Below are 144,179 nucleotides of genomic sequence, written 5' to 3'. Positions count from 1 at the left end.
TGCGCTTACTTCTCTCGTCGGCTTTCACCCGCAGAGCAAAACTACGATGTTGGCGACAGGGAGCTACTCGCCATCAAACTGGCACTTGAGGAGTGGCGGCATTGGCTAGAGGGGATGGCACAGCCTTTCATTGTGTGGACCGACCACAAGAACCTCGCCTACCTTCAGGCAGCAAAACGCCTCAACGCACGTCAAGCCAGGTGGGCGCTTTTCTTCACCCGTTTCAATTTCTCCATTACTTACAGGCCCGGGTCCCGAAATGTCAAACCAGATGCTTTATCACGTCAGTTTTCATCCTCTGAGGGGGATCGGGAGGTGGCGTCGATCTTTCCTCCGGGCTGTGTCATAGGAGGCCTCACTTGGGAGATTGAGTCAATGGTGCGGCAGGCCCAGCGTACCGAACCTGATCCGGGGACAGGACCCCCGGGGCAGCTCTACATCCCTTCGTCCGTACGATCCCAGGTGCTCCAATGGGCCCACACAGCAAGATTCTCATGTCACCCTGGAATCCAACGCACCATTGCCTTTCTGGAACGCGCCTTCTGGTGGCCATCTTTAGCCCAAGATGCCCAAGAATATGTTAAAGCCTGTACTACCTGCGCCCAAAATAAGTCACAAAACACTCCTCCCGCAGGCTTACTTCATCCACTCCCTACCCCGGGTCGACTGTGGTCACACATTGCCCTCGACTTTGTTACTGGACTTCCACCTTCGGCAGGTAACACAGTAATTCTGTCTATTGTCGATCGCTTCTCTAAAGCAGCACATTTTGTAGCATTACCCAAGCTTCCCACAGCCCTAGAGACCGCCCAGCTGCTTACCAACCACGTGTTTCGCCTTCATGGAATTCCCTCTGACATCGTCTCTGATCGTGGGCCGCAGTTCACATCCAAGGTATGGAAAGAATTCTGCTCATCCATTGGTGCCCAGGTCAGTCTCTCTTCAGGGTACCATCCCCAAACCAATGGGCAGACGGAGAGGCTGAACCAGGAACTGGAAACAGCCCTGCGATGCGTGGCCTCGACAAACCAAAACACCTGGTGCTCGCATCTAGCCTGGATTGAGTACGCTCACAACAGCCACACCTCCTCCGCCACTGGAATGTCGCCTTTCGAGGCCTCGCTTGGATATCAGCCGGCCCTTCTCCCATCTGTGGAAGGTGAGCATCTCGTTCCCTCTGTGCAGCACCACCTCCGCAAATGTTGGCGACTCTGGCGAGCTACCCGTGCCGCCCTCCTTCGAACCAAGGAACAGAATCAACGGCTAGCTGACCGTCGGAGGTTGCCCGCACCCACCTACACACCGGGGCAAAAGGTATGGCTCTCCACGAGGTTCGTCCCTGTCCGCACTGAGTCTAAGAAACTCACACCCACCTTCATTGGACCCTTTACCGTCGAGGCTGTTGTTAACCCAGTCTCGGTCCGTTTGCAGCTCCCGTGTAGCATGCGTGTCCACAACGTGTTCCATGTGTCTCAGTTGAAACCACACCTGTCCAGTCCTCTGTGCCCTCCTTCCAGGCCCCCGCCACCCGCCCGGCTCATTGATGGCCTGCCCGCGTATGCCATTACGCGAATCATGGACTCGCGGCGCCGTGGACGGGGAGTTCAGTATCTGGTGGATTGGGAGGGCTATGGCCCGGAGGAACGCTCTTGGGTCCCTAGGTCGGCCATCCTTCACCCGGGTATGGTCCGGGATTTCCATCGCGCCCATCCGGACAAGCCTGGTGGGTCGCCTGGAGGCTCCCGTTGAGGGGGGGGTACTGTCATGGTTCTCAAGATCTGGAGAGCTCGTGGTGTGTGTATTGTTTGTCTTAACCTCTCCCACCAGGGCGGAACTGGACCTTGGTTCCCCGCCTCTGAACCCACCCTGAACACACACCTGTGGCTCATTCACACTGATCCTGGCAGACTACTTAAGATGGCAAGAGAGGCTGCTTCCTCGCTGGATCGTCACATTACCAAGTGTCAGTGTAGTGTAACCTATGAAAATGTTCCTTTGATCCCCTAGAGTTTCCTCCTGACTTTGTTTTTTCCTCTGTGTACAGGCCTTCTAGACTCCCTGCCCGTCTTCCCTGCCGTCCGGATTTCTGTGGCTGTGTGTGAGTGAGTGTGAGCTTCTTAGTGTGGACATTTTTGAGTTACGGATCGAGTGGAAGAAGAGCGTGTGTGTACCCCCGTCTTGGACCTTCCCTTCGGACCCCGCCCTACTCCCTGGAGCCCCGTGTTATCTGTTCCACTGTATATATGCATATATTCTCACTTGGTGTCACATTTCAAATAAACCCTCACCCTCTCTCTAAACTTCAGAGTCCTGCGAGTGAGTCCTCTGCCTACTAATCTGTGACACAAGCGTTTCATTCAAAATAGTCAACAGGGTCGCAAGAAGCGTGTGGAAAAACCAAGGCGCAAAATAACTGGCCATGAACTGAGAAAAGTCAAGCGTGCAGCTGCCAAGATGCCACTTGCCACCAGTTTGGCCATATTTCAGAGCTGCAACATCACTGGAGTGCCCAAAAGCACAAGGTGTGCAATACTCAGAGACATGGCCAAGGTAAGAAAGGCTGAAAGACGACCACCACTGAACAAGACACACAAGCTGAAACATCAAGACTGGGCCAAGAAATATCTCAAGACTGGTTTTTCTAAGGTTTTATGGACTGATGAAATGAGAGTGAGTCTTGATGGGCCAGATGGATGGGCCCGTGGCTGGATTGGTAAAGGGCAGAGAGCTCCAGTCCCACTCAGACGCCAGCAAGGTGGAGGTGGAGTACTGGTTTGGGCTGGTATCATCAAAGATGAGCTTGTGGGGCCTTTTCGGGTTGAGGATGGAGTCAAGCTCAACTCCCAGTCCTACTGCCAGTTTCTGGAAGACACCTTCTTCAAGCAGTGGTACAGGAAGAAGTCTGCATCCTTCAAGAAAAACATGATTTTCATGCAGGACAATGCTCCATCACACGCGTCCAAGTACTCCACAGCGTGGCTGGCAAGAAAGGGTATAAAAGAAGAAAAACTAATGACATGGCCTCCTTGTTCACCTGATCTGAACCCCATTGAGAACCTTTGGTCCATCATCAAATGTGTGATTTACAAGGAGGGAAAACAGTACACCTCTCTGAACAGTGTCTGGGAGGCTGTGGTTGCTGCTGCACGCAATGTTGATGGTGAACAGATCAAAACACTGACAGAATCCATGGATGGCAGGCTTTTGAGTGTCCTTGCAAAGAAAGGTGGCTATATTGGTCGCTGATTTGTTTTTGTTTTGTTTTTGAATGTCAGAAATGTATATTTGTGAATGTGGAGATGTTATATTGGTTTCACTGGTAAAAATAAATAATTGAAATGGGTATATATTTGTTTTTTGTTAAGTTGCCTAATAATTATGCACAGTAATAGTCACCTGCACACACAGATATCCCCCTAAAATAGCTAAAACTAAAAACAAACTAAAAACTACTTCCAAAAACATTCAGCTTTGATATTAATGAGTTTTTTGGGTTCATTGAGAACATGGTTGTTGTTCAATAATAAAATTATTCCTCAAAAATACAACTTGCATAATAATTCTGCACTCCCTGTATATAAATACAAACATATATTTACAAACATACAGGACTGCACAGAATCCAGTGACTACACTTATGGTATAGTCACTGAAAAAAGGATTCTACCTCTCTTCCACAGCATGTATTTTGACCCATCTCCCTCCCATCACACCCAACCAATCACAGTAGAGTGCTGTCCATACCTGAGCCTACTTCTCCAAGAGATTTCTTCTTTTAAAAAGAAAAGAGAGTTTTTCCTTCCCACTGTCGCCAAGTGCTTGCTCATAGGGGTCGTCTGACCGTTTCTCTGTATTATTGTAGGGTCTTACAATACAACTATACAACATTAAGTGCCTGATGCGACTGTTATTTTGATTTGACACTAACATTGAAAGATTTGAAAAAAGATCATGGCTTTTGGTTAACCATCTGTGATCTAAGTCATCATTTTTTTTTATTAATCCTTTATTTATCCAGGTAAAAAATCTCATTGAGATTAAAAATCTCATTTCCAAGAGAGACCTGGCATCATAGCAACAAAAGTCACATACCACATAGGTATATAACATTTAAAACAAATATCATTGGTGACAACTCCAATCCAACCCTATTCCTAACTCCTCGCTATACAGTCAGGAGTGTAATTTTTTATTAAATAGTAGAATACATAAAAAAAAACTTTTCACAAGTGTTAAAATCCACAATCTATGGAGACTTGTACAACAGTTGCAACTTGTTCCAAACTCCTATTTCTTTTGCCAAGAATATGCATCAATCTTAAGGTTCACTCATACTTCCCACAACATACTTTCTATTAGCTGCGAAGTTATCTTTCAAATTCCTCATGTATACAATCAAAGGGTTTCAATCAAATCTTTTTCATTTCACATTTAGCCATGAGACTTGGCCGACAGATATCACCCCTGATGTGTCATCTAATAAATTAAGAACACTTCAACTCCTTTAAAACTGTCGACATGATGACAGTTAGCAAGTTGCTCATTGCCTTCATTTGTCATTCTGTGGAGAGCATTAGTGTTCACATGTAGTGTTTAATCATCATCTGCATCATCTGCAGTCACTTGGTATGTAGATGCAATCTTAGCCTATCAATAGCATCAAGATCAGCCAGTTCTGTGGATTGAGCTCATAATCCAATTTAATATGTTAAAGTTAAGACTTTATATTGCTTTCAATAGTTGCTTTTTCAGGTTTTTATGTCAGAGGTCTTGTATTGTATTGTACCCTATCTAGGTCATACTTTTCAGGTAGTATCCTAATGATTAGACAGACTGAGAGGAATGCATTCAGATGTTTCAAACCACAGTTTTAACGCTGATGCAAGAACTGATGCAGAGAGTAGTAGTAATAGTATTCATTTTTGATTTTAACTCTTTTTTTTCATTTGTCATAACCTTTATAAAGCTGTACAAGTTTTTTCTAACTGTAAAATAGGTTAAAAATACATGAGGCTATGTGGCTAAAAGTTTAACCTTAATTGGAACATGTATTTGATTTCCCAAACATCCACCTCTCAAAGTATATATAAATAAATAAATGCTTGAGCTAAAATCTAATAAAATGTCCTTGTTTGTAAAATGTACCAAACTAATGCAGTTTGACATGTAGTGTTGACTCTGTTATAGACTTCTTGTTGTAGAAAATTGCATCAGCAACGTTGGAGGTGAAAAACAATTTGTGGCACTGTGACCTTATGACAAGAAAGACCTGGGTTTATTGCCTCTCATTAAAGAAGGAAATGCTGTTTAAAATGTAAGTAGAAGAATAATTATTTTCCAAACCATTTAAACTGATACGTACTACATTCTCAATCTTAGGCTTTAGAGGAATTCTGGTTTTTTTTAGCTCTTTAATATAATATTATTACACTTTCAACACCGCACTTTTCATGTGTGTATGGTCTAATCTAGACTGGGGAACCTTGGCTTAATGTTTTGAGTTGATGACCACATTCGTGTCATTCACTTCAACAGATTGCCATTGTAAGGTAAGTGTGGCCAGATAATGAAAAGTTACCCTGCGTTTGCTGTGTAGTACAGGCCTCTAAATTCACGTTTTCCACATTTAAAAACTATATGAGACAGAAAGGCCCAACCTACCAAACAGCTGAAGTCTGATATCAAGCAAAGAACTGAAAATATTTAATTTTCAAAACACAAAGTGCAAGAAGGGGTGAATCACAAAGGTAAACATGGCCTTGGCTCCATCTTTATTTTCATTGTATTGTTAGTAACAAATTAAAAATATATTTAGAAGTTATATTTCTCAGTTTCAATATTTGATATGTTGGCTTTTAAAAAGCATTTTCAAATAAATATTGCGTTGAGTTGGACTGTAAACCAGTCCAACCAAGCTTTTTATGTGAAAAGTAAAAGTGGATTTGAAAGTCTAATCTAGACTTCAAATAGATATGGCTTGTCCTACTTCTAAAATAATCACAATGTATCCCCCTATAGGGCTCATTGAGTGGTAGAGGGCAAGGTGAATAACTAGATGTCAAGGTGTTAAGTTACATAGGGTTGTGGTAAAAAAATATTTTAGGTATTTCTAAGAATAGGTTGACCCTTTAAACTTAAGAACTAAACCTTTGTGGCAATGCCTGGGCTTAAACAAGATTAAGATACCTACTGCATTTTCCATAATTTGGATAAATTTGGCCTATTATTAGTCACATCAGGTTGGTTTCCAACCCATTAACTTAACCCAGGGTTTCCCCTGCACATTCACAATGAATGAGATGGTGCTAGCAGCCTCTAATGCATCAAAATTGGTTATAAGCATACTATATTTGCTTAATAAAATTTAACAAATAGATCAAAGATCGTGGCTTTGGAAAACCATCTCTGGCCTAAGTCATCATCTGTGACAACCCCAACTCAAATCCTTAAATGTAGGCAGTCAAAATGCGTCATTTTTGGTTTTCATTAAATAAAAGGTCACACATAAAACATTCACAACTGTTCCTTTCTCCAAATTTTCGAGCTAGGTTTACAAGCTACAGTATGATGACTTAGATTTCAGAATTAAAGTCAAACAATTGGTACTTGTTCCCAACTCCAACTGTATTTATTCTGCCAGAAATATGCATCTCTCTTAAAGTTCTTTGTTCCAATTGAGAAGGAAAACCCAAAGGTGCATCTACCATAGCAAGAATAGCAACAATGATCAACCATGTATCAGACTGAGACTGGAAATGTGAAAGAAACATACCTGCATCAGCTTTGGAAGTCAGGTGAGCAGAAAATGGGAAGTACCCTTCACAAGAGCTAGAGAGAGTTCAGATGACTTCTACCGAATATTATAATCCAAAAACTTTTGATAACTTGCCACTGAATCTCAAGCAAGGTAGGCAAGTCGGAGCTGAGTAAAGCAGACAGTGGATATTCATTCTGATTGGTGTGCCTGAAAGACTCAAATCCCCTATTACAGTGTTCAGTACTTGTCTCGTAGAGGACCATCCATCAGCCTTGTATAGATGTAAATGCAATTACCCAAATAACATTGTGTTATTGAGTACTAAGTGATCTCTGAAGCTGTAGGCAAAATAAAATGAAGCTGCCATGTATAGTCTACTGTGTGAATGACTGTTTAATGATGACCTGGAGGTGACATACATGTAAAAATATTCTGACACTGTGACATTGAAAACTACACTCAACATACCTTACTAACCCATTTATGTATCTCTGTAATTCACCTCTCAGGTATAGCTGATTATAAGCCACGAAATAGGCATAAGCCCATTCACAGCAAGATCTTTATGTGATGTTCAGATGTCTGGAAAAATTCAATTTCAAACTTTCATTTCAAAAACTAGGAAAAAAAAATCTTAATCCTTCTTGCTAGACAAAACATTGCACTGCTTTCGTGTGTCGGTTTTCAATCCCACTGACTCCTTGATTCAGTCTATTATATACAGCATTACAGTGAATGTATTATTCGTGCACTCGTTTGCATTACATTCAATGATACTGTGAAAATCTTTAAGTTGAATTTATTGTAAAATTAACCATCCTAACAACAAGGCTGACAACAAATTAGCTTTTAGGTCCATGACTTTCTTTGGGTCCTTGGTTAAGTTCATGTCACTCAGTGTGTTGACCCAGACATGACGTAAAAGTCACAAGACATGCACGAAAACATTTTTTAGACACTCCAGGAAAGCAAAAACGAGCTGTGACTATTACACTGACTTACTGTTGCCACTTAACTTGTTAGCAAACAGCTGGCTTTTAAGATGATTATGGGGCACAAATATTTTTTTAGAATAAATTTTTATTTTTTAAGAACTCATTAGGGAAATATTTTATTCCTCAAGTGCCAAATGCTGCACTCTGTCCAGAAGCTATTTGCCATATGTGTTTGTCATTGCTTAATTGCTCAGGGTTGTTTGTTATCAGCTGAGCTTTTAATAACCAAAGTTGCATGATAGACAAATAATTTGAAGTTTTCCATTATAAAGATATTAGCTACAGATTCTGTGTTGACCATGGTTCATTATTTTTAAAAAATGTTAGCTCTTTAATATTAAAAAAATGTCTTTTCAGCTCTGCATATCTAAAAGAGTAGTTCTTTATTATTCATATTTTAAAACAGTCCTTGTAATCCACGTATGCTCTACTTGGCCTCAGTATAACCCTCCTTTCTGACTGGTTGCCGCTATTAAAATGACTTTGAACAGGAGGTGGGTGACTGGCTGTACATAGTACAAAGCCTGTGTTTTTGTTTTGCCAGGATTACCTGGACACATAATCGACCTACTATTTGAAACAGGGCATGTTTATGAGTGTTTAAGCTGAGCTTCTACTAGCATAGATGCTAGTACAAGCACAACAAGGGCCTATTTTTCGTTGTCCAACATGTACTGTGCTCCGAAATTTGAATGAAGAGGTTCTATATTTTGCAATTTTTGGGGGGGTCAAGATGTTCTTATTAGCCAAGTCATACTGTAGTGTTTTATTAAGAAGGTGAAAGAATATCTTTCAGGTTTTTTAAATAAATCAGTTTAAGTAACTTTATTTCGAGGATGACATTCCTGTACTCTGGTCCCTAATATATAAATATTGCATGTGCATATATTTCAAGCAGAGCTTTTTCCATTTGGCCACTGCATTATGCCTTCTTCTGAACTGCACTACAGGAGGTGCTTAAATTACAGGTCAAAAGACATTTTGTCACTAATGGAGGGCATGATTTGTGGGGGACAATGTGTTTACTTCTGCCTTGTTTATATTTACAAAAGAAAATATATTCCATGTTGATATAATTTGATGAACAACCACTTAAGGGTGTCTGTTGCTGGTGAGATATCTTTGGCACAAAGAGGCTTTGTTAACTTTTCCACACATAGAAAATTATTAATCACGTTGTCAGGAAAGTCCTTTTCTGCTGTTGCAAGCATTAGCAATCATAAATTCAAGTTGATGACTGGTGAAGTTCTAGTTTTTACTTTAGCAAGGATGTGTCAACTTGTCTTATTAGTTGATGATATAAACATTATTCTTTTTCGACAGTAAATTATTTTTATCATTACTACCATTGTAGCCATCTATCATGTTAAAGTCTGCTGTGCATATGCTAGACCAATTTTATTTCCTACCTGTTACAGTTATTTTCACCTGACGCAAGCCCTTTGTAGTGACTGAATAAGCTCTAATTATATGTTGACACAGATTCCAAGGTACCAGATGTTTTGGTGTTCAGTGTTCAGGCATGTGAGCACATTCCTGTGCCTGAAAAAAGGTAGATGTTAGTCAGCTGTCTGTCAAATTAGAAATCCCTAGAAATCCCTGATGTTGGAATTATGCTAATTTGATGCTTTTTTTTTCAGTTAAAGGTGGGAGGTATGCAGTTGTCTATTATTGTCTTGGAATGTGATCTTGTAATTTATTAAATAATATTGATTTGCATAGCAAAATACTCTCAGAAGGCAGACTGTTTTGAGGGAACAGCATAGTCTCTAATCAAATTTCACTATATCTATAGTTCAGGCTTCAGTGCTTGAGGCAAGAATGATTAACTTAGTTTGTTATTCTTGTATTATAAACAAATATTGATTATTAACTGCAATATTGGTACCATTTTTACACTGCAATGCAATTAGGATTGGTTTTAAATACAGACCCAATATTTTGTGTCTTTTACTTTTAATAGTAAAAGAAGAAACTCCATATAATCTCCTTGAAAAGTAGAATTATTACATTCACCATGACTAAGGGAGTCTTCACATATGCTCATTTTAGTTTGGCTAAATTGGCCTCAACCCCTTTAGTTGAATTTGCTTTTCAACCTGAGGAAGTAGACTTATGGATCCATTCTGGATCATTGTACGTTATACCACAAACAGACAATAAGGAAGAAAAACACTTAAACCAAAATGTATGAAAAATGTATGAAAACATGTTAATACAAAATATGTTCATATGTTACTGAAATGTGACAAATTCATTTATTACTTAATAGAAGTAATAATAATAGTTTTAACAAAAAGAACAGGCCTAGCTTAACAGATTCATGGCATTTCTAAACAGCAATGCACCATCTGCTGGCATATGGCTGCATGACACTATTGCACCAGCACTGGACAAAAATTAAAATGTAAAACAAACTGACTGGACGACTTGTAGGTCTAGTACCGACTAGTAACAATAGCGATGATTAGTCATCTAGTCATTCCTAGCTGTTCACTTTGAAGCTAGGGTTAGTGGTATCTGGGAAGTCCCTCCATTTTTTTTAAAGATTAAATAGTATACTATGTTTTGATTGAGAGATTTCTGAAAAATTTAAACGTACAGCTTTGCTATTACTTCCGATATAAATAAAGACAGAAAACTAAACAGTAATCACATTTGTAGGGTTAGTGAAGTTGGACTAGCGGGCATATAATGATGTGCTACGTGATCACTAGCTACACAGCTATGGTTAGCATAATATAAACACATTAGCACAGTGAAGCTTGAGGATGAACACTAACCTTTTTCCACTCGATAAAAGTTAACGCGAGGGTTACTGGTGGTTAGGGACAAATGCAACAGCACGGCAGGATCCTGTAAACAGACCAAACTTCAGTCAGGAGAACTACTGAGATTATTCATCCACCATACGAGACGAGGTTAGTCATTAATATACTGCTGCGTGGGCTGGGCTGTTTTAAAAACTGAGCTTTAAAATGAATAGTGGTAGGTAAAACCAAGAGAGGAGAGGCCGACAGTGATCACTGACTGTTTTTAGGAGCTTGTTGAGATTAAATGAACAAGATACAAAACATTACAACATGTTAAAAACATGTTAATAAACGCAGAGTAGTTTGGACCCAAAAGCAGGGTTCATACGTCATCACTTAAAGACCGGATATCCCACCTCCAGTGAATGGTTTAATGCAGTACAGTTGTTATTATTATCACTTGTTACATCCTGTTTATGATAGTTAAATAACATTCACATAAGCAATAAAATTGTCTCTTGTAAACTGTATGTGGTGTTAAATAGACCTATACTACTGCGCTTGAATGTGGTATTTTAAGAGCCATATATCTTTTGAGGTGGTATTCATCATGAAAAGTTTGAGAACCACTGGTCTACGGTACTTTCTCCTCATGATGCTACAAGTGGGAAATTAATTCCTCGGTCCAACTTTGAACCAAGGAGAAGGTTTTTTTGACCTTATAAACTGCTTTGGACCAGAGCAACAACACTGCACTTTGGACACCTCAAAACGTAATTTTACGCCCATTCACTTTATGATGGGAATGCATTCATTTTGTTAAGAAATAGATTTTCTTTAAGATAAAATTTAAATTGCACAGTCCTGTGTGACGACAGCTTGCACCAATCCAGTGATGATCTGACCTTTTCCTTGACAACTCCAAAATGGTTAGTAATTACTATCGCTGACTTAGTGAATGAAAGATATATATCATTCTGTTACAGCTACTACAAGCTCAGTCCCTGAAGTCTACAATCCACCATCTTGAGACAATCTGGCATGTGCTTTTTACATGAAGCTGACAGCTTAGGCTGCACAGCCAGGAAAGGAGAGGCATTTTTTTTATTGCTTTTACAAAGACCTGGAAAACCAATCAGAGACCGAAAGGTGTTGTGAATTCTGATTTTAGGCAATTGGTAATGGATGAAAACCTTAAGATCATACATCCATGATGTTCTTGGATGCATTACAAAAGCCCTAATAGTGGTTATAACCTTTAGAAACTTGCGAATTTGAAGAACATTGTTTAGTTCCGCTGTATTTTGCAAAATGGGATGCCATGTAACTACAAATCAACTATTAACCCCAAAACATGTCTAAGGTTTTGAATAGACACTTTTAATAGAGTTGGAAGTTATAAAATGCTGACTTGACATTTGAAAGTTGTTTGGATTTTTTTGTGGTTGCAATGTTCTGTCTCCTACAAGTTTTTTTTATTAAATGTCACAATAGACAATTTTACTATGCAACCGACAAATAAAAAGGCATTATGTCTGATACACTCTACCTCGAAAAATAATGGTTAAAATCATTGCCAATTCATGTCAGCGTGTCAACATGTGATGCTAATTTCTTCATTAGTTGAAGGATCTAATAGCACAATCAAAAAAATGCATGACTGTACTGTGAACTACTATATTGTTTTCTTAAGTGTTAATGCGAAGCACATATTAAAATATAGATGCACACAAAAAGTGTGATTATCCAAAACAATATGTGCTGCCTTCCACCTCCAGCTTTTATTTGTTAATTTCACACTATTTACCAATAAAAAAAAAAATTGCCATCTATTCTTTCAGATAATGTCTGTTTTTTATGGAAATCACTGTTATAAATGGATGCCAAGTCACGTCTTACTAAATAGAAGCATTTGTATATACATTTCATGCCTCATAAAAACAACAGCATGATGTTCCTTGATTTAAAACCGGCCAGTGTTGTTTGTCAGGTCAAGGGCTATAACTTCTTTTCTTTTTACTTTGGAAAATGCAGAACTCGGACATAGGACTTTAATAGCCTTTCAGTGCTTTGTCTTTTGCTTCAAAATGAGTGCCATACAATAATAATAATGATAATAATGAAGCTTCATATACTGACATTGGAAAGTAAAATCACTTCTAAAGAAAAGCAGCTTCTTCCAGTGATTCATTTGAGTCACGGGGCCCTGATAGCAAAGGTCCAGTGTCATCAAGAGGTAACACAGCTAGAAAACAAACTATTGTGTAATGGTCAGATGTGATAGGTTGTCTGAAGTATAACATTAGCTTTGGATTTGCTCTGTTTGCTAACAAATCCTGAAATTAACCAATGAGTGATTAATTAAACCATAAAAATATCCATAGCAAGTAAATAGCAAGCAAAATTTATTTTAGCAAGTAAAATTTATTTTACTTGCTATTTGGTCACATTGCTTGAAAAAAAGATGCTCAATTTAGGGGGAGCACAAAAACCTATTGTTTATTTTCTAGGCTGTCAGACTTAATCATAGTTGAAGGAAATTATCTGACAGCCAATCCACCCCTGAAAAAGCCATCACAAGCAATTATCAAACAGGGTTAAAAACCAGATACAAACTACAACAATTTGATCAGGAGTTTTTGCTTCATTGACTGTTTTTTATTTATTTATTTTTTAAATCAAGGTCTTTAGAGAGTCAAGGTGTACATTCAATTGTATGACCATTTCTTTTGTGCTTTCTAAATCATTCTGTTCTGTGAAAATATTTTCTATTATCCCAAGCCTGAGAGATTTTTTGGACCTCTTACTTTAAAGAGGTACTATTAAGTCTGGAATGGCTGTTACCAAAACCACCTAAAATGTTAGTTGTGGATTTAGGTGGTCTACAAATCAGAATGCAGAATTAGGCTCATTACATGCTGCATAATCTAAGTCAAGCATGTTTTGATGAAACACTGAAATTTTATTGTTTTATTACGCTTTAATGCCAGAGATCCAAAGGTATTGAGGGGTACAGATGAGGATATCCCAGATTGTTGCATCTTGTGGATGCAGTAACTCAAGAAATAAGTCACCTGAGATTTTCAAATTGATAACATAGGTGCATCTACTAAAACATTTGAATGATTTTGAATCTCAGTTACCTGAATCTCAATGTCAGAGTAAGTTTTCTGAAAATCTTGTGAATGTGATAACTTGAGAACAAGGCAATGTAGGATTTTGAAATTGACACCATAGGTGTGTCTGTTAGGAGTTTGAGGGGCGCACTGGCAGTATTGTTTACATTGTTGTGGAGGAATTTTTGAGTCATTTCTAGCGTTGCTTCAGTTCTTTCAGGTTCACAGGTATTTGTTTATGCATAGCTATCTTAAGGTCCTGCCACAGCATTTCAATCATTTTGAGGTCTGGACTTTGACCACTATTGAATACCTCAATTCTTTTATTTATTCATTTTTTTTTTAGCTATTGTGCTTTAGATTTGCTGGTATTCTTTTAATCATTGACTTATTGCACAAGGACCAAGGCATCTCATGTTTGGATGTTATGCCTTCTTCTGTAGTAAGCAGGGAGCGAGGAACACTGTCACATGCCACAGAGTGCTGCAGCTATTAGCACTGTTATCTCACAGCAGAAAGGTTCTGGGTTGAACCTTTATGTGGCTTTTCCGATGGTGCTCCCTGTATCTGTGTGAGTTTATATGGGTGCTGTGATGTTTTTCTATAGTTCAAAGACATCAGTGCATATGTAGAAATTGATAAATGTGGCTTGTAGTGAAAAGAAAATATTATCTAGGCAAAGTAGAAAGGTTTGTTTACACCTTATGACCACTGAGACCCAGGTGACTAGGGGCAGATACATTTATTGCATCCAACTCCACTAGCACCCAGCAGGATTTGTCCCTGCAGGAGATAATTGTTTGAGCCTTCAGTTTGTTGGAAATCTTGTATAAAACTGTACAGCATGAATTCCACTGGGTTAAGTGGAGGCATGACTCTGAATAGATAATGCCCTGAAAAAATGTCCATGCCCAAGAAGTCAAGTCCAAAATAAGACTGCATAAAATTCCCAGTAAAAGCGTGAGGCAAGCTTATAACCACAAGGCTAAAACAATCCTAACTAAGACAGGTATAGTTCAAAGTTTATTCATGAAATGTATAGTTCAAAAACCAAGCATGCAAATTTCATGTTTGTGCTGAAATTGGACAAATACTGATTTTCAACAGTGCTTTTCTGAGACACAGTCCATGCCAACACATCCTTACATATTGTGTAAAAACATAAGAGCATTAATAATGCAATTTAATAAATTATGAATAACTGATAATAGCAGTATTGCTTGCCCTACAATTGCTTTGCAGAGTCCTTAACAAGATATACAATTAATACTGCATTCACATTGTGGTTTGTTCTTTCTAATATACTTTATTTATTTATAACCTTCATAAACTAGTGTAAAGAAGAGCATGGTCCTGGCACTGAGCCTTCTGAAAAATGTAGTCCTTCATTAGCTGCTTTTTTGATATGAAAAGTCAAAAATGCTTTTAGGAAAAGGGGTCAGTACAGAAAGCTGATAAAATGTTATTTCAAAAACCATGTGTTCAGCCACATTTAATCCACTTGCCTCCAAAACAGTTCAGTTCACATGGGTTATAGGGTGGAAGGCAGGTCAATTTCATGTTTCTGAGGCTGTTCCAGAGGGGTCTTTTGGAGCACTGTGGAAGTGCCCGGGAAAGCTATTACCACCTACTGTTTGCCACCTACCTACATTTAAGAGTAAAATCTACATGAATGTCAGAACCTGGGGTAAAAATCTGTGTTGTAACAAGGTGATAAATATTACTTATATAGGGAGTGTTTTTAACATTATAGTTCTCTGTAATATCAATTCTTAACTAGAGCAGTGAGCTTGACAAAAGTTGCGATAATCAGATTCATGCAGTCTATCTTAAGTTCCACAGATATTTGGAGGACTAGCGAGTGATATTTTGGAAAAACACTCAACTCTGATAATGGTTTTGAGAGCCCACTGTGTATCATTAGTACTGATTTGCATCAAGAGTGCTCAAACACCAGAAGAAAAACACCCCATATTATTTATTTATTTATTTTTGTTCTGGTTTTCATCATGAACACATCCATTGAGCTAAAACATTAGCCCGTTCAGGCACTTGAGCAAAGAGAAGAATAAAGAATGGATGTCTGGACTCACTCACAAATTCCACGTGCTTTGCACAAGACAGGACAAACAGAGTGCAGCACTTCACCTTTGTCAGCATTTTCTTTTGTTGTGTGTTCAACCATTGTTTTATATGTACAAAAAACAGAGAGGCTGCCTATTGCTTTCTTTTAACTGCATGCTGACAGGGCTTTTGCATGTGCATCCTCTTGGGACAGAGCTCTCCAGCTAGGTGGTGTTTTACAGACTTTGCAACTGAACAGCTCTAAACCCCAGGGGCCCCCAGCAGACACAAATCTCTCTGACATCGTTTGTTTCCTTTTTACATACAGTATAGGATACACGCATTTGGAAACTTGACCGATATCTCATAATGCATCTTGGATTTTAAGCAGTAATTATTTTGAAAATCACAACATTATTCTGCCTGTCATACTGATTTAAATGTTCAGATTTTTGGTTTCCGTTACACAAATTAGACACTGCTTGAAAATGACATGCTGCATTTGCACAGCTTTTGGCTCCCTTGGGTTTACATTAGTTCAGTTTGTATGTCACACAGTCTTCCAATTCCTGCTGCAAATCCAGCACAAAATACTTGATCACAGTGCAGCCAGCACAGTAATATGGGAATTCGTGTCATGATTTCAGCAGGAAAGAGAGAGAGATTAATGTGGAAAAAATCATGCTGGAAGCACGGGAGAGTACACCGCTGAGTGCTCTTTATGTACTCAGTGCCATGCTTAGTTCAGTGGCGTTCTTAATGTCACCACTAGCTTCCTGAAAGAGTTTTAACATAGACGTGCACAGGACTACTGAAACAGCGTTTCGTGAAATATTGTGTTTGAAATATTTCAAGCCCACTTGTAGGTAAAATACACAGCAAATTCAAAAGTGTTAAATGTTTTGGTGTTAATAGTCTTCTTGCAAAAGTAGAGTTAATTTTACTCTAAGTAGAGTCACATTCTTTTAATGTAGCTCTGAGGTGTAAAATGATAGTAGTTAAAATCGAGTGTTAAAAATGAGTGTTTCTATGTCAAATCTGGAGGTGTTACAATGGAAACATTAACTCTTGACCTCTTAACTCTGAACTCCTACAGGGGCTATGACACCAATAGAGTAAATTCACAGACTCTGCCCCCAGCACGGCTCCAATCGAAGCTGAAGTGAAGCCGTTTCAGAACATTTTGCTCTACATATTTGAGTTGTTTGCCATACTTGGTAAGTCATTTTTTCAAAGATTGTTTCAATTATTATTATTAGCTTTTACTTCTGTGGCTCTTTGGAGTTGAGACAAAGCTGTGTGAAAGGCATTAGCCATGTTGCTCGGTGATAGCATAACATTCTGTTTTAGCTAGCTGAAAGGTATTGTTTGCGGGCAAATACCACAGCCTTGAAAAAAAAGCTTGCATGTGAATTTTCAGTCAAACTTTTGGTCAAATACACCTAAAACAATGTCTAGAATGTGAAATGTTGGTATAACGGTGCTACTTGAAGCCTGAAAACGATCGCCCAAAAAAACCCAAAAACGAGCAAACAGCAGTAGCTGACGTCCTGACTGGATTCTACGTTAGCATAGATTCCTCCAGAGCTTTGTGCACACGGTTTAGGTAAAAATGAAAAAGGTTGAGGTTTTACATTTAGTTCAGTATTACCTGTTGCCTGTGTCCTTGTCTTTTGGGAAAATACTTAACACAAGTAATGGCTCAAAGAGGATTCCTTTTTTTTTTTTTTACTGTGCTGCAATTGTTTACTGGATTATTTGTGCCATTAATTAGTGTCAACTAATTTTTATTCAATCTCCGCACAGGATATGCTTGTGAAGATGGAATATGGGGGAGAGCAGAAGTGCGTTGAAGTTCCACAAAGGGATGAATGAAGGACATGCATATTGTATTGAAGAAATAAGTGATGAGAATGCTGTTATTTGCATTTACCAGCTCACCTATGTCAGACCTTTTAATAAACACAATTCTAATGAAAGTGAGAACATGTATACTGTTACATCTTTCAGAAAATGTTTTGAAATTGTGGCGCACAGTTCAGAATAAATGTTTTTCAAAAACCATTGCGTCTTTTTAGCAAATGTTTATTTCCAAAAGAAATTTCTAGAAGTTCAGAACAGTAAAATTCCCGCTTTTTGGAATGAATTAGAAGATAACTCTTATGTAGTTAAACTAAAATACTCTTTGAGAGTTAATATATAAACTCTTAACACCAAGTGTTAAATTATCAACTCCAGACAGATTTGGTGTTTAACACTAAATCAGAGTTAACGTACCAACTCTCCAAAAAGAGTTAAATTAACACTCTCTGGTGTGGACCCATATAGACACTTTAATAGTGTTGAAATCAAATCCGACAGTGTTAATTTGGACATGCTGGATTTGCTGTGTACCATTCTCTCATGTTTTCTTTCAATCTCCTTATCTTGGATCGCTTTCCATATGCATGGCGTCGTATCATGCTGTTTGGCTGCCACTGTATAAACATAGCCTATGATCTGCAACACAGCTGTAATGCTTTAGAGGAAAACATGTTTTGGAAAATAGTGAATGCAAAGGTTTTATTTTACACTGAACACCAAATAGAAAACAGGCTTCAGACTTCCGCTTCCCGATAAAAGTATCTTGCAGGATGTATTAAATCATTCTTTCGTTAAATGGTTCACCAAAACATTTTATGAGGAAAAGTGAATGACATGCAGGTTTACAAGACAAGACTTGGAAAAAAAATCCATGACATTTTAAGTAAAACTGACATATCAGACGGGGACCCCGAGAATAACAAGCGCCACTGTTCCTTTTTAAAATCTACAGGTCAACAACTTAGAGTTAGAGTTATACATTAGAGCGATCCTGAATCTCTTTTTATTTTAAATCATGTTCAGTATTCCTTTTCTTCAACTGCTACATAGCAGCCTTGTAGCAAATACTATGAATAGTGCAGACAAATGTTTTACAGTTAATGCAAAAATTAAGAAGCCTTCATGGCAGCTATTCATAGCTGACAAATAAGCGTTCAATGATGATAATAATAATAGTACATATAAAATTAGTTTTAATGAATATAAATTTAACATATCAATACACACTGCTTGTAACCAGAAAAATAAAATATTCAAAAATATTGATCATAAGTTTCATTTAAAAGCTGATTTGTGTAATGTTGTGTAATGTGTCTACTACAATATGTGTGTACATATGTTATACTCACCATAATAATTACACATAGATTTACAGCAATTTCATTACATTTGTTTAACATTAATTTAGTCCACTCCACAGTGGACAGCATTTTAAAAAAATACTTGAATAATAAATGAAATGAAATAGAAACAAATTTACCTTATTACCCTTACTAAATTTCCTTTCACATTGTACCTTTATTTTTGACAATGAATTTCTTGACAATGAATACTAGAGATGCATCGATTGCCCAGCCAGTGCCCTGACTGGTAACTGGCCACTCAGCCTCACATATGATCCAGCTCTTTTCATGCATGTAACCAAATACCCAGTATCATTGCTACTATCAGACCAAGCAGCTGGAAAATGAGCTGATCAGAGGTAACCTATTATTAGATTAGCTCGGGTCAGCTCATTTTAATTTGTTGAAATATAATGCTAAAACTAAAAGCTATGGTAGACCTTTAGCTTTTTTTTTCTTTGCTTGTTTAGTTCCAATCATAAACAGTGACAATGTTCCCGCACCAATTGTAACCATTATTTGTTTTTCAACCATATGGTAAAAAATGGTAAATGGCCTGTATTTGTAAAGCGCTTTTCTAGTCCCTAAGGACCCCAAAGCGCTTTACACAACCAGTCATCCACCCATTCACACACACATTCACACACTGGTGATGGCAAGCTATATTGTAGCCACAGCCACCCTGGGGCGCACTGGCAGAGGCGAGGCTGCCGGACACTGGCGCCACCAGGCCCTCTGACCACCACCAGTAGGCAATGGCTCATTATCTCCATTATAGTCTGGAGATAATGAGCATCTCCAGACTATGCACAAATAATTTAGAAGTGAGAACTAAATGATCCATTAGATAATCTGGCCTGAACACCTGATCTACACACATCTAAAAAGGGAATTGCAGATGAGAAAAACAACAATGAAGTTTTTACCTGGGAATTCAAGACTACAAACTCGTCACATTTAGCAGATAATAAAGTCACTGATTGGTAAGGTTAACTAGCCCAATAGCTAGAGGTTACTTTGAACTGAGAATTGTCAGTTGCTAATTAGTGTACTGGAATTGTCTACTGACACAAGTGCATTGAATTCTTTTTCATGTGTTAATGGCCCTTTTGGTTTTAATAATAACAGCTTTCTCACATTCTACTGTGCTTTAAGTGGTTAACAGATTTAAAGCATCAAGACATCTTTCATAGACGGACTAAAACCCAGAGTTATTTATTTGGCTCACTGCATTTCTTTTTCCAAATTTGCCTGGAAAACATCCGATAAGTGACCTGTGAATGCATCTTTGCTAATTCACTATGAGTAGAATGTGTGGTCAAAGATGGACATTACAAAGATGCACACACCACTGCTCTTTTATTCTGCTTGATCTTTCACAATTTCCACCCTGGTTGCTAATTATGCAAAGTGACCCATTTCATCAATATGATTGTGTAGCACATATGAAGTGAACTCAGCTATGTTGAAGAGAGAAATTGAAAGAAGTAACTATGACAGCTATAAAAACACCACTAACCAATATGTTTCAGCAATGGATGTGTCATTTTTATTTTAATATTGATGTTAACATTCTCTTATACTGCTCTTCAGTACATTTAAATGATCATCCAACCACAGTCCCTCATTTGCATACTGTGTGAGAGGCGTTTGAGTGGCTTTTCTTTGTCAGATGCTAAAATGCTGTTGCCTTCAGATCGATTTCATCATTAAGTCGTCCTGTATTAAGTGGACGACCTTGATGAAGTATGATGTTTCGTATACTAGAAAAGCAAAATGAATTACTTCTTCAATTTAGGCCTTTCCAACATTTCTCCATTATAAGATGCACAATAACAACACAGCAAATAAGCCCAGACGCGCTGTCAGAGCTTTCATTTTCTTGTCATCTCGGAACCCCTGCAGGGAGCTTCAGGAGGAGATGCAGCAATTAATGACTTTTTTGGTCATTTAGACGAGGATGCAGCTGAATTTATGTTGCTCGGTGGGATGACAAGTGTGTCTCCGTGTGCCATAGTTACTTTAGCCCATTACTTGTGATATGAGAAAATAAAGTGTAATACCACAGTGACAGCAAAGCCCAGTATTATATGTCACAGTCAGTTTAAATTTGGCTGCAGGCTGGGCTTTGACAGAGCGTTGTGTAAGTCGACTGTAACACTTTTGATCCAGGTGGTTGCTGCACAAGCAACTCAGCACATTTACTCAATTCCCACTGTAATAATCTACATGTACTGGTGCTTAACTTATATGTTTGTGCTTTGTGTCATCGTTTTTAATATTATTTGAAAGGGATATACAGCCCTAAAAAAAATGAATATGTTAGAACGGTTGCAAACATATCCAGCTGGTAAAAAGACAAATGACAATTGCTTTATAGATGTTTCTTGTTGCTTGATGCTCTTCCTAGTGAAAAGCATCCACCACCAAATAAAACTTAGTAGCGCTAGTAGCTAGCGTGTCAGTGCTAATCCTGATGTCAATGCTAGCTAGCTAGCTACTAAGAGTCTTTTCAAGCACTGCACATAAAACCACACTCTGCATATGTTTGGGGCATTGTTCTGTGCTTATGTGTTAAATTTTACATGACATATAAACTTACTACAGGTGTAACAACACTATGATATCCCCCAAGGGAGACATTTTTTGGGCCCTTAGCATCACTTTCTCTCTCCTTCTCTCTTGCTCTCATAGACAAACACACACACACACACACACACACACACACACACACAGTGAGTGCAAAAAATAACAGCACATAGCAATAATCACATAACATAATTCCAGCTTTTGATCAGCACCATGGACAACAGCCACAGTCAGAGGTCTGGGAAATTGACACATTTATCTATGCTATAAATTCACACTATCTTCTTCAACTAGGCTACCACAAGCCCAAACCATATTTAGCTTTGCTAAAGTAACATAAAGACAACTATAAGGTCTATAAGTATGGCACAAAAGAGAGAAGCCGGTTAACCACAGGTCCTAACATACTGACTGGACAGGGTCAGTGTATAACAAGCACACTCATTTATAGAATTCATTATTCAACAGATGTTTCCAGTGGACCAGCTTCTATATATATCACACACCCATATTACACAACGAGTGCATATAAGTGGCAACAATGTTTCAATCCTAAAACCCTCAAGTTACCCACATGTCAGAACTTCATCACTGACCACACTGCTCAAATCTAAAGTCCTGGTTGTATCCTCATCCTGCTCTCCTCTTTGCTTCCTATTCTGTGCACCGCTTCTGACTTTGCTCACTAAACATAATTTAAAATGCTGACAACTACTCTATAAGACAGTCGCAGAAGAACAAATTGTTTCATAGGTGAGATTAACAAGACCCCGTGCATTTTGCACAGATGACACGGAGCAAGGTAATAAAGTTCAAATACAATATATTATCCAGCACGACGCTACACCATCAAAGGTTTTCAGGTAAGCAACATATTTTTAATCAATGGGGTGTAAAAACCACTAAGTAAATATTTGAAGCTAAAAGGAAAATGAATATGGCCTAAAACATGATAGGCTTTGGTTCACTTAAACATATAGTGGTACTCATATAGTGGGCAGGGATAGCTCAGTAGGTAAAGTGGTCGCCCCATGATCGGAAGGTCGGCGGTTCGAATCCACTTAACGGCTACCCTGAGGTACCCTTGAGCAAGGTACCGTCCCTACACACTGCTCCCCGGGCGCCTGCTTAGTGGGCTGCCCACTGCTTCACTGAGTGAATGGGTCAAATGCAGAGAAAAACAAGTAATTTCCCCATGGGGATCAATAAAGTATCCATTATTATTATTATTATTATGTCCGATACTATAACACTGTGAATATAGGCATCCAATGTAATGTAGAGGAGGGTCTCCTTTAATAATCACGTTGAATGGTCTCCACTTACCTCTGTGTCCCTGGCCCCGTTAGACATTACACCTTTGGAATTTACTATTATTAGTCACAAGTTGTAAACAGTAAAACAATTACAGTAAAATTTTAAAATGTCATCATATTCAATCAGTCCACAACTTACATTACACAACTAAGTATACAGTTTGCATACTATGCCACAGGAAAGTTTATGAATGGAAGGATGTGAATTCTGATAGACACAATTAGTCAAGCAGCTAAAGGCCACGAGACACATTTATCTATGCTCACAACTTAAGAGTTTTTTCATGCATTAAACATTTTCAATTAACTTTGTTTTTTAAGAACACTTCTTATGATAAGGCTACATTCACACATACATGGATATTTTTGAAATTGGAACACCCCACTTTTGTTTTGAAAAATGTCTTGGTCCACATGAAAATGGAAAAAAAACCCAAAAAACAAGGAGCATGCCAAGTTAAAAGGTACAGATATATAACCAATACAATATTGACCTTTAGCCTACGAAGATAAACCAAGGCATACACCTTTTACCTTGCAAGACAAACTCTTTATTTTCCTTATCCACATCTAAATATGGAAATAGTTTCAGAAAATCTTCATCCTTGGAGGACTTTTTCTAAAGCTCCGTTTTCAGTGACCTAAAAAACACAGTTTAAATGTGAACGAAAGACCAAGATGCACTGAAAAAGCTATGTATCCGTGCACATGTGGACAAGCCCTGAGTCACCATTATTACTAACTCTGAAGTGGCACCTTGTCAAGTGCATTTAAGCTGTGATACTGTATGTTCACATACTGAATGTTGAATAAATGTGCTCACTACCTACACATAGTGACTTGAATGTTTGAATAGCTCAAATTGTTTTGCTAGTTTATTTAGAAAACGTTGGCAGGAGAGACAATGATTTAAGAAAAAAAAGTAAAGCATGACCATAAAATCAAAACCTGATGTACAGAATAATCAAATCAAATCAAATCAAATCACTTTTTATTGTCACATCACATGTGCAGGTACATTGGTACAGCACATGTGAGTGAAATTCTTGTGTGCGAGCTTCACAAGCAACAGAGTTGTGCAGAATATAAAATAAACCAGAATATCACTGAAGACTGGAGAGTTGATGTCTTTAAATTTAGAGCATTTAACTAAATCGTGATAATGAAGAATATCCCGCCCTGACTGCTGCTCCTCCAATGTCCTGCCAGTAATGGCCAGCAACGTGTATACGAAAGCATCGAGAACACCTGAAGGAGCCAGCAAAGAGACATGAGCTGAGGAAGTAAGATGACAGATGTCTTTTTGATCAAGTAGGTAATCTGACAGCAATAGATAATTCAAGTACCGTCTTGCTATTTGAGGAAAAAAGATGAGCTGAAGATGAGCGTGAAATAGTTCCAGTTTACACACTACAGATTAATCCTACCTACATGTAGAACTATTTAACATGGGTGCAGAAGAACTGTAGGTTGAATCCAAAATAACCTTTAAATGTAATGTTGAGAAGTCGCCTGTTTTTCTGATGATTTTTTTTTATGTTATTGAAATTATATGAGTTTTAATATAAGTGTTGGCTGTCAAACAGGGTATCAGACAAGTAAAATACCATTAGCAATACCATTTTTACAATTTGCTCTCTTGTGTCTTTTTTTCTTCTTCAAACCTATTCCCGTATTTGGTACTCTGAGTTAAACATGTACAGCACTTGAAAGTGGAAGATAAAACACAGTGTTGTGTGAAGGGGTCTCCTCTGCACCAGTTAAACATAACAGATCTATTGCTCCGGATTGTAAATAAAAGAAATACTCAGATGGGAATTTGCTCAGATACTGCAATTAGAGCAGTGTGAACTTCAAATCAGAAAATAAATGGAAAAGTGAGAGGTTTAAAACTACACATTTCAAAACACTACACTCTGTACAATAATTAGACCCCAGAGGACCAATTCTGAGGTTACACAAAGGCCTTGTTAATCTTTTTGTGCAAGGTAATCATAATAAAAATGATAAACTATTCTTACACATCACCTAATTAAAAATGTTGTACACTTTGTTTCATATGTATGTACTCTTGGTGATCAATAGCAGTATATCCATCAAGGTACAGTAGACCAGTACATCTTCTATATTACTGCTCATGCAGCACATATCCATCCATCCATCCATCCATCCATCCATGTCAATCACCTACTCCACTCAAACCTCAGTTGTTAACAAGACCTCAAGATATTTGATCTAATCCCCATCTCCGTTCTCAGGGTGGCTACCTGGGCCTGGCCACAGTCTTTGTCCTATTCCTCCTCTTCCTTCATCTACATCCTCGCCTTTACACACAGCTGCAGACAACTCTGGTGAATGATGGAGGTCAAAAATTCACCACCCTTTGCCCCTTGGCTGCACCTAGAGAATCTGCCAATAAAAGTTGAAAACAGAATAGTGAGGGTTAGGCAAGTCACGTGTTCACCAGGAAAGAGTTATTTCTAAGTAAGCTCTCAGTATGACCTATGAACAGTGGACCTGATGCGCCATACTGCAACCCAGAAGGACAGAAGGATGTACACCCTTGAGATGATAAAGGTGGTCCAATGCTTCACAGCTAGGTGAAACACAAGACTGTTTTCTGGTCCTGCTGTTTTTAAAAAAGCAGACCAGAACCTCGGCCCCAGGGAACCTCGGCCCCAGTTTGCCAAGTCAGAAGCACTGGACGGCTGGTTGACATATCTCTGTCAATCCGGATGCTAGTTGACAGATGCACATCAACCAAAATAGCTTCACAGAGCCCTGAGGAACTCTGAGAGAATCTCATAAATTTCCTGGACCCAGTAACACAACACAAATTAGAATGAAGGGTAAATTTAACTGGGAAAGAATAAGATAAAATATATAAATTAAAGTTGAAAATAAAATAACTGTACAACAAAATACACAATATAGAACTAAATAAGAATGTATGAAGAAATATAAATAAATATATACGCAATAACAGCAGCTGTACAAGTATTAACTGGAAATGAAGAATGTAGTGACCAGTGTTGTGTAATCCACATTATGTCTTGTGCAGTGCAAATATGCTTAAAGTGATTTAAGTGATGAAGTGAAAACAATGTCCAGAATGTCCAGTGTGTGTGTAAGAACTATATGTGTGGGTCAGTACTGTGTGGTGGTGTGATTGAGAGACCGTATCGCCTGCAGGAAGAAGCTCCTCCTCAGTCTCTCTGTGTTGGTCTTCAGGGAGCGGAATCGCTTTCCTGACCTCAACAGAGAGAACAGTCTGTTGTTGGGATGGCTGAGGTCCTTCACGATCTTCCTGGCCTTGGTCCAGCACCGCCTGTTGTAGATTGAGTGCAGGTCAGGGAGCTCGGAGCGGATGGTGCGCTCAACTGACCGCACAACCCTCTGTAGAGTTCCTGAGCACCTTGGAGGGCAGTTGGAAGTCTCTCAAGCGTCTGAGGTGGTAGAGACGCTGACGGGCCTTTTTCACCACGGTGTTGATGTGACAGGACCATGACAGGTCCTGCGTGATGTGAACTCCGAGGTATTTGAAGCTGTCCACTCTCTCCACTGGGCACTCGTTGATGACGGGGGTCTGGTAGTTCCTCTCCTGCTTAGTGCTGAAGTCCACTATCAGCTCCTTTGTCTTACTGACGTTTAGAAGGAGGTTGTTCCTCTGGCACCAGTTCTCCAGATTCCTAATCTCCTTCAGGTAGGCCGTCTCGTTGTTATCAGAGATCAGGCCCACCACGACGGTGTCGTCAGCAAACTTGATGATGGTGGTGGAGCTGGTAGTGGCCACACAGTCATATGTGTACAAAGAGTACAGCAGGGGGCTCAGAACACACCCCTGGGGGGCTCCAGTGCTGAGAGTGGTGGAGGCTGAGACATGTCCGCCCATCCTTACTGCCTGTGGTCTGCCAGTTAGGAAGTTGGAGATCCACTGACACATAGATGAGCTGAGTCCCAGATGCTCCAGCTTGGTGGTGAGTGTGGAGGGAATTTTGGTATTAAATGCAGAGCTGTAGTCTATGAAGAGCATTTTAACATAATTCCCCCTTCTAGTGTCCAAGTGAGTGAGTGATGTGTGGAGGAGATGAGAGATGGCATCGTCTGTGGAACGATTTGGACGGTAAGCGAACTGTAGTGGGTCCAGTGTGTCTGGTAGTGAAGAAATGATGAAGTCTCTGACCGGGCGTTCAAAGCACTTCATCACTACTGAGGTGAGGGCTACAGGGCGATAGTCATTGAGAGAAGCAGGGTGGGGTTTCTTCGGGACAGGAACAATGATGGACTCTTTGAAGCATGTGGGGCTCACCGACTGAGATAAAGAGATGTTGAATATCTCAGTGAACACAGGAGCTAGCTGGTATGCGCAGTCTCTGAGGATATGACCTGGGATGCCGTCTGGTCCTGCTGCTTTCCTGGTATTCACTCTCTTGAAGGCTCTCCTTACTTCATGCTCGGAGATGACGAGGACGTTTCCGGTGCTGGCAGTATCTTCCTGTCTGCAGCCGTTAGCGCCGCTAGCACTAGCATTGTTGGAGTCCTTAGCTGCAGCCTCGAAGTGAGCATAGAAAGTATTCAGCTCATCTGCCAGAGTCACGGCCGCGTTTGTCATACCGGTTGTTGGTGCTTTATAGTCTGTTATTGTCCTTAGTCCCCGCCACAGGCTCCTAGAGTCACTCTGTTGGAGTTGTGACTCTAGTTTCCTCCCGTAGCGCTGCTTCGCCTCTTTCACCGCCCTCCGCACGTTATATGACGCGGCTTTGTACAGGTCCATGTCCCCCGTCGTGAGTCCCGTGTTGTAGGCAGCGGTGCGGGATCTCAGAGCGTCGCGGATGGTTTTATCCACCCAAGTTAAAATAAAAATAAACAAGTATGGGTATCCGAGTAAATGGAACTGTATGGGAGAATAACATTTTAAAGGCAGATTAAAAAGAGGTGTACCCATTTTAGTTATTCGACTGTGCTGCACCGTGCCCTAAGATAGCTGGGATAGGCTCCAGCAGGGGGCAATTTTAGCCCATTTTTGGGTTTGTTCCAGCTCGCCTCTCCCCTACTCTGGCTCTAGCGCCGTTGCTGCCAGAGCGCTGGTGGCTGAGACCCAGCGGAGCGGAGGTGTTAGTGCGTGGCTTAAAACAGGACATATTAACTGCATTTAACCTTCAGTTACTCTTTATATAGTTAGGTAGGAGTCAGACCATGTTTCTTTTTAGCTGATAAACATTACACCAGGTAACCTGCAGTATTGGAAATGTGTTTTCCAACGTTTGCTACCCTACAATCCGTCCTACTCTGTAGTAAAATCAGTGACATTTGACCGTCCAGTTGCTCCCATTGAAATTTATATAGCCTATTTAAAATCTAAAACTTAAAATTGTCCGTAGCCTAAAGTTGTTACCACTGTCCTGTTTGAAATGGAATGAGAGAAGCTGGTTATTTTGTCATATGTGCCGGAGCCAGGAGCCACATTCAGGCAAAAGTGTAAGAACAAATGATCCGTCAATAAAGGATAATGTTGGATCAGTGTTTCAATATTTATATCTTTTATTAGATGTACATGTGGTTTGGTTATTTACCTTTTGGTTGAAAATAGACTGAGAGAGGATTTCTTTTTATTAGTGATCTTAATAATATTTTTCTTCATATTAATGTAATTTTTTCATCTAATTGAATACAATCTATTTGTGTATGATTGTCAGTCCAAAGAGGGAGAGAAGAAAGAGGGGAACGTAAGGAGAAAGTGTAAGGTCAGGAAGAAACAGGTAAGAAAACAGGCAGGGAACAGTGACAGGCAAAACGAACTGTTAAACTGCTTGAGAGAGTTGACCACCAAAAAGTGATAGACAGATTTGCCAACTTCAAGGTGAGGCCACATAGGTTAAAATAAAAGAAATAAATCTGCAGAGCCATAGTAGTATCTGCAGTAAAGATAGTTTCATACATTGTACCACAGGCAAAGTTGCCTCCATTTTTATAATTTTATTATCAATATTTTGTACATTTCAATGACTCTCTTTTTAGAGTGTATGTTGTGTATTTTTCGTGTATTGAGTGTATTGTATTATACATACCCATTAAAAGTGAATCTCTGTCCAAAAAATGCACTCAGTTTACTTTTTACTCACTATGATCATCATTAATCATTTTCCCCCAGTAATTAAGGTTAGGATATGAATTTTTTTTTTATTCCAATCCATTCTTCTTTTGCAGCATTTAAATAACCTTTATCTGATTTGATGGTTTTGTCAAAGACTTTTAAAAAAAGTCTTTGACATTTTCTTTCACAAATGTGGGGATTAAATTGTGTTAAAATGTACAAAACAATGATGTCATGTTTTGTGACGAGGACCCAGGCACAGAGAGACTTGATGAATTTAAGAATCTTTTGATTTAAAATAGAAATTTGCTGACCTGCATAGAGATGGTGAAATTTTGATGACTGATAATGGAGATGAAGACTACAGACGATGAGGACAGGGAGGAACAGGGGTTTAAATGCACCAAGGAGACAGTCAGAGGGAACTTGGGACAACTGGAGACATTTAAGGATGCAGGGACTGACAGAGACAGGGAAGAAGTCTCATCGTGACGAGTAAAGTTTATCTTGCCTGGCTGGGCAACTCTCTGGGTGCTCAGCACCCCCAAAGATCTGATCGCCCCTGGGCTCCAGCACCCCCCGTGACTCTGAAAAGGATAAACGGAAGTGGATAGATAAATATTTAGAGAAAGTAGCAGCACACCAAGGACATGAGAAAAAAAAACCCTGAAATAAATGTTTTTAAACAGCTAAGATGTTTTTCCCACTAACTTCTTAAGATGTCACTGATCAATTGATATTATCCATCAGTTTCCATGACAACTAACAGAACATCTGCTTAAAAGAAACAACACATACAAGGTCACTCCAATTACAAATAGTTTGATCTGGCTAAGACAAATACAAATCATGTTAGATTATTATTATTATTATCAAAGTGATTTTTAGTTTTTGGTAGATGACCAGGCCCATCTGGTAAGAACTATATCTTTTGGTAAATGTTTAACAGACCCACGTTTTAACTATGCTGAAAATTATTCAAAGACAATAGCAGAAAGTGTTGAAAACTTTATTTATACCTAACTCACCTCCCTCTGTCTCTTTCCGGCTCTTCTTTTATCACAGTCTAGTTTCTCTGTAATGCCGCTGGCTGTAATGTGAACTGTCAGTGAAAAATAGAAAATTGTTGAAGGCCATTACTTCCAAGTCATTAGTTAAAGGTGGGTGGGCTGTGCAGTCTTATGAAATAATATGCGCAGCTCTTCAAGTCATTCTCCTTGCCATGGAATGGGTCACTGCAGCACAATTGTGAGTGATGGCCTTACAAGACAACTGTACTCTAATCTGAATCAGTATGAATGGGAAAGAGAGAGGGCACTTGTAGTGGGTCCAAAATATTATAGTAAATTTTCATTTGTTGCATATAAAAAAAAATGAGTTTAAGTGCCTGTTATTCTTATTTTACAATAAGTTAGACCTCAGCGTGTGCCACAAAAAAAAAAGTATATGAATCTGTGCTGCTGTATTGCTAAAAAATTCCAATCTTTTTCCATTTGTTCTTACTTTACTGGAACGTGGATTGTTAGCAGTGAAACATTTAGAAATTACTGACCAAATTATGATTATTTTTATTATTTTTTAACCAGAGCAGAAGAGCTGATTGCATCAAAAAATCTTTAGCATGCAAATTTTGCAGGTTTTTTTATTTTAAATCAAAGACCTGCATGTCGAGTTATTGTAATCTTATTGTGCTCTTGAAATGTTTATTCTCGTGGTGACTTGGCTCATTGTCCACAAGGTTGCATGCATTAGCATCAAGTTCACAGGTTTGATAACCACCAAATTAGTGTCACCTGAACTCTATTAACCCCATTCAGTGTGATAGCCTTGCTGGGTGACAGTTGGTATAGGAGTGCTGTTGATGGACCACAGTAAAACACTAAAATCTTAAATGTTTAATGTAAGCTGACCATGAAACTGTGAGGCTAAATAATATTCCTTCTGACTGTGTGCTCCTTTTCAGTTGTAGTTATTCATGCTGGAGGGCCAAGAGGTCCCATGATTGTATGAAATTATGAACCCTGAGGGTCAATTAAACTGTCATTTTGTTGATACTGTACTATAGCAGGAAACTGAACTGCAGTTTCATTTGTATAACACATCTTAATTAGTGGATAATAATAGTGACTTTAGTTGAAGCCAGCTATAACATCTTAATGAATGGCTAATAATAATTGAAAGAAAGAACAGCATTATAACAAAAAAGCAGCATCTGGATTTATTTTGAGATTTTCTTTTTTCTTTTGTGATAAATAATTAAATAATTTTTTGTCCAATAGCTTCATGGGGCCCACTTTGCTCTAACTACCCCAAAATGTACCAAGAAAATATATTTTCAGCTAAGAGCAGGAAACTGCTCTTAGCTGCTCTGTGTGGTACCCAGCGCCTTCTGGTCTCTTTGTTGCTGTAGCCCGTTTACAAGGTTTTATATGCTGTTGACAGTGGTTACATGAGTTACTGTTTCATTCAGGTGCACATTGGTTAATTGCCCTCAGCTCGAGAAAGTTTTCTCTTTTTCGGGCCATTTTAAGGATACGCTCATTCATTTTATCCAAGTTTAATTTAATCCATTCAGAGTTTCATTTTATATATTTATGCTTTCTTTTTATGTGTTCATGTTTTACTTTATATTATACAACCTCTGCTTAAAGAAGTGTCTGCATGTTCAAGGATAGAAAAAAGCTGTGGTTATCAAATCATACAATGAGCTATTTATTAGTTAATATAGCTCTGTTGACTGTGTGAAAGTGCATGTTCATATGACCTCACAGATCAGTATGAGGTCTCTTATCAGTGCTGTTACCAGATATGTTGTCTTTTCTTTCGTTTTTTTTTGGGGTTTTTTTTAAAGAAATCCTCTGACAGAATCCATTGGACACCACATACCAACAGCCATCAAGGTCAGCAACAGTCTTGTGAACACAGTGGGGCATTTAGTAGGGAGAAAAAGAAATATCTCCCCTAAGAGTTGAAGTAGAGCAGGGTGAACATTGGGTTATAACATTCAGGTGGAGACAAACAGGGTTTCCAGTGACTGGTAATGTTGTCCCACATCTGCTAAATGTAACAAAAGAGCGCTACCCAACGCAAGTTTTAGGTGTGATGTCTACTAGATAATAGAAACAGATGGTTAGGGGATAGGAAAAGATAATGGTTACAATGATAGATGTAGTGTTACTCTAACTGAGAAGGAGAACTTTCACACATTGTATCCCATTTATATATGTAAATTTTAAGAATGTGCTAATAGAGCCAGTCGTCATTAAAGCATAAAACATTAAACTTTTTAGCTGCAGCACAGCCAAGCTTCAGGCCAAGTCCACCAGTAGTAACATCCCACCTCAGTGTCTCCAGAAATGACATAGTCTAGTTGTTTATGAAATAGCTTAAATGTAAAATTGACTTAAAAAGCGTAAATGGTCCCAGTTCTGTAATTTCAATCATTCCTGCATTGCATTAATCTGTTTGCTATGCAAATGAAAAGCCACAGCATTTCAATAGAACAAACCTTGTCAAATTTCTTGACAAGCTTTTATTGTGAAACATTTTCAGGAACTTGAAAACCTTTGAGTTTTTTTAAAAATGATTTATCATTTTTATATTTTGTGTACTACCTGGCACATAGAATTGTTTCCATATCTATGAAGGTTAGGTTCCCTCCCTCTCTTTGTACAGTAGTTAGTTTTTTTCCCTCCATAACTCACCGGGTAGATGCTGTTAGAGGCGTATGGCACTTTCATAGACACGCAGCTGTAGTTGATTGATGTCTAATCCACTAATGAGTTGTTTAACGTGACCTGTCAAGCGTGCTTCTGCTGTTGGTGTCTTTCACAATATTTTTGGTAGAGTTCTCTGATAAATATTATCATCACCTGTGTGATACAGAGTATCCAGGAAGTTTGTGCTGCAGTTTTAGTGGGTGACGTGACATATATGTGTGTTTGTGCACTGTGCACATGCAGTTTATAGATACAACTTGTTGACCAAGCCAAGCTTGCTAGTGTCCTAAGCCCCCCCCCCCCCCAAAACAAAAGAAAAATCTCACACCCATATGGGGACCAATCCCGTGGAGGGGAAAGCCAGGTGATCTAAAATCAGAGATGGAGATAAGGCTGGAGAAACAGATTACATTATGAGGTCCTTCTAAAATCATTCTAGTAGTTGATCACATGATCAGCTGCTAATAGCTCCCACTGTGGTTACATAATCTCAAAAAACAAGAAGTAGCTCAGCCATGCTTACACATATGCATGCCATTTATGCACTCTGGTACTTAAAAAAAAAGCCCTCCGCTCCTGTTTTCAGTATTGGGTATAACACAGCGGAATACTGCAATTATTTATTTTTTGTGGCAGGTACCATAACCTGTTTTTTTGTGAAATTCAGGTTGTTTACTAATCTTTTATTATTAAAACGTTGCAGCATTTCCTTGTTCCTGTCAGAAATTGTGATGTTTCTGTTAAGACGGAGAGTTTTTCAGAGTTCATCCGATGCTAGTGCTCCAAAACTTTAATTGCTAGCTTTTTGTGTTATCAGTCCAAGGAAATATGAAAAAAAAGAAAGTGCAATAGTATGAGACTGGACAAAATGGGAGAGTTCTAAGGTGAAAACCACTACTGACCAAAAACAACACAAAGAGTCATTTCATATTTGCCAAGACTTATTGGGGGTCACAGAAAACATGATCCCCCTAATAAATTTGAAAATACAAACAAATGTTTTGAAAGGTCCTGTTACATCTGACATAAAACTAACATGAAAAGAACATCATACCAACAGTCAAACAGAGTGATTGTCAGTGGAAGCTTTGCTCCGTCAGGATCTGGATGATTTGCTGGAATTGATGGAACCTTGAATTCTACTGTCTATCAGAAAATCCTGAAGGAGAATATCCAACTAATTTGTACCCTGAAGCTCTAACCTTCTTGTGTTATTCAGCACAACAATACCAAAAATAAATACCAACAAGTCCTCCCTGAATGCTTTAAAAAGAACCATTCAGAGTGGAGTGGTAGAGTGGAAGTACAAAGAAGAGTGGGCCAAAATTCTTCCACAGCGATGTGAAAGACTCATGGCCAGTTATCACAAATGCTTGATTGCAGTTCTGGCTGCCAAAGGTGTCACAACCAGTTATTAGGTTTCAGAGCCAGGTAGGTTTTGTCAAGCATAAAAAAAAAATTTGATGATTTGAAAATTGTATTTGTGAAAAAAATTCTAAGAAATCAAGAAGGGAGCATTTACCGTTTCACAATGGTGTGCGTGTACAGCAAGCTATACAAACTCTGGAGAAGCAGTTTCCATCCAAACTCCTGGGTGCAGATAACCAACATGCACATGCTCAATGTAATGTTTTAATTTCTGGTAACACAAAACTATTTGAATCTTGTATCTCTCCAGATAACATTTAAAATGTTTTAGATAAAGTAAAACTGTATGTAATAGGTTATGTTTAAAAGTGTGTTTCCACTGTGGCACTAACTATAGTTTAATAGATAAACATTTACACATCTTCTCACAACCCCCACCTTAACAACACCATGTTACATAAAGAGAAACTTAATATGAGTGCTCATCTAATGTGAATATGATTACATAATACAGACTGCAGTCAGAAACCCTGAGACAGCCAAAATGCACAACTACAATCAAAGGCTACGTAGAAGTTGTATACCACATTGAGCAACAAGAGACTGAATTGTTTGGACAATCTGAAGTAATATTGCTGCCTTTTGTAGAGTTATACATTGTGTGTTCCATAAAGTTTACACGACTCAACAAATTAAGAGAAATCATAAATATTCAGTGTCATCTTGTCTGAACAAATGCTAAACAAAAACACTTTAAGTCACCACAGCAGGATGCAAATCCTCCCCTCCCCAAAGTATTCATTTAAAGATCATAAATTCAGCATTTAGTCAGACGAAAGCAGCCAGCCAGTGGCTCACGCTGTGCATTGTGGTAGGGGGGTGAAGACTGCACAGCGACAGCTTGTCGTTGTTTTTTCCTGCCTAATTGTGGTTTACTAACTGATATGTAGAACAGACATCTCTTGCTCAGCCCTGCTCTTGTTTTTCGAGGAGATAAAGCAGAGCTGTAAATGCAGCTCTATAAATCAATTGATGGTGGCAAAAAGCTGCTCAGTGTCTCTTAATGGGAAAAAGAAATAAGTGATTTTGAGGTAACGTAATATTAAGAGCCGTATGAAGAAACATGTTCACTTAAAGCAACCATTCTGTTCTCTATACAGCCATTTATAGTTTGGACAGCAGGCTGTGTGATCTGAAGACATGGCACCCAACCTCATGTGCTGTCAATATATTTCACTTGGGATTTCTGTGAAGGTTTTTATTATTATTAACAGCTAACAAGAATGCTATAAAATGTGGAAGGCTATAGAGCTCCAAGGCTTCAGATCTTCCTGGGTCCCCCTCAGGCAAAACAGAATGAAAGTCTGCATAGGCAAGCCAGTGTATGATCGCGGCAGTTTAAGGAACTGTCATCTATGTGATGATTAATCAGACAGGTTTAGCAGGTCTTTGAATATGATCGAGAAGGAGCAAAACACGGCGGTAACAAATGCCAGCCTGCCTTTCCCCATCAGGCAGTGTGTTAAACTGTTTACAGTGAAAAATGCTAAAGGTTTATTTGAGGATGTTTATCTGAGTATGAATTCAACGCTTTAATGAGGTTTATACCGAACCGTCATGTGACAGAGGAACAGAGAAGGATGCAGGCTTGGGCCCTGGGGTTTTACTTCCTTTTGTCATCTCTGTTCCTCTGATCTCTGAAGTCTGTGCCTGCAGAGCTTCCACCTTGTGTTTCGTCTTTGTGGCATTTTCAGCAAGAGGACTGATGGGTGAAGGATTGAATGTAATAATTGGAGCTTTTAGCTTATTTGCAGTAAAAACCTTCATACATGGCCCAATTCAAGACTGATTAGAATAAGTTGTTTCTAAGGCTCACACTTGAAGAAACAATTTCGTGCCTATTGTGAGGAGGTGAGGGGGGTGGGAGTGTGGGTGTGTGCGTGTGTGTGGGGGGCGGGGGTATTCTTCAAACACTGTTGCTGAATATGTCAGTATTTGAAAGTTAGCACAGCAGTATTCACTTGGAGAGGGAAATAATTGGCTGCACTGTGCAAAAGCGTACATGTCAGTCTTCCTTGGTGCAGCCGTGGATTTGAAAATGCCTGTGAACTGTGCCTATTTCAACACGGACTTTGTTTAGATGCAGGTGTACTCAATATACAATGAATCTCTTAATGAAAATCTACAACCAGAGAGCAACTTTTCCATCGTTTTTCCTCAGTGGAACTTTCCTTTTAATCGTTACTTGATTTTGTTTATGCGTGCAACTGCTAATACTTGCCCAGCGCTGAGACTTCCATTAGTGCCATTTACATTTCTATGATGATAATTTGCCATGATTTAATGCCCATATGAGGACATTAAAGGATAATGTCAAAAGAGATGCTGATATGGGGAATGACAGGTTGCAGTATTTTGATCCCAGATGGTAAATCACCCTTTGCTGACTTGTCTCACTCACTTCCTCTGATGTTTTTTCACGCTTCCTTGGTGCTTCTCACTGTAGGGGAGAAAAGAAGGGGAATAGCTGATAACATTTTTTATTTATTTTTTTTGCTTTATGCAAAAGCAGAACGAAAACTGTATGAGAGTGAATGTGGACATTCTGTGTGAGCCGCTGGCTCCTGTTTTCCTTTAGAAGAGACAAAAGACAAATGCTTTTGAAGCATACATTAGTTTTGAAAAATGAAACTTTTCTCATTCTTATTATATCAACCTGAAATATGAATTCAACCAGCCTTTTCCTTCTCAGTGGCAAACTGTCAGCGGATTCCCTTTTTTAATATCCACCTACACATTAATAATACAAATTACAATCACCGCGGGTATTGAAGCATAAATGAAGATATGGCCCCCATAGGTTTCACTGAAAGCAGAATTTATTATTTTTCAACATAGTTCCAATTGCTCCTCAATGGCACTTTCTCACCTAAAAGTGCACGGTGACTTTCCACAGCTTGTCATACTGTCATATAGGGAAAGTACTCACAGCAGCAGCAGCAGGACAGGAAGACACTAATAAGGTGACAAAATACAGAGCCAAGCATTTTCTAGTGTGAAAATGCTGCCACCATGATTTCTTGTGGAAAAGAAAATTAATGTGCCGCACTACTCCAATCCTGAATCTTATCTGTCCCCTCAGAATTTTTCAATAGTTATTGCAAACTAAATTGTTGGATTTCTCCGGGCTTTTTAGCGACAACAACAACAAAAAAAAGTCAATGTGATATGCTCTCTATTTGCAGCTAATGCATAATGATTGGGAAAAAATGCAAGCGCAGTAATATTCATCTTGTTTTGACCAATGGCTTTTTCAGTGGTTTATTTCTGAGAAGCGAATGCTCAGCCGTACGGAAAACTGTGTGCTCATTGTGCTAATGAACCTGTTTTCAGTGGCACCCATAACTGTCACTTTGATTCACAGCTGTCTCTAGCTTGGCACAGAAAATAAACATTCTATACAAAGAAAGGCATAAGAGAGAACTTCTCTAAAGGGCTATATGAAACACCTGTGCAGCCCACTTCACCATCCATTAGATATAAACTACTCTCAGATGGCCTATTCTCAATTGGACAAGATCATTAGTTTTGCTTGAGCCCCTATCACTACATAGACTTAACCGTTACCTCACAAGGGACTCCCACCTGCAGTCGCGTACATTGCTTCTTGTTTCCCGTAGCCTCCTTCGCTTTTTACATTTCTTCCCCCTTTCATCAAACTTTCATCCTTTACCTCTCTTTTTAAAGCATTCTCTTCATTTCCACTATATATCCTGCCATCTCTTACCAAAAACCGACTAATTTGTCTTTCAGTTTCCTCATCCTCATCTTTGTTGTCCTATTTTTTTTCTATGTACAGCTTTCTGCTCTACTCAATCCCCTTTCTCCTCCCCTCATCCTGAATTCACTCTATTTGTTCCCCGCTCCATCATCTCTGCCTCACTGTTTCCTACCTCCCCCCTGTTCCCTTTTCAACCCATCCACTATTTTCTCCTGTCCTCTCCGCCTTGCTAAACAGAGTCCCACATTATCCCCCTTCTGCTTCTATCAGGGGTAGCTAGCCTGTCAGCCCCAAGCCTTAGTTAATCACTCAGGCAGTCGGGCAGCACGCTGCTAGCTCCCTGGACACTAATAGCAAGACAAGCAGAGAGCAAAAGAAGGGAGGGGGGTTGGGCAGACTCATTAGGAATACAGGTATTTAAGGAAATGGTCCATTTCGAATCAAAAGATAATTTGTCTTTTGCTCAAGAAAAGGCTTTTTTTTTGTCATACAGACTGGAGTTATATTAGGTTAGATACAAATGTGTTGTGCTGCTGGCTATGCTGAGTCTGGCTGTTGACATTATCAATTTTAGGCTTGATAAATACTTCCTGTGTTTAGATGGCATATTTTATTCCCAAAAGAGAGGCTGGGTTTGCTACCCGAAAGCGTTTTTTTTGTGCTGACTCCATGTTGCTGCCGGACCGACGGGGCAGGACTCGATAAAGTTGAAATATGACCTCCATTTGCACAATGACATTGCTTCAAATAGAAAAAGGTTGCTGTCAGGTCTCTGAGCTGATCAATGCCTTTCAACAAATCCCTCATCGCCCATTTTGTGTTTGCATGGCCAAATCAATATGAGTACAAATAAAAAATTCATACCCACCAGGCAAATGAAACTAAGAGGTGGATGATAATACTTTAAATGAAATAAGACGAGGTCTACACGATGATATATCGTCTCACCTTTGATAGATATGTTCCTCAGTTTCAAAGTTTGAAGCCATAACAAAGGATGCATTAAATAAAATCTCGAAGTAAAACACAGCTAGAGTCTTTCTATCAAATTTGCAAGGCCATTTATTGGTCATCTTGCATAAATCTTATTCATTTAAAACTGTAATGTGTGCATGAGCTTTATTTCCATTAACTTTTAGCCATAAATTGATGCAAAGTACTCTGTGTTGCACCATTTGCATTTTAAATCACTGTTTGCAACACATGTCAATTAAGACAAGCAAAACACAGTAAAAATGAAGAGCCCAGCATGTGATGCGGAGCAGTGGAGGAAAAGCAATGTGTCATTTGGTGGTCTTAGTTCTAAAATCATGAAAAGAATTTATTCTGTACCAAAAAAGTAACTGCTAAATTGAAAAATAACAACGCCAATCTATTCGGTAAGGCCAAAGAAAAAGCCCTTGCTGAGATTAAGAATGAGAAAAAATGAAATTGTCAAACTACAAAAGACAAGTAAAAGGAAAACTAGTTCATACAAATAAAAGCCAACCATTATTCTCAATCCCACCTATGGCAATGCCACTAACAATAACACACACACACACTCATACACACACACACAGAAATATATATTAAAAGGTGTGCTATGAGGGAGGGAGAGGAGGAGTGGAGAGTGAAGGACAAAACTGCTGCTCTACTGCCACCCCAAATGCATAAAAAGTGAAGACGAAGGCTGTGAACTGTTCATTTCCCCAGCTTTTTTATATATATACACTTGCCATACACGCTACACCTGTTCAGCTGCTCATTAACACAAATATCTAAACATCCAAGGCAGCAACCTAATGTATTTAGAGATGTAGACATGGTCAAAAAGACCTGTGGAAGATAAGATAAGACAACCTTTATTAGTCCCATATGTGGAAAATTTGTGGGAAGTTCAAACTAAGCATCAGAATGGCCAGCAAAAAAAAATTGAGTGACTTTGAACCTGACGTGGTTGTTGGTGGCAGACGGTGAGGTCGGAGTATTTCAGAAACTGCTGATCTGTTGGCGTTTTCCCACACAACCATCTCTAGGGTCTATAGCAAATGGTCTGAAAAAGAGAAAATATCGAGTGAGCAGCAGTTTTGTGGGTGAAACTGCCGTGTTGATGTCAGAAGTCAGAGGAGAATGACGAGACAGCACTGAGCCCCATAGCAAGGCAACAGTAACTCAAATCACCACCTGTTACAGCCAAGATATACAGAAGAGCATCCGTGAATGTGCAACACATCAAACTCTGAAGCAGCTAAGCTGCAGTAGTAGAAGAGCAGTACTGGGTGCACCTTCTGACAGCCAAGAACAGGAAACCGAGGCTATAATTTTCACAGACTCGCCAAAATTGGACAATAAAAGATTGAATAAAATATTGCCTGGTCTGATGAGTCTTAATTTCTGCTGTGACATTCAGATTGCAGTGTCAGAATTTGGTGTAAACAACATGAAAGCATGAATCCATTTCCTGCCATTTATTATCAATTCAGGCTGCTGCTGGTGGTGATGGTGCAGTAGTGTGGGGGATGTTTTCTTGGCATAATTAAGGTTTCTTATTACTGACTGACTATCACTTAAATGCCACAGCCTACCTGGATATTGCTGCTGATCATGTCCATCCTTCTTCTGACGACTAATTGCGGCAGGACGACCCATCATGTCACAAAACTCTAATCATGTCACATGTGTTTATTGAATATGATAGCGAGTTCACTGTACTCGCATGACATCCACAGTCACCACATCTCAATTGATGCAAACTACTCTACATTTCACTATTTGCATTTTAAATCGCTGTTTGCAACACAAGTTATTATACATACAGCAATTAAGAGAAGCAAAAACAGCAGGAGTGAAGAACACAACATGTGATGCAGTGGAGGAAAGAAAGTCTGAGATCATGAACAGAAAGTGTATATAAATATAATGTATGCAATGCATAATTAGTGTAGTGTATATAGTATGATGTACATAACATATATAATGTTAATGTGAACCAAGCCAGTTTTGACCTCCAATTTCCTCATGACCCAAGAAAGTCAGGGTTTGTTACAATATACGCATTGTAGTAGGCCACTGGTAAGTTACTCAAAGTAAGTTTTTATATCATGACTTAATATTAAACTTTTATTTATTTTTTTAAAACTGCCATAAAAATGAAAAACACCATGCAGAGCCATACCACAATATTATGTGTGCAATGTGGAGATCAGCAAGCTCACCCAGAAAAGGACTCTTCATATGCTAGAGCCCTGAAAGCATTGATGCCTGAAGAACTTTTTAAACACAAGGGTCCAGTGCATACCTGTCAGCAGATAGAAAGCAGAGTGTTATATTGGGACATGATGTCCTGTTGTGGTCCCCACTCCACACATGCATTGGTGACCTAATGATGACATCTTTACAGTAACTGACTCAATAAAATCATTGGAGACAAAGAGAATGTTTTGGCAGTATTCTGGTGGGCGCTGTCAGGCTGTATAGTCCCGCTCTCAGCGTGTATAAATTCACACACTGAATAAAAACAATTCTCAAAAATTAAAACTATACTTGTTGCTTTGCTCAGGTGTTCTTGTTATTATGTCCAGCCTATTTACTCTTAAATAGATTAGTCCATTGCAAATTAACAAACAAAGACTTGCTTTAAAAAAAACAAACAAACAAAAAAAACCCCACTGGTACAGTGACTGCAGAGGAAGTGGACCTGTCACTGTGCTGACATCCTTGCTATTAGAGGAACATTCTCAGGTGCAGTGGCTGGCAGTCTCAAGTGTTTACTGGGGAGCATCATTAGCCTGGCATCTCACAGCCTTAAAATGTCATATATCCACAGTAATGAACTGTGAGAGCACGCACTATTCCCAAACTTCCCCCTCTACAGCACCCACATTAATCCAAATGCTCAAACTCTGTAACTTGAGTCCCTCCACTCATTAACAGTGGCAGATATCAAGATAGGAATAATGAGGAAGTGCCCGCAAGTCAGGACATATATTAAAGAAATAGAAAGTGCAGGAGAGAGAGACAGACAGAGAGAGGGAGAGAAAGAGAAGGAGAGAAAATCCTGTCACAAATGGGAAAATACCCTGGAGAAATGGCCCAGGCTTGGATGACAAACAGCATGTATTCATATTGTTTGGTGATGGTGACAGCGTCTTCTTCCAATACCAGAAACATAATCATAAGAATGTATACAACCCATGTGTACGTCTAGCAAAATGCACAGTTTTAACAATGTTCATAACATTCAGCTGTGGATACAGCAGCATTTCTCGCCCTGGTATTATAGAGAAAAACACATTTATTAAAAACAAATCTAGAAAAAAAGCATTTCCCATTTCCCAGTATGGTGTGGTAGAATAATACTGCTTATGCTATATGTGAGAATTAAGGAGAACAGATACACACATACAATAGATAGAATTTCACCACTGCAGTACTTCTACATTTGAGCTCATTTTTATTTATTTGTATTTATTTTATAAGTGCAGTTCTATTAAGAATGTAACTGTAGTTGCCAAGGACACAAAGCCAGTGCAGCAATGTGTGCACATGAATCTAATTTCTAACGTCAAGACGAGAAACTGCAAATAGGTTTTGGGTCTATACCAGAGAATGAAATGTAATGTACATTTTAGCTATTTTCTTTAAGAGCTAATTGTGCTATTATGTGTATAGTTTAAACCTAAGATTCAGTAATTACAGAAATTTTACAGAAATGCAGTTTTATGTTCCTGATCATGAACTGTTGCTATTTTTGACCATTCACGTTTAGTTTAATGGAAGTAATATGATAATTTATTTCTCTTATCTTCTATCTAATTAAGAATTTCCTGTTTTATTTCACATCACTTCTGTTTTTTTGTTTCTGTAGGGGTTTTTTGCCACTCCTGCGTTGAGCCAATTAACCTTCCAGCACTGTGCAAACCTTGCTTACATTGTCTTCACATATCCAGTTGAGCAATCCAGTTCAACTCCACTCCAGCACTCTTTTGTCAGTGAAACCTGCATTAAAACAAGGATTACAGACTTTTATCCCGATTTCTGTCTGATTTCTATATGTTACGTGTTGTACAATTTCTAAATATGTATTCTGCATGTCATCATTGAAGAACGAGATTCTGAAATCAAATTTTTATTTTAGAAAATTCTGCAAATTAACAAAGAAGCTTAAACTTCTTCATGCGTAGACACCAAGTCATACAGCTATTTGTTGTAGTGTAATTTTAGCCATATTTTTCATCTGTTGTATAAACATATTTTTTGTTGTCCAAGAACATCAGGACTAAGGTAAACAAAGCATGTTTTAAAATATTTATTTTTAGGATTTTAGCATAGTTCATCACCTTGTTTTACCAAAAAGTAAAAAAAAAAACCAAAAAAGAAAAACAATTTGTCCTTTTTCATGTTCTAGATATTCCCTTTTGATAATCCGGTCTTTAAGACTGACGTCATTAGCCAAATGCCAGGCCTAAACTGCGCTGCAGGTCCTTACATCAAACGAACACTGCAGCATCACTGAGAGTTAAAAACTGTCTAAATTCTTTCATCTGTAATAAAATGATCAGCGTTGCTGCTTTACCAGGTGTAACTATTAAGTTTAACATCCAGGCATCCATGAAAAGAGAATTTATGAAATTTAACAGAGTTAGAAGTTAGCAGCAGTTAGCTCGCTAGTTCCCACGTGTTCTGACAACAAATTAACATGTACAGTTCTGCTATCACTTCTGACATAAATGAAGACAGAAAATTAAACAGTAGTGACGTTTGTAGGGTTACTGAAGTTTGGCTAGCTGTTATATAATGATGTGCTACATGATCACTAGCAACACAGCTATGTTAGCATGACATAAACAGTGAAGCTGAAGGACGAACGCTTTTTCCATTCGATAAAAGTTAGCGTGAGGGTTCCCAGTGGTTAGGGACAAATGCAATCGCATGGCAGGATGCTTTAAATGGACCAAACTTCAGTCAGGAGAACAACTGAGATAATCCATCCTCAATACAAGGTTAGTCATTAATATACTGCTGCATGGGCTGGGCTGTAGTTATGGTGTAAGGTTTTGAAAACTGAGCTTTAAAATGATTAGCAGTAATAAAAACCAAGAGAGGCCGGCAGTGATCACTGACTGTTTTTAGGGGCTTGTTGAGATTAAATAGAACAAGATACAAAGCATTAAAACGTGTTAAAAACACAACAGTCTTATTAACAGTAGCACCCCCAGGCTTCTACCTTTCTACCTTTAAAACCCGGAGAGCAGCCAAATGGCTGGTAGGCTTTTAGCAAAGCTTTAGCTTCAGCCAAGTGGAAGCTAAATTGGCTAGTCATTCATATGTATATTAGGTTGTTACCTGGGAATTCTGGAGGGAGGGGAGTGGGGGTTTGAGTGGATTGAGGAATTTCCCTGCGAATCTTGCCCAAAATAGTTTGGGCCCGGAGCGGGGTTCATTACGTCGTCACTTAAAGACCAGATACTGAAAAAATATGGTACTATGGTTGGTTGGTTGTTACCTGGAAGCATTTGTTTCTGTGTAGTGTACATGTAGTTTACAGGTGTGTAAACTACAGACCTCTGCTATATTCAATAGAGATTTTTTGGTAAACCCAAGAACTAAAGAAATATATATACGATATATATTTAATAACTGTGTTGTGTGAGTGTTGTGGCTCTTTTATTAACACTGACACCACTGGAATGTTTTAGATGGTTATATTTAATGGCTCCATACGCACTATGGACACATTCAAAAACTGTATAGCGAAGCAAAAGCAAAGTGTTACCATAGTCTAACATCTTTAACTGTAGCTTAGTTTCTTCTCTCTAATTCACATGTTTTGGATCTTATATTATAAGTCTTTCTAAATAAGGTCATTACTTATACTCTAGTAGTAAACTTCTAATGTGTTCACTCTAATACTAAAATAACTGTTTGCAAAATCATTTGTGGAATGCAGCTTTCAGTCAGTTAATATATGTAGGCTGTAGTTTATACACTTCAGAGCAAGAAAACTCCCAAAACAACTTGTGAATCCTTTTCATAGCATGAATTTCAAAGAACAGGGAATATTTCAATCTTACCCAAAACACACCTTTTTGGTAGCATGATATGGTACCAATTTGAATTTTTAGGAACTTTCATGTGAAATATGAAACTCATAAATATGACTGTATTTTCTTAATCACAATCAATGTTTAATAATTTCATCATCAGCACTTTATCATAATGTTACTTAAATTATTTTTGCCAAGTTCATATTATTATTTTATTTATTACCTTGTTACATGCACTAATATTTAATACAATTAATCAAATGAACATTACTCTGGCAGACCACTAGGGGACTCAAGTCACACCCAGAGGGAAGGGAAGTGGGAGGAGTAATGTTTTATGGGTTCTAGGAGATGTTTTGGCCTTGTGAAACCAGTTGAGTGAAGCTGAGATTAAAGTTGGAGTAAAATGTGGTAAGCTCTCATGTCGTCCTTACATACCTCCACAATACTGACTTTTTGCATTTGTTATTAATTCTTTTTTTTAAATCTCTTTAACCAGTTTTTGATGATTGCTGTGTTATTTTTCCAAACTGTGATGTACAGTAAACAGCTTCCAGTTTCTCATTATTCAAAAGTGACATTTCCTACTTTCCCATCTTGTAATATAAAAGACATTGATGGAAAATTAATGATAATAAAAATACATTAGAATACAAAAAGTAGTAGAAAACAAAAATATGTTGCTTTATCTACAACATTTTTTTTCTCCAAGAGTCTAAATTTGTCTAAATGTAAAGAGTCCAAAAGAATCTAGGCAGCCAGTTCGACCACACATCAATGCCGATGTATTTAATGCCTTCATGAATAATTGTCTCTGAATTTCAAAGTGTCATCAGTTCCACGGGCTAGTTCTTATTACACATCCATCCATCACCGGAGGAGATTATATCAATATGAAAACTTATGAAACCAATTAATATGCAGGTATTGACTGAATATTGTTTTTAGTTTTGCAGCTTCACAGTATATTGCAGCTCACTACAGTTATCCAGATCACATTTCGTGCTGCTCATTGTTTGACAGACATGAACGTCAAATTGCAAATTGACTCAAACAATAATAATGTATACTTCATTGATCCCCGTGGGGAAATTCCTCTCTGCATTTAACCCATTCACTTAGTGAAGCAGTGGGCAGCCATTGGGCACCAGAGGAGCAGTGTGTAGGGACGGTACTTTGAACAGGGGCACTTCAGGGTAGACGTTCAGTGGATTCGAACCTCCGACCTTCCGATCATGGAGCCACCACTCTACCTGCTGAGCTACCCCCAAATAGTCTTCTATGTGAAATAAATGTAACAATACTGAGTTAAACTTCACTTGTTTTATTGTTACCTATTACAGAACTTTCAATCCTTTTTTGACTAATAACTGTACTCTAAGTTTGCCCTGTCTAGGTGTATCAGAATCATGAGAAGAAAAAGTAGCCTTTTTGAACAATCAGTTGAAGACTGAATAGTTTTTAAAAAAAAAAGATTCATTAATTTTATGCATTAAGCCATTAATTGCATGTATCTAAATGATGGGAATTTGAGAACAGATGGCAAAACTAACAACAGACTACTGATTACATGTTAAGGAAAAAAGTACTAATTGGTACATATAATTATACTGTCCAATTTTGAGTGACTGGAGGGAATAAATACAATGTATCGAGCATTACCCTGCCATCCTTACTATTACTTGCTGAAAATCATTCTCTGTTTCTGTTTAATCATCTACATTTAGAAAACTCAAAAGAACATGGCAATTTTGCTCAACTTGGAAACTTCTCTGCGCAGGTATATAAAACTATTGGGCCAGCAATATCTCATTGTGTCTTTCCATTGAATTGTTTTGCTTTTTTCCATTCAAAACATTACTTTTCTCTACTCAGTCACAAAGGGTCTCCTCCCTTATTCATTTAGTTGTTATGTGCAGAGATGTGTGCTCTGACATTTGTTTTTTTTTTAATTTTCAGTACTAAATCACAGACTTGTGTGAAACTTTGATGGTGAAACACTGTTTTGTTTATAGGAAGTGAAGTGCAAGTTATCCATGATTCAGCAGGAAATGAATGAGCTCTATTCAGGTATTACCAATGCATGAGAGAGCCCATTGTTCAGTAGAGTAACGATAAATGTAATTATACCTGTGAAATCAGTAAATGCAACTTAGTTTGAATAGGAACAGTGGGACAAAGCAATTTGCATTATTTGGTTCATTTTGTGGGAGGTGTGCGTGTGTTGGGGGTGAGGGGCTAGGTCTAGTAAGTCAGGCTGGGTTTAGATCAAATAGAGGTCTGATCGTTCAGCATTTAAGTTAGAGCAGTCTTTAAATATGTGGGTTTGAGAATTGAGCTGGTACGAATCCAGGTAACTGGCACAATCCTACCCTGGGGCAAGATATTCATCCAACTGTTTCAGTGGTGATGTACTTCCAGGTTCCTGGAAATCAAGCTGGGAGGCTTGCCATCTGCTGGAAGAGTCGATGGTTGAACCTTCTTCGCTGGATCTTCTCCCGTTAAAATAAAAGACCTGACCTGCATTTAAAGATATAGCCCCCATTCTGCTTTGTCTTCTATTTGATCTAATCTTTCTCTTTTGTTGTGCTGTATTATATTCAATTGTAACATTAAAATCAGTTACTGCTCAGTGTAAATACAAATGCGGTACTTTTTAACTTAGCTACTAATTCCTCAAATTCCTTTATTGCATATTACATACTTGGCATATTGACAAAATAGACATGAGACATTAAAAACGATTTTTAATGAAGCACTTAAGGACATGCAAGATCTTCATATCCATCTCTTTTTGTTAGTAAATGCAAATGTGCTTCTTTAGCTGTTTCATCAGATAAACACAATAATTTTAAAATGATTAATTTGACATTACTTGACTATATTATACAATTTTATTAAATACTGCTTCAGAAAAAAAGAATCCCATCTTTAAAATAGAAAAAGAAAACACTCCAATGCAATCTCTTTTAAATAACAAATAAAATGCCCATATTTTCTTGGCATAGTTATGAGGCAGATCAAACAAACAGATTAAACAACTGCACCGTAATTTATAAAAGCGCTTCTCTCTTTGTCTTTCACCTTTTCATATGAAAAGTAGCACGTTGTCAGTACATACACTCAACAAAAATATAAACGCAACACCTTTGTTACTGCTCCCATTCCCCATGGGATGGACGTAGAGACCTAAAATTCATTCCAGATACACAATATAACCATCCCTCCCAAACAGTGGTCACAAATCAGTCCAAATGTGTGGTAGTGGGCACATCTGCTATATTGAGATAATCCATCCCACCTCACAGGTGTGCCACATCAGGATGCTGATCTGACATCATGAGTAGTGCACAGGTGTACCTCAGACTGCCCACAACAAAAGGCCACCCTGGAATGTGCAGTTTTGTCTCACAGCAAAATGCCACAGATGCCACAAGCAATGAGGGAGCGTGCAATTGGCATGCTGACAGCAGGAATGTCAACCAGATCTGTCGCCCGTGCATTGAATGTTCATTTCTCAACCATAAGCCGTCTCCACAGGCGTTTCAGAGAATATGGCAGCACATCCAACCGGGCTCACAACCGCAGACCTCGTGTAACCACACCAGCCCAGGACCTCCACATCCAGAAGGTTCACCTCCAAGATCGTCTGAGACCAGCCACCCAGACAGCTGCTGGAACAATTGGTTTGCACAACCAAACAATTTCTGCACAAACTGTCAGAAACCGTCTCAGGGACGCTCAACTGCATGCCCGTCGTCCTCATCGGGGTCTTGACCTGACTCCAGCTCGTCGCCGTAACAGACTTGTGTGGGCAAATGCTCACATTCGATGGCGTCTGGCACGTTGGAGAGGTGTGCGCTTCACGGATGAATCATGGTTCACATTGTTCAGGGCAGATGGCAGCTGAGAATGTCCCAGTTCTTGCATGGCCAGCATACTCACCGGACATGTCACCCATTGAGCATGTTCGGGATGTGCTTGACCGGCGTATACGACAGCGTGTACCAGTTCCCACGAATATCCAACAACCTCGCACAGCCATTGAAGTGGAGTGGACCAACATTCCACAGGCCACAATTGACAATCTGATAGACTCCATGCGACGATGTGTTGCACTGCATGAGGCAAATGGTGGTCACACCAGATACTGACCGGTTCTGGGTCCCCAGACCCCCAATAGCGCAAAAAACTGCACATTCCAGGGTGGCCTTTTGTTGTGGGCAGTCTGAGGTACACCTGTGCACTACTCATGATGTCAGATCAGCATCCTGATGTGGCACACCTGTGAGGTGGGATGGATTATCTCAATATAGCAGATGTGCCCACTACCACACATTTGGACTGATTTGTGACCACTGTTTGGGAGGGATGGTTATATTGTGTATCTGGAATGAATTTTAGGTCTCTACGTCCATCCCATGGGGAATGGGAGCAGTAACAAAGGTGTTGCGTTTATATTTTTGTTGAGTGTACAATGTGTATGTTGATTTTTATGGGCATTAATCTGTGAAAGGGCATCTATTCATAGTCTGGACAGACCACACAGCCTTTGCCATCAATTAGTCAGGCAAATAGTTCAATAGCTCATTTTTGAGAAGATCCGGGTTCACAATTACTTGCCCAGAAATAAGAAAACCCAAAACCTGCTCTTTTTCCCAACAATTCTCTTCCACAGAGCACCAGACCCACACTCCCACCTACTTTCCTTACTTAGCAGACTTACATAGAAACTGAATGCCCTTCATCGTGCCCAGCTGGATGAGCCACTTTTTTAACCACTGTTCTCTGCTGTAATTATGTTTCAGCATTTTTAGGTTACATTCTATCCCATTTGATATAGTTTCAGACAAAGGCCCACAGTTCATCTCACAGGTATGGGAGGCTTTCACTTGGCCTTAGGGGCACAAGCAAGCTTGACATCTGATTTTCACCCTCAGCCCATTTGGGCAAACAGAATGTAACCATAAGGAGCTCTCCATCCCTGGACACGTAATGCACTGATTCATTTATCTGCCTTTGAGCCTTCTCTAGGCGATCAGCCTCCTCTTTTCCCTGAGGTGAAATAGCTGGTCCCTCCATGCAGCTACAGCACTGTAACATCTGGAGAACCACTAATGCTGTCCTCCTGAGAAAGACTGAGCAAAGTAAATGTTTGGCTGACTGTCACTGAATCCCAGCCAACCAGTTTACCTATTCTCTAAGGATGCTGCAGTAAAATCTAATCCTAAACAAATGTCCCCAAAATTATTGAGACTTTTGAGGTGGATAGTGCTGTTAACCCTATTTATGTTAATGTGAAGATCCTTAGAACTATGCAGATTCATGATACCGTCCACATGTCTCACTTCAAGCCAGTAACAAGCTTCTGCAAAAAATGTTTACATTTTTGACAGGATGACAGGATGTTTGCAGGGCACAAATATGCCATACACAGAGGCACATATTGTTAATGTAATACATCAGTAAACATAGGATAAGAATGTGGAGAACAGTATCTGCAAGACCACTGCTGTAGTTGACGACAATGGAAAATATAGGGTGTATTTCACCAACTTTCTGAGCCACTGTGGGAAGTGGGTAAATGTCAGAAGTGCATGAGGGCAAGCTTAAAAAAATGCCTTGTTTTATGCCCCCATGCTTATGCCAAGATCTTTGTCGTACACTATTGTCTGAGACAGAATTAATTTGTGGAGTGTTTTTCAAAACACCATAACTCCCATTTGTAACGAAAAAATGTGTCAGCGTGTGCAGCAGCGTGCCATGGTGATGTTTTCTTAATGATTTTTGGATAACAGTGGAGCAGAGAAATAGCTTTAATTAGACTTTAGACACAGCCAAAAGATAAATTCATTATTATCCTTTGTCTTTTCATGGGTTTTGTTGACAAATGTGAAAAAATATCCATGTTTTTTTAAAAGTGTGTGTGTATGTGTTTGTGAGGGAGATTTATCCCAGATTCATTAAAGTCAGTTTCTGATCATCATTATTGAATATGAACTAACTGCCAGTCTTAGAATATCTGTCCTTTGTGAAATCAGGATTAAAGATATTTAGAGGATAACAGATATTATTAAAATACAAAGTCAGTGGGATTTATGGAAGTTAAATCTGAAATGAACAAAATTTTAATTTGCTCGCCAAAGATAATGGTAATTATATTATTCATGCTTTAGTTAGCAAGACCTCTGGTCTGAAATGTGGCTGTCACAATTACATGTCATGCTAAAGGCCACAAGGCTTTCGTGTGTGTGTGTGTGTGTGTGTGTGTTGGGGGGGGGGGGGATGGGGGACTTTTGGATCTCTGTTCATGAAGTTGAACTGATTGTAAATGACATGAGCTACTTATGCAGACCATTTTTACACCCTATCTAGACTACAATCAGTTTATCTCCCAGCCGCTCCTCACACTGACAACTTGTTCTCTTATCTCTCCAATACTCAATCTCCTGTGTCTCATGTGGCTGGAGCAAAAAAGACTAACATTAATTTACACCCAGGACATCATTCATCAGTTAACTTACTTCGATCACCAAGCGGCATTATTGTAATGAGCAACAAAACAAAATTAACAATAAGAAAAAAATCTGTGAAAGTGATTTTTTTTTTTTTTTTAGAATTGCTGGCACGTGTCTTTGATGATGGAAAAGGTACATTTTGATTGTGACACATTGCTTTTTTTTCCTCATCAAAGTATTTACATTCACCATACAGTGATTAACCAGCTGATTAAACCACATGTCATAAAAACATAAATATGTTAGAAATCTGCCAAAAACTTGCTTGTTGGTCAAATAATAAACAGAATTAATATTTTTTTATATCCAAATTTGAACTGGCTCACCTTACTTCTCTGAGTAATCTAAAATTAATTATCTGTAACATTTAACCACTAAAACTAATTTTCTGTTCAGATATATAGATAAGGGTAACTTAAATTTTTAATTAAAAAAATATATGCTTTACTATTTTTCTGCTTTGGTCTTTGGTCTAATAAATTTGTACTGTATGTTGTCAGTGTAAGATCCTCATCATCCAGCTAATGACATTCTCAAGTGCTTGAAAAGAAGACAAAAAGCATGTCCTGTGGTCTTGCATTACATCCAAGTGGCTTCATCAATTCTAAACCAACTGATAGAGAGTCAAAGGTTTTTACCCCTAATGGTGGCTGTCCCTTATGTGTTAGCGGCAGGTTTGCTGTCATCTTAAGTTTGTGTTCCATTGTTGGTGGGAGTCAAAGTGGAAGGACTCGTGTCTGGGTTTTTGGTGAAATTTAGTGCTGAGGCTTCTGTCTAGCATCACACAAATCTGATCAAGGATGAAGCCGGTGCAGCTCTATCCGCAGCTTCATGCTGTAGTCATTTTCTGACAGTCTCCACTGCAACAGTTATTCAACTCTTAATCAGTTGAGCAGAGAAGAATGGTGCACTTTTCTTTACCAGCTGGTAATAAGATGATCCTTTGGTCAATACTAAGGGACGGATTAGCGTCCTTTTCCTGAATGGTGAGGTTGGAAGTAGGTATTTTTGCACCAGAGAAGAGCATTGATACTTTCATCCTACTTTGTTATACTTCAGACTGTGCCAATTTATTCATTCTTATTGCTGTCTCTGTGCCTGTGATGAGGTACACAATGGGTTGATGATACAAAGATATAGCATAGTTGGATCATTTGGCTAGAATATCCCTATTTGATAAGTTGATAAGTACACGTATTTATCCTGGTGGTCTGTAGTGATGTGTCTGTAATGTCCTTTTGCAGTGATCCAGATGGTATGGTTATTACGCTGAATAGAAAATCCTTGCTTGTGGCATGTTGAACTTGAAGTTTCTTTGCCTTATATATGATGTGCAAACTTTGCACTCTCCATGAAGACAGAAACTTCTTGTAATGGAAGAAGGTTGTCTGTTCGAGCAGGGTTTGGTTGATCTAGTCCTGGAGTACATCTGTAGTAAAAGAGACCTGTCTTCTCCTTTTACTTTTAGAGCTGATTTTGTGCTCATCATAAGATCTGCACAGCTCTATGTCTCTTGACTGTGGACTCAAGGCACAAGCTCTTGGAAACCGGTGTGGACTGTCTGTACCTTAGTTTAAACAGAGCTGTTCCTATAGCCAGCTTTCCTGATACCTTTTCATACTTCTATGTGTTTCTCCCAAAGTACAACAGAATATGTCTGAGTAGGTTCTCAGTAATCCAGGGCGAGGTAGTCTTGAGAGCTTGAAAAATGGGCAAATTGACTTCATTTTGGTTCACAATTACATTTCATCTCTTTAAGCTGACATTATGGGATGCTCTGAGTGCACTACATACGGTACAGTAATGGTCCATTTAGAACATTCTAAATGGCAAATAAATAAGATGACAAAGTGTTGAAGAATAAATAATTGAACAATTTTACTGTTGAAGTTTAAATTCATGTAACAATTTATATCTTACCTGTTCTCAATGTGACATTCAACCACATGATTTCATCATCAAACTCTGAGAATCTGAAGGAATGTGTGTACACAAGGTGCAAGGCATAAAATCTCAGATAAGTAGCAGGGTGAAGCAGCAGGTATCACAACAGTGCACGGCTTCCTTTTGTGTTGTTGCCTAGCCACATCAGGGGCGGCAATATTAGAAGCCGAGAGCTAACGGTGGGTTTCCAAGTAACAGAGTCCTCATTAGAAAGCTAGAGGAGTGACTGTGTCTTAAGTCAGTTTCTGATCTCAGGGGCTGAGTGGTTCATGTTTTTGAGTGCTTCATTTTTTCTCCCTCCTTGCTGATTAGTTTTGTTTTCACACTCTTTTTGCGTTCACTTTCACACTATGATTAGTTAGGTTTAGGCACTTAGACTACTTGCTTAGGTTGTTGTAGAAAACAGAGCTGACTTCTCAAGGACTGAGCTCATTTAAGTTGGTCTGAGGCAAAGTGGAAAACTGTCCAGTGGTCTGAGAAATCAAAGAAGCAAGCGTACATTTCAACTTCAAAAGTGCACTGCTTGGTCTCCTCAGCTCCCAAACACTTCCAGCGAGTTATTAAAAGAATAAGCGATGAAAGAAGAAAACAAAACAAAAATAATTTCATATTGGTGTCATCAAATGAAAAATTAGCATGTTTCTGAAAATGATACAATTTCTACATTTTATCGCTGAATTATTTTGGTTTTGACTTTGGAAAAGGGTTCATTTACTCAACAAGAGCTAAAAAGTTTCACCCTAGGTATGCTTTGAGTTTTACAATGTATCAAAATGATTTCCAGCTCATTGTCATTTTTTTTCTCCTAATCTTTCATCCAAGACAGTGGATGAACTGAAATTGTGTTTTTCTTTGAGCAGTTTTGAGTTTCTCAGAGTTAAGCAGTAGTAGGGCATCAGCTTTGATTGCTTCTCAGCCTGGAGTGGAGCTGCAGATCCATACTCGAGCCTGCAGTGGGCAGGTGCAGGAAAAGGCCCTGATAATTGGCTGGCTAGTGTGGCTAGGCCTCCGGTGGGGCTGGGCTGTGACTCCTGAGGAAGACACACAAAATGAGCTACTGCATCAAAAATTGAGGTTGGCAACCTCCATGCACGTCCGGGCGATTTTTCAAATGAACATTTCTCAGCCCCAGAGGAAACCATGGCGCTCCTGCTATCATAAGCAATTTGAATAAAAATGGACACAAAATACTTTTTTTCCTGACATGCATTAGTAGGTTGGGCAAGAGGGCAAGCTGTGATATTCAAAGAGTTGTGGATAAGAGAGCAGGAACAAAAAGAGATGTGTTTTATTTTCTAAAGAAATGAGGTTAGCATATTTTGGTGACTGTAGTATCTCTTTTAAGCCTCACGTTTCCTTTTCCTCTTCTTTAAAGAATGAAAAGAGATCAGAGAAATGGGCTTTGAGTCCTAATAAGAACTATAAGGGCTGCGAGGAGCATTTTGCTGGCATTGACAAGGAGCTTTGAAAGCCCAGAGCAGAAATAGCTCAGTTTTCACATCAGAGGTTCTAAACCTCTTATTAAAGTTTGATAAATGTTGCGCTAGACATGTGTGTTATCAGCTTTCTTTAATCCAAAGCAGCTATAATAACACAAAGGTCTGCATTGTTTTTCTACAGTTGCATATTTAAAAACAGAGTGAAATGGTAATTTAAGATATGAATATATTTCAGGTGGGAATTCATCACATTCTTCAGAGATTTGATTTAATACCTCAATAGAGCGTGAGTTTTAGCTGACACGGAGTCTATGGAGAAGCACACTTTCACCAACACAACAGTGACACTAAAAAAGCAGGCCAAACAACAAATACTGTGTCTTAGAAATGATGTTTCTGTAGAACTAAATAGCAAAAGCAAAAAGGGAGAAAAAAAAATAATTGTGGTCCATTTACAGTAGGGCAACTCAGAAATATATCGATGCATGAGTTATATAATCACTGTTATATGTTTGTATTCCACCAAAAAATATCTGAACTTTTAATACACTTGTATTTTGTATTGAATTGTACTGCTACTTTATTGTACTGTAGTAATGAAAGGATTATTATTCAAAATGTTGTGGCCAGCTTGTGACCTACGTTCATACAACCTGAACCTAAACCATAGATAAAAAGTCTAAATGTGAGCGCTAGCCTCTAGAACGAGAGCTTTCTGTGTCTGCAGTCTGAGTTACCCCTTGCCCACTTTGAATGTGATGCTTGTTGAGTAAACCAATATTTTGCCCACTGATGTGGCCTAACAAGTAATTCATATATTTAGACTCGGCAAGCTAGTATAGCAACCCCTCAGTGGAGTTAGCTGGATGCCACACATCCGCTTGACTTGATTGGCTTGTGTATTTCTTAAAATTTCATCTGAAATTACTGTATTACACATAGACTTCTTAGTAGACTTCTTTGCTCCGTCAACTTTTATATGTCAGCTAGAAAATATTTTCCAAGCAAGCAACCCTGAGCAACCTAACAGACATTGGTGGGTGTAATGCATTCTAATGTATTGCATTGCTGTAATTACATTACATTTCTTTTCTTTCTGGAATGGAGTAATCTAAGACACAAGGGTACTTAATTCAGCAACCATACCAATTAAATTATGTATCCTTTAACCCTTGCATGGTGTTCGGGTCTGTGAGACCCGTTTTCAGTTTTTTTCAAAAGAAAAATTAAACAATGAATTATTTTTTCAACCTGAAATTCATTGGCTTTGGCTTATTTTCTGTGAAGAACATAAATCCGGACTAATTTTCAATGACCTCATACTGTACCTCCCCCCACGCATTTACATTACATACAAGGTGTTTGGGTCCACTGGACCCAGGTCTAATAAAAGTGTTGAAAGTGTAGGTCCTGTGTTCCCACACTCTGTCTTCCTCCTTTCTGGTGCTGCTGATGGTGTTTTCTTCCCCTCCTGCTCTCGCACAAAGTTGCAACATTGTTGAAAATTCAACTATCAACACCATCTGCTCTTACATTCCCACACATTTTACCCTCTTTCTTGAGGGATCCAAATTTTATTTTCTCATACCCTGTCCCACCTGCAAATTAGGGGCATAATACTATAAATAAGACGTTGCCAGTGTGGTTCTTTATCACAACTGATCAAGATGGCAAAAGATTATCTGCTGCGAGGGCCATGCAATTGATTTTGGAAGAGAGAGGAGCTTCGGATGATGATGTTGACAAAGAGGGTTCAGAATATTTCACATTTCTGAAAATTCAGAGTCTGACAGTGACTTTGAAGAAGAGGATGAGGTTGAGCACCATTTAGTAACAAAACGAAGACGAGTACCCCATCTGCAGCCAGCTCTAGGACCAGAACAAGCCCACCAGACAGCAAGTGAAGAAATATGGATGTCAATAACTGGTGAAATTGAATGGTCTTCTTGCCCAAGAAATGAGCCACCCTACAGAGCTGTTACTGTGATAAGCCAGGGCCAACACGGCTGACAGTTACTCATGTGCAGGACATCAAGTCTTCATTTGAGCTTTTCATCCCAGATTCCATCCAGAAAATTATTCTAGATTGCAGTAATCTAGAAGGAAGGTGTTTTTTTGGAGAGAGGTGGAAGGAGAAGGACCAAATTCATCTAAGAACCCCAAAGGCCTACTTTGGGGTTCTTATCCTTGCAGGAGTTTTCAGGTCCAAAGGGGAATCGACAGAATCCCTGTGGGATTGCAGAAACCGGCAAGAACCTTTCCGTGCATCAGTGTCTCTGGAAAACTTCCACAAAATTTCCAGGATTATCCGTTTTGATAACCGAGACGACAGACCAGCTCGACGGCAGAGAGACAAGCTAGCTGGGCTAGTAACAGCTCGACGGCAGAGAGACAAGCTAGCTGCCATCAGGACAGTGTGAGATAAGTGTGTGCACCACCTCCCCCTGTTTTACAACCCTGGGCCTAATGTCACCATTGATGAGCAGCTGATCCCATTTAGTTGTGAAACATATTGCTTCACGTGTAAATGTGTTGTGTCTTTCCACTCACTCCACTTGATTATAACTGATTTATTTTTTTATAACATTTTATTAAAAAAAAAAAAAAAAAACGAGAAGCACATTAATTCATAAATGTGATCTAACAAAGGTAAAGGGAAAAAATTAACCATGTTTGCTGTTCATATGGCTTGTAATTGGGATGAAGTAAACATCTGTTGAGTAATTTAACATAAAATTGTTTGATAGTGTTAATTTGGAAAGCCAAAACTCTAGCGGGTCCACCAGACCCATGAACACTGGCTGAGCAACAAAAATATGAACACCACACAAGGGTTAAAAAAATGTGCATGCTAGGTGGACAGAATAAAAAAAAAAAAAACACCTAAGAAATCAAACATGAAAAAAAAGTGATGGTCAGTGGCAGGAGGTGATAAATAGTAAAATGATCTACACCTTTTGTAAAGTGGGGTTCTGAACGTTAATTTTTATTGGAAAAAAAGCACAAAAATGTGGTGGTACAGTAGAAACTGCACCTCATTCAGAAACACCTGATTTCTCCTGCTAACTCATAGCATGTGCAAACAATCAACCCAAGGTTGATTTTCATATAAACATTTCTATCTACACCCATTTTTAAAAAAGAATTTTTTTGACTACAACATTTTCTCTGTGAAGTGTTCTTTGAGCTGGTTTTCAACTGTTCTGTCGGCCTTGTGTTGACACTTAATTCAATTCAATTTCATTTCATTTATACAGCGCCAAATCACAACAACAGCCGCCTCAAGGCGCTTTATATTTTAAGGTAGACCTGACAATAATACATACAGAGAAAAATCCAACAAACATATGACCCACTATGAACAAGCACATTGGCGACAGTGGGAAGGAAAAACTCCCTTTTAACAGGAAGAAACCTCCGGCAGAACCAGGCTCAGGAAGGGGCGGGGCCATCTGCCGGGACCGGTTGGGGTGAGAGAAGGAAGACAGGATAGAAGACATGCTGTGGAAGAGAACCAGAGACTTAAACACTAAAAGAAAGATATTGTGTGTTTCCTCAAAATGACTGAGATTTATGTCAGTGAGTGGGACTGTAGCCTAAAGTTTATATTGATAAATGATAAAAGACTGATTTCAACTGGATGATTTTTTTAAAATTGGAAGACAGTGGAAACAATGCAAATGAGAGGATCCTGGCAATAAACCAAACCGAAATAGTGACTTCACCTTTTAGCTAATTTGTTGCTGGATTTATTAAGACTTGTTAGCTCTAAAACCACTAGATTGCTGATATGAAAGCTTGTGAGACAAAACACAAACAGCATCAACAATATAAAGCAATGAGCCAAAAGGGCCAAACTTTTACATAGAAGAGGTGATTAACAATGCTCCGTGTGTCCATACAAGCAAACACTTGTACACATCACATTGATGCAGCTTCTGTGAGGCAGAACAAATACAACTACAGTTTCTCAAAGCTGAAAGTTGAATTTTTCTACCTCATTATCCAAAATATTCTATTCTCCTCCAGGCTACCCTCAAGTCTGATGATTTGGGGGAAAAAGTTTGCCTCAGATCGAGTTTGCATGTCACGCCTGGACAGAACTTGGCAGAGCTGATTGAGGAACACATTTGCATTTGGCCGACCAAATCAGTATTTTTATAGACCTCTTTCACAATTACATATTCTCAGTGTTAATGTTACTTTCAGATGGAATTAGTTCTTTATGTGCTCTGATGCTTGTAGTCCATTAATTTAGTTTTATTGCCGCTAAATTAGATTCACTTACTCCCTCTGGCAAGGAAGTGGAATGTGCATAAAAATAACTTATACCCCTAAACATTTGTTCTCAAAATATTCAGCTCAAGTGCAGTGTAGGTAGGCCACCTGCATGTCAATAACCTTCAAAACTCCTTCGTGTTTTTGACGTTTATTATATGAACCGCATTGCCCGCGTTCTCTTTTTTCTTCTTTTTTTCCATTTGCATCTTTAAAGCAGTCACAAGCTGTCTCTTGCCAAGCTAGGACATCATGTCTCACCACCCACTCAACTTTCCGAGGGAATGTTTCCTCTAAGGATCTGGCATCCAGATAATGATAATATTGTCACCTTCACCCACCACAGTCGGTGCAGATGGTGCTCTTTCCTTTTCATCCTTTAACATTATGCTTTAGTGCCACTATTAAGGCATTATGAGTTTGCAGTAGTGTTTTCTTTCTGCTGGAGAAAGGTCTGTGACTCTCAGGGTCACTTTGGGAATTGTTACTGATTGCAGCTTGTGTGGTGAACTATGAAGTACATTTTCAAAGAGCAATGCAGATTGTTCTGGAGCCAGAAGTATGCCGAGGAGAAACTACATGACAGAAAGCAACAAGCAAAGGAGAACAAGCTGCTGAGAATATTTTGAGTCTCAAAATCACAGAACACCTGCCTTTGGAGAAGAGAAATGCTGCTGTTTGAAAGTTGAAAGGGCATCATGTAAAGAATTTAATGTAAACCTTTGAGTTTGAATATGCAACAAACTTCATTTGATATGACAAAGAAGCTGTGGACCACAGTTTTGGGAAACAAAGGATGATTTGAATCTTGAAAGTATAATAATGAGTAATAATGTCAGTAATAATATGTAGATACTAGGCTACACTAACGCCAGATAACATCATCTTTGCATAGTCTAAAAGGATGAAAAAATTATAAATAAAATGCATTTTCTTTGTAAACCCCAAACTAAGTGCACTAAACGATGGTAGTGCACAATATGTAATTCTGTTAATTAGACTATAAATATTAATGTTCAGGGTTTTTGCCAGAAGAGTTGTTAAGCCAGACGGCTACCCATCCACCTACTGTAACACAAACAGTGTTATGTATGTGCAACTCTTGCTACATTTGTAAAAATAAAAAGAAACTAGAGACTTCATTTTCTACTCCTGGTTTGAAAACAATGTAGTGTAGTGTATTCCAGCAAAAGCACAGTCAATCCCAATTAACCTCCTTCACATACAGCAATTAATAATCTAATTAGTGGATATGCAGTAAATGAACAGCTATCATTAGTTACCATCACTGTTATATCTATGTATAGAAAAATAAGGATAATTAGGAAGGTTCCATAACCTTATTGGCCATACAATAAAAACCTTGATCTTTACCGTCAATCCTTTTCAAACTATACCACTGAATCGGTGGCTGTTTTTCATGCCAAATCCCTGGCTATTACAGTCTGTGTGTCAAAGTATATACTGAGCCCCAAGTTGGTCCTGATGCATCTGACTGAGTGTGTGTCAAAAAGATGTTGTATGAAAGTCCCAATCCATTTACCACATACTTGGAGGTATTGTAAAGTTGCTATAAGTGGTCAGACATTTGTGTCTAAAAGGCATATCATTAATGGTCTAGCAACGTTAAATAAGTACAAGACAGACAAGACATTGAGCGTGTTTTTCACTAACAAGCATAAACTCAATTTTATATGAAAAAAAGAAAAATGAAAGTGAGTCTTACTGTATTTCGCTAAACTGTTACTCAAGAAAAAACCCCAAGTCTATTTACATGGCATTTTAAACATTCCCCACATGCAGTTGCTTTTCATGAAAAGAATGCTCAGCTCTTTTTTTTTTTCAACCTTCATTTAAGAAGGCTGGAAAGCTATTTTCTTTGAGGATCTTTACAATATAGCTTTCAGGGCTCTTAAGCTGTGAGTTCATTCAAATGGACAAATTCTGAAGAGCCTTGGAACACCATTGAGCTTCTATACTGGAACTTTTACAATTTTTTATAAAATATCACTGCAGCTCTGTTAGCCCCTCAGAGTTGAGCTGTGGTGGAGCATCAAGTTATTGCTCTCTGAGCCTAGAGGGGAGCACACCTTAATACTTCATACAGTCTGAACAGTTTTGTTCTGAAACAGTTGATTGTCTTATTTGATTATTCATTTCTTCTTTTTTTTAAGTTACAGTTTTTAAAATGATTATTCATTGTAATTGCAAGTTTTGTCATGTCAGTGCTTCCTTAAATATCTGTGGATATCCGTGATAATGGTGTTTGTTCGTGGTCCAAAACACATCACAGCAAAATCTTAATGATCATAATAAAAACATCTAAGTTTAATATAAGATACCAGAACACACTTGTTTACTGACCATCTGCCCTCAGCTCTCATGAACACTTGAAGTTCCTTAAAACTATTTTTTTCAACTGGTTTTACATTTCTCACACTTACACTGATGTGTCTTTGTTTCTCTCATTTTTGATAGATTTGGAGATGTTCTGACACAGTCGTCTATCCGTCACAGTTAGGCTCTTTCAAACAAAATTCCTATACTTGCCAGTTTTTCCTGCTGCTAACACATCAACTTGAAGACAAAATCTTCTTAATACATCCCCTACTAGCAGGTGCCATGATGAAGAGATAATCAGTGTTATTCAGTTAACCTCTCAGTAGCCATTATGCCTAATCAGTGTAACTGCTTGAATTAGGTTAATTTACCAATAAAGAAGTTCAGCAAAAGTAATAATGAGTCTGGTGTGACTTATGGGTGTTCAAAGCCTGAGTTAAGGGTTTTATCCGCCTAGATTTGGATGCAGCCATAAATAAACAATAGGTTGGTTTCAGGAAGTAAGCATAACTAAATTTTAAACTGTTTACCAACAAATTAAACTTACATCAATGGTTTCTGTCACATCTAGAGTACAGCCAGTTTAGAATCACCAGTTCATCTAAAATGCATATTTTTGAAATGCGGGAGCAAAACACATTACATTTATAATAAATGCTAAAGGCATTAAACTGTGGGCATGCAAAAGCTTTCCCTTTATTCTTTCTTAGAGATACAGTACAACATTTCCATTTCTTTTCTTTGTTTTTCTTGATAGAAGCATTATAATGATAGTCAGACGCATGAAAAAATTAGATTCATGCTTGGTTCCCTATTGTCTCTTGGAGCTGCTGTTTGTGGAAAACATCACTTTTATGTTAAATGAAATAGAAGTGGCTACATGGCGTAAGAGAACATTACACACAGGGGTTACTTTGATTACTGTAATGCATGGATAATTTCAACCCAAATAACTATGCAGAAAAATAATGACAAAAGCAAAATACCAGACAGTCTGGTGCATGTTGTGGCTTACGCTATGTTCTATTAAATGTTGGAAAGCATAAATTCCCTGCTGCTATCGTATAATTACAGTATTAGTATGTTACAGGAGTTTAGCTCAGATATGAGAAAACAAATGAGTGAAGCATTTTCTGCTTGTGAGATTTCATCTAACTAGCAAATATGTATTCTTTCCATACAGTGTTACCTTGTGTCAGAGTGTTTTTGCAAGGTCCAATCATCTACTGATCTACTCTTTGTACCAGTGCAATCCATTATATAAGTAAAGCAATGCTAAGATTCATATATTGAGTAATTTATCACACATTATCGTTCGGTTGCATAGCTAAAAGTACTCCATTGTTAATTTTTTAAGCTGCCTTAAGCTTAAAAAGCTTTAAGTGGTGCAAAACATGTGGTTGAATAAAAGTATTTAGTTTTTATCCTTCTGCTGTTCTAGCAGAAAGAAGTAGCTGAGACTTCTAGCATAAAAGCATCACTGCCATCTAAACGTGGGGAAAACTCGTGCTTTCATCATGTGAAACACACAGAGGCATACTACAACGTGTTTGTGTGTTGGGGTCAGAGCTGCAAACTACACTAAGTACAAAGCACCTAAAGGATCTGGAGTTTGAGGCTTATATTTCAGGTTGGAGTAAGACATAAACCCTGCAAATTACAACAGACTACAAACCACGGGGAGAAACACCTGAGATATCAGGCTTTGATGCTGTGTCTTCCCCACTGCATCAAACATCAATGCATGAGAACAAATCTAAAGTCTAGAAGAGATCTTAAATCCAGAAACTTTCTTCTTATCACTACTGACTATTGCACATATTGCTGCATTTCTAAAATAAGTCAAACAATGGCTCATCCTCACAGGAAAAACAATGCTGGACACTGGTTGCTTTTTCACTTATTTTCAAACTAGTCAGTCAGTATCTGACCATTTTATTTGTTAAGCCACTTAACACTGACCTATCAATCATTTCAGCACAATAAAAGACACCTAACTCAAGGTCTTAACCAGTGTGATGTTTACACGTAACAGAAAACCCTCATATTGGCTAAATGAATATTCTGAATTCAGACTCAATACACTGAAGGAATTTTTTAAAAGGTTTAATGGGAAACAACAAGTTATTTACCGAGGACAGGAGCAGAGCTTGAGTTATGGTTAACTCAGTGATGGACTGCTGGAAGCCTCGTGGAAGGAAAGAGAGGGTAATATACAGGGAGTGCAGAATTATTAGGCAAATGAGTATTTTGTCCACATCATCCTCTTCATGCATGTTGTCTTACTCCAAGCTGTATAGGCTCGAAAGCCTACTACCAATTAAGCATATTAGGTGATGTGCATCTCTGTAATGAGAAGGGGTGTGGTCTAATGACATCAACACCCTATATCAGGTGTGCATAATTATTAGGCAACGTCCTTTCCTTTGGCAAAATGGGTCAAAAGAAGGACTTGACAGGCTCAGAAAAGTCAAAAATAGTGAGATATCTTGCAGAGGGATGCAGCAGTCTCAAAATTGCAAAGCTTCTGAAGCGTGATCATCGAACAATCAAGCGTTTCATTCAAAATAGTCAACAGGGTCGCAAGAAGCGTGTGGAAAAACCAAGGCGCAAAATAACTGCCCATGAACTGAGAAAAGTCAAGCGTGCAGCTGCCAAGATGCCACTTGCCACCAGTTTGGCCATATTTCAGAGCTGCAACATCACTGGAGTGCCCAAAAGCACAAGGTGTGCAATACTCAGAGACATGGCCAAGGTAAGAAAGGCTGAAAGACGACCACCACTGAACAAGACACACAAGCTGAAACGTCAAGACTGGGACAAGAAATATCTCAAGACTGGTTTTTCTAAGGTTTTATGGACTGATGAAATGAGAGTGAGTCTTGATGGGCCAGATGGATGGGCCCGTGGCTGGATTGGTAAAGGGCAGAGAGCTCCAGTCCGACTCAGACGCCAGCAAGGTGGAGGTGGAGTACTGGTTTGGGCTGGTATCATCAAAGATGAGCTTGTGGGGCCTTTTCGGGTTGAGGATGGAGTCAAGCTCAACTCCCAGTCCTACTGCCAGTTTCTGGAAGACACCTTCTTCAAGCAGTGGTACAGGAAGAAGTCTGCATCCTTCAAGAAAAACATGATTTTCATGCAGGACAATGCTCCATCACACGCGTCCAAGTACTCCACAGCGTGGCTGGCAAGAAAGGGTATAAAAGAAGAAAAACTAATGACATGGCCTCCTTGTTCACCTGATCTGAACCCCATTGAGAACCTGTGGTCCATCATCAAATGTGAGATTTACAAGGAGGGAAAACAGTACACCTCTCTGAACAGTGTCTGGGAGGCTGTGGTTGCTGCTGCACGCAATGTTGATGGTGAACAGATCAAAACACTGACAGAATCCATGGATGGCAGGCTTTTGAGTGTCCTTGCAAAGAAAGGTGGCTATATTGGTCGCTGATTTGTTTTTGTTTTGTTTTTGAATGTCAGAAATGTATATTTGTCAATGTGGAGATGTTATATTGGTGTCACTGGTAAAAATAAATAATTGAAATGGGTATATATTTGATTTTTGTTAAGTTGCCTAATAATTATGCACAGTAATAGTCACCTGCACACACAGATATCCCCCTAAAATAGCTAAAACTAAAAACAAACTAAAAACTACTTCCAAAAACATTCAGCTTTGATATTAATGAGTTTTTTGGGTTCATTGGGAACATGGTTGTTGTTCAATAATAAAATTATTCCTCAAAAATACAACTTGCCTAATAATTCTGCAATCCCTGTAAGGATGACATTAATGAGAACAATCTTACTTGTGAATGGGACTGGTTGGATCCAGGAAGGGGTTTACTGAAGGCAGGTGGAGTCCAGAGGCTAAGAGTGCCTGTGGTGAGTGTGTAGGTGGGTGAGTGTTCCAGGTGAGTCCTTCTCTTTCAGGTACCAACAGAATTGAAGCTGAAGGCAGTGCAGAAGTCCTCAGAGCAGCAAACAGAGGAGTGGAGTAGGAATCCAAATGAGGGAAGAAAACACTAAAACAGATGGAGCAACAATATTAATTCTCAGGGAATTCAAATTTTTGGTGCAGAGAACCTGATTGCTGCTGCTGAGGTGAAGACGATCTGGTGGAGATCTGCTGTCCATCCAACCTTAAAATACTGCATGGTTGATTGCATAACATAAATGTAAAAGAATGACTCAAGACTTTTGCATAGGATTGTATGTCATTATAAATCTCACAATATTGAAGTTCAGGGATGCAGTAGGTGTAAAAATGTATTTCTTACTCCTCTGATATGGAACTATTCCTGCAATGAGTGTTTCTCATCATGCAGTCATATTAAAAATGTTGTTGTAATTTTGTTATTATATATTTGTATATATATTCATACAATAGAAATATTCCTAACTGGTAAATTGCAAACAATTTGTGTGTTTTTATTGATTATTTTTTCAATTGATTGAATATTATTATTATTACACGCCATCAAACTGTTTAACTCCTCTCTGGAGGGGAGAGGGAGGGGAAACAGGAGGACAAAGGAGGGGGGAACAACTAAGCTGTAGTGCCTCTTCACCTCACTGTACAATACCTTGTGCAATACTTTTTGTAAATAGTCAACAGTGCAATAGACTCAATACTTGAAATGTGCAATTCACTTGTATTTTTATTTTTTATTCCTATTTATTCTATTTATCCCCTTTGTATATTTTATTTATATTTGTCTCTGTATTTATATATATGTGTGTGTGTGTATATATATATATATATATATATAACAATTCTGTAACTGTAACTTCGGTCGTTGCTGTGCTTTTGGAAGTCGAATTTCCCAGAGGAACCCACCCGAGGGATTAATAAAGTTCTATCTTATCTTATCTTATCTTATATATATATATATATATATATATATATATATATATATATATATATATATATATATATATATATATATATATATAATATTTCATATTTGATTAATTCTATGCTAAATGTTTTTCAATCCTGCGCTCACGAAGTTGTGAGGGCTTGAAAATACTGGAAAAATAACCCAATTTAATAGACTCAAAATTAATCAGAATTGTTATTAAATAAAAGTATTTGTGGGTGATTGCAGATCATTGTGAGCAGCTCAGGTGGGAGGCGTGGACTGATTTATTTCATGCAATGAAACTGTGGTTTTTGAAATTGGCAGTCAGTTCAATGGCAATAGTTTCTTCAAGTGTTCTCGCGTTATCACTATAGCTGTGTGAATTTAGTTCATTTGCCAGTAAAGAAGTGCTGCAAAAGTAGGAAGGAGACTGGTGTTGATTGTGGGTGTACCGAGTAAGGGTTTTGTCATAGGACAGATTTGGATTTAGACAAATAGATAAATTATTTAAAAAACTTCATAAAGTTAATACTGAGCAATAACTAAACAACTTACCAACAAATGAAACTAGTAATATTATGATTCTACTATTCAAATCAAAAATGTTTTCTTGATAGCAGCACCAAGAGTAGCTGTCAGCATCTTTAATGAAATCACTGTCCTGTTTAGGTGACCTTTAAAATGAGTGATCATACATAAAATGAAGTAGTCATAGTGTAACAATATCTAGCTTTGTTTTGGAATGATTCTTTTAAAAAATGAATTGGAAATGTCGCATTTAAGCCCCTTTTCCATTAGTACCTACTTGGATCAACTCACCATGGTTCGCCACGGTTTTCCATTAGGTCCTGATACTACCTGGTATCAGGTACTTCTTTTAGCACCTGCTTGGCTGGGATTCGGAGCAATCTGAGCAGGTAATAAAATGTGACATCGTCACACTGCATGCCACTGACTGGCTGTTCAGTCGCGTCTCTTGAGAGCATCAAAATCAAAAGTGACATTTTTGAAACGTGACAACAGAATAAATAATGTTAGTAATCCCTATCATAAATCTGATAAACTCATTATAAATTTAGAAAAGCATCTATGTACACAAGAACACCATGTACAGACCACACATAAAAATGTATTTTATTTAGTGTATTAACAAATCGTATTATACATTTTATAGACAGTGTTTTTGTAACTTTTGCTTCACAAACAACAGCATTATAAAAATAAGAGCACATGTAACATATATTGTGAACATGATACATTGTTTGTCAGCAAATCCGGAGTAATACAGCATTTATTTATTCACTTTGTTTATGGCAATGACTATTTTCTTACAAAAATGTGAAGTAGAGCTTAAAAAAATGAGTGATTTTATCATGATATGAAAAGCAAAAAGAACACAGTGCCCATAATTTTCCAGCCAAAGAAGGAGGACTGTGATATTAAAACAATTACTTATGGTGGGCTTTTTTTTAGAAAGCAAATGTAGCGAGGAACATGCTGGTGTTGAAATGAAATGAGTGAGGTGACTACATTGCTTGGGTAATATTTTATCAGCAAAAGCCTTTTCTTTACGTATGTGAGCAATTCAGATTTGTGCAATCTACAAACATCAGCACGCTGGCAAAATATCAGTGATGGCAAATATTGAAATTCATATTAATAACTATTAAAGTTATTGTTTTCATCAGGAGAGAAAAAAAAAAATCAAACAATGAGGCAAGTATGGTGAAATCCTCCTTATTTCTAAGACGTAATACAAATTTATACCAAAAGCTGACATAAGAATCTCAAATGCACTCTTGAGACCCATGACAACAAATAACATGTCCCCCAAATGTCCCTTGCACTGCTCCAGAATTGCTCTTAACTATCGTCAGAGTTGTGTGGTGACTGCTCTTCCATCTGTGCGCCTGGCCACCTGCCCACTTCTTAGCTACATAATTTGGTTGTTTCGTATTCCATCGAGTTTGGCTGCTTGGCACTGAAAGTCTGCAACGCTGCCTGGATCCTGGCAACATCTGTAGTGGACAGTTTGAGCCGGTGCCGCAGCAGACAGGAGAACAGGTCCAGTGGCTGAGCTCCTGGTGGGGAAAGCCTGTTGACCCGATCCCGGATCTCCAGCAGCTGCAGCAGGGCTGAGTCCTGCGATCCCTGAGTATATGGGTAGTCCAGCTGTAAAATCAAGTCCTGGATCGCTTCCGGGTCAAAGTGCATACTATAGCCGTACACCTGGATGCTGTTGATCTTCATGTAGCCTAGATTTCGTCCCGATTCCAGGTACTCCAAGGGTTCATAATATACAGTTCCATTCCCGTTACTTGAGGTGCCCCTGATCCGGCTCCGTAGATAAAAATGCACTGTCTCAAAAAATGTTTTCCACTTGTTGCCTAAAGTCAGAGTCCAATTATAACAGTCATAAGGAAGGTCTAATTTAGTCCTCTCCCAGTCTGGATAGTTCTTCTGCTCAATGGGCATGATCCAGCTCTCTGAGTGGCTCCCGCCAAACGGATTGATATAAACAGACAGCATGGGGTCCAGAGTAATGTTCTTGGTAAGGCAGATCTGTAGAGACATCCCCAGGAGCATGTGGACATGGTTTGACTTGTATTTGTTACTTTTCAGTGTCAGCAGCATTCTCTTCCTCCACGATGGGTCAAACCAATTATTCAGCCTGACGTCATTGCTTACAAAGATGCCGTGAATGCTGATGCGGTTGTCACGTTTCTGGAGAAGATAGCGCAGCTCCATGTCCTGCAGGTCAGTCTCAAAGCCTATGTAGTGGTCAGTGGAGTCTGGCACTTCGTTGCGGCACACACCCTGGCTCAGCATGTAACCCTGGTTGCAGGTGGCGCAGCGGGAGCGATTCTCATAGGAGCATGACGCACAGGAGGTGCCCTCCCCCACTGTGCATGGAATCAAGCCCTGGCAGGGAGGATGCTCATAAGGGCAGGAGCAGCTCCGGGTTTCCTCCAGGTAAGAGCCGATGTGATTGTTTTCACTGCAGTACATGATGGAGAGGATGTAGTTCAGCCAGTAGCTAAAGGGCCTGCGACAGAGATGGAGCAGTGGGTAAGATTCATTGTTGATGCAGAGTACATAACACAAGAATCACATGGCTTCAAACATTAATCTCATTGTTTCTAAACCAAACAACAAAAAAATCTATATTTTGATGACAAACTCAATGCTCCTCTGTATGGAGAAAACCTGTGAGCCACTTAGTTTGATAGTGATCATCACGTATGCTTTTCATCAATGTGAAGTCTCACAATCCCATTTACTGTCTTCACTCACATCTCTTTTCCCTTTCGGGTCATTATGCTTACATCAGGTGCTTTCTCTTTTGTTGGGTGTTGAGTTTCTACTTTATTGTCAAATATAATATTTATAAAATGCTCCTGATTGTTCACATTAGGTAAGCTGAGTAATTATTAGATGGTCATATAACTTTGAGTAATTTCAAATTTCATTAAGAATAAACACTGTATTTTAATTTTTAAGAATTATAGTGCATACTTTCTTTCTTTGTGGAAGCTGTTACATTGTAAAATCTATAAACAAAAACAGAGATGACTCAGCATAGAAAAAGCGTTTTTCCTCACACATACTTAAAAAATATAAACAATAAAAAAACACTTGCATGTATTTCTTTTCAGATTTTTGCCTATAAATAAGAGATGCAGTGGATATAGATGGGAAGTTGAACAATAAATATGTGGGCATGAAATGAAAATATGGCTATGGATATAGCAGTTATGCGGCACTTCACAATTATGAAGCCATGAAATGTAAATGTCAAAGTCCCTCTGTCTTCTCCTGCTCTATATGATTCGTTAATGACACATGAAAATATGTTAAATGTAATTTAGAGCAACCAACTCTTGCACTGTAAGGAGTAAAACTGAGTCATTACTTTAACTAACAGATTGAAACTATGAGTTTCATATGCATGGTTAAGTGCTTTCTGAAGAAACACAGCTAAGTAAAATTTTGCCTGCTTCCTGACTAGACCCTGTAGGGGAGGGAAGGTGCATTATGGGGGAGATCAACAGTCATTGCTTGTTCTGTATCACATCATAATCTCAAGAGACCAATGCCTGCTACGCAAGTCCCACATTTAAGCGATTCATTCAAATCCTTCAATGTTTTCATGAAATCCCTGTAGAAAAGATTTCCTGTCCACTTATCCAGTCTAAAACGCATCCTACTATAGATGGATCACTTGTCGTTTCACTACAAATATGCAAGGTCAAAAAAGATGATGAGTTAGAAATACACCCATTTTATATTTAGTGCTAAGAAAACGAGCTAATTGGGTAATTGGAAAGTCTCCCTCTGTAAAATAAGCTAATGCTAATTACGTTACAATTTTTATGTTGTTTACTTTGGGCAGAGCTGAAAATACTAAAAAGATACACTCTTGTTAAAAGCATAAACAACCAAAGCAACCACAAATGGTAATCAAAACATAGCTTCGGCTTTGGCATCACACAAAATTTCCTATAAAACAATATTAGGTTTAATAAGAGGCTGATAAAGATCACATTAGGAAAATACATCATTTATTTAAGTTGGAAATGTGCAGAGTCTAGTCTAGCCCTATGTACATCTAGAACCATACATATAGTATATGATTAGCAAAATGCTCTATTTATTCCAAGCCACAAACTATATCGGTGAAGCAATATACCGAAATTGTTTCTGAATGAAAGAGCAGATGGAATGCATGACAGGAACATAATGTGGTAAATTAGTCTGTCGCTTGCTATGTTCCACATCTGTCAGATTTTTTAATCCACTTTTGTTCTTTAGCAGAGTGGCTGTTCTGTTGCTGTAGCCGTGTGCAGCTGGTAAATTAATTTAAGGGAAACAAAAGTGCATGTATAAGTAATTTACATCTAAAAAACATAATTTTGAAGGGAAAAGTACCATTTGTTCAAACAGTTGTTAGACTAAAGAAATTAAACTGCACTGTGTGTGTGCTGGTGAGTGTGTGTATCACTGGGAATTTGATCCCATGATAAACAGTAGCGTTAGCCCTGCATCAGACTGGCCAGGGTGTAGCCCGCCTCTCGCCCTGGGATAGCTGGGATAGGCTCTAGACCCCTGCGACAATGATAAGGATAAGCAGAAGAGGATGGACAGATAGATGAATAAATGTTAGATGTAATTCCTAAATCAGGCTTTTTTACCCTTTTCCACAAATTATTTTAGCTTCTCAATGTTTAATACATTGACTGGAAAAGCATTTGATATATTCCTATATCGACACAAATACTATGAAAGTATAGTATTTGTGTCATATATTTACTGCAACAAATAAATGCAGTAAATATATGCAAAACATTTTTGAAGAACATTTTGATATTTTGGATATGAAGCAATTGATTATAAAAAAGATGCTATAATACATGTAATATTCTACTGAGTCAATTTTTAAACCAGCTATCAAACTGGATACGATCGAGTTGTGTTTGAACTTACACAACATATTTAAATGGATTTCATCTACACAGTCCTGCGTCTCTAGATTCTAGTTGGGCTGGAAAAATACACACAAATGGTGAAGCTAAGCAAAGTGATGATAAGGGTGAAACTGTGTACTAAACAGCTGGATAAACTAACATACTGCTGCTGCAGACTTCACAGTTACAGGAAAAAAATGGAAATAAATGATTGTGAGTTCACTTGTATTGTCAGTTCTGTGCAAAAAGCAATATATTCAAATGTGTTTTTTCCACTTTAATTGAGAAAACAATTATTTAAAAAGAAACATGGCTTAGAACACCTTCCAGTGGTAAAAATAACTAAATATATAAACTTGTGATTGCGTTTTCTTTTCTTTTCCTTTCTTTTTGTTTTCCAGCTCTATAATTTGTTCCCTCCAGTGTACTGTACTTTTACTCACTAATGATGCATATCTTAGGAAAAAATAATTATCATGCAGAGCTAAAGTCTATAGAAGGCTTCTGGTGTTTCTTAGTTTTGAGACCATTTTTTTGTTCTTCTTTTATAAGTGCTTTGAACCGGCAAGCCCCCTCTAGTATTCCAGCATCACAGTGAGCGCAGTCAGTGTGATGTGGAGAAAAACAGAAAGGAGCAAAAGACTTTTTCTTTTTCCTCAAATCAAATTTTAAATCTGGTGACATTTTGTCAAAAGATAGTCGATGTAATGCGTTAACAGTGTTAACGGCACCCAGCTTGTCTGAAACTCATCAGCGAGAGTCAGTTGTGCATATCTCACCTCCAGAGTGGAGACTGTGCACAGCAAGAGAGAGGAAGCTGTCTCGCCATCATAAGCACATTTTGTCAGCAGGACATGTAAACTGTCATGGAGACGCAGTGTGCAGTATGGGCAAAAGAGAAGCCGGGTGTTCACTCTGCAATCTGTTCATTGTCTGTCAGTTCATTTCACACAGATCAATGCCACAAACGAACTTTCTCCTTCTGCCACAGCGTACATTTTGACTAGTGAAGAAAACTTCTCCTCTGCACTAGATACACTTCATTTTTTCCATTACAAGCCACATTTATTTACTTTGGAAGCACAGAAAAAGCCGCCTATCAGTTGTTTTTGTGCAGCTCCATCACGGCTGCCCTGACACCTCTTGTATTCATGGAAAAAAATAAAAGGAAAAAAAAATACTGTACATAGTTCCAAAGACTGCACTAGAAAGTTACAAAAGAAACTCCAAATGGATTTACAATGTAACAGCCTACATTTTTTTTTTTATGTTTGCGTTGTCTTCATCTCACAAAGACTGTGAAGCTTTGGAACATGAATAATGGCTACAGAGATGTACAAATATTCCATATGAAAAACAAATCCTCTGTGAGCTGGGCCATTATGTACAGGGCGGTATGATATGTAAGGTAAATGAGGATAAAATCTTTGTATATTCTTGCTATATATATATATATATATATATATATATATATATATATGTAACTATTCACTATTACATTGACAAAGGGCAGTACATTCTTCTGCTGTCTGAAGATTCATCTCAGCTCAAAACACTGCAAGTCGCCTATTTCATCATTGTAATTTAGCTGTTTGCAAGCTTTTATACACAGATGGGAACATTTACTAAACCTGTCACCATTTTCCATCAGGGATGAACATTTTGCATCTTTTTAATTTTTTTGCACAGCACAGATATTACTAAGAATATAGCTGTAAATGACCTCGGTCGCACCTAATTTGCATAAATTGCTACTAAGGAACATCTGATTCTGCAGCATTATGATGCTATATGAGGAAACGGTGCTTAGGACTGGAGCTGAAAGCCATTAAGAATCAAGTTAATATGATATGAGGGACCATCTGGAAACAGAAATGCAAAATCATGCGAAAAAATAACCATTTGTCGTTGTATTGAAGCTTTTGTAGTATGACTAGTGCAGGACTGAGAGCTCAGCCACAATGATTTTGACCAATCTTTTAATCTGCCTTTATCGCTCTTATACATTTCCCCTTAAATATCAGAAATACACTTTTCCCTATAGCGATGGTCAATCTATAATGGTAATAACCTGAATACATTTCTATTCCCTTATAAGATCTTTGCAAATAAGTGTCAGTATAGCTCATTTGGTTGTATAGAAAACCCATATACTAAAGTGGTGCAGTACCTTGAGTTTGAGTCTGCAAATAAAAATTTGGATTCCCTAAATATACTACTTCAGGTGAACTAAACAATTTTTGTGTTCTATTTTTAGGAAATAAAACCTTTTCTTTACCTTGCTTAAAAATGTAAGCAAACACAACTGTGCTTGCAGCAACTCCAAATTTAACACTGCATATATGTACAGTGCTGTGAAAAGGTATTTGCCCTCTTCTTGATCTCTTAGTTTTTTGCATATTTGTTACACTTCAATGTAAAATAGTAATTGCCCCCTAAACCTAATAGCTGCTTGCGTCACCCTTTGTAGCAAGAACTATATCCAAGCTTTTGCAATAACTGGCAATGAGTCTTTCACATCACCACTTTGCTTTGTAGAATTGCTTTAATTCAGGCTCATTGGAGAGCTGAATTAAACAGCCTGTCTAAGGTGATGCTAAAGCAGCTCAATCTGATTTAAGCACAGACCTTAACAGGCCACTGCAAAATATTCATTTGGGGTTTTTTTAACCATCCAGGTGGAGTTGCTGGAGTCTTTCGGCTCATTGTCCATAACCCAAGTGTCCCTGAGCTTAAGGTCATGAACTGACAGACGGGCATTCTTTTTTTAGATTTTTCTAGTAGAATTCATGGTTGCATCCATTTCAGCCATCAAGCCATCCATTTCAAGTTGTCCAGCTGCTGAAACCGCAAAGCAGCCCAGACCATCATACTACCACAACCATGTTTGACTGATGGTGTGATCTTTCTATGATGCTATGTTTGTTTTGCCAGATGTAACAGGACTCAAACCTTGCAAAGTTTCACTCTTGCCTTGTCACTCCATAGAATATTGTCCTAAAACTCTTGGGGATCATTGATATGGTTTTTGACAAATGTGAGATGAGCCTTTGTGTCCTTTAAGGTCAGCAGTGGTCTTTGGAAATCTCCCATGGTTGCACTCCTGGAGTAATTTTAGTAGCCACTCCTGGGAATGTTCACCAATTTTCAGCCATTTTCTCAATGGCTCTCCATTGTGGTTCACTGGAATCTCAAAACCTTAGAAATGGTTTTGTAACCCTATTCGTAGATGTCAATGACTTTGTTTTTCATCTGTTCTTGAGCTTCTTCAGACGCTTCAGACGTATTTCTACAGGTTGATTTTTTAGGGATTTCTTGATTTAGTGTGTCTGGCAGTAATCAGGTCTGCATGTGGCTAATAAAATAGAACCCAGCTTTCCAAAAAATGTGATTAATTCAGGTGGGTTTGGAAAGCATTTTCTCCTTAATAAATGAAATCTCCATTTAAAAAAACTGCAAGTAAGAAATCAGGTATGAGCCAAATACATGACTTACAACACTGTATGTTTCCATAGATTTTATAGGTAAATATGTACAGTTTGAATGAACAGAGATATATTCCCTCATTATAGAGGAAATGAAGGTGGGGGCAATTGGAGATTCGAGCTCTATATTTATTTAAAAAAAAAATCACATTGCAGAGGATGAATATTTGGTTTCTCACCTGAAATAGCTGGATACTTCAGCTGCACTGACATAATTACATTTCTTTTTCATAAGCTTTTGTTGCAGACTATAGCTAAACTTTGTGGAGAAAAACACAAAAATAGATGGAATGATCAACAGAAGATCCACGGCAGATTTTCTTTAGTATATGATTTCATTGCAGTCAAGTTAACCAACAGGAAAAATGGCCCAAACTTTGCATATTCCTTTGAAACACTGCAAACTTTAATTTCACAGGAGGATAACTTTGATTTCCTGAATGTAAAGGAGACCCGGACTGGGAGTGCAGCCAAGTCATCAGGTGTGACACTATAGCTCACTTCAGTGAGACCTCGGTTGAATATCAAAGTGCTAATGTATTGTGTGTATTATTAGCATAATGCCTAGTTCAGGGGATAACAAAGCACTGCGCACAGAGCGGGCTGAGGAAAATAAATGAGCACTGCCGTTTGCAACGTGCTTGAAAGGACTTGCAATGTGGCTGCAGGCTTTGGAATTTTTGCTTATTTTTTCACACTCATGCGCGCAAACACACGGCCTAACACATCTGTATCCACAGAAAGGTCAGCAGGAATACTTATATTTCTCACCTCTCTCTCAGCATAATAATTTTGGGCTGAGTTTGACACCTTTTGCTGAGGGTGAAGAGCTTGTTGATAATGCGTCGTGCTTTGCTCAGGAGCTGCTGGGTGCTGAGCTCCAGCTGTTTGTAGCGCTGGAGAATGGTCGGCTCCGTTTTCCAGAAATATTGAATGGCCGATGCGTTCATAGCATAGAATGTAGGAAGCCTTCGAACAAAGTTCTGGAACTCATCTGAAAGACAGAGGACAGGCAAGATAGTTTAGTCTGTGTTGGAAAGAAGTGGATTGTTCCTGTCTGACTTTGCCTAACTGACCTGAATGCTTTCTCACTATATTTGGCTAATTTAGTCAAGCCAAAATGAGAAAATCAGTTTGCAGAGTCCATGTAGACTGAAGAGCTGTGGGGCAAACTGGAAGTGATATTGTTTGAAGCATAGGCTAATAGAAAAAGGCAGAGCTAAATACGGTGATGGGGTAAGATTCATTAATGAATAGCATACAGATTTTCTGCAGCAAGTCTGTCAGGGGGAAATCAGGATGGGCCTGGAGCACAGAGGATAACATCTGTCAGCCCTTCAGAAATGCTGTTTGCCTCGTGTGCTAACAGATTACATTTCAATAACAATATCATCACAATCATGATTGGATGTATGGAAAATCGAAAACATGCTCACTTCTGATTAGAAAAAGACCGTGCTTTTTGTCTGGATAATAAAGCATCAATTTGGGAAACCAATTAAGCCCCAACGCCTTCCCTGCTGATTATGCAAAAAGCTTTACATGTTCCTGTGAAATTCATAAGCTGAGTGTTTTCTATGACCTGTATTTTGAAAACTAAAGAAAAATCACATGGTGCTGCCGCCACCACTATTTTTTTTCTTTCTTCTAATCACAGATTTAGCAGATTGTGTGATATATTAATTTGTCTTAACTAAAATTAGTTTAAAAGATAAGACTATTACTGGCGTCCAATGAGATGGCATAATCCAAGAACGAGTCTGTCTTTTAAAACATCCCATCCGTGTCTTCATCGTAATAACCATCACTGTGATTTACATTTTGAATAACAACAGGATTCTGCGTCAAAGAAGAATAAGAATATATCTCAGCTTATATAAATATTTTAGCATTGCGCTTAACTTATTGAAACATTAAAACATCAGTCATGCAAACCTGCAATAAAAACAAGCTTAGTAGCAAAATGCAAATCTGACAAGACAAAGCAAGTTTAAGTGACACTGGCTGTTAAAGGATATTGTCAGATCATCGTCCAGTTATAGAAAAAAAGGAGAAAAAAAACCATAATCCATAAAAGTAGCATAAGAAAATAATTTTTCATTCAGGAGAATATTGTTTGTTACATGTTTCAGTATGTGTGAAATATATACAACAGTGCTGTCAGCGTTAACGCGGCAAATCTCCGTTAGCGAGTTAACACGGATCGCCCCGTGCATGGGGCTGCACGGCACTAACGCTTTAACGAGCTAACCGCGCTAACACATTGACACATTGTGCAGCCCCACGCACAGGTCGATCCGCGTTAATTCTCTAACAGAGATTTGCTGCGTTATTGCGGTTATGGTGTTAACATCATTTTAACTAGATTAACGCTGACAGCACTAATATATAATATTAATGTAGACTGGCTATGCACACACTGTATAGAAGGATTACTATAAATATTATATTTCCCAATAAATTTAAATTTCCCAACTATTTTAACTAGTACGATTTATTATTCTGGAAGACAAAAGGGGTTTAAGTGGTTGACTATGAAAATTAAAAACCAGGGTAATATAAATGTGTTCAGTCTGAAAAAAATAACTGTGGGAGTGGCTCAATAGCCACGTGTTTAGCATTGATACAAATGCCTCTAGCATTGAGTGGCTGGTTCTTTACTGCGTCTGATTCCCCCTCCTCACATTTCCTGCCTCCTTCCACTGTCTAATAAAATGCCCAAAAGTGATTTTAAAAAAAGGAGCAGTAAATTTCTGATCCTTCAGCCACATTATCAAGATTACACATCGTGCAGCTGGAATCTTTTTTGTCTCTAGCATCCAACTAAAGTCTAACCTTTCCAATAAAGAGTTAATATTACTCACGTTTATTAAGGCCTACAAGTACCTGTGTTATAGATATATTGTGAGGATACAATAAGTAATCAATACTCAGACTATCATTCTTGCTTTTATTTTCTCTTCGTTACAATATTGCAATGGCATTTTATGGGAACCGAGAAAAGTGAACCTATTACTCCATTTTATAGAGTCCATGACCCTATACAGGTTGCCCATTGCCCATAGAGCTGATTTTAACATTTTACTTATTAGTTTTTAAGTCCTTCATGCCCTGGCCCCATAATAAACAGTACTATAAGTATTGAGCCATTCCTCCTTTCTCTATTTCTTGCTAGAAATGTAGTGAAATGTGCAACCATACATGAAGATACAATATATCCGGTAAAAAAATATTATTTCTTTAAGTAGTCCTCAGAGATAGCTGTAGAGGATTCTTGAAGAACATTCCAAAGCTCTTCTCTGAATGTTGGCTTCCTCCTGCTCACATGATAACAACAGTTTGAACCAAAGACTTCAAACTTGGATTCAAGTTTGAAATCTTTTTCAAGATACTCTGCAAGACTTGGCCACTGATTCTCAGTCCATGTTCTTGTGTAATCTGGGATACCTCAGACCCCTTTTCCCCATTTCCCTTCCTTCAAAATGGCTTCTTGTGAAATCATCTAAGTTGCCCAACAAGAAAACTGAAGGGGAGGCTGGAATGGCACCAAAACCTCTGAACAGGTGGATGTAATTGTCAGGTATATTGCCCTGACAGTGTGAGCAGCTGTTAGACAGCACAAAACCCAACGTGAACATCCGTTGACCCATTTGGTGCACTCTATGCAGGATTGTATTAATTGTAGATTGGGGTTTCTAGTCATTTTAACAGAGAGTTTTCCTGCATATTTTAGTTTGCAGTATTCAGTAATTTGGGGGGTTTGAGATTGAGGAATTGTACCACACTTAATGGTGTTTGTAATTTGACTTGATAAGGCTTGAATTTCTTTTTTTATTATAGATTTAATTTGTTGATATTCTAAAAATCTATTCTCGTTAATCCCATATTGTAAAACTAATCTGTCAAATAGAATAGTCTAGTCTTTCAAATAGATGTACCAAGTATTTAATTCCTTTGAAGTTTATCATATTGTTGTTTTGTAGGATATTAGGGTTGTTCCAGATGGGTGTACATTTACATGGGATTAGTGAAGACTCATTTTTAGAAATTCTTGACAGCCATCCTTCCATTGATGGAAACAATTTATGGTACCTAATGTACCTGATGATGTAGTTTTAAAATTTGTTCTCTATCTGTTGGCACAACATTGGTTTATCCCTTGAGTTAAATTTTTAAATGATTAATCGGTCTGTGTCATGTGAGTTAATAATTTAAAAAAACAAAATGGTCAGGTACAAGGACTAGTCTTGAAAATGAGTGAAAAAGCAGCAAATATCCAAAGAAAAACTTTGAAAGACCTTCAGAAAGCTTGAAGAACTATGTCTCACTATGTCAAAATTAAAAGAAGTCTGGCTCCTTGGAAGCAAATGATAGGCCGTGAGCTCACAGTACTACACACTGTACTACTTGCACAGTAATAGCTCAGCCTCAAATCCTCAGGCAGAAACCTGTTAAAAATTTCTATGTCAGTCTTAAACACAAAATGCAATCGAGCATTTGCTCTAAGGACTCCTTGTTAGTGGAATGGTCTGGCTCGCTTTGTCAGTGTCTTCTTTTAAATCACAGATCAAGACTCACTTCTGTTGCAGTGCTTTTTGTATTTTTTTTTTATTTTTGACATTACTAGCATACTTCCATCTTATTTCTATTCATGTTCATTCCTTACAATGGATTCACATTGTATCTTGTTCTTATTTTGACATTGGACGTTGAGTTTTGACCTGTTTCAGTGGATATGTAAATTGTTTTTGTATTTTCTTTCCAGTAAGTTTGCTGACCCTGTGTTTCTGGGAGGAGTAGCAGATTTGACTTCAAAAATGGGCAAAACAATAGGTACATTCACTTCTTCTTATTATTATTGATTATTTTATACTGTCATTTGGCTCATTAAGTAGGAAACATATAGAATATAGGTGTACTTTCAGGCTAAAAAACAATACTGATTAATTTAATATAGTTAACATCATGGCAAAATCATAATGTTGAATAACCATGAGAAGGTGGGAATGGCAAGTAACTTCTTAACTAAACTATTATTTTATCACCAAGACAACAATACCTCATCCCTGGAAACTTGCGCTCTAATGACCATTATTATCTTGTCAGCTGCTGAACCCAGGAAGGTAACGGCATTTTCCTTTTGTACAATTTTAAAAATAGAAAACACTGTCAGATTTTCAGGAACACAAGTACAGACACAGCGTGGGTCTTATCAAAAATAACACAAGGAGGCTGAAGGGTAACGACGCGTGTAAGGAGGCTTATTTGGCAGGGTTTTCTTAAATTACTTAATTATGAGGTTATAATTAATAACTTATGCGTCTTAGTAGTCCGGCAACTTTAAGCATGTATTTGACTTACTGCAACATATTGCAGTTTATTTAGACTAAAGCCTCTTGGATCTCTCTTGGATATGAAGTGCACTCTTATTTATGCTCCCCTGAGTCTAGTTTTTCACACTGTTTCAATGCTCTGTTATGACTATGGTTTGTCTTAGCCAAACACTGAGATAGGATACTGATCCAGGTATAAAAAATATGATGTCTTAATTATTAAACAGTTACCACTCAGTGGGTGGTGGGACTTAAAACAAATCATGTCCACCATCCTCTGATGGTAGGAAGCTCATTTAACAATAAGAGTTATGATTATTAATCTCTCTGCTGCTGGTGCGAGTTGTCCTCTATTAGATTGACTATACAAGTAGATCCTCAGGGGTTTCAAGGAAACTTATTTTTCATTATTTAATACAGCAGTGTAACTGCAGTTCTCTGGGCACCTTGCTGCTTAAGTCATTGCCAACTGCGCACTAATCAAGTTGCCCTTAGTACAGAAGCATGTAGCCGGTAATAACACACAGCCAGCTAGGTGCACTGAAAACAGCTTAAGGCAGAGCTGGAAATGAGTGAAACAGCAAGATGCCCTTAGAGCCTGTGGATGCAGCACAGTTTTAATAATGACAGGGGAACATGGATGCAGAGCTATGCTGCAAGATACAGTAAAATTCAGGACTGAGGAAGAAGAGTTTGACATAACGGTCAACGGGTACATTAGTGGAAAAAAATGCAAAAGCTAATGAGACATTGGTTAAAACAACTGCAACATCATTGCTAGTGCTATTACAAAGCTATTAAATTGTGTTCTGCAAACAGATTAGAGCAACTGTATTGTGTTTCAAAAGGCATGACAGCTCCTACCGCAGTGAAGAGCTTACTTCTGACTGAATCACTGTTGCTCCTCTTTCATGTACTGGACTTTGTAAATCATCCATGCATTTTTTTCCTAAAGACGGGTTCAAAGGTCACAAAAGTGTTATTAATCTGAATGCTCGAAAAGTGGTTCGATTTTCACCAGAGAAATTTTATTAATTTCATTATTTTGCTGTTTCTACTACGTCAGCTATTTACTTAATACCTCTTGCTGTATTAGGCCACTAAGACAAGTGTTACTGATCAATAATCAGTGCTGCTTTACGGCAGGATTGGATTTATAAGATTTTTACATCAACACAATGAAGTAAGGTACCTTCATTTCATTCATTTGTTAAGAGCCTTAACGTAGCTGATATTTAATTGTTTTAGAATACCTCCTCAAAACATCCTTTGTTTTACAGAAATCACACATCTTTTAATATTAATGATCCTCATACTTTGTAAGTCACAGAAAATTGAACATATCATTAAATCATCGAGGCCATGAAGTCAAACTCAACCGCAATCCAGGAAGATCAGCTGCTCTAATAGAAGTCCACATCAGCTGATGAATGGATAGCTTTTACTCTTTTACACATCCATCTCGCAAATCTTATACAGTGATTGCCATTTGTGTACCCATGTTCATCCATAGAAAGGCAGGGAGGTTCCACCCATGCTGCTAGATAGATATTACTGCAGACAATAGTTATCTGCAGATAATGCAAATAATCTTCTTACTGAATGTAAATCAAAGACAATTAATGTAAGCTGTTGCATGCAAGAATTCCAAATAATACTAAATAAAAGGTGTGTGCTGATATGTACAACTGACAATTTGTTATGATCAGGAAATGGTTTAATAGTTTATTTCCCTCAAAAACCCTGAAAACAGATAAAAACAATAAAATTAAAACATGTGCAGAACAGGGAAAAAATCTGTTGTGTCTAAGTAAGTTAAATGAACAGGGCTTCTTAGTTGTTTTCATAACCATGTGTGTTTGCAAGAAGCTGCAAACACATGGGTCCAAAAAGTATTACACTGTGTAATGTTGAATTGCTATTGCATAGATTGGATGTAATAGTCCCTTTTTCAAAGATCGTCAGTTTGATTTTTCCATCAGTGCCTCCAACAACAGGGTGCTATTTGCAGTCAGTGAGAGGGTCATTTAAAATGGCATAAATAAATAAATAAATACAAATAATAAAACACTGACCTGACTCTTCAAATTCTTGGTTAGCCATGTTCCAGGAATCTCGGATTTGCAGCAAACTAGCTTCCATAGCCCTCAGATCCACCTCGGGGCAATTACACTGTGGATAGTCGACGGCACACTGGCACCAGCAGTCGTTGTTTCGGCACACAAACTGGCCCTCCTCATTACAGCCAATGTAGCTAAGAGCTGCTTGCACAAACCTGGCCCTCAGATACTCTGGCAGAATGGCCTGGAGGCCTAAGGCAAGGACAAAAACAGGGCACAAACATGGAAATGTCACATGGATGAATGAAGTGGGAGCTGTAAGCACTTTAGCTACTGCAAAAATTGTGTTTAGATAGCTTTTCTATGGTAGATCTGTAAATCACCGAAGACCAGCTCTCATTTTCTTTCTTTTTTTTGTCTCCCATGCTTGACATACACTTGGCGTCAGATGCAATATGCTGAGATTCACTTTAAGTTTTAGTTTTACTGTGTAGTTCTGCTACTTTTGTTCTGAATCATTACTGCCCAGGATTCACTTCAGAAGTCTGCAAGCAATGCATGGCTAAAAAAGAAAAAAAAAAAAAAGCAAAAGAGTGATTGAAGCTAAATTCATTCTGACACTCTCGTGTTGCAGTTATAGGCCTGCCAGAGAACAGACACTGTGACAATTCCATCAGAAATTGGGGGAGTTCAATTATGGATGGCCAACCTTGCAAATGAATCTTGTTTTCAGGGCTCTGAACCAAAACGGAGCTGACAGAGTCGAGGTTGTCATAGTTACTGCATCCAAGAGGACCCGTCCTTGTTTCGGTCACCTAAAGGGAGGAAAACAGAGGGGCATAACAGCAATTCATACTGTGAAAGTAACTCTCTAATGGCATTAAATATACAAACACATACAGAGAGTGAGCTATGACAAAGGAGGATGGAAGCGAACGCAGATCATGCAGAATAAGATTAACAGTCATTCCCTCTACATCTCCTCTTCTGAGAAACACTAAATATATTACAGATTATTTAGACTTCTCCATTGAGCAAATCATATTTAGGATAATGACTCTGTGAGCCAGTGAGCTGGAAATTGAGTTGTGATCGGGTCCGCAGCGTAAGGCGTAATGAGTAAGTTGGGGTGTCATCTGTCAAATTCATCTCTACATTATGTTTACCCAGTATAATACCCACTGACACCAATAACATGCTAAAATGCATTGTAAGCCCGTGTAAGCATGTCATCTTCAATTATACACCTGAGGGTTTGTGTAATTGCTTTGTTCAAACTTTTACAGGAGGCATGCAATATTGTTCCAAGACTACGTAGGTTGAAATATGATGAGAGGATTGGCAGCATACTCATCGCGGTAAACAGTGAAGCCATTTTTCAGACTCGATGATGACAGATTCATTTTTACATGTTAATGTTTTACTGCAAAATGACGGATACAAATACACATTAGATCAGATGCAGTCGGAGGAATGATTTGGTAATCCCATAAATCCTCACAACAGTTCTATTTCTGACGAAACTAAGCAGCACACCAGAGGCTCTGTGCGACTGCAGGAACACAGGAGCACTTTGAAGTGAATCAGCTTCCTCGCATGTTCGTGCTAACACGCTTGCCAGGTATAATGTTCAACCGTTTCATTTTTGCATGCTAACAGTTGCTAATTAGCGCTAAAAACAAAAGATCATTAGCTTTCCAGATATATGATTCATGGTGTAGTCACATAATAACATCCTGTGGTGTACCTCACCATAGAACAGACAGTATTTAACATAGACAAACACACAATAAATAAATATAAGCAACAGAGCATTTTTTTTATACAATAAGATATGTAACAGGCAAACAATTTTAAAAAAATGTTGTAAAGTGCAGTTGTCTGCGGCATGTCCGCAGCTCTTTTAAGGCATGACTGGTGGTTTTTGTTTTTAAACTCCTTTACCTTCTTCCAGATGGCAGAGAGACAAACGGAGCCCCGCAAGAGACATGGGAGAAAAAAAAATTACAATGAACTTTTGCGACATCCCGAGTTTGTTTTGCGAGATCTCGCAAAACAAACTCGAGATCTCGCAAAACAAACTCCAGATCTCGCAAAGAGCAAGTGTGACTGACTGAATATAAACGCATAGTATAAAGCCATATTGGACTGGCTTCATTTTACACTGGCTCTTATGGTAGGCTCTTAGTCTAAATGATGTTCTATATGACTGTTTGTCATTATGTCCCAGAAGGTGATGGAATTATAGTTCTAAAGAAATCTCATTTGTGACAGGCACATCTGTGACATACATTTTAAAGATACAGTTAAGGAACTGACTAACTACCGTACAACCTGGGAAAAAGCACTGAATTTGTACAAAATCTGCACAATTTTGGAAAACTAACCAGGGTGAGAGCCATAATCTTTTCCAAAGATATTGCTGCTTGCTTGTTTGGCTGAACCATCTAGATTTTCCACTAATTTAGCATTTGTCTATATCTAAAATCATTAATTATTTTAGTCATTAGTGCTCAAAACCCAGTGGCATGTCACGGCAAATCCCTTGTTTTCGATGTTTTCTGTGGTGACAAACAGCTTTCGAGCTGTGTGGTGTTTCTAAATTTTCTGTCTTTGAGGCAAACAGATAACACAAAGAAGAAACAGAAACATGGAAACCGTAAACCACTGAAACGTTAATCAAACTAGTTATTCTTATTTAGGTTTCTTTTAAAATCAGTGACACACAAGACAATACTTGGTCATAGGTATATAATGTGAGATTAACACAGTGTAACAAGCTTATTTTTGGCAACTTTTAGTCCACCTGTGGAGGTGCAGAAAACATAACTATACTTCTGGCAGTGGGTGTGTTTGCTTCAATCATGAGCAATCAAGCACCCCATTTTTCAGTCGCTCGAAACAAGCGCAGTTGGCTGTGATGGTAGTCTAACAATTTGGTGACTGAGAGAAGAGAGTGGGGCAGGCTTCACAACGAAAAACTTTACCCAGAGGAAATTGATGTGGCTGTGTGGGAGGTGTAAAGTCTTGATGAAAGAATAAATTACAACTCGAGCAGGCTACTGACAGTTTGAGGAGATTACATTACTGCAGCTTGAGGGAAGTAACAGACTCGGTTTGCACAAGTTTCTCTTTCCCTGAGAGAACTCTTAGATAAGTCATGGAAACAGTTCAGTGACATGAAGCGAGACGCCAAACAAGTTGGCAGAAGTTGTTGATTTGGCACGGACAGCAGGTCATTTACCAGCTCGTTTATAGAGGAAACGGCAGCCTTACCCACATGCCATGCTTCATTATGCGATTATTATTTCTGTACATCTGACAATCTGTTATGTTATTTTCGCATATCTGACAATGTCCCACAGTTATAAAGATTACAAAAAGCTAGTGCAAGAAATTCAAGTGAAGTTAATATTAAAAAGCTACGGCAGACAAACATCACTGGAAACAAGATATGTTCATGAATTGTGAGCGTGGGAAGCGCCAGCTGGAGGAGTTTGTTTTACACACCTGCTCCAAGTCAGGTTAATTGACTCAACAGAAAAGGTCCAAGCAAGTGGGAGTAGGAAAGGAAAAAGCTATGAAAATTCACTAACATATAGACAAGTATGTGCAGGCTTTTCCTCGAAAATCGAGCGTCTATTGGAGAAGAGATGTGTGCATGACAAATGTGCTGCATGCAGTCACTATTGGTTTTCACACAATGTTAAACAGTGAGTCCTGTGTGTAAGTATTGTCCAGATTTTCTGAAATCTCCTGTTTGTTTGAATAAACAGTATATGTTGTAATCATCACCGCATGCTTTTGTCCGAGCTGCAGACCCAACTCAAGTGATCTTACAGTTTCCTTGGTAAATTCACAAAAACGGCACCTGTTATTTGTACTCGAAGCTTTTCGCTTATCGCATCAAATCGGCGGTATAGGGGGAAAAAAAAGAAAAAGCAAAGCTGATTCTATAACAGATGTGAAACTGATGAATGTGCGATGCTAATGCAGCATTTAGGAAAACTAGAACCAAGAAATAAATGACAACAAATCTAACAGAGTGTAGAAGATTAGATAATGTTTCTTGCGCTGCATCTGTTGCTTGCTTGTATGAACAAGTCGGGTGAACCTGTCTTTGCCCTGTTTCTTCATTAATCTCCTCCTGTGTGTCAGGAGGAAATGACTCTCTGGGACAAATGAAGCTTTTGAAGTCATTTAGGCAGATAACTGATCCACAGCTCCACTCGAGCTGAATGTGTTTATTTCTATTACCGGTTGGGTGATCTATTAAAACTCTGCTTATTCTCTACTTTACAACAAATTCTCCATTTCTTTGTCACTCTAAATTAAAATGTTGTAATTTAATGAATGCTTCACTGAATATCATAAGAAAAAGAGAGCAAGACAAAAAGCAAACAATTTATACAGTGACTGCTTCAATTTTCTAGCACCATTAGGCCATTCCTTGCTGTTAATCATAAATTGATGCATTAAGGTGCGTTGAAGAGAAATTGGTTTTAAAATACAGTGACTGAGTGCAAGAATGTGTGGCAGAGTGATTACACTAATAGTATTCCTCTTTGTGCACTGAACAGGGTGACCATCCAAAGCGAGTGTAGTCACTGCTGGCTTTCTCACCGTCCATTTGAAGAAGGTTGTCTTGACATTTTGGCTTAAAACCTTTTCTGTCCTTTGGAAATAAAAGGTTATTTTTAAAAATGGGTTTTGACTCAATTAATCATTTGCACTGTAACGCACCACTCCACAGTTGGAATGTAAATCTTTTCAGAGGCTTTCTTCTTATGTGCTCAGTCCATTATAATGAAAATTGCAATACAAATTGGTGAAAACAGGGAGAAGCTGTTGCTATTCAGCGTAAAAAGCCAGAAAATGGCATAGGTCAGCATGCAGCGAAAGCAAACTTACATGACCTACAACCTTACATTTGACTCAAAAGAGTCAAGTACACAACTTAATAAATGTCTCAAGCCAGCTAAATTAAGCACAAAATCTGAACAAACTGAGAGGTGTTACAGTTCAGAGATTTTTACACAAGATGTGATCCAATGTGGAACTCTGCATAAATAGAACATCACTTCAGGCACATGTCAATGCTTTTTAAGGTTATAGTATGTCCTTTAAGGCAGTAAAATGACACATGGAAAGGTTAGGTTCTACGTCAGGGTTAGGGCATCATTCTTGGAGGTGAAATAACAACATTATAAAAATGTGCAGTAAAAAGCCACAAAACGGCTTGCAGTGTTATTCATAATACTAGGTTGTGTGGTGATAAAGACACGCTGAACTCTAAACAGATTCTTTCTCGAAAAGCCCTTTTTTATGGAGTGAATGTTAAATCTGCTGAAGAAGATGTGTTAAAACTTGGGCGTGAGAAAAGTTGGGGAACGAGAGAACAACTTTTGATAGGGGTGTAAAAAAAACTATTCCAAGGAGCCTTGAAACATGCAAACTATATCCAAGTCCCTCCAAAACACCAGATTTGTGCTGACAAAACAGTCACCCATTTCTCCTGTCCTTTTGAGCTTATATAGTTTGTGAGCAATCTCAGCTCAATCATTGTTGACAAAAGCTTAATTTAGCGCATGTGTATATGCATGCAGGATCCACAGGCACCAAAGATAAGCTGACGACCTGAAGGGAAATCCATCTCTGTCGCTGTCACTCGTGAATTATTGCCAAAAACCATGACGCTGTCTTCTTTTAATAATTTCCCAAGAGTCCAATAAAAGTAACTCCATCTCCTTGCCAGATTAATGACGGCAACTGTGGTATCCAGCCAGGAGGAAAAGGAAGACTTTTGCCGCTGTGGGCAGAAAAGTTGTCTCTTTTGACATCTGCTTTTGACAACTACAAGGTCAATGAATAACACAGAGTGCAAAGAGACGTGCAGAGGAATAATGGCTGGGAGCTCTATATCTGCTGTATGCATGCACACATTGTATCAATACCCCATAAAATAAAAACCTTACTGAGCAAGTATTTTTCAATTTACAAAAAATATAGTCTATTGCTTATTAAAAAAAATCACAATTTTCATTCTCCAGGACAGGGAGACAGCAGTAAAGCATTGGAGAGAGATGGACTTCCATTCTTCTTTTTGTTATGGATGCCTTAATGCTATTAATTAAAATCCAAGCAGCCTATATAGTGACATACAAATTAATTTCTAACACAGACAGATGTCCAACTTAAAGTGGAAAATTGACCAAATGCAAATCTAAAGATGGCTTTTCTATGCATAGCAATGAGGCCATCTGCAAAAGGAACCCAGTGGAGCAGAGCATGTGTGCACAGTCAGCCTTCCCTATTAGAAAGCAACCCAAAAATGAAAAAAAAAAGTTTTTTGCTAAAGGAGTCAAGACTTTTTTTTTTTAAACTGTGATCAGTAAAAGCCACGGATCCGTTGGCGGGGGAATTATTAATGCACCATAATTGTATACAAGATAACTGTGCTGACTATGTTTGAATAACTAACAGCTGCATTTAATGGAACATTTAATTGCGCTTAAAGGCTTTTGTAGAATAAGCGCTTTGTGACGCTCATACATGCTGTGGACGTGACACTTTTCACTATACCCTCCAGGCTTACCTTTTGATTAACTTATTACAAGCCTAGTACTCATTTAGAATTCACTAAACCTAAAACCATATTTAAAAAAATATTGGTTCATAAGACAAGTATTTTTAATCACAATTTTTAAAAGATCAAGATCTAAACTTTGCTGAAACAGGCATCACCATAACACGATCATTGTAACAAAGTCCCATAGATTTCCGATAAAGATTTGATAACTGAAATGAAAGCCTTTTGTATTCTCTGGATGGCAACAATGAACAATACAAATATAATGAGCATGAAAATTAAAAAACAAACAAAAAAACCCCCACAAAAATGCCTTCTATAATAAAACCTGAAAAAATATATTGGCTAAAATAATCAACCTACTGTTAAAGCAAATATGGCACATGAAAATATTCCACTCTAGAATTAATAGATAAATCCTGTTAAAATGATCCATTAAGTTGTTATTACTGAATATTTAAATTACTGTCTCCCTCCCACATTACATTCCTCTTTCTACCGCTTTGCACATAGTTCATGAACTATCAACCTTTTTTGAGCTGGTTGGTGAAAAACAATGGTCCAATTTTTGCTGAATACGAATCTACAAAAAGGGGTTTAAAAGCTAGGAATACCATGACGATAACCTCAGCATAATTTACCATGAACAATTAACTGACCTCAAGCTAAAACTCTGCCAGTGAACCTGACACTTCCCCATGCCAACGTCAAGATTGCTCTCCCTATTTCCTTTTGAGTTAACCTACAAGCAAATATAAGTGGGCTACTTAAAATACTTTAGCCAGCAGACAGTCTTGTTGCTACACACCACTCTGCAACCCTCTTCCAGTCTAAGTTTCCACCATTCATTTTTGTTTCTTTCTCCCCTTGACTTTACTGGCTTTAAAAAAAAATATTTCATGTTCTTTGACATGGAAGAGCAGGGTTGTGTTCTCCAATCATAGGCTATACAAGTGGCTGGCAGGTGTGGGAACAGAAACATTCTGGCAAATATGAATTAGTAGAGATGAAATAACAATCCTACTTTGACTAAAGAGGTTCTAAAAGAAGTGTTACTAGTACAGTGCTATGTGGCTACTATAAGCTGCATCTATGCAGAGGTGCTCTTATTTCCACCCACAGTCCAGCTGGGTATATGTTGGGTTAATTTTGGCTTCTAATTTAGCTTTAGGTGTTGATTGAACATGAACGGTTGTCTGTCTTTCTGAGTTGGTCATGTAATAGACTCTAGTTTAACGCTGAAACCTAGCTGGATGAGCGACTGAGAAAAATTGAGTGCTCTGGAAGTCTACTAAAAGAATGAATACCTCTTTTTCCAAAGATAATCTCATATTTAGAGTCTCTAAAATTTCCAACAGGCATTTAACAAAACTGAGATCTGAAATGCTGTTTTTAACTCATTTTATTTTTATCATTCAGTGAGCTTTTTTACCCACACATTTGTTGTGGTACCTCACTTGTTTGTTTGCGTTTTTCCTTTAATTTGTCTCTATAGTCAAGCAAAGCAGGCATTCCCCAGTGACCCCTGAAGGCATCCTCCTCAGCTTCTTCTTACACTCTTGTCTGTAAAATATGTAGGTCTGCTGCTGCCACACACATTCGTTCAGGGGAAACACTGCTGCTTGTAAAGTTAACATTGCTCCCCTCTGAGATGGCACAGTGGCCCAACACACAAGTGCGCCATTTTGACTTTTGGAGCAGGTGAGAGCCAGAGCCAGGATTTGGCATCGTAACTGGACTAAGCACAGCACAGCTGCTTGTTTTCCTCAGTTTTCACAGTGGAAGAAGATAGATGGTGAATCTCACGTCTCCCACTGGAAAGGTTGTGTACACACAGAGTAAAGGACACCTCAATTTCTCCCTCTAGTTCAAATCTGTTTTATTTGGTAGAGCAGCAGTGAAGCTGTTTCACTGCAACCAGATAAACATGATAACAGAAAAGAAGAAAACAGAGCAAATTCAATAAGATTATTCAACAGGAAGCACATGAAATCAAACAAATCTGACCAACCTCAAAATCAGCTCTCTTTTTTGTTAACGTAAAAAAACATAAAAGTATAATTAATAAAGGCACTCAAAATGTTACCACAATAAAATGAATATAATCCTTATCACCTTTTGTGACGCTGACCCTGCAAGCATGACAAATGGAAGCTGTTTGATTAGTGTGATACTTTCAAAGTATTATCTAAAATGTGTGAACATCAGTATTATCTCTCTATTTCACACTCTCTGACAAGTAAAATGGAAACTTATTGACTGAGAATAATGACTATAAAAGCCTGGGACTAAAATACTAATAATCAGAACACTGAAGTGCACCAATGCTTATTTCTATTATGCTCCATCACAGATATTAAACTGATGCAGTTTCCAATAATAAATATGCTCAAAATCAGTTATAGAAAACCAAATGCATAGAACAAATTTACATTTTGTTTTTTTGCAACACCTCGAGTGGAATTAAATTTTTAGCTCCAGGTATTTTTTTTGCAGCACTTTATTGATTTAAACACAAACTCACAGTCTTATGTAGATATTTGATGCACTTACATTACTTACGCTTTTATTTTAATATTCTGGAAAAACACTTTTTAACCCACCCATATGTTCATACATACGGAGCCCCGCAAGGGACATGGGAGGAAAAAAAATTAAGACGACTTAATTTTTTTAAATATTTTAATATTTTTATATATATATATATATATATATATATATATATATGTAGTTAAAAAAAACAGTTCATCCTAACTGGAATGCACTTGATTTTTCACAGACTTACTAAGAAATATTTTCTTTCTGACAACTGACTGACAAGAAATCATTAGAGATACAGTTTTGTTTGATTTAATTGTAGATGAACTGAAGCTAACAAATTAAATAAAATTTAATTTGTAATTACCTTGATAAAAGGTAATTACGCCACAAGTTGGCTGTTAAGATACCTGTCTTCTCTGAATCAGATTATGAAGTGTCTTGCCAGGCAAGTAAATGGATGATAGCCTGTGTGTTACTAGTGTGAAGCCTTGGCAGGGCAAAATATCACTTAGCCCTTTAACATGTTCCACTGATACAGATGGCTCTGAGGCACATTCATTATTTAAAAATGTGGCTTTAATATTATTATAATACAAGTTAGGAGCATTTTACTGATGAACATTCATCACTGCTGCAAATCTCTCATATGAATAATTCCACAAAACAGCATAAAATGTCACTTAGTGAGCTTGTGTTGTCAGATGTTTGAGCAACAATGGACTTTGAATGGCTGCACTTTCTGCTTGCTGGAGAAAAAAAGTACAAGATGACATTAATTTTTCATGTTTAAAAAAAAATTCATCGCTCATCTCAAAATTGCCTCATTCTCTGCACCTTCAAGAATTGCTGTTCCCTTAATCACCACGGCGTAGTGGATGTGCAAATCCACATTTGCATCTGAGATACGTTTCCGCCTGTTTATTCAGTCTTTGAGGATTTCCGTGCATGTTTAAGACCACTTTGTTGCACTGGCTTACACTCTAATGTCAACCAAAGGGGGGGATAAGCTTATAAAGTATAAGCAAGAAAAAAGAGGAGGAGGAAGCAAATAGCATCAGAATGTGATTATTGTGTGGCTTTTGGAATGGGGGAAAAAAGGCACGGGGGGAAAGTGCAATTTAATACTCAATGTGCTTTTATGTTCACTAAGGGAAACTAAGCTATGCTTTTTTTACTGCAAGTAGTGGAAGAGGGGCGAGGGAGCAAATTTGACTGTGTTGTTTTAGCTCCTCGGGCCTCACCTCTGTTAACCTACAGCACATGAAAAAGAGGAAGCTGGGAGAAGAGATCTCCCAGCTTCTTCTTGACATCTAAAGTCAGATTTCAGCTTTGCCATAATCAGCTTCTTCGTCTACAACATATCAAGGAAGGGAACTTGTGTTAAAATTTGGTGAAGAACATGGTTAAGAGCTAAAAAGAAGAGCATTTATCTTCCTTTCTGAATAATGGCCATGAAAAAAAAGATCTGTCCATAATGAATTATTCATCCATGCTCACGATGACAAAGTACTTTGTCTTTTTTCATTTGGTTTTCTTTATCATCGCATCAAAACAGCCTCAAACTTTGGAAGCCCTGTGCTCTGAAATTGTTGCTCAGCAGCAGTTATCTGCTAATCTTCAGATGCTCAAACTTTATTTGTGCGCTCCTTAACTTGGACAAACTGAGTGTAATGGCTGAACAGCTAAGGCAGGCACAGCAGATTGGGTCAAGCAATCCTTATCACTTCTCCTTCCTGTCAGTGATATTCCCCTCACAAGCTTAGTTTAATGAATCTTCAATGTGGACGAGCTGGTGCAGCAAATAAAAGGTAAGTAGGATGACTATTGCAACTTTTCCTGTGTACTTGGATCCTGGGCTAAAAGGCCCTCTAAATAAGGCTTTTCTGTCCTCGTCTCATCTCTTCCACTCACCCGCATATGACACCTTAACTCGTACCGCAAAATGTTTGACAAATGACGGCAGCTCTCAAAGGAAATTACTGAAATGGAAGGGCTGATTCATCACACTATGTAACAGCAGAGCCATTTTTTTCTTTTTTGCACTCCTATCTCATTTTTCCCGTCTTTGATTATTTTCCAGAGCTGCTTCGCTCAGTCCTACAGGCCTTCAGGCCAAGCATTTCCACCATTTAAATATGTTATCTCTTAAAACCAGGGGACCAATGCTCTTCTTAAAGGCAGCTTTGTTTTGGCATTCGTCTTCATTTGGGTGAGGTAAAAATCCATGTTTGAAATTAAAGGCTGGTGATGCTGTGAATATTTTACATCAGTCACCTGAAAATGCCTCACAAACAAACGTACCCTAGAGGGCTTTTTCTCTATTCATCTCAGTCAGAGGGGTTTTTAGCAGCACTTTGGTTCAGTGGTGGCTGCCAAATCAGCTCAACGTCCTCTTGCCAATTCACTTTAGAGAATGTACAGTTTTATCTCTGATGGACTGCGTAGTGGGGCATCACTAAGGACAAGTCAATGAAGAATAGGCTGCATCTGAGGAAAAAAAGCAGGCAGTTTGGCTTTTTTTTTCTTTGTTACTGCAGCTACACAAGGAAACAGACCGGACAGTCAAGTTCTATTTTTTTTTTTTTCCAAAGTGAACAAAGCCCTGACCATGTTTGCTCAAACCTGTTTAATATTAGTTTATAGATGCTGTTTATTTGTGATTTGGACGGTATTCAGTTTTCAATGTAGGAATTTAGATAATAATTTGATGTTTAATATGAAAAATTTCAGCAATTTCAACTGGGGCACAATACATCTTGCTCACGCTCAGCAGTGATCATTACGCTTCCGTTCACCTCATTGTTGTGCTAATTAGCAACTTTGTCTTCCAGAATTATCTCTTTCATACTCAGTGAAAAATCTATAGCTGATGTAGCTTCTGCTCTCTCTTTCTCTCTCACAGCAGCTGCACCCACACAGAGGCTGTGAACTGTTTGAGAGAACAAAGTAAGACAACTTCTGTTGCTTCTTTCTCTCTCAGTGATAACTTTCAATGTAAAGACACAGCACACCCATTAACATTTGTATATGGTGATCTTTTCAGACATGTCACAGTTCTAAAATCACCCATCCACCAAGGGTTTTTATTCACACTAACTACATGCTTATCCACTTCACCTAACATTCCTTTTATAAGAGGGTTAATAATGGTTTGGTTTTTCCTACAAACACTGTTGCCTCATTTAGCAATGCATGTGGATGACTTCGTAACTTTGTGAAGTTACAGTTAAAAAAAACAAAACTTGCACACATAATTACTACTTATTTTTTCGAACAGGCCCTGTTTACCCTGTCTAGTAATTTTGGATTGTTCATGCTTGGCTTCTTCAAAAAGGGCTGTCTTTATCATAATAGATTATTTCAGTAGGTAAAAAAGTGGGCTGCAATGATTCAGATTCCACCACAATCGGTTCATAAATTTTTTTTAAAAAAGGCAGTTTAATACAAAATACTGTGAAGTGACATCGTTTTTTATATGTTGCAGTCTGGCAGTCCTTTCCATTGAAGACATGGACATAGTTAAATTACCACATAATTACCACCTGCACATTCTGTAAATCTTTTTTCCTACTGATCCCTAACATGTGTCCATGCTGTAAATGCCAATAAAGTTGTGGTCAGAGGACGTTAGTATCTAAAAAGCTCTTATGAAGGCAAACGACCACAGATAGGGTAACACTTTCTAAGATTATGAAATTCATTATTAATTACCAAACAAATAAGCTAGTACTAACTCTGGAACCTTCAGTGTGTAGGGTTGGGGAACTCCAGGCCTCAAGTGCTGGTGTCCTGCAGGTTTTAGATCTCACCCTGGGACAACCAGTGTTGGGACTAACGCGTTATTAAGTAACGCGTTACAGTAACTACGTTATTATTGTGGTAACGAGCACGGTAACTAGTTATTATGCCAAAACCGGGAACGCGTTACTCGTTACTGGGATTTAGATAGGCTCGTTATTCGTTACTTCGTGTGGTGGCTATCGCGGAGCTTCCACAGATTCAATAACATTAGCAAGTGGTGGAAGCCAGCAGGTGGATGAAGGAAAAGGGAGGCAAGAGGAGAGACCCGAAGCGGCCGCTGGTCCGAGAGTGTCAGGTGAACTGAACTTCAGGTAAGAAGTTGTAACCTGCAGTCCATCTGGGTCAGATATGAACCAAGTTTAGGTGGAGTTTATTTTCGTTATTCTGACTTTTTCGTACTGCGTGCTAGCTAGCATGACGGAGTTTCTATACAGCTGGGTGGGTGCTATGTTACTGATGTTGAACTTTATTTTGTTCATAAGGTTAATTATTAGAGTTGCCAACCGTCCCGTAAAAAACGGAATCGTCTCGTATTCAGAGAAAATATTACGCGTTTCGTATTGAGGTGAAAAGGAACACAGTTTGTCCCAGACTTCAGCTACAATGAAAAAGACACAAAGTTATTCTGTGTCTTTGCTGCACAGCTGCCTCTTCTTCTCTCATCCTCTCACCCTCCCTCTCCTGTTTCTACTTCAATCATGAAACTGATCAATGATCAGCTGATCGGCTTTTCTCTCTTGTTTATTTATCGCCCACTTTGCGCCAGAAAGAGGAAACCAGCGGATGTCGCGCTAAACAACAGCAGCACGTTTAAGCTTGATCAGCTGCTGTTAGAATTTATTTAATATTAATTTCTAGTATCAGCTGATGTTGGCTGGAGCCACAGCTGTAAACCTGCTGGTCATGATATGGTTTGGTTATGTGGTGAGAGGGAAACATGAAGATGAAACCAGGAGATGTCCTTACTGAATCATCAGAGCTGTGATGGAGAAACAGGTTTACCTTTTAGGTGACATGAATGAGTTGAAGGGAAGTTATGAACTGTTTCTGAGAGACAAATAACACCAGGATCCTTTTCTAAGTAGCTGACAGCTGGTAACTGTGCAGGGGCGGATCTAGCAAAGTGTTGCCAAGGGTCCATGTAGGGCATTAAAAGGGAAAGGGGGGCACAAGGAAATACTTTCTTATTCTCATTTAAAATGTCTCACTTTTAAAAAAAATAATTATCTGAGTCTTGCAACAAACAATTGATAGATTGATACATATATACCATCAGAACAGTGTACATCACTGTCACAACAGCGTTTATTTTCATTCAAAGGCTTTATGATTTTTCCTATAATGGTGGGCCGGTCTCTAGTCAAAACGCCCGGGATGATTTTTTTGTCCCAGTCCAGCCCTGTATGCAGCTCATCTGCAGTCTGGTGTTACCTACATCTTCCTGTTCAGAAGGCAGAATTTCCGAGTTCTGAGTACAATCGAAAGCACCACGACTGCAGTTTTTGTGTTGGATGTAAAAAGCAGGCTAGGATAGAATCAGGCGTGAGATTTCTCTCGTGGAAATGTGCACATTATTTTTTCCTTTCTATTGGTAGGTGGCACAGTGCACTTGTGGCAAGTAAGCAAGCTAGAAGACTGGCAATCTTGCTGGGTATCCAGTTACGGAAGCAACACATTAACAAGAGAATTCTGAGTAAAACCAAAGTTACTTTCCCTAGTAACTAGTTACTCTGAAACTAACGAGTAACTTGAAGTAACTGAGTTACTTTTGATAGAAGTATCTAGTAATGTAACTAAGTTACTAATTTAAAGTAACTTACCCAACACTGGGGACAACACACCTGAATCAAACGATTAGTTCATTACCAGGCCTCTGGAGAACTTCAAGACATATGGAAGAAGTTATTTAGCCATTTAAATCAGCTGTGTTGATTCAAAGACACATCCAAAACCTGCAAGACACCAGCTCTCACTTCGGTCTTAGACAGTAGTTACAAAGACACCAATTCGGACACATCACAACCCAATATTGTGCCAAAATGTGTAATGGACACACATGCAGAAGCTGCATTACCATAAAATATTTAAAGGCAAGTGAACAAGAAAACCTATAGGATACATTTCAGTCATTTCACATTCAGCCCTTAATCGTCAGAAATGATGTATGTAAACGTGTTAATAATGTCTGTTTAAATGCTTTTCTGCTGTTACTGCAGCTTCTGCATGTGTCTTTTCACACTTTGGAGGAGTGAAGTGTGACATAGATACGGTGAACAGGCGTGCCTTTTACATGTTTTGTCGTGATACTGGGTTGCACATCAGGCTTGTATGTATTCTTAAATTAAACAGAATTTTTATAACAACTACATTTCCACATGTTTTTGTAAAACTGGTACTTTTTCAGTAGGTTTGTAATGCGCTCTTATATTTTATGACACCACAATCAGATCCATTTACTGATGAATATCATTTTGTAAAGTTACCTTGCAATAGTTTTTACTATTTATTTTGATTCACATATTTTACTGTGTACTAATTCTCAATTTGGCGTCGTTCCTTATATGTCCTCTGTTATCTAATGTGATCTCATTTTAAATAATATCAGGTAATTTTAGATTGCCTCCTCATTTTCAGCTCAACACATCTTCAAAACATTCAATACATGCTCTCACATAAAGCTCATTTCTTAGTCAGTGGCACTGCAGGAAAACATCAAAGATCTATAAGCGGCAAACATTGATTTGTTAGTCAGGTCAGGTATCTCTGTTTTTTAGCAGATCCAATCTCAAAACTATCACTGCAGAAGCAGGTGTAATCACATGACAAACAGAATGAAGAAGCTGACCGTGTCTCAGACTGGTGTTTTTACACATTGTTATTGTTACCCACATTCTTAGATGCTAATCTGTGGTTTACCAAAGGTAGGCGTAAACACATTAAAGCCACGTGAAGTAACAGATTCCTCTGAAAACAGAGAATTTTAAGTGAAGGACAAACCCAGCCTATTCAATTCATTCTGCTTGATAACAACTGACAGAGTGATGTATGAACACACCCTGGAGGTATTAAGCTGTAAAAGATGTAGGTTGATAAGCCTACATAAGCCTATCTAGATATGCTCAGAATGCCGCCTCATATGTAAGCTTGTGAATACACACATTAAAGTGAGAAGGGAAGTAAACAGTATTGCTCGCTTCATGTCTTCTCTTGGTTGCTCATTGAATGTGCATGTTTACTCAAATGTCACATCAAAGCCAACACAACAATGCAATACTTGCAAGGAAACTGATATTTTTTTTCTAATTTCTCAGCTAAATAATATTAAGAAGATTATTCAGTTTGTCAGCTTTCAAACATTATAGTTTCTTTTAATAAAATAAATATTGTGTTTGATGTTTCAGAGTTATTTTTTTCTACAAACAACTTTTTAAATACCAGAGACTATATATAAAAGATGTAATCACATAACACAACATTCAGTGCTACAGATGCCACATTGGCTTTGTGGAGCCCAATGTAACATGTTTGGATGAGAAGGTGGAGTGCTGAGTTCTCAGCTAGCACCACCTAGCTTAGTAAACAAGTTGCCTATAAATGCGTATGGGTGTATTAGAGACTTAATTGCTAATTAGTGATAATAAGTAACATATGAAAATAGTAGAAGTTTGAAGACCAAAACTTGAGTATTAAAAATGCCTATATCCAGAAGCTACAGCTACATGCGTCAGTAATTAGCTACCATTATAAGTATGAGGCAAACTATCATTTTTTATACCAATTTTTCAATTCAATTTTATTTATATAGCGCCAAATCACAACAACAGTTGCCTCAAGGCGCTTTATATTGTAAGGTAGACCCTACAATAATACATACAGAGAAAAACCCACCAATCATATGACCCACTATGAGCAAGCACTTTGGCAACAGTGAGAAGGAAAAACTCCCTTTTAACAGGAAGAAACTTCCAGCAGAACCAGGCTCAGGGAGGGGCGGGGCCATCTGCTGTGACCAGTTGGGGTGAGAGAAGGAAGACGGGATCTCAAATTAGGGTTATAAACTTTAACAGACTGTAAACATTTTTTTCCTCTTGTAAAGCCATTTTAATATGGACGTCCACGGGGATTGACTCACTTTTGAAAGTAGCCTCAAGTGATTATTTAACGAATTACAGTATTTGAATCTTTATAGTGGCTTCATTTTCAGCCCCAGGTCGTTGGGTTTTTAATTACATTTTTACAAGCCATTCAAGATTTAACATGTATTATCATTGGTGTGACACAGGGTTGTAGGAATAGTCTCCTACGTTACTAAATAAAAAATAAAATCATTTATAAGAATTAAAGATTATTCTTTAATTATTTAACGACGGTAAGCCAATATAATTTGTGCTTGGCTTCATCACAAAAAATGAATACTTCAAGGAAAAAAAGGCAAATGGAAAAAAAAAGTATCTAAAATATTCTGGTACAATTGTGCCTTCTATAGAGAAGAAGAAAAATAAATATATTAAATACACTCAACCTGACATAATAGAGCACGTCTATTATGGCTTATATATAATAATTATACTTATAAGCCCTGAGGAAGCTTATGTTAGTATACAAAATAATAATTATAAAATGAATTCCATAAAATAAAATGAAAGCTTGGCAACCACTGTTATAATACACATTTTGCCCAACAGTTTTGTAAGTAAAACTATTAAGCAATAAAGAGGTTGCCTCACTAATGGCTGCCGGTGGATTTTTGGCAAGAACATTAGGTAAGGTCTTAAGTGCATTTAGTCCTAATGGTTCATTAATTAAAAATGGTAAGAAAAATAGCTGTCATTTAACACGGAGGTTCCCTGTCCTTACATAGTTCTAATTCCCTCAACTAAGGGCTTAAAAATATTTTAATATTTCTATTTTGCATTTGAAGCAGTGCACAGTTGCTCATCAAGGTCCTTTCACAGACTGTAAACTGCATAAAGTAAGTGGTAGTAAGTGGTTAGGACTTGGCAAGTACTGACTACTGGATGGGCTTTTCTTGATTTAGTCCAATAGCTACTCTCTAAAAGGAGAGCAAGAATAATTATGCTTGCAACATCATGAGTACACACACAGCCAAATCAGTGACGCTATCTTTTAATAAGAAAGTAACGTTTGGAAATAAAAACCTTTTTTGTAATAATGTGTATTATTAAAGAAAACATATACAGCATTTGATGGGGTAGTTGGACTCCCTTTATAGTTCACCTGAATGAATAAATGTAAAAAGGTAACAATCCCACGATGACCTCTTATCAATTTGCGTACTATTCAACCAGTGGAAAGCATATCAATGGGCTCTTAATATGCAGGTACAAATATAGTTGTTGAACGTGTGCATACTAAATAAATTTGGAGAATAAAATAAAACAATAAAAAAAGCAAAAGCAATCACTGATTGTTGACACAAGCTCCACTTGTTAAAATTAGCCAAATCTGCTGATTGTATGGTTACCACTGAAATACACCATACTGGCTGTGATTGAATTAATTCTTTAGTGAGGGGGCTAATCAAGACCACTTTGCTATGTTTTGAAAAATACAATAATTATGTTTATCCAGTGAAGCAGCATCCAAGCAAATTGGAACAATGACTCAATGAATGGCTGCGTTCATAGATAGAATGCTATAACAATGGGAGCCATTTAAACGATTGGCAAATAATGTGATTCCGTTATTATGTGTGACTCAAGCCCAAAGAGAAGCTGACTTTACCTTGATGGCGGTGGAGGCGATCTGGATGTGGTGCAGCTTGTGCAGGGTGCTCTCCCTGTCAATGAAGTAGGAGGCGGCCAGCTGGTGCAGAGCTTCCAGCGTCACAGCTGTGCCATTTGATTCACTCGCTTCTGATGTTCGACTCAACTTTCGCTTGTCCACAAATATCATTAATGACTCTTCCCCTGCAAAAACGCAGACGCAGTGACACATACAGATTGATTATTTATGACTCCTCCGTGCGAACATCATCATACTCTTTACATTAAACTCATAAAGATGGAAACCTGCTAAGAGAACAAACAGCCCTTGTTACTACACCCTAATTTAGTGATGACTCTATTGCTGTGTTGCACAAATTGAGATTTGTAGAAGTCTTATTAGTTATTATTTTTTCAGATAAAAGCTACATAAGTTTTCCACAATTGATCCTGCTAAAAAAAATTCCCCACCATTGCGCTGATCTAAAAGTGGTGGGAATGTGCCAGGAAACAAACAAACAGGGAAATTAAGAAGACTTCGATGCAATAAAAACTGGACATAGGCACTGAAGGACGTGCAGTTCAAAAATCAGCATTGCAAATTTTTTTGTACAGAGGTTGCAAAACACAATACTTTTTGTTAGCCAGCATAACTTTATATATTACAATATTTTTACAGAGCACTACTAGCACAGGCTAAAGGTAATGCTGCGTGTTATCTTTGGCGTGCAGCTGTATTTTCTTTCCTTTTGTTTGCAACCAATAATGTGCAAGATTGTCTCTCCGATCTATTTGAATACTGTTGGTATTCAGAGTTTATGCACAAGAGACAAAAGATGAAAAGAGCCAAACAGAGCAGCTGGGAGGTGATTGAACACCAGATAGCTGGGGGCTTTGCTGCACATTACAGCACTCAGGCTAACTTAGATCTATTGTTATGGAAACAGATGATCTACTGACATTTTCAAAGACAGATTTTACATGTTGAGTCAGAAAATCTGCGTTTAAAAAACATACAAATGATTCCACATTCTTGGCCAAAATTAACTTAAATATTTAGAGTAGTTGAACGTGTGCAAAACAAAAAGCTTTTGAGCATTAAACATGTTTAACTGACAGACTCCCTGCTGCTAGAGGTTTACTCTTATTCTGAAGATTACCCTTGATGGCAATTTACTTATTTGACAGACTAAAGTCAAAAGCAACAAGAATAGGCAGACAAAGACACTGTGCCTGCATATGTACTTGGTTCTTTTCAATAGAATAGTAGTTGGAACACAAGTTACAGCAATAAAACTGTGACACTAAATTAAAAAATGAAAGTCCCTTTAGCATTTTTTATTTGGGTTTTGAAGTAGAGAAGAGAATTTTAAAGATGAAAGGGAAGTGAAAACGCTCCAAAGTCTCAACAGACAAGCAAAACATGAGGCTTTTTTCCCACTCTGTCAAATTCACTCTGGGTCTCAAGCTGAAATACTTGTAAAGATCCTGAAAAAGTTTCTTTAACTCTCTGTGGTCCAAGTCATCACCAGTGGTGACTGGGCTAAGATTAGTGTTAGGGTAGGGACAGAGTTATGGTTGACACCTGTGATGACTTTGACATCAGAGGGTTAAAATTTCTTGTTGTGTAAAAAAGGCTGTGTTCATCTGGCTTCCTAAAACATCACCTTGTTATTCACGTTTTAAGACAAGTCAGTAAAAGCAAAGATAACCACAAGCTGTGTTCTTTATTTACCTCCCAGTGTAGCAGAGAGCAGGAAGTGGGTCCCGTATTTCCTGATAATGTTGTCTGTGATGGCGCTAAGACTGGGCCTCCTGCCCAGCTGCCTAATGGTCTGGAGGAACTCGGGGTCCAGAGGCAAGGAAAAGCCATTGTTCTCTTGTCTCTCCAGGGCCAAGCTGTTCACCTTCCATCGGCCAAACTCCCTGCAATTTCACACAAACACATGCTCACTGTAAGCAAAGGAAAACAACAACATGAATGTTGCATTCAAGCTCGCTTGAAAACAGTCCAGCTGAAGCCAAATGTTATATGGACTCCTCCATAATAAGGTCTTGATTAGTCTTTCCTTTGCCTTCAATATGTGAGAAGAATCTCTGTTTTGGCTGTTTTGGGACATTTCCTCTAGACACACAATGCAAAGACTAAATCTACCACATTGATCTGAACAGTAGTTGCAAAGAAATGAAAATAGGGTCCCTTGCCGTTTTAAAGCAGGCAGGACACAGCTTACTCCTCACAATGAGGCCCATATTCAGAACTGTTCCTTGCTGGGCATAAAATGTGATGTATGCATAACCTCTAAGTGAATCATGTGTGCCACTCTTTAAAAGACGAATGATCTCATGCTGTTCCTACCTCCGGCTCACAGAATTGCTTTGCACCATGGTGTAAAAAATATTGTGTTTTTCCACCAATTTTAAATAATAGAGCAATCTTTTCACATCTCCAGTCACTGTTTGAGGAGCTGTTGCTGGACAGTCTGTAATCATGCGTGGAGTCTTGCTGCTTTTAGGACCTCTTTTGGAGAGAACAGGCTTCATCTGTAGCCGATTGATATTCAGCCTCGCCTTGGAGTATGCCAGCTGCCTTTATCTACCAAGTGCAGACTGAGTGCTGCGGCTTGATGCATAGATTAGTGCTATTCAAATACAGCTGGTAATAAATAAGGTTCTTCCCGCAAACTAGCAGGGGAGAAATCTAAGACCTTTCAGTCATATTGGGTAGTTGACTTGGCTTTTGGGAAATTTGCTCGAGGCGTTAGGGTAAAATATAACCTGTTATATCAAAGAATGGCTGCAACACAAGCATAACAAAGCAAAGATGTATTACAAAACCAAATGAACTTTAACCTTCTGAGATCTGATTTCTCCATTTGCAACAACCCCAACCTAAACCCTTGCTTTAATCGTAGGCAATCAGAATATGAATATATTGTTTTATTGAATATATCTCCAAAGTGTTAGCAACCAGGGAACAAAAACATTAAATGTTCTCACTGGAAGACATCAAAAACTATCTAAATGTTTCCAGATAGGTCTTTTTTACCTTTTTCCAAAACATATGTTTAGGGATAAGTTTATTACTTACGAGGAGTTGATTAAAGTAAATCAAGTTCTGGGAAATAATTTTAAAACAATGAACCTTTATTGCTTGTCCTTCTTTTACGCATAAACTGTTACAATTGTTATTACTCATAATGTCCAAAGTTTAAAAATGTAAGTCAGCATAGGCTTTGCGAGGCAAAAGTCCACACCATCGGTTACACACCATCGGTTACACACCATCGGTTGCACACCATCGGTTCAAAAAACTGAGCATTTTGTTTTTGTTTTCATTTTAAATTTGAACTTTTAAATTCACTGCAGAGCCTGATCAACTTTTACACCTATAAATATGTATGTATAGATATATATTACATGAAACCCAGACAGATCATCTAAGATTTAAATCGTCAACAAATATTACCAGAAATTTTGATTTTGATTTGATTTGATTTTTTATTGATTAGCATTCAAATATCTCAGTGAAAACAGAACAAAGATCTACCACAAAGCAAGAAAGCATGAGACAAGGCTAATCAAAAGGTATTGGCTGAAGCATTTGCTTATTATGCCAACCCTTTTCACAAAATATATTTTTGTATGCAGCTCCTGTACACAGGGCTCGAAGCAAATAATAAAACAAAGCAAAAACCAAACAAACAAACAAACAAGAAAAAAACCCAAAAAACTTTCCACCTTAGATAAGTAACTACATCAAAGCAAAAGAATCAAGAGGGTTTTTTTTTTTTTTTTTTTTTGGGGGGGGGGGGGGTTGCTCTTTTCATTCTTGATTTATATATTTTTCTAATACTCTATTTTTAAACATATTTTTAAATACCAGAATGATGAGAAAAAGCTAACTATTTATTTTCATTTGTTGCTGTTACTCAGCAGAGAATACTGAAAAACATCTCTACAGTATTTAATTGTGTCCAACATTATCCCTTTTTATAAATTGATTGTGTAATGGTTCACTGTGCAAGATGCTCTAACACAGCAGCACCTCATGTCAGTTCTTTCGCATTATATATTATTTTAAATTACAATTTCCACAAAACCTTAACCACTGAAAAGGTGCCCACCAGTTTCCATGCTTACCTTCAATTAAGTGGGGACCATAATTGCATACTATATTGCATTTTAAGTCTTTATCAATATGACAATATCTGAAAACCTAAATGCTGTAGGTCACCAGACTAATATACCACTGTCATTAAACAAACACTCATAAACTCCAGAAGATTTTTAATTAGTAAATGAACAAATAAGTATATGAATAAACAAACAAACAAATAAATGCAGTCTACCAGTGGTGACCTAACTTATAAAGCTTCATATTGTTTTACTACTATTCTGAGATGCAGAAGCCTTCTTTATTGCCCACAATATTAAAGCCAATGTTGAGATGTAGGTCATATACTGCAGTCTTTTTTTGTTACAAACTCTACTTCATATGTTTCCCTAACTGTCATTTTCACAAATGTGTCCATGCCCTGGTTTGTGTGTTGATTAGATCCAATATTCACAAAACTGTACATGCACTTAATAACAAAATAATGTACTTCGATGTACCTGTTCACTGATCTGCACACTGTTGATTTTCACACCTTTTTAATTTTGATTTATTTTATACTTGTATCTGGTCGGAAATTGCACAGCGTTAAGCATTTCACTGCATGTTGTACTCTGTATGATTGTGTATGTGGCAAATAAAAGTTGAATTTGAGATTCGAATATTCCTGAAAACTGAAAACAATATTCCTGTATCTTTATCATTTTCTTCTTTCAGGCACATAAAACATAAACATATGGTCAGTGTAGTTATTTTTTTACTCAGCTCTGCTGGGATTAGCTGATTGTCGTCTTTGTAGCTTGCCAGTACGTGTGTTGCCAACAGGAAAGTTGTAGCATGCCCTCTGATTGGGAAACTATGCACCACTCACATGGTTGAAGGTTGAAGGGTGTTTCTCCCATCTCTTCCTTATCTGCCTTTATAAATGTGGATACTGACAGAATGACAAATAGCTAATAATAAATGATAATACTGACCTGCTGATAAATCTGTCGGGCTCTAGTGTCTGTTCTTTGTAGGTCTCTGTTGAAGGTTAAATAGCATTCTGTTGTTATACACTGCTTTGCTAGGTATTTCTTTCAGGAAGATGTAATCTGTGTTGTAACTGAAGCTTTAGTATCTTTCAGAGGATTTCACAAGAGATAAAAGATAACAGGATAATACTGACAACTTCCACATGCCTGAGCTACCATCTTATGTGATATATATAAGAAGTAATCTATCAATCATTCAAAAAACTATTTTTGCTGTAGATTTCTTCACAGCTTGAAATGTCCTTACAAAGAACCCAGTGAAAACTGGGATTTATCACCTCCCTCTCGAGTACTCGAGTACATACTCCCTACATTCCACAGACACATGCCAGCTTCAAAATGCAAAGATAAATGCACGTGCATTCACACACCCTGCAGCTTCAAACATCTGAACAAAGCTGCCCTTGCTGCAACAACTTTGCTATCGCCCAGAACATCGCATAGTCCCCATGGGTGCGGGCTTGCTGCCAATCAATTTTCCACCAATAACAATGACCCCCTGAGAAAAATACAAAACAGAAAACAGCTCATTAAGTCCTGTTTCATGTCGGTGTTTCTCTATAACGAGCGGCCATTAGTGTTTCTTTCCATCCGCTGGGGCCATCTGAAGGAGGGAGCAATGGAGAGAGAAAGAAGGAGAGCGGTGCCGTGATCGGCACACTGCCTCGCTATCCTGCTCGCTGATGGACATTTTCGAACGGTGTCACAGCTAAGCTGCAGAATAACAGTGTCTGCACACACATGCACACGTTTGTTGACGAAGACTGCAAATCAATCTCACCGTTTTGCACGTAGACGCACAAAGATATCTTGCATTTCATGGAAGAGTGCAAGTTTATTTCACCCCTTACTCTTCTCAGTGAGACTGGAGTTGAGTAACTGGAATACCCTATCACACACACACACACACACACACACACACACACACACACACACACACACACACACACACACATAATAGGTAGGCTTATTTTACCCACAGCTCTGTGCAGCAGGGGCTTCCTGCGCTTCTACCTGTCACACCCCCCTCTGAGCAAGCTGGAGTGCTGTGTGAACCAATAGGTGGAGAGCGACACAGGTCATGATCAGAGCCATCACCAGATGTCTCAGATACATCACTCAGTATGGACTGCCTGAGGGCGTCTTATTGTCCAATATAACAAACCACAGAATGAATCGAGCGTGCTGATACAGTTGAAATATGGCAACAAGCAAAGCAATGCACACTTCAGTCGGTTCACTATGTCACTGAGCACACCAAGGGAGTGTCTGCTTCTTCTGATCTTCCCCCAAGGTACGTTAATGTGGGAATTACTGCAAGGAAATTAAATATTTTAAAATATTCATTAAAAAATATGCAGTTTAAAAACATGAAAGTGTACTTTGTTGTGAATCAGTTTAAAGCAGCAGTAGGATTGGAGGATTTTCCTTTTTTCGATCTCTTTGTTGTTTTTATTCAATCTGAAAATTACTGGCCCTCAAGATATCTATCTGTACTTTACAGGTGCCAAAAATGCTACATCTATATATGAAATGTATATGTATATACACTGAACAAAAATATAAACGCAACACTTTTGTTTTTGCTCCCATTCCCCATGGGATGGACGTAGAGACCTAAAATTCATTCCAGATACACAATATAACCATCCCTCCCAAACAGTGGTCACAAATCAGTCCAAATGTGTGGTAGTGGGCACATCTGCTATATTGAGATAATCCATCCCACCTCACAGGTGTGCCACATCAGGATGCTGATCTGACATCATGAGTAGTGCACAGGTGTACCTCAGACTGCCCACAACAAAAGGCCACCCTGGAATGTGCAGTTTTGTCTCACAGCAAAATGCCACAGATGCCACAAGCAATGAGGGAGCGTGCAATTGGCATGCTGACAGCAGGAATGTCAACCAGATCTGTCGCCCGTGCATTGAATGTTCATTTCTCAACCATAAGCCGTCTCCACAGGCGTTTCAGAGAATATGGCAGCACATCCAACCGGGCTCACAACCGCAGACCTCGTGTAACCACACCAGCCCAGGACCTCCACATCCAGAAGGTTCACCTCCAAGATCGTCTGAGACCAGCCACCCAGACAGCTGCTGGAACAATTGGTTCGCACAACCAAACAATTTCTGCACAAACTGTCAGAAACCGTCTCAGGGACGCTCAACTGCATGCCCGTCGTCCTCATCGGGGTCTTGACCTGACTCCAGCTCGTCGCCGTAACAGACTTGTGTGGGCAAATGCTCACATTCGATGGCGTCTGGCACGTTGGAGAGGTGTGCGCTTCACGGATGAATCATGGTTCACATTGTTCAGGGCAGATGGCAGCTGAGAATGTCCCAGTTCTTGCATGGCCAGCATACTCACCGGACATGTCACCCATTGAGCATGTTCGGGATGTGCTTGACCGGCGTATACGACAGCGTGTACCAGTTCTCACGAATATCCAACAACCTCGCACAGCCATTGAAGTGGAGTGGACCAACATTCCACAGGCCACAATTGACAATCTGATAGACTCCATGCGACGATGTGTTGCACTGCATGAGGCAAATGGTGGTCACACCAGATACTGACCGGTTCTGGGTCCCCAGACCCCCAATAGTGCAAAAAACTGCACATTCCAGGGTGGCCTTTTGTTGTGGGCAGTCTGAGGTACACCTGTGCACTACTCATGATGTCAGATCAGCATCCTGATGTGGCACACCTGTGAGGTGGGATGGATTATCTCAATATAGCAGATGTGCCCACTACCACACATTTGGACTGATTTGTGACCACTGTTTGGGAGGGATGGTTATATTGTGTATCTGGAATGAATTTTAGGTCTCTACGTCCATCCCATGGGGAATGGGAGCAAAAACAAAAGTGTTGCGTTTATATTTTTGTTCAGTGTATAATCACACCATCTGCTTCAGATTTTAAGCTGCAGTATCAGGAGACAGACTATGTTTAGAAATATTTTTTAAAAATAGTAAAATGTTAATTTTATTCTTAGATTTTTAAGGTTTTGCTGATTCTTTTAAGTGAATTAAAATGCATCTAAGTCATTTTTGGCTTCAGGTTTCATTCTGTATTTGTCGTGTAAATCTCAAGCAAGGTGGTGCAATGTTAGCACAATCACCTCACAGCAAGAAAGTTCTGGGTTTAAACCTGCTGATGTACTTGTGCCTAGGTGCAGATGTGAGATAAGCAAAGCTCTAAGTAGCCAGTAGTAGAGTAGTAGATGAGAGAAGAACCATATTACTGACAGGCCGTTTCTAAGTGTATGACTGAAGAAGATGTAGAAACAACAACATACACACAAGTTTTTCTTTTTATATTAAGGTACAAATTTGTTCCCAGAGATTCTGGTCTTTGTAAAAACCAGTACAGCCTGTTTAGAATAAAACTGTAGTAAAAGGCACGTCCCTAAAGACAGGTAGAAAAGACTACATCATTTAAAAATGTATTACGTTAAGGATTCAGACCTCGAGTCAAAATCCTCATACACATTTTATTTAAAAAAATGCATAAGAAATATATCATGGTGATGATACATCAGTAATCATACAAAACCAAGTCGGAATAATGCACATCAGCTGATGTTGATCAATTAGGCTGAACGTGTCTTTGGCTCATTTACAAACTGCAACACAGTCACACTTGATCAGCATTGTGTGAATGCATCGTGTAATTGATTAATAACACAAACCTCTGCCCTTGATCTGTATACAGTACTGAGACTAATGACACTTGAATCTGAACCACTGCCATTTACGCACATGTGCACATTTTGCAAAAACAGATTTATTATACAGGGGTTTATTTTTTCCTTTGGCTGTTTGTTTTTATAATATAATTTATTTAAAATTATTCTGTGTCTGTAAGTTAGGTTGGCATGAATAATCCTCACAGCTTCTACGGGTCTACGGCTCTTTTGGTGTCTCTTTCAAGTTAATTCTAGTGAGCTATAGTGCATTTTCATTTCCACCCACCAGAAGAACAATTAAATGTCACAAAGAAAGAAAAATAAGCTTGACTTGTCTTTGCAGGTGTTCTGCTTGTATTCGTACACTCTTTCCGGCAGCGAGGCAATTACTGTTAAAGACAGTTTTCCTCCATCTCTCATTTCTTTGCTGTTTTACTCAGATACTCTGTAATGACTTTACAGCAGTTAGGTCCACATCATTGCGCTACGAAACTCTGGATTCAAACTGTGATTCATGAAGAAAAAAAATAAGAAAAGAAATTCCAATATTTAAACACTGGAGAAAACTTTGACCTACATGATAATTAATGCACATTTGCCAGTGGAATAAAGGGGATGACATTAATTAAATACTTTTCTTTCCCGATTGCTTCAGAAAAGTCTAATTTCACCTTTGACATCAGGCAGTACTGTACCTTTCTTTAATGATATACTTGTCTTTCCTTTCACATATGATTTTCCTCTCATACAGCTTATGTTTACTGTTTATATGATGGTGTATTCCAAATGCCAATTAGATCCTGTTCACACTGGTAAATGAGAGCCTGTCTTGCACAATTTTGTCATTGGTTAAGTTTGTTACTTTTTTAACTCTTGCTAAAATAATCAAATTGCTGCAAGAAATGAAACTGAAATTCTTGACTGAGCTTGAGCAAATGGCCCTCACATGGCAGGTGTGTTGCAAGAGGAAGCAATAACTGATTCATTATGTAGAGCCTGTGTTCACTATTGGCATTTTATGGATGAACATGAAAATTTCGTAGATATCTTCACTTTATTTGTTATATCTGTGCAGCAGTACATTCCATTAATAAGGTAAAGCTCTGTGCAAAAGTCTTGAGCCACACCTCATTTCTTGATCTTTTGCTTCCAAAGAACCAGATTTGTATTGTTTTAAAAGTATTCTTGTGCAACAGTATTGACCTACGAATGAATCAAACATGAATAACACACCTAAATTAAGAGGTGTGTTTAATACACAACTTAGGAAAGAATCAGTTTTAAATTACTATCCTTGAGAGCTTTATTACCGGCAGCCAGTGGCAAAAACACATAATTTGTGCCCATTTCTTTAGTTGAATCTATAAAATTCCAAAAATAATGCAGTATGACAGCCATAAATATATCTATATTTGCACCAAAAGTGATTCCAAAAGAGCTATTAGCCGAAAACGCGGCATATCTCAGCATGGGGCATAGGGTGTCCTTAAAATATCAGAGGAAACTACACAACTGGAGGACAAAACAAGAAGTGACAGGTCTAAAAACTATCTACCGCGGATGAACTGTATCTGAGAGTCAAGGCCTTATGAAACATAAAAAAATCCAGTAAAGACCTCACACAGGACATGATAGATGCATCGTGGTTCATCTATTGTTCACTGTTCAGAAATTGTACCCATATCCCAAATGGTCTCAGTGGGAGAATGGTTGTTCCTGTGTTCCTTCCTTCAGGGAAACAAAGAGAAAGGGCTGAGGGAGGCCAAACTCCTCCACGACGATTGCCTGGAGAACTACTCCTGAAGGTTACTTAAAGAAATTAAAGAAAGCCTGCCTAACAGCATTCAGGATATGTTGAAGAATAAAGGGGGTCATACTAAATATTGACTTTCGAACTCGTTAGAAATGTGCAAACTCTGTTTTTACCTTATGTGCTGTATTTCTATGTACAGGATCTTTGCTGCTTTCAATAAATTGCTGCAATGAATCCCAGCAAAACCACAAATAAATAAGGAGAGGCTTAAGACTTTTGCACAGTTCTGTATTTGTGACCTGGAACATAGCCATGACAACATTAATCTGTAATTTCTTTTAAAAAAGACATAAAAAGGACCTTTAATTCATAGTGATTAAAGCCACTACAGGAATGTATTCAATTAAAAGAAAACAGGGCAAGACACAAATAGTACTGCTAATAAATTTTGATGAATAGTAAATTGAAAACACATTTTCATTTCACTATTTAAAACATTACTTAAAGAAGAAGTAAAAACTTGCTAGCAGCACTTCATCATTATTATTTTATCATGATTTACAAACACATGCATCTCATCAATAAAGGCTAAGTAAGAACATATTGTTGTGTTTTGTAGCTGGGTTACCCCAGATACCAAAATAACCCACTGTGCAAAACAGTTGCTTGATGTAGACTCAAAGTTATTTCAAGGACCTCCCTAAAGAGAATAGAGCAAAATGAGAGAAATGTCCTTCATGCTCCGTTCAGTAAGATAAACCAAATGTACATGCATTTAGAAAACCTTGCGAGCAAACCGCGGACACTCCGCCGCTTTCGATGTCACATTTTCTTTTCCTTTACTGCGGTTTGCTTCTCCCTCCTCATTTAATCTGATGTGACGTTGATCCTTCTCAATATGCATGCATCATTAGCAACAGGGAAATGGTTTTTAGAAATTAAGAATTACAAACAAAGAGGCTTTTCTTTTGAGTGACATCAAAAGAAATTCTACTCGTGCCAGTTGCGTAATGAGCATATCCCAGAAAGACACCTTCATAGCGGCTCCCATCAACTTTGTTAATTGAGCTACTTATGATGCCGTCTTTAAAAAATGAGTTGGAGAGTGAAATGAGAGTGGGAGTGGGATGGGAGAGGAGAAAACAGACTCTCACCCTCCCAGTTTCTTTTCGTCATTGACGCACCAGATAAACAAACTAGGGAAGAAAGGAAGATCAAGACGGGGAAAGTGAGTGTAATGATGTAGTTAATAGCTGCTGGTTGTGAACGCTTTGCAGAATTGCCACCAACAGTTTGTCCAACAACATCAAACAAACATTAGACCATTAATTTGTGAGAATCCTATTAAACCCGCTGAGAGGTCCTATAAACAAGGCAACATACTGCTTCCTGTTCATTCGGATTTTTCATGCCTTTGATATAACTAAGTGATACTCGAGTACACGTTTCCAACACTCGACTACCACCTAAGAGTGTGACCTGTGTCGGTGGGAATCTAAAACTCCTGTAGAGCAAATATATGAATTGTGAATGCAAAATTATGCAGTGTAAGCTATAATAATACTGCATGTATAATACTTTAATACTGTTTTGTCTAATTATGGAATAATGATGAAACATTTTATACACAAACACTAAATACTAAAAACAATTAGAATAAAATTATGACAAACTTAAAAAGATGAATGACATTAAAAAAACAAGGAAATTATTTCCCTGTTGTTTTTCTTCCCACCTTCGGATTGTCTAAAAAAGGCAAAATACCCAGGCAGTAATAAAAGAAATGAGCTGTCGTGCTGATGTGTATCATTACTGTGTTATTAAAATTATTGCTAGTGACACTGCACCAGCTGCTGGACGCTAGTAGGGATATTTTCCAATATTGTGCACCCTTGAAATCGAGAGTTCTCATTACATACTTTTAAAGGCATTTAGCTGTATAATGTATTCAGTTAGGTAGACTTGTTCAAGTTGGATACCCTTTAGTCAAAACATGGCTTTAAATATAATGTTAACCAAAGTGAGTTCAGATTTTTGCACCAGTTTTACTCTTCTCTTTCTTTTCTCTTTTTTCCAGGACCATCAACAAAGGACCAAGTGAGGGCACATCTTTCCCTCCATCAGTTAGGCTTTAAAAATCCTATCATTCCACTGAGTTAACTAATGATGTGGCGTGACATGAAAACATTCTCTTGGTTATACCAAAAAACCACACTTTCTAATGAGGAGGACAAATGATTCACCAGAGGAAAGAGCAGAAGGAGAAAATAAACCCCTCACAAAAATCATGTAAGTCGACTGCAATGAGTTGACAGTTTTTTCTGATTTTAGACAATTTCTACAATAGTTTTCAAAAAAAAAAACTTGCAGAATCCATGCAAAGCTGTGCATATAGCATCTCAGCTCGTTACCAAGACACTTTCTGTTGTTATTTCCTTTAATTTGACGCTTGTCTGTACTTTTGTTTTGTGGCTTCTCAGAGACAGCTGTCACTTCTAGCACACAAACAGGCCTAAAAGCAGAGCTGTAACCCATACTGGCAATCCTCATTTTCGCAGCCTTCATGAGAAAACAACCAATTGCTGTCTTTTTTTTTTCTCGGTTTTCTTCTAAAAGAATGTGTTATGGCCTTAGTGCCGAATGTTGTGCTTTGTTTCGCTCGTTCTGTCTCCTGTGTCTCAGGTACCGCCTTTCCCCCGTGGAGCAGGTAATTGCGCACGGCTGTCTCCATTCGGCCGTCGGGGACAGAGTACAAAGGCTGGGAGAAAAGGTGCAGCGTGGTGCCTGTGGACTCATTCTGTGGAATCGTGTTGCGCTTACACCTTAGGAGAGTCTTTAGCTTACTTTTTTGTTCAGCTTTTATCCCAGTTCATTGCTTGTTTTGGTGGAAGCTACTTTTCTTTTCCCTTTTAAAAATTAGTAACTTGTGATGAATGGTTAATTTCATCACTCACGTTTCAACTTCCCTGATTATTTATGCCCAGAAAACTTTTAAACTTTTAAAATTTGTCAGAAAACCTGACAGCAGAATGAAACAAATATTTGTATAGCTTTAAAAGAGCGGCCTACCTTTTTGTTTAAAAATCAAAGCATTTATTAACGGCAGTAATAAAACATTGTGTTAGAACAGTTTGGGCAGAGCATGAAAAAATTACCTTCGGCTCATTTTAAAGTTTCACAGCAAACAGCTGAATAGTAATAACCGGTGTTGGTCAAGTTACTTGAAAAAAGTAATCAGTAACTAATTACTGATTACTTCCCCAAAAAAGTAATCCCGTTACTTTACTGATTACTTATTTTCAAAAGTAATTAATTACTTAGTTACTTTTTAAAAACACGATTTACAACCTGAATAGGTGATAAAGAAATAGATCTTTAAACCCAATTGTACTTTTTCTGCATAATCCATCATACAAAATGTAATCAAATGGAAAAGTCCCTTTTTAAAACTTGTTTTATTAGTTTTAATCTTTTAACTTTATGCATCAAGCAAAAATTTAATTATATGCAACATTCTCTGACTGGAAGGAACTTGTTTAATATTTAAACCTATTTTCTGCACATTCCAGCACATAAAATATTTTTTTGTGTGTTTACACTCAGTCTTTCAAATAGATGCAAGTAAAACACAGCAGAAAATAAATAAAGTCAAAGACTAGCGGTCCTTTTGCTCTATTTTCACCTGTAAAGCAGGAGTAGGGCAGGCGGAGGTTTACCCTGGTGCAGGTGTGCTGAAGCGGTCAGTGGAAGAATCCGCGGGTTTCTCTGTGAATTTCCCATTACGTCGTAGCGCACTCGGTGCTTGCTTGGAAGTTTAGGGGGTTTACCGTTAATTACCATTTTTGCAATAGTAATCCCTTACTCCCTTACTCGTTACTTGAAAAAAGTAATCAGATTACAGTAACGCGTTACTGCCCATCTCTGGTAATAACCAACAGTGAATCCCACTCAGGGCGGCCGCATCGTAATGGATTGCACCCACTCAAGCAATTGCTTATCGTTCCTCCACAGCACGTTTCAGAAGAATCCCATAGGATGCTCAAAATTATGCACTGAGTCTATTTTTGTAGGAAGTCATTTGAAGCTGCACAGAGCTTGTGAGGAGGTCAGGAAGTCAAGCACGGGAATGGCATAAAGCATCCGATCAAATTCTAAAATAGCAGATGCTGAGCAGAGAAAAAGCTCCACTTCTTAAAAGCTGTTAGTTTGATTTGAAGCCACGTAGGACAGAAAAGACACAGTAACGCAAATGTGCACCTTGTGTACTTCTGGAGTCACTAGTACATTGATGCCATGTCAGTTTGCATTTACAGTCCACAAATGTGCATATGTGTGCATGCATGCGCGTGAAGGTGTGTCTGTGTGTTCTTGTTGCTCTGATTCCTTGAGAAGTCCCTAAAAGAACCAGAGAACAATATTTGAAAAAATGGTCACGTCCTTGACGTAAATGTATCTGACTAAACTTATTACTTGCTTTTATTACCAAAGAAAAACCATTTTTACAGCTCTACACAATTTTAAATGAACAATTTGGATAAAATAGGCACTGTCAGTTTCATTTTTCATGTTCCCTTTTTAGCAAGGCTTTAACACTTAAAGTTTTCTTGGAAGAAAGAGGAAGCATTCATTTTAACTTTTAATTTTTTAAAGACCAGTTTTGAGAAACTGTGAAATACTGCATATTGTAAGAAGCAAAAGCTTTCCCAAATAGGCAGCTGCCATTAATGATTTGTGGCTTCCATGAATACAACTACACCTCTGATAATAGAAAGCAAGGGCAGCTCGAGAGAGCAAGATCATGACTGGCAGCAGGGTTTGCTGATATGGAAGCTGCTTATCCCTTTTGTGCTGCAGTTTGTCATAACATTGTTGACAAGGGACTACATGTCTCTCTCTCTCTCTCCCTCTCGCTCTCTCTCTCACACACAAAGACGCACACACACAAAATGCGGACTCACACAGGAATGTCTGGACTCACACTGTCTACATAATGAGGTATGCACATACTGTTAATAGGCCAATACACTGTGTATACACACTTAACCTCACAAATTCATACACAAATAAATCAAAGAGCTCGTTGAAGAGCGACCAGCTACAGTAAATCCTGCTCTTTGTGACAGTTTTGTCCACAGCATGCACGCAGCAGCTTTTACAAAGTATGACATACTGTAGCTCTGCACAATACATCTTCAGAACACAAGATTCAAACCCAAAACAAGTTGCACATTCTGTTTTCTGGTCCCTTCTTTACTGTGCAAGTAAAAACCTTTTTTAACAGCTAATTCTGTTACAGCACGAACATCAGCCCGCTTGACAGGCAAGCTGGAAGCAATCGAAGCTGGGGACTACAAACAATTAACAGTAACAGCCTGATTAAAAACATCATCAATTTTAAATATATTATCAAAGTCTTTCCATGTGGCACTGTCAACCCAACAGTTATTTCTGGGTTTCCATGACAATCGTGTAGATCAGACAAGATTCAAAGCCAGTCAAGCCATCAAAGTCAGTATTTATAACAGGCAGCAAAGACATTTTTTCCCTTCTTGTAACTGCTCATAACCATAATTTTCTTACAGTTTTAAAGGTTTATTAGTCACATTCTTACAGTGACAGGTCCATATTTAGAACTTAAGAGAGGACACGTAAAATTCTGCAAAATCACAAATTAAATGTCATTTTTTATTCTAAATAGCATCCGACTGAGTTTTAATGTCACTGACTGCAATCATTACATCTGAATCTTACAATACAGTGCCCTGAAAAAGTTTGATTTTTGGCGTATTTATCACATTTACATCATCAAAAAAATAAATAAAAATACGCAAAGACAACCAAATAAATACAAAATGCAATAATTTATTAAGGTGAAAAAGCTATCCAATCCAAAAAGTAACTGCCCCCCAAACCTAATAACTGGTTATGGCACCCTTGGTAGCAAGAAGTGCAATCAAGCGTTTTTGAGACCTGAGAATGAGCCTTTCACATCAGTGTGGAGGAATTTTGGCCCACTGCTTTGCAGAGTCATATACAGTCATATTGGAGGGGTTTTGACCATGAACGGCCTGTTAAAGGTCATGCAAAATAATCTTAATCTGATAAGTCTTTGTCTAAGTCATTGTCCTGCTGCATAACCCTGACATACTGACACAAACTGATGACCAAAAATTCTCTTTTTTTGGTAGGGAGCAGAATTAATGAATCTATTACAATACTGCCACCATTTTTGACTGTTGGTATGATGTATTTTTTATGTAACACTGTATTAGTTTTAAGCCAGATATAATGGTCCTTAAACCTTCCAAAAAACTTGTCAATTGTATTATGTCAGTCCACGGAATATTTTCCCAAAATTCATCAAATGTGAGACAAGCCTTTGTGTTCTTTTGATCAGCAGTGGTTTTCACCTTCAAGCTCTGCATATATGCCCACTCTCTTTCTAAATCATGAACACTGACCTTACCCAACCATGATGTCTTGCTTTTTAAAATCTTTTAATCTTTTTCACTTTGTCACACAGGTTCAATCTAAGTGATTTGTTAATTCAAGGTGTCTGGCAGTATTCATCTGAAGAACATGAACACCCATGCTCTTTCCAAAAATGTGGTTAATTCGTGATGTAACAAGGGGGAAAATTGCTTTTTCACATAGATCTGGTAGGTTTGGAAAGATCTTATAACTTAAATGAAATTGTCTTTTCAAACTGCAGTGTGAGTTTGGTTCTTACTTGGGTCATTTTTGTCTAAAATTTGTGTGACGATTTGAAACCTAAGTGTGACAAATATGCTAACAAATTAACAAATCACGAAGGGGAAAATACTTTTTCACACCACTGTACGTCACCCAGGTGACCCTTGGGTAATTTTGCCATGATGACTGTCTGTCAGATTCCCCTTTTTCTAATTTAAAAAAATATCCAAGATGGCTGAGAAGACTGAAAACAGTAAATAGCTACAGATACTTGTGTATTCACCTGAATGACAGAAAGGACTGGAGGACTGACATTGATGCTGTGTAGGAGAAGGAGATGAGGAGTGTTTGTAAAGCTCAGATACTGCACTGTGTAAAGTAAGATCTTAGAAATCTTCGACAAAACAGTGTTAATGAGTAGCAGCAGCAATGCCAGATATGTCAGCTAGATCAGCAAACTAGCTGGAACCATTCTGGGCCAAAATCTGGAGGCGCGTGAGTCAGTGAGGGACATGAGGTCACTTAACAAAACTGCTCTCCATCACGGACAATCCATCACACTTCCTTCCTTCCACTCTACAGGGCCAGCAGGGATCATTCTCCCTTAGACTTAAACCAAATTAATCAATTACCATAAAGAATGGTTCAGGAAATCATTCCTATAATTCTCTATGAAACTGTACAATAGGTCTCCTTTTTTATGGCAGGTGAACAAACCTGTCAGGAGAAGATTAGAACTTTTTCTTCACATTTTTTGATTAATTAATTTATTATTTATGTATTGCTCTATCTCCACAGTACAGTGGTCCCTCGCTATAACGCGGCTCACCCTTCAAGGCTTCACTGTTTTGCAGATTTTTTGTGCAATTTTGCATGCTTTTTTTTTTTCTTACAGCGCATTGTGTTCTGCGTCCTGATTGGCTGTAGACCACTGTCAATCAATCTGCCATGTCTCCTGTCAGATTTACGTAAATCTTCGATCGATAGCAATGTGACTCTGAAGTGCTGTACTCTATGTAAGTTTTCTCCCCGACAAACACAACAATGTCAACGAAAAGTTTTACGCCGTCAAAGGCAACCGTGGGTTCCTTTGGTTTTATTCTGTAATACTGGACGTATTTTTCTACGCAGGTTTGAACTTTGAGAGTGTTTAAACAAGAGAGAAAAGTGTGAAAATGTTCATGCCTCTCTGAGAAAAGTGTATAAAGTGTGTAGTGAGGTGTTTTACAGCCTTAAAACATCTATAATAATTGTAAAAAATAACATTGGCTACTTTACGGATTTCACCTATTGCGGGTTATTTTTAGAATATAACTCCCGCGATAAACGAGGAACCACTGTATATGAGATTTTGCTGCCTTCACGGCCATATAACACTTTTACTATTGCTAATATTACAATTCTATCTATTGAGTTATCTGTGCAACTTAGCATAAGGATGGTGTGTGCATCCTGACAGCAACTTCAGCAACTGTTTTCTTCTACACCGGTCAGCTGATATACATGAATTCCAAGTGTATGCAGTGGACTTCCCTGATCTTGGCAGATCAATGAACTGAAGTGAAATGAATTGACTGTGTTGGTGCTTTTAAGTACTTTAATCACAAAATGAAAATCATTTACCCTGCTTACTAAATCTGTAGTTCATAGTTTGTATCTAAGCACACGAGGAGAGAGACATGGCTTTAGTTTAAAATTCTAACTTTGAATATTAAAAAAAATATTTTAAAAAAGTTTAGGTTTAATTAACTAAAACTAATCTTTAAAATTAAATTTAGGAGTGAAAAAAGTCTAAAACTAGGCTTAAGCCACATCTGGAAACGTTGTGCATGTGCTGAGGTATGACATTAGTTGGACATTTAGGAAAACTGACTTTTCTGCTTTCAATCTAATAGTTTGTTTTTCCTAATACGAAAGTCTAGCTCACTGTTAGGAGGCCCAATAGTGCCTACGGTATGTTCAAGCAGGTTTATAAATCGTAAATTAGTGTTCAAAGCAATTCATAAGTTTTGGCCTCAAATACTAATACAGAGACATTTTCATAAAACCTGTTTCCATAGACTTCTAACCAATAAATCTCTGTTCTGTCCTTTATAACTCCCCAATCCCACACTTGTCAGAAGCCATAAGCTCTAGTTGAAGGAAGTACTTGTCACTATCATTGCCACTGGTGATTAAGAAGGGGGTGCTCCACCTCTTTCCTGAGGATGTATTCGAAACTGAAGGATAATGAACATACTTCAATTCACCGGAATGAATAGAGGAAAAATGGAAGGAAATTTGAAGAACATGAACACCCGTTATCTCCCTGGATATGTCCTGTAATGGTTTTAAAATAAAGAAAGAAAAATAAAATGCAATGAAGTCAAATAAAATATACAAAAAAGAAACTACTCCATACAATAATATATTGATTATAAACAAACAAGACCCTTGCAGTTAGGAGCCTCTGCGCGTAAATGCATTCTGCGCTCACCAGCACAAGGTCAGATTTGATTAGGCTGTGTATGTCAGGCAAGCGGAGAGGCAGAAGAGAAGCACAGGAATGTGTTCTGAATTTAAAGAAATGGCAACATAAATGAAGCATGAAATGAACCAACTGTATTCATTCAGTTTTTGGTTTTTTTTATATCTAGAAGACATAACAGGCAAAAGCTTGGATTTTTTAATGTCCTGAAATTGCTCGAAATTATCTGTCGCTGTGATTTCATGACATCGAATGTCTTTGTTAGCAAAGTGCAATGATAGAGTATTGGTTTGGGTGTATGAAACACATTACATCAAACCTGAGTGCTTCTAATTTTGGTCGGTCCTGCAATCCTAAAGGACAAAAATAGGTTATAGAAAAATGATGCATTTGAACACTTTCTCACTTCGCACCAGTTTTTAACATGATACTGCAACTACTAATCATTTCTTTCTGATCTGCATGATGGCCCTGATCCCCCTAAAAAGGGAACTGGGCTCATGCTGTAAAGAAACCAAGGCTGAACTCCCACCTTTGACCTACACATCAGGGTTATCATTTTGCATGGCTAATAGGGATACGTGGAAAATACACTTTTTCTGTTTAGAATAATATTTAACAGTCCACTCTTTTGTTGGGGAGAAAAATACATATTACCACATAAACTTACTCAATGTCCTCCAATCTGTAAACAAAGACAGTGGTTATATTGCCCCAAGCATCAGTAACTAAGTACAGCACATTATTTATACCTGTCAAAGCATCAAGTTCAACTTTTGACATTTATTTTTTTTACACAGTAACGTTCAATTCTAATTTGCAAACAATAAGTTTTAAATTTATACATCTAACTGAAAAACTGAATAAAAAGTTCTATAATTATCAAAATTGAAAACATGGTTTAAAGCAGGTTAATTCATTGTGGATGCTCTATGAAATGTAAAAGCGAGTAAACATGCTTAAATGTAGAAATGAATCAACAGCATCAGTAAACAAGCTGACTACATTCCACAGACGATGGGTTTTATATGGTTATTGAAATGAAGTGTTGGCTTCTGATGGCTGACAAGCTGACACAACTGAGCCAAGAGTGCAAACTTCCACCAAGGCAGCTCACTCTCTGGGCTAGTGGGAGTATCCCCCCACAGAGAGACAAAAGGACCCCCTGATGATCCTCTAATCGCCTGAGCCAAGGTGTGAAACTGGGTGTGGGTCCCAATCAGCCAGAGTTTTGGGTGAGTTCATTGTGAAACCTGGCCCCACCTTATCATGCGAATTCCTGAGGTCAGATGGCCCAGGATGTGAGTGGGCGTTAAGGCGTCTGGGAAGGGATCTCAAAACTGGATTATAGATGGCAGAGAGTTGGTGTCGTAAACCACCACCTCTGTTCAAAGATGGTCGCTCACAGTGGACATAGATGGCTTCTTTCACTCCTCTTTCAAACCATCTGTCCTCTCTGTCCAAAATGTGAACATTGGCATCCTCGAAAGAGTGTCCTTTATCCTTAAGATGCAGATGGACTGCTGAGTCTTGTCCTGTGGAGGTGGCTCTTCTGTGTTGTGCCATGCGCTTGTGAAGTGGCTGTTTGGTCTCTCCAATGTAGAGGTCTGGGCATTCCTCGCTGCACTGTACAGCATACACCACATTGTTAAGTCTGTGTTTTGGCGTTTTGTCTTTTGGGTGAACCAGTTTTTGTCTGAGCGTGTTGCTGGGTCTGAAGTGCACCGGGATGTCGTGCTTGGAGAAAACCCTCCTGAGTTTTTCTGATACACCGGCTACATAGGGGATGACAATGTTGTTGCGTCTGTCCTTCTTATCCTCCCTCGCTGGTGTCTGATCTTCTTTTCTGTGCATCTTTGCTGACTTTAAGAACGCCCATTTAGGATAGCCGCACGTTTTGAGTGCTTCCTTTACATGTGTGTGTTCCTTCTTTTTTCCTTCAGGCTTAGAGGGAACATGTTCTGCCCGGTGGTGTAGGGTCCTAATCACTCCAAGTTTGTGTTCCAGAGGGTGATGGGAGTCAAAGAGGAGGTACTGGTCCGTGTGTGTGGGCTTCCGGTAAACTTCGATGTTGAGGTTGCCGTTCTCTTCAATGTGCACAGCGCAGTCCAGGAAAGGCAAACAGTTGTCCTTTGTGTCTTCCCTGGTGAACTTGATGTTTTTATCCACAGCGCTAATGTGCGCAGTGAAGGATTCCACTTCTTGTGTTTCGATATTGACCCAGGTGTCGTCTACATATCTGTACCAGTGGCTGGGTACTCTTCCTTTGAAAGAGCCAAGAGCCTCCCTTTCCACTTCCTCCATGTGAAGGTTGGCTACAATAGGTGACATGGGGGAGCGCATGGCACAGCCATGTTTTTGTCTGTAGAAGCCTTCGTTGTATTTGAAATATGTAGTGGTGAGGCAGAGGTCTAACAGTGTGCAGATCTGATCGGGTGTGAAGTTGGCCCTGTCCTCCAAGGACAAGATATGCTCAGAGGTTCTTACTCTGGCAGATTCTAAATCTTGATGCCGTTTCGTTTCATAGCAGATTCCACCATGCAGAGTATGAAGCCCACAAAAGGGGAAGCATTTTAATGCCTTATCACTGATCAGGGGAAAATGACCAGACTCAAATAACCACTCAATACAACTACGGTATATAGAAGAGAATCTGTGAACATACAACACACCCAACCTTTAAATAGGATAACAGCAGCAGAAGACTCTGGGTGCCACCCTTCTCAGCTAAGAACAAGAAACTGAGGCTACAATTCACACAAGCTCACCAAAACTGGACAACAGCAGAATGAAAAGACATTGTTTGGTCTGAAGAATCTCGATTTCTACTGCAAAACTGGAATGGGTGTGCATAGAGATATTAGTTTCTGGAAAAGTTATTGCGCTTTCTATGATTATAGGATATTTGGTTCTATGGATGAGTCATTAAACATTATTAAGATTTCTAACTGATTGCAGAACATACAGACTGATAGATCAATCAAAAGAGCAAATATGATTAAAAGACAAAGTGCTTGGATATGGACTGCCGTATGAGTCAGTAACAGAAAAGAAAGCAGTAATAGATTCATAACAGTCCTTTTGTCCTCTGTAAGAGCTTTTTTATTTCCTCCAGTCTTTTTGGAGATGTCCCCAATAAGCACCTACATTCCAGGCAAAGGGAAATTGTTTATGCTTCCTTTTAATCCTCAAGGTCGAACTTCTTCAAGATGATGGCTTAGAAATGGGTTTTGTTAAAGTGGGCATTATGGAGAGTCCCTTAAAATGCAGTTCTGACATTATGCATCCCGGTTCTTCATAGATTTTTAGTCCTGATATACGACCTGTGGAATGTAAGTTGCCCTAATGCACATTTTGATACTTTTATATTAACGTGTGATGCAATTTAAAGCTACATGTGTCACTGTTCTGACAACTGATCTGTGTTTTACCTTTCAAAAGGAATCCAGGGTCACATCTGACATCTTGTCTTTATAAAAGAGAAGGTCTTAAGTTTGAAGACCTGGGTGACAGCTGATCAAAGGGTGCTCTGGAGCTGGCTGTCTCACTTTTGGTTGTAATTTGCATGTTCACTGTTTCTGATGTGAAACAGTGAACATAAATCATATAGCAGCTGGTCTATATTTTCTTCATAGAATTCCAGAGTCTGTGCAGTGTTGTGTTTGTGTGAGGGGGTAAAAATATTTGAAGCATTGGCATCTAACCCTCAAAAATTAAAAAACAAAAAACAAAAACGGTTTGATAAATGGACAGCAGATACCTTGCAATAAATCATTATAGAAATGTTACAGCGTGTCTGAAAAACTGTCTTGTTTATTTATTGAGTTGATTAAGTCCTAAAACTACTTGTTGAATTATTTTGCATTTAAATGTACTTTGAACATTGCACACAACCATCTAGACTTTTAATGTATCTCCATTTTGAAGTGTATTGAGGTGACTGTGCATGTTCTTGATATGACATTTACAGTATTTGTGACTGTCATGCTAGCTGTTGTGAACATTTCTCTTACAAAGTTTAACAGTATAACTTAAACAAACACATAACAGCACCAGAACAGATGCATATGTCTGATTTTGCCTGAAATGGTAAAAAGAAAACCCAAAAACCAAACATCTGAGACCGTTAGCAAGATAGCTAGCTACAAAGCCACTTTCTATCCTTTTTCTACTGGCAGAAAAAATTGTGATGGTCTCTTTTCCATTGCATAGTCAAGATGGTTACCACTGAGGGTTCGAGGGGTACAGAATTTAATATTTAAGTTTCTCACTGCCATCTGGTTCCTTGCAGCAGACTTCATCCGGCTGTATTTGACAGTGTGAAAACACTTACATACTAAAAATAGAAAGGGTAATTATCAAAGTATATGGAGACACAGCATTTACTACGGTACACTCTTCCACATCTTTGTTATAAAGTTAAATTGGTTACTTCCTGAATGCAAGCATAAAAAACTGTTAATTTGACTAATTAAATAGTAATTCTTGCCATCTAACGTGCCCTCACATTGTATGGAAACAAGATTTTCTTAAAAAAAAGGCAACTTGACAATTTAGTCTTTATCAGAGGCTTTAGGAGAGTTTTTGTTTGTTTGTTTGTTTGTTTGTTTTAAATTAGATAATCTTCTCAGGAGCACTGATAGTATTTAATGGCATTGTTTACTATGTATCATGATGCATTGCACTGTGATATTACATTGCTTTGCTCTTTCTTCCTTTTGTTCTTCTGTTTTGTTCTCTTCTGTTCATTGCTTTTCCATTGCAGTTGTAAACCCATTTATTCCGTCCCATTTCATAATCTCTTTTAAATGTGCTTTCCCATCTAAAACATTCAGAACACAATAGCAAAGTCATAAACACGACAATAGGCTAAGTCAAATGACAGGTATTGTGAACATCATGCCTTGGCAGCCTATCCTCTCCACAAACATGTCTGCATATAATTGAAACACTAATCACTCCATAATTACAAGAGACGACTCCTTATATCAAATGAAGTCAGTGTAATAGCTACTAGGCTGACAGGAGAAAAGAGAGGAGAAAACACAGGAGATGAGGCGTGATATAAAAGTTATGGCCCATGAAGAAGAAGAAGGGAGGAGGTGACATTTTGACTAATATGCTACTGTCTGTGGATATGGCTCGACTGCACTCAAGAAATCATGGCGCAAGAGCTTCTCACATGTGCAGAGATGATTTCTCACCACCGAGAGCTGCTCAATAATTAATCTGAAGCATACTTTTGTTAATTTTACAGCCTCCCCTCCAGCAATGATGCACATGTATTCAGCAACTGCACAGAAATATCTTAAAATCTCATCTCGCACTATCAGTGTGAACAAGGAGCAGTGAAAAGAAATGCTGTTTATTGCTTCACTTGCTTTTCAAATAAACCAAGATGTACAAGCCGGACAAGGAAAGTTGGAATCATCCAACTACCATCAGTAATAAAATAAAAGCCACAAAGCTGTTGCGAGATTTGCGACGCACGCCGGGAGAAGAGAAAGAGCGAGTGAATAAACGGGCATTTTAAAACCCCCATTATGCCTGACATAACAGGTGTATTTTTTTCTCCAATCACATTGCAAGTAATATCGTTAAGTGCCTCTATGCCTGTTTTTCACTGCTTTTGAATTCACTGAATCCATTATATTATTGCGTTTGATCAGACCTTGAAAAGAGAGAACTTCTTTCTTTCACTCAGAGGATTTGCAGTCTGAAAATCACATTTGTTACAATGTTTCACATTTACACTGCTGCGACATAAAGCTGTAAATCTCCAAGCTTTTTAATCTGCTTTTTAATGCACTCCTGGCAGGCGATGGGGAAAAAAGGAAAAGAAAAACCTTACAACTTTTACTCGGAATAATACTCAACTAAATTGTTAATTTTTGGAGGAAAAAAAAAAGGATATAATTGGAAAAGACTACAAGCTGTTCTGGTGCAATGACCTGCCGGCAGGGGGGGATAAAGCTGTGTTTCCTCTCTTCTCTCTCTCTTACTCTCGCTCTCTCCTTTTGTACTCCATCTCCTACAGCCCTCTCCCTCATTCCCTGACTCCCTCTCCCCTGCCCCCTGACGGGAAAGGCCAACTGAGCTCTGGAGAATATTTATGAGCAAGGGAGAGCAATTGGTTTGAGATCATTCGACAAGGGAGGAAGAAAAGGAGTAAGGGAGGTAGGGAGAGGGGGCAGGAAAAAAAAAAGAACTTGACAGAGACATGGAGATAAAGGAAGAGACGGGGTTTACATTTTAATGTTTAAATTTAACCTCCCTCATACCCGGTGAATACTGAGACTGAGTTCATATTGCTATGTCTCATCTGTCTTTAGGTGTGCATGCCAGTATTGTACATATACTTTATACTTAGGAGGTGTGGAATCCACACAAGCACTAAGGAAAGCTCTCCAAATTGAGGCCAGCTTCAGTTTGGGACTGACACACAGTGTTGGTGCTTCAAGAGGCAATAAAGGGACTTTTACTGACCCATAATAGTGTCTGCAAGGAGCGGGACGCTGTTGTCGGTCAATACGAAAGATTATTTTTGCCTAGATTTTTCTTTTTTTAAATAAAAAAGATTTAAAATTCACGAGTCTTTTATGAGCCACGCAACCCAAACAAACAGCACATCCCACTGCAGTTTGAAGGCACTTCTGATCTCTTCATTCCTCAGCATCCTCAGCTGCTCAGTGAAGGATGACAGTGCCAGGAGTGCAAGATATTTAAAGCTTCGAAAGAGTTGTGCTTTTTTCTTTTTCAGCTCAGGAAACTAAATGACAATGCAGGAACTCTATTCAACATGGTGATATTTCACCTTTTTCACTTGAGTTTCTATTAGATTTCTGCTCTAATTAGGTATCGTACTGTTCTAGAGCAAAACTGAAAAGGCCATTGTAGCCTGAGGGGAAAAGACGGTTATAGACCTGTCAAGTTTGCATTATCAGATATTCAATTGATGGTCAAAAAAAAGTCATACTGTCTGTAAGAAAATGTTGTTTAGAAGTTGGCCAAAAATCTGAGCGCATGTTTTAGCTGTGTGCAAATGTTAGATTTGCAGCACTTGGGTGGGGTGCAGAAAGGGCAGGAGGGCACAAGAGCAAGCAAGGAGAAAAGCAGATATGAAGACGTCCTGAGAAATGGAAAGACGATGCCAACAGAGAGGCAGTGAAGGAGGAAATGATGGATGTTGGGGAGCCAGCAGCGCTACATTCTCTGTCTTTGCCTGGCATTGTCGCCCCTGTCAGCTGCTAAATGCCAGTGTCAGTCAAACCTCTGTTCAGCTGGCAACAGCTCCTCTGCCACACGGCTGAGGACAGCCCGGCATTACTCTCATCTATGACTATCAAAGCACTTACCTGGCACACACCGGCGCAAATACAGACACTCAAGTAAGCACACCTAGTTGCACTCTCACATATCGTGGAGCATCTTCAGCCATTGTTGTTGGAACATCAGTTTTTCACAAAAGATGTGTAGTCAAGAATGCGCTTTAAAAAAAAATTGTTTACGTTTACGTACATCAAAAACAAGGATTTTTTTTATTCCAACCTCCAGAGGACATTCACACCCTGAAGTCAAAACAGGAATGCTCACACAGTCTACTTTGGATGGTGATTTATAGACTGCATAAGATGATACAGCCATCAAACAAACATACACCAGACTTTGCCCTTTCAGTCTGTGCTAAGTCACGCTGACTGAACCCACAGCCTAACAGAATTTCATCAGTCTCGGTTTCAGTGCACACTCTGAATGTTGGAGGTACGTTTCTATTCCGAAGACAGCAAAGCTTAGGGAAATATGACAGCTCATACACTCACTTGTGTAAAAGACTTTTAAAAAAATCTGCTAAATGTGTTAACTCTGGTGACAGTGGCAAAATCGCCTTCCTTTCCTTTGTAACGCAAGCTGTGGAAATGGAGAAAAAAAACCCAATGGGTGTTGTACACCATTTTATGCCATATATCCAAACCAAGAGACCGCTGAGTAATATTTTTAGTTTTCATCTCTGAAATTCTCAGTGTTTTCTACTCCTGTTGGGAAATAAAATAAAAACAACTAAAGAAAAATTACATCACAGCAAGCTTTCAAACAATACCCCGCTGCTTCGAAAGCACACACCCACTACACTTCACACCGCACACTTTTTGAATCCATCCTGTCACACATCAGCGAGCTCAGCCAGATATCTCTTATGTCCCACTGCTTTGCCCAAACCCCCCTGCAGTATCTTCACTTCGAGTTCCCACTGATATGCAGCATTTTGAGAGTTTGTATCATACTCAAACCATATGTCGTTGCTACCATCAAAAAAGGCAAACAGTCGCACCCAAAGATGCTTGCATGTGTGCAAACTGCACGCAGTGCTTTTATTTGTATGCAAAGTAATCTTTTCAATACATCATCCCCCAGTTCACCACCCACTAAATCTGCATCTTTTATAGACTAAAGAAAAGTATACCCTAATCTCTTGTTTTGTATACCCTTAGGCTTAGTATACTCTTTTCTAAAGAAGAAGGAGAAAGGGGGAAACTCCAAGCAAGACCACATGAATCAGAATAATTACATTTAGCCTATTTGACTTGACAAAAACAGCCTTGATTTCAGGTATGTAAGCTCTGCAGCAGTCAGCTGGCACAACCACTGCCGTCTCTCACCTGTATATCTTGTACTTGGTGGTGAATCCCTGCTGGTAGCGCTCTGTGAAATCAACAAACTCCTGCGAGTTGTGAAAAGGACCTTTGTCTGAAAGGAGCCAGCCCAGGGGCCCAGTGGAGCCGCTGAAGCCTGACCCGGCAGGGTCCGCAGCACTGGCCCCTGCTACCAACCAGCTCTGGAGCAGGCTTAGTGATAACCACTTCCATAGAAACATGAGGGCCGTCAGTCTAATGGAGATGCACGGGCCACTCATGCTGTTTCCCCCGGCCCCGGTGACTCCTCATTCTCCCTGCACTGCTGACGAGTCCCGCTGGAAGGAGGAGAAAGAGGCAGACGGAGAGCAATTGAGACAACGTGGACACAGAGGGCACTAATTAGTAATTTTGGTTTGGGATGAGGGGAACAAAGGTGAACTGAGAGGGCTCATTTGTCAAGTAGCGCCAGACCAGAACAAATATTTTAGAGGTTGCATTGTGGAAAGTAAAGCTAATGAAAAAGGTGAGTTTAGAATTTATTTTGGACGACGTAACCTACAAAAAAAAATCTAAATATTTCATTTCTCTACCTTAGGTCGGTTATTATTAAAAGGTTTAATGTTGTTGTTTTATTTGTTTGTTTGTTTTTTACCTGATTCTGCAAGTACTGGAGTCCGTGACTGGTTGGAATTAGTCTCCGCAAAATCCCCTGATAGGACCGTGAAGTTGGGCTCAGCTGGGCGTGCAGACTGGGCGGCATTTGAAAAAAATAAATAAGATTTTTGTTGTTTTTGTTGTTGTAGAAAAAATTTCGCTCACAAATTCAAACTCGCGAACAATCTGGGGAACAAAACATCCAACCTCCTCAGAGCGCGCTCCTCTCTCTCTCACAGCGGTATCTCCAGCGGTGTGCGCTCCGCACTGTAGGTCCACTCCAGCGACCGCAACGCGTTTAAGATGACGGGGTCAAAAAACTCACAGACAGACTGGTCACTTCAACACACCGCTGTGACTTGGATTCGGTGAATGCGCGGGTGGGAGAAGCGTGGCGAGCCTCCGTCCTCTTAACTCATTTCTGCTCTCTGCTAGAGGGGCGCGCTCGGGGCGCATGCAGGGCGCAGGGAGAGCTGATGATGATGCTGACAGTGCCTGGACTCCCAGCGAACGGAATGTGTGAATGGCATTAGGGGTGCTCTCGCTCTCCTCTCTCTCTCTCCCTCCCTCCTGTACCATAGCGTCGCAATGTAATTTATTCCAGCATCTAGCACACACCCGGTTGGTTGGGACGTAACTGGAGGAAGTGAAAGTAGGAGGTGTTCAGGAGGGGTAGGGGGTGGAGGGGGAGGCTGGATGAGGGGATGGTCAGAGAAGGCTAGTGTGCTTGAGACAGATGCCTCATTTCAGAAAAAGCGATAGAAGTCACCTGCAGTTCGGATCAATACAAATTAGAGTGGAGGCGAAAAGAACAAAACAGGAGGAAATCCGGATAAAATGCCAGCTTTAAAAAGTCGAGTGGCCTCACGTTTATGGTCTGATTCTGGCTGATGTATGGCAGGAGCAGTTTTTCAGTCAAAACTGGGAAAATAATAACAACAGCTACGTTTCAGAAAAGTTGGGTTATGAAAGTGAAATTAGCTCAGTTTGAACTAAGATTTCATGAGTATTTTAGAGTAAAACAGAGCCAATACACTAAATGTAAAATGCTCAAATAGGTATAATCATCACACTCCGGAAGCGAATGGAGGGGATGGATGGTATTATTTTAGTAGCAAATGACTCCCGAAAATATTTGAATTATTTGAATAATGTCTTTAATGATGGTGTCGGTGATCATCATCATGACGAAGAGGAAGGGGGAGATGAGGAGGAGAAGCGGGGAGGGTGTATTCACCCCCCAACGCCACCCCTCAGTTATTCTCGTTATCTTCTCTGCCCTCTTCCTCACTCTCCCCCCTTTTTTCCTGCAGAGTAATCATCACTTTCACCATCAGCAAACTTAATTAGATCTGCTCTATCCCCGCTCTATCCAAGCGCTTGTGCGCCGGACACTGAGCGCGGATCAGAGAGCGGGCGAAAGGAGGGAAGGATATGTGCTGCCTTTCAGATTTTCTGTAGACGTTCAAAGGGAGGTTTTATGCAGGGATTGGATTAGAGAAATGAACACCATTGAGTCGCGAGATTCGCTGGCTCCTAAACTCAAAGGGAAACTGAAATCCCGTGGCACAGAGACTCGCAGAATCTGGAGTGGAAGAATGAGTTGATTTGTCACAGTTTCATCATCATGTCTCGGGATTGGGTGCCTTTTCTTCTGACCCTGCCTTGCAGCCACGAAGACTTGTGAAGGACAACTACCTAATAGGAACAGACAGTCTTTTTGGTGTTTCTGGAAAGAGGGATTTTTCTGCTTGCCTGTTATAAGCAGCATTGTAGCTAACCATTTAAAGTTTGTGTGGAAGCACAGATTCAACTTTTCCTTTTATGCAAGTTTTGAATAAAAGATGATTTTTTTTTTTTAGTGGAGAGTGTCATTGCTTATTACCTCCGTGGGTTCAAACAGCATTTTAGGTTGTTTTTAGAACACGTGTTTCAATGCTCCAAAACTCACAGGCAGAGTGGAGTGTAAGTCCCCAAAGCTTATATTTACAATTTCAAATAAATCATTCATCAATCTGAGTACAGTTCTCTACAAGAGCAGGTGTGGCTATGAGTACTGCGGCGTGTACAATACGTTAGTTTGCAACACATGTTTGTTGCTTTTTAGAAGACATGTGAAAGAAACAGAATTGATTGCCAATTGATGCAGTGTAAAGACGTCCATGTGGACCAGATCTAAACCAGGCACACAAAGGAGGGGGGGGGGGGGGGGGGGATCAAAGACAATGTCACAGTAAAGTGCTCATTAAAGCTAAAGGAAGATACATCAAATGTGTAGGTCACAGAGGCAGAGCACTGACCTGTAACAAGAAGTGATCCTTATGCTTTTCAAGGCTACAGTAACCAAAGAGCAGAACCGTAGCAAGTGCACACAGCCAGACACCCTTGAGTGTTAGTTTTGAAATGTGGAAATTATGATAAAATTACTTGAAAATCTTCAGTTTGTCCTGCAAGAAGTGTTCTATTCAAAGCAAACACACTGCAGCTAGAGATGGGATGAAAAAGAAACATCATAAACATGGATTTTAATTGAAATGCATCACAAAGAAATCCACAAGGTGGAGAGTAACCATCTGCTCAAACATAATACTTAAACATTCATTATGATATTTAAAAAAAAAAAATCCAAAACAATCAATTCTCTGCTAAGTATTTTGATCTCTTGCAGCTCATTAATTTGGTTTAACATCCCACAACCTTACTGAGATATTTCCCTGGTGGAGACCAGACCCAAAACAGTTCCACGGTGGTTCCTGAAACAATTCCGCATTGTGACGCTTATTTTGTGTTGCCGTAAGTGTAATGAACCAACAAGTAATTTGCCCCAACACAACATGTAAATTTTTGAATCTTCACTTTGTTTTCACTGTTTTAATTAACATGAAATAGAGCTTTTAAATCGCATCGTGAATGGCAGGGTCATGTTTCAGTTGTTAACAAATACTCTTAATCAGTAGGACTAATATTACTACTAATACTAATAATCCCTGCCTTGGAGGTGATTGATCGATTGACATGTTTGGGGGAGTTTTCAAAATTTTAAGCAAGACATCAGCAAAACATTCTGTAATAATACTCTAAACTATGTTAAATTACCCAAAGTATTCACTTATCTGCCTTCACACACATATGAACTTGAGCAACATCCCATTCTTAATCAATCAGGTTTAATATGATGTTGCCCCACCCTTTGCAGCTGCAAGAGCCTCAACACCTAAAGACTTCCATAAGGTGTGTTTATGGGACTTTTTAACCATTCTTCCAGAAGTGCATTTATGAGGTCAGACACTTATGTTGCACGAGCAGCTCTGGCTCGCAGTTTCTGCTGTAATCCATTCCCAAGATGTTCTATTGGGTTGAGTGCAGGATTTTGTGCTAGGCACAAAAAAACTAAGAAAATCTGTCTGGATTGGAACTCGGAATTGTGGTTCCCCACTTTGATAAGGAGGACCAGAGAGTTTGTTAATTTTATTTTAGGGTGCGTGGGAATTTGTTCAACCAGGCAGAACCAAAGTATCTGATTCAGTAGCCATACAGCACCTCAACAAGTCCAAGGTCAGAGTCCTTAGTTGGTAAAGGATAGAGTGACTACTTAGAGTCAGGAATGAGTTACTGCCCCAAGTAAATGAATCCCTGGGGTCTTATCCACGAGTGAAGGAAGAGTTGAGCGGGAGACTATCAGATAGATTGGTGCAGCGTCAGCAGTGATACAGACTCTCGTGGTCTCTTGTTACGAAGAAAGAGCTGAGCATGAAAGCAAAGCTGTCGATTTACTGGTTGATCTTTGTTGCATGAGCTCTGGGTAGTGACAGAATGAACAAGATTGCAGATAAAAGTGGCAAAAATGAGTTTTCTCCCAAGGGTGGATCGCAAATGAGGAGACTGGCCATTTGTCTCAGAGTGACAATGCTTCTCCTTCACATTGAAACAATCTAGTTGAGGTGGTTTGGACAGCTGACAATGATGCCTCCTTGGTGAAATGTTCTGGGCATGTCCCAACAGGAGGAGGCCCTGGGGCCGAACCAGGACATGTTGGAGAGACACCTCAGTTTCCTGCATGAGGTGGACAGAGAGAGTGGGTTTGGGTGACCTACTGATCTTGCAACCTGAACCTAGATAAGCAGCACAAAATGGATGGATGGATATTCATTTTAATTGAGTACTAATGTCAAACGTTCGACTATGCTGTTATGCCCGAATAACAATTTCACTTGTAAACAATTTTTAAATAATATTTTGGGTGAATGTAGCCCATTGAAGCATGGTCTAAGTTAGTAAACGAGAATAGACACTAAGCAGGAAAATCACAGTGCAATCAGAAAAGAGACATCTGCTTTTACATTCTCAAACTCTTGTAGTTGAGATTCCTACATCCATCTGAATTGACTTTTTTTATGTTGGAAATAACATGCAACTCAAAATAGAAAAAGGAGAAATGTGAAGCCCTAATATATTTATTCCTTGCGAACAATGTGCTACTGAGCCTTCATCGTGTCCAGCAAATCATTACACACAGCAAAATAATAACAACCTGCAAATAGTCTTGTGTCGTCAAACAGCCGGTACACAGACCTGGAGATGAGGTCTCATCTCTGCATGACTCAGTGTAACCCCAACGAGTTGTGGAAAGAACTGAGGCAGTTGTGGTGGAAAGAACTGAGGCAGTCGCATTTACTCAGCACTGAGACAGATAGTCATTAGGGGAGGTAAACATTCACTTAAGCCTGAACGTGCTCATTGATGCCACTCAAGGGTCTTTGTGAGGAGTGATCAGGGAACAGAGTGAAACTGAGGTTTTAATCAGCCTGAGAACCTGACAGCTTTTGTCAGTGCTTTGTCTGAGCACTGTTGGCTTTAGCTTCATTTCAATTTTGGGCAATATAGGGTAGGAAAAGTAATACAGGCACGTCCTTACACCTGACATGTCTAGAACATCTTCAATGCCTCTATGTCTCTATTAGGTCTAGTTTGTAACTTGGTGCTGTATACAAAACATAACTTAGTTGGATCACAGACACACAAATGTGGTCATTAAAGATTCAAACAGTCTGACAAAGCTTTAATCAGAGTCTGGATTACTTATTGGTCATTTGGACCTCGATTTCACAATTAATCAAGAAAATCTCCCTCCTGCCTGCTCTACTGGCTTTATCATGATCATCATGGTTTTGTTACTCTGGAGTTTTCAAGCTTGACTGCAGTATTCAGGATTTTCCTCTTTTTTTTGTGCTTGAGTGCAATATACACACTGTTTCTAATTAAGCGCCTGGTTCACAGTGAGGTCTTGTGGTGTCTGCTCACTGTGTGAAAAACATTGTGCTATTGTGTACAAAAAGGAGAGCAGTAGAAGACAGTGGAAGTAGATAGTAGCTATGGCTTTGGTGCATTTTTGAAGTCTTTTCTAGACTCATCTAAAAAACTTTCTTTAATAAGTCTTCATCAAACCCAATCATCCAGTATTCTTATCCATTTTATATTTTAGCATTTAGACTTATTATTCTCTTTGTATGTTTTTTTTTTTTAATTATTTTTTAAAGACTTCTGGTTTTCACATATTTTTATAATAGTGTTTGGCCAAGTTGTTTCTTTCAGGCTACAGCATGTGCATACTACTCTGATGTAGTTCATTAAGGAAAAGCTTCTGTCAATTAAATTGTTAAGAATAAGCTACTTCCTGCTGTGTGAAAATACATAAAAATATCACCAGATGCCATCCTCACCTGCCATCAGCTCAGAGAAAAAGCATTTAACAGTTTGATAAGATAATGCAAACCCACTGTGCAGAATACAACTGTACAACAGGTATGAACGTGTCTGCAGTCACATTACACATTAAATATATATGCATCGTTGTGTGATTCATTTCCAACACGAAGACAGATTTTATGTTGTTAGAACTGTTTTGCTTTGCTATATAATGAATACTGTGCATATGTCTGTACTGTATATCAACCACCTGACACCATCTTCAACATATGGGTGCTATAAGGGTGTTAAAGGGTGCAAAATATTTCGACATATGAAACCATTTATAGGGCGATTGCTCAGAGATAAAGCATATCTAATATTATTGTAGATTGTAAAAAGCATTTAAGAATGCATTAATAGTATATTTATAGTTTATATTCAAATAAATTATTTATATATTTTTTATTTATATAATATATTAATAAATGGAAATTTGTGTATTAATTTATACAGTATTTAATGAATGTGATAAAATGTTTACGCTGACCTTGCAAGTAGATTTATTATGTAAGTATCTTGTGTTCTTTTTTAAATTATTATTTTCTAATTTGCTACCTTAAAATTGCCTCATGCTAATGCACTTTTTTTTTTGTAGCAAGAGAGAGGCAGACAGAAAGAAACAGGCAGAGAAATAATAAACTGTGTCAGTCTAGCCAACGAAGGAGAAGCTCTTACCTCTCCTTACAGCCTCCCCAGATGCTCAGCATCTCCCTGTTGTTTCTTCTCTCATTGAACGATTCTGACATTCACATATTCAGTCATGAGTGCAGTGACAGCCGGTGTGTTTATGTGTGCTTGTGTTGGAGTGTGTATAAGATATGATAAGGAGCCTGTGCAAAATCATTCCCTACTGTCAAGGCTGGTAGACTTTTCACCTCATCAGGGAGTTGAGTTCATTTGCAGGAGCAAAATTGTTATTTGCAAATGTGGCCACTTCACTTGAAAAACCATTAACTCGAGAGATTGAAATATATACTGTGTTGAATAGCAAAGAGTAAACATTGTTGTATTTTTATTGAGTGGCAAAACACAGGCCTAACAAGCAGATGGTGAACTCCAGTATATGCAGCCCTCAAGATGTTGTGCTTCCAGCAATTATACCATATTTCGGCTTTCTTGTCAGTGAAACTTGGTATAATGGAGACACATGTATGTACACAGTCAGCCAAATTGTTGAAATGATGTTGTGCAGCCAGCTAACAATTCACAAAGCAAAGGGGACTTAGGTGCGTGTCCACCATGAGCATGCCATAACAAATACAGTACACATGCAGAAAAATGCCGACATCATCCTACAGAAGGTCAAGTTCATGTATATATAAAACCTCAAAACAGTGAGCTAAAGATCTATTAACTAATGCTGCTTTACAGAAATGTAAAAGACAAAAAATATTCCCAAATCATTCCTATCACAGACTGCAAGAATATATAGCAGCAAGTGATTGATTAATTAAAAGTCTGTCTTGTGCATTTTGTTGGTTGTTAATAAATAACTCTTTTTTTTTTTTTTTTTTTTAGCTTAAAATAGAGTCGTGGCTTTAAAATGTCTTCTTATGCTGAATCTCATCATGGCAGTCTTTCTACTTAATGACCATGAAGAATTTAGACTGTAATTGTATTTAGTCATGGTGTAATTATTGCCATGGGAATTGTCATTAATATTATTACATAGACAGGAGCTGGCGGTGGGAGTGGAAGGTGCTTTTATTAATACAAATACAAAAAGATGATGTAATCGAAATATATCAGTTACTTCACATTCACCTGGGTAAATGCTGATACATTTATATCTTTTTACATGTGCATAAAAACACATAATGCGTATACATATTTATGAATATACATATACGTAGGATATATATATATATATATATATATGTACTGGGACATTAGCTCTCCTTACCAACTATTTCCATTCTGTTCTGTTCAGCTGGGTTTAACGTGTTTAAGGATCGCATAAAAAATGGTAAGAATGCTTATCTGACCAAACAGATTTCTTGGCTTGCACTACCTATTGTATAAACCTTGTTAGCATTATGTTTTCCTCTTTCTGTTTTTACATCTTTAGAGTTATTTCTCCTTGGTGCTGGTCTGAATTTGCAGGCTGGCCAAGGACAATTCATTCCCTCCAGGGAAAGAAAAGCAAACAATTCAGCAGTGATAGAGAGACTTTTTTTAGTGGAATAAAACCCAGCGTTAGTAGGACATTGTCTCAGTTTATAGAGAACATAGGTCAGGGATAGAAAGTGCCCAGCCTCCGCTTGTGGTAACTGGCTGCTGATAAATGACCTCAGCTAACAGTCCTCTGGCTGCAGCGTCCAGCTGAAATACCAAGAGCTCAGCTATAATCATGCAGTTCACACACGTAAAAGAAGTCAGATTCTTACACTTTGTTTGTAATTGTCATCACAATATGCAAATCCCCCAAATAATAAGGACTATGCCTCTGTTTTGACTGAACTTCCTATTACAAATGAGACTGAATGAAACAAATTTACAATACAGTGACAAAGATTTATGCTTTTGCACACATCCCAGAATGACCTTGCATTAGTCACCGGCTTACAAATTGCAGCAACAGTAATCAGCCATTTGTAAGTCAGCTATCAAATAAAGCAAGAACACTATGAATCTACAAATATACCTCAAAAGGAGGTAAACTGTTTCTGCTAACAGAAAATATTTGGACTCTTTTGTCTTGGTGTTTGGTCAAGAGGTGGCAGTTTAAGTGAATGTTTACCTCTCCTAATGACATGGATACTAAAAGTGAAAGCCTCAGCACAACATTTATTCTATTATTAGACTCAATTGGCTTCTCTTGTTCTAACATATGGTAACAGTATTCCCCATTAATCCCCTATTGTCATCATTCTTATCATTATTTCCTAATAGCGCTTACATTTTAAATTTACAGTAATGGATTACACAGAAATGGGAATACATTTTATTACAGTAGATGTATTTCTGAAAGTGCTGTAACTAAGTTATAGTTATAGATATAATTCCTCCACTGTTATTATCTTCAATGCCATGTCCCAACGCAGTGCATAGAAGCTACCTGAACTTTAATCCCACAGATGTCTCTGATCTTCTTAATACTTTTGCACCTTCTTATGACTCTGAATACTGTAGCTCCAATTAGAAGTACTTGACTCCCTGGTATAATTCTCAAATGTGCACCTTAAATCAGATGACTTGTAAGCTGGAAAGGAAATGACACCTCACAAATTTTTATCACCATTTAGAAATAACTAAAAAGTAACTAGCTGAATTTAAAAAAAAGCCCTCTGTAAAGCTACAACATCTTACTATTAATTGAAGAACAACCCTAGTGTTCTCTCCTGCACTGTAGCCAGGCTGACTAAAGTTCAGAGATCTGTTGAGCCAAGTATTCCTTTAACCTTAATTAGTAATGACTTCATTCATTTCTTTACAAATAGCATTTTTAACCATTAGAGAAGAAATATGCATAATCATCTCAATGGCATTACATTATCTACCGCTACTTTCAATACCACTGATATTTATTTAGACTCTTTTTGTCGAATTGATCTTTCTGAGTTAACTTCCTTTATTTCCTACAAACCATCAGTGTGTCTTTTAGAACCCACTCCTATAAGACTGCTCAAAGACGTCCTAGTAATTAATGCTTCATTCTTAAATATGACTAACCAATAATAATTGAGTCTATAACACAGGCCTTCAAACTGACGGTAGGTTAACTATCCTGTCTCAGAGTGATTCTGAAAAACCAGTTAATGCATTTATTACTTAGGCTGGACTAGTGTAAGTCATTATTATCAGGATGGGCTAAAAACTCCCTGAAAAGTTTTGTCTTCCCACTGTCGCTTCCTCATATATAGGGGGTTATCTGATTTTTGGAGTTTCTCTGTTCTATCTGTATTTTGGTCTTTTCCTTACAATATACAGCGCGGTGAAGCAATTGTTCTTGTGATTTTCATGCTACATAAAAAGAAAAATTAGTGGAATTGAATTAGTTTTATTACTATTGTTATTTAGTGCCACAAGCATGTCAGATTTTTTCAGTGATTTAAAGAAAATGCTGATTTCTGTGGAACAGAAAACTCCAAAAAGATTTGTTCTTTCCAAAGGATGCTGATGATCCTCACAGGTTTTCCTCAAACCCCATCATCAAGGCCACAGTTTACTTTGTTCTGGATTTAGGTTTAAGACCACGTCTAATAAAACAATGTTATTCAATCCGGATCTACTGTAAACGTTAAGTCTTAATTAGCAAATTATAGAATTCTTGGCTCAAACTGATGACAGTTGCAGGCTGGTGTTCAGATAGTGGACCACAACATACTTTTCTAGATATTACTCATTGGGGGATGGGGAGGGTGGTCTCAATATGTTACCTGGTTTCACGAAATAGTGCATGGATAAGGCACCTGTTTTATTTTATTATGTTCTACATCATGATACTTTGTTTACTTTGGAAATGTGGACTGGACTAACAACTAGCTGTGTAAAGTTAAAATTGATAATTGTTTATAATACTTTTTTCAGAGAGCATACAAGTAGGCAGGTGGGGTGGCAGTGATGTAAGTCACTAGGCTGTGAACATGGATACATGGTTTGTATCCTATGTCACCCGTTATTTATTTTTACTTTTACTAGTTGTTTGGTTAGGTTTAGACCCCTAAAGCGTGTGACATCGTTTTGGGAGAAGTGGTGGTTTTGATTAAGATGCAAAGAGTTGGTAGCTTAGGACCAACACTGAATGGCACCTTGTGTGCTTGCTGAAGGTCAGTGAGTCTTGTGCATCTGGGATGTTGGGTGGAGAACTGGCCAGGTGTTAGGGTTGGGGTCAGGGTTAGGTTGTGGGTGGTTGGCTTGGGATTAGGACACACTGGGCCATGTAGATAGTCCATGTTAGCTGCAAGCACAACTGTCTCACAGGAAGAAGGTCCTGGGTTCGAATCTGACAGGGGCCTCTCTGTGGAGTTTGCATGTTCTCACCGTGTTTGTGTGGGCAATTAGTGGGGTTAGCTAATTCTAAATTGCCCATAGGTGTGGATGTGAGTGCAAATGGTTGTCTGTCTGTCTGTGTTAGACAGATAGAGCATCTATAAACAAAACAATTATTAAATCATTTCCAATTATAATTACAGCTATAATTATAGCTCCTATTTTTATTCCAATGAGCATTTAATGCTGTTTGAATGAAATGGGGCTCACTGATCAGTAATAACACCTTTCATTATGTATTTTTTTAATAATGACTAAATGAGCCAGTTTAGAGTGTTAAGCACTGCATTGGTAACGTGTGCCGCCTCAGTTTGGAATACTGGAAGGACTCCCATACTCCTACGTTCAAAATGTGGAAACAACGAATGATTGGGAACATTGCTTGCAAAGAGATGTTGGGAAGGTTACATCACATAACTGACTCTTCGGTGGAACAATGGGACAGTTTTTCCACCTACATGTTGACCTGACTTGGATATTCGAGCTTAATGCAACAGACATTAAAACCTCACTGTTTTATGTTCTGGTTGTTTTTTTGTTTGTTTTCTTCTTTTCTTTTTTTGTTCCTTGGGTTGTTGTATTTTTGTATTTGTTGTTATAAAATGTAAAATATAATAAATACTTGAATTTTAAAAAATGACTAAATAACACTGTGATTTCCCAATGTAGTATATTCTGTAAAATATTGCTGTTTTAACAGAATATATAACTCGTGAGCAATACTTAGGTTTTATAACAGAAAAAAAATGCACTTCATTTGCAACATGACAGCTGCACACTAGAGCAATGACACTATACTTTCATCTGAACTGTCCCATAATGATGGATTTGTCAAAATCACTGGGCAAATTAAAGTGAAGGAATTTTATTGATTTATTATTATTATTATTATTATGATTTATTTTCTGTGGTTCATAGAATCAAATTTCTGATGTGTGTTGTGTTAGCTGTAATACCAGCACAGGCTGACTTACTTTTGCCTTAGGGTTTCATTATTTTGTAATAATGAGAATTTTGTGTTTATGACCCTGAAATTGTGGAAATATATGCCTAGAAAGGAGGGATGAAGACAGCATCAGCACTTTTTTGTGTTCAGCAGGGCCATGAGAGCACAGCGAGTGCAGAAAATCTACGATATAATTAGGTAAATATTGGACTTTTGAATAGTTGGATTGTGCAGCACAAGATATTTGCAGTAATTTTATGGTCATTGTTTGCCCACAATAGATCTCAAATAACCTTGTTAAGGGTCACCGCTATTTTGTGGGAGAAAAGGCACCAGCAAACTTGTTAGGTTATAATGATATGCAGACTTCTTCTGTGTTGAAAAGAGGATTTTTATTTGTGGATAAACTGATAACTTCACAGCTTTTAACCTTCTCTTCTCTTCTCGTTTCTTCGCTCACTAGTAAGATAAATTAAATAACAACATGAAATAATAATTTAAAAATTCCAGAGACTATTAACTTAATAAATTGTGGGTATAGCTCAGCCATTTGCTGCAGGCTGTATTTGAGGTAATATGGTAGCTGAGGCAGAGAATCCATTAGCATCTCTACAGAATGGAAACTTGGGCTTAAAAGCTGAGTGCTGCACAAAAATCTCATCACAAATCTTGCATTCTGCTCCAGCTTGTCTCATGCAGTGCTAATCGTTTGCAGTTCTGTATATTTCACTGTTCTCATGTTGTGTGTATCTCTTTAGAAAGACAAATTCTTCACCGAGCGATATTTATGAATTGGTTTGGATTCCCCCTCTTGTGTGGCACAACATAATATCGTTTTATCAGAGACCATATGTCCCCGCAATACTGAAATTACACGGCAGTGAGATTTTAAGCAGCAGACAACAGACTGCAGTGAAATTTAATGGAATGACTGCAGATGGATGAAGACTTGGAGCAAATGCTGCAGTGAGAAGAACTGAACTTAAATATGGTATATTCGGCGTGCATGTGGCAGTTTGTGTGACAGACTGTGAGTGTGTGTGTGCGTGTGTGTTTGGCTGTGAGGCATGGCCAGATGCTGTTTTGGGACATGATCTCAGGAGAATAAAAGGCTTGGCTCTCTAAGACCTCATCAGCTGCCATCAACACTGGGACAGTGCAGAGAAAACCAAATTACATGTGATCACAAACACTTACCGAATAAATGGAATGTTGTGATCTGAGGGTGTTTCTGGAAAATGACTGACATGCAGGGGGGACTGCAGGGACCTGAGCTGTCACAACTCAGGGCTGCGAGACATGAAAAAAAGAGAGAGAGAAAGTCTCAAGAACTATGAGAAGTCAGAAAACGGGTTTGGTTATTTGGAAAAACACACACTTTGATTTAGAGGATTATGAATGCACCTCAAGCCATTTTTATGAAATGGAATCTAATTTAAGGTTAATTCAAAGTATTCATCATTTTAAATGGTATCGTGTTGACGTGCAAAGGGTATTTTAAGAAGAAAAGCAATGCTTTTCTTAAAATGGAATGCTTTTTTCTCACTGGTGTTTGTTTACCTTATGATATTCACTGACTCAAGGTCAGAATTTCTACACCTTTTTTTGAATTTTATTCTGCATCATTACCCAGAGAGCAAGGCAATGGCCATATCCTTGCACTGGGTGATTATTCATGTTTTAAAAAGCATAACAAATGTGCACTTTAAATATTTTGGGATTAACCACATTCACCTTCCCAGCGTTAGGCTTTATTGCAGTAAGAAATTTTATTTATGAATACTAAAAGTGCCCAAATCTCTTATTAATGTAATTAATATTTTCTTTACTTTTCCTTTATACGAATATCTAAAAGTTTTTGTTTGACCCACATTAATCAATAATCAACAAGGCCAATTCATGCATGCACAGCATTTGAGATTCAACTGTTGTTCCTCAAGTAGGAAACGTGTTTAATCACTAAAATGACAAAGTGAAAGCAGAAAAAAACACTATATCTACTGCTACTAGATGCCCATAAACTAACATTTTCTGTTTTTGAATATTCCTCTGAAGTGTACCAAGCAGATGTTTTGACACCCTTCAAACTCCTTCCTCTGCCTGCATATTCTCACTTGGGTCCTCTCCTGGTTTTATTTTTAACTGTCTTGAATAAATTAATTACTTCAGAAGGAGCAACAAATGAAGCTCTTCTGTGAAAATAATGGCATCTCACACACACTGTACTATGTTACCCAGGAGTAGCACACGCACACGCACACACACACACACACCT

At 38.5% G+C, this 144,179-nt stretch overlaps 1 protein-coding gene and 1 long non-coding RNA gene across 3 annotated transcripts in view; one reads left to right on the top strand and one right to left on the bottom strand.

Moving 5' to 3' along the window:
* The window catches only part of LOC143413169 (uncharacterized), a 314,090-nt gene extending 296,314 nt beyond the window's left edge, over nucleotides 1-17,776 (top strand). For both annotated transcript variants that reach the window (XR_013093776.1, XR_013093775.1), the window contains 2 exons: nucleotides 16,782-16,902; nucleotides 17,492-17,776. This is a non-coding gene — a long non-coding RNA (uncharacterized LOC143413169). The remainder of the gene's footprint in view (nucleotides 1-16,781; nucleotides 16,903-17,491) is intronic.
* Nucleotides 17,777-67,279: 49,503 nt separating this feature from the next.
* Nucleotides 67,280-130,833, bottom strand: LOC101464554 (BMP/retinoic acid-inducible neural-specific protein 3). Its single transcript, XM_004567368.3, has 9 exons — nucleotides 130,426-130,833; nucleotides 130,217-130,313; nucleotides 129,589-129,899; nucleotides 102,906-103,096; nucleotides 101,190-101,374; nucleotides 83,223-83,328; nucleotides 82,529-82,765; nucleotides 75,892-76,114; nucleotides 67,280-69,216 (listed from the first exon to the last, which is right to left on the bottom strand). Exons 3-9 carry the CDS (start codon nucleotides 129,840-129,842, stop codon nucleotides 68,100-68,102), a joined length of 2,313 nt encoding a protein of 770 aa, XP_004567425.1. The 5' UTR covers nucleotides 129,843-129,899; nucleotides 130,217-130,313; nucleotides 130,426-130,833; the 3' UTR covers nucleotides 67,280-68,099.
* Nucleotides 130,834-144,179: the final 13,346 nt, after the last annotated feature.

Source organism: Maylandia zebra, linkage group LG17 (genome assembly GCF_041146795.1).
Source record: "Maylandia zebra isolate NMK-2024a linkage group LG17, Mzebra_GT3a, whole genome shotgun sequence".
Classification (NCBI taxonomy): domain Eukaryota; kingdom Metazoa; phylum Chordata; class Actinopteri; order Cichliformes; family Cichlidae; genus Maylandia; species Maylandia zebra.
The sequence above is the reverse complement of the archived record's forward strand: the minus strand, read 5'-3'. Positions and strand labels throughout refer to the sequence as shown.

What these genes read in the sequence shown, in the direction of transcription:
- LOC101464554 (XM_004567368.3), bottom strand. Translation starts at nt 129,842, where the DNA reads ATGAGTGGCCCGTGCATCTCCATTAGACTGACGGCCCTCATGTTTCTA. An exon ending in GCTCTCTGCTACACTGGGAG is followed by an intron (nt 101,375 to 102,905) that starts GTAAATAAAGAA and finishes GCGTTTTTGCAG; the next exon opens with GGGAAGAGTCATTAATGATA. An exon ending in ATTATTATGCTGAGAGAGAG is followed by an intron (nt 69,217 to 75,891) that starts GTGAGAAATATA and finishes TCTCTGTCGCAG; the next exon opens with GCCCTTTAGCTACTGGCTGA.